At 35.0% G+C, this 144179-nt stretch overlaps 2 protein-coding genes, 1 long non-coding RNA gene and 1 pseudogene across 4 annotated transcripts in view; 3 read left to right on the forward strand and 1 right to left on the reverse strand.

Annotated features, from left to right (window-relative positions):
• The first annotated feature begins 27967 nt into the window (after positions 1-27967).
• SAMTOR (S-adenosylmethionine sensor upstream of mTORC1) lies at positions 27968-115912 on the forward strand. Its single transcript, XM_079152059.1, has 5 exons — positions 27968-28179; positions 44608-44749; positions 62343-62513; positions 99987-100101; positions 110559-115912. Exons 1-5 carry the CDS (start codon positions 28020-28022, stop codon positions 111186-111188), a joined length of 1218 nt encoding a protein of 405 aa, XP_079008185.1. The 5' UTR covers positions 27968-28019; the 3' UTR covers positions 111189-115912.
• On the reverse strand, positions 54771-57193 carry LOC306667026 (bromodomain-containing protein 7-like; annotated as a pseudogene). Its single transcript has one exon. The product of its transcript is annotated as a bromodomain-containing protein 7-like (transcript).
• On the forward strand, positions 66991-83982 carry LOC306668566. The gene is made up of 2 exons (XR_013765903.1): positions 66991-74775; positions 80686-83982. It is a non-coding gene; the product is annotated as an uncharacterized lncRNA (long non-coding RNA).
• Positions 115913-136469: 20557 nt separating the features above from the next.
• TMEM168 (transmembrane protein 168) overlaps positions 136470-144179 on the forward strand; it is a 27174-nt gene continuing 19464 nt past the window's right edge. The window contains exons 1-2 of the mRNA XM_079152057.1: positions 136470-137293; positions 141521-142779. Coding sequence (XP_079008183.1) covers positions 141652-142779 — 1128 coding nt within the window. The 5' untranslated portion in view covers positions 136470-137293; positions 141521-141651. The remainder of the gene's footprint in view (positions 137294-141520; positions 142780-144179) is intronic.

The following is a 144179-nucleotide window of genomic DNA, read 5'->3' on the forward strand; positions in this document are numbered from 1 at the left end:
AATAAGATAGGGATGCTCTCTTTCACTATGTCTATTCAACATCATCCTGGAAATGCTAACCAGAGCAATTAGACAGACCAAAGAAACGAAAGGGATAAGAATAGGAAAATAAAAACTCAAACTATCACTACTTGCACACAACATGATTTTGTACTCAGAGGATCCAAAAACTTCCACCAGAAAACTTCTAGAATTCATAAATGAATTCAGTAAAGTAGCAGGATATAAAATCAATACCCATAAATCAAATGTGTTTCTATACATAAGCAACAAATCCACTGCAAGAGAAATTATGAAACTACCCCATTCACAAAAGCCTAAAAAAAAAGAGAAATACTTGAGAATCAATCTAACGAAAAAGGTTAAAGACCTCTACAATGAAAACTACAGAACACTAAAGAAAGAAATTAAAGAAAACCTTAGAAAATGGAAAGATCTCCCATGTACTTAGATAGGCAGAATTAGAATTGTCAAAATGACCACACTACCAAAACAGTATACAGATTCAGTGCATTCCAATTAAAATTCCAATGATCAACCTCATAGAAATAGAGAAAGCAATCATGATATTCATTTGGGAAAATAAGTTACCCAGAATAGCCAAAGCAATACTTAGAAGGAAGAATGAAGCAGGAGGTATCATAATACAAGACCTTAAATTATACTACAGAGCAATAGTAACAAAAATGGCATGGTATTGGCACCAAAATAGACAGGCAGACCAATGGTACAGAATAGAAGACACAGAAATGAACTCACACAAATACAGTGACCTCATACTAGACAAAGGAGCCAAAAACATACAATGGAGAAAAGATAGCCTCTTCAACAAATGGTGCTGGGAAAAGTGGAAATTCATATGCAGTAAAATGAAATTAAACCTCTATCTCTCACCCTGCACAAAACTCAACTCAAAATGGATCAAGGACTTAGGAATTAGATCAGAGACAAAGGAGGCAAAGGAGGCCCAAATCTTCATCATATTGGCTTAGGATCAGACTTCCTTAATAAGACTCACAAAGCACAAAAAATCAAAGCAAGAATCAATAAATGGGATGGACTTAAACTAAAAAGCTTTCTCTCAGCAAAGGAAACAATCAATAACATGAAGCGAGAGCCTACAGAGTAGGAGAAAATCTTTACCACATGCACTTCAGATAGAGAACTAATATCCAGATTTTATAAAGAACTCAAAAAACTTAACACCAAGAATGCAAATAACCCAACCAATAAATGGACTAAGGAACTGAGCAGCCACTTCACAGAAGATACACAATCTATCAACAAATATATGAAAAAAAATCTAGTAATTAGAGAATTGCAAATCAAAAGTACCCTAAGATTTCATCTCAACCCAATTAGAATGGTGATTATCAAGAACACAAGCAACAATAGGTGTTGGTGAGAATGTGGAGGGGAAGTGTACACTCATACATTGCTGGTGGGGCTGCAAATTGGTGTAGCCACTCTGGAAAGTAGTATGGAGATTCCTTAGGAAACTTGGAATGGAACCACCATTTGACCCAGCCATCCCACTCCTTGGCCTATGCCCAAAGAACTTAAAATCAGTGTACTACAGTGATGATCCACATTGATGTTTACAACTGTTCAATTCACCATAACTAGATTGTGGAATCAACCTAGATATCCTTCAAGAGATGAATGGATAAAGAAACTGTGGTATATATAAACAATGAAATATTCAGCCATAAAAAAGAATAAAATTATGGCATTTGCAGGTAAATGGATGGAGCTGGAGAATATCATGCCAAGTGAGATAAGCCAATCCCAAAAAACCAAAGCCCAGATATTTTCTCTGATAAGTGAATGCTGATATATAAGGGGATGGGCAGGAGGGGTAAGGGAAGAATGGAAGAACATTGGATTGTGTAGAGGGAAATGAAGGGAGGGGAGGGGGCAGTGGGAAGGAAAGATGGTGGAATGAGACAAACATCATTACCCCATGTACATATATGATTACATGAATTGTGTGACTGTACATCATATATAACCAGAAAAATGAAAAGTTGTACTTCATTTGTGTACAATGAAACAAAATGCATTCTGCTTTCATGTATAACTAAATAGAACAAACAATAAAAAATTTTTAAAAGGATCATAAATGATCAAAATGAGTGAACAGATGGGCAAACTGCATTGGAAAATGAAATTATATCAAAAAACCAAAAGGAAATTTTAGAACTGAAAAGTACAATGAGCAATGAGCATTACGGAAAAACACTTCTACCTCATTAGTCACTGGGGAAATGCAGAATGAAAACACAATTAAATACAATTTTACAAAAAGTTTAAAGCTTACAACACCAAATGTTGACAAGAATGTAGAACAATTGGAAGTTTCATACATTGCCAGGAGGCATGTAAATGATAGAGCAGAGTCACTTGGGAAAAAACATTTGGGTGCCTTCTTATTAGGTAAAGCACATCTATCCTAGGATCCAGCATTTCTATTCCTAGGTATTTATTCAAAAGAAGTGAAAATATAAGTCCACATAAACACTTGCTTACAAATATGAATAGTGGAAAAATGCAAATGTCCATATATAGGTGAATAAATCAATGATTATGGTCTATTTATACAACGGAATACTACCCAGCATAGAAAGAGTATGTGCTATTGCAGAACAACATAGATGAATATGAAAGACATTATGTTGATTGATAGAAGCCAGACACAAAGGCGCACACACTGTATGTTTCCACTAATCAAAAGCTCAAGAATAGGCCAATTATTCTTATGGTGGTAAAATTAGAATATTTATTTGATGTAGGGAGTAAAGATTGACTAGAAGGGGCATAGTTTAACTTTCTGGAATGATGGAAAGGGTTCACATCTTATTTAAATTGATGCTTACATGACTGCATGTATCTCTTGAAACTCACAAATTGTATGTATTTTATTGCAACAAAAATGGTATAAGAAAATATCTGTAGGCTACATATTCACTTATAAAATTTAAATTCTGCAACATTATTAGGGAACATGAACTCATTGCACATGATTATTCTCCATGAATAACCATCTCTGTATATAGTTCTTCATGCAATTAGATACTATAAATACCAAATACTAAATATAGAAAGCAACAATACAAAAAAAAAGGAACAAGAAATTTTCCAATCTTACACAACAGTGCTTACTTGGGAACGAAAGCTACAAAGATATTTTCTGTTCCTTGTTAAAATTCTTTTGCCTTCAAGATTCAAATTTACATTCTAAGTGGGAGAGAATTCAAATTGGTCCACTTCTTTGGAATGGATCCTGTTGGAACAGATTCTAGCTAAAAAGAATAAATTATTATGATAGAGAATTTTATACTGCACATTCATGGTATCCTAATATCTTGTATTTTAAAAAGTAAATTGAGAATATTGAAAGGAAACTCACATTTAGGTAGAAAGATGTTGTCATTAGAGGTGAATGGTTAAAAAGCAGACAAGACAATAAGGAATGTATTCTCAACCCTAGCTCTATGTGAAAATCACCAAAGCAGGTTATGAATACTGTAGACCAAGGCTTGAGCATCAGTAATTAATGTAGAATTTTGAGGGGTTAAGCTTATTGAATTGTAAACTTCATAAAGGAATATTAGATTTTTCCCCCATTCTGTTATTTTATCTCCAGAACTTGGAACTGTGCCCAGCACATAGCAGGCACTCAGTAAATATTTAAATAAATATGGAATAAATTAGTTATTAAAAGCCAAAAAATAACTTCTAATTTTTATATCATGGCAGAATGCCTCTAGAAAGTACAGAACATAGCAGTGCCAAACAGTTTACAAAAGTATTTTATGATTTGCATTCATTTTAACTGAATATTATGTATAAATATCTATTGACCATCCCCTATGGTTCATGCATTGTACTCCGAATTAAAAATATGAATCAAAAATGGCCCTGCATTTTAAAAGCTGCCAGTTTATTAACTATTAGATATTTGATGATAAAAACAAAGTCTGGCACATAAACACTCATCCATATATCCACTAATTCAACTTATTTATTCAGCACTTAATATGTGGTAAAAAAGACACACATATATAGAAAAATATATATCCTCAGGAGTTCAGAGTCTGGTGAAGGATAAAGATAATGTACAAGGAGACAAATAATTATGATTTTCAATAAATATTACAAAGGAAAATAAAATAGTGACAGAATTTTGACTAGGTGCAGGGCACTATTTTATATTTCATGGTCATGAAATACTCTAAAGGGAGGAAGCATTCACAATGAGATATTAATAACAAGAAGCCAGGTATACAAAGGGATAATGGTAGAGGTTTCTAGAACAGGAAATATGTTCAAAACACTTGAGTTGGAGTTGCAGAGTGAGCTGGCCATTGAGTCAGGCCGCCTAAATTGTGGAGTTAGGTGGGGGGCAGCTATCCCGCCCAGCCAGCAGGCCAAGGCAGACTTCATAACTGAGCGACCACGCCTGACCCCTGCACCTAGGCTGGTGCCATCACTGGTTGGTCACAGTCGTGGAGCAAGCTGGTGGGCAAGTCAGGCCGCTTGCATCGGCGGAGGTAGCAGGTGGGCACCCAACCCACCCAAACACCAGGCCAAAGACAGACGCCATCACTGAACAACCCCAGCTGACCACCACACCAAGGTTTGTCGCCATCACAGAGCTAGCCAGAGGCTTCTTTATAGGCTGGTGCAGGCATTTTGAATTACTCCTGAGGGCATGGCCATCATCATTGGAAGGGCAGCTCCCTTCCTGAGACACCTACAGGAAGCTAGAGGACCTTTGGCAAGACCTAGAAGCCAAGAAGAGGAGGTATTGAGAGACTCGAGACCAACTCAGAGCCAGCAGGAAATATACCCCACCTGAAGGCCACCACCCGTAGAAGGCCAGCTTCCTAGTGGAGCACCACATTATCAAGTTCCTTCAAGACTTCAGGCTACTGATGAGAAAACAAGGGAAGAAAATGTACGCAACAAACCTAGATGATATAGCAATAAAATCCAATGACAGCATGACAGAAGAAATGTCAGAAAGGGAGTTCAGAATGTACATAATTAAAATGATCAGGGAAGCAAATGAGGAGATGAAAGAGAAAATGCAGGCATTGAATGATTGCACCAATTGACAGTTAAAAGAGCAAATACAGGAAGCAAAAGATCATTTCAATAAAGAGTTAGAGATATTGAAAAAAAAAACAAAAACAGAAATCCTCGAAATGAAGGAAACAATAACCCAAATTAAAAACTCCATAGAAAGCATAACCAATAGGATAGAACACTTGGAAGACAGAACCTCAGATATTGAAGACAAAATATTTAATCTTGAAAACAAAGTTGAACAAACAGAGAAGATGGTAAGAAATCATGAACAGAATCTACAAGAATTATGGGATATCATGAAAGGCCAAATTTAAGAATTATTGGGATTGAGGAAGGCTTAGAGAAACAAACCAAAGGAATGAACAATCTATTCAATGAAATAATATCAGAAAATTACCCAAATCTGAAGAATGAAATGGAAAATCGAGTACAAGAGGCTTATAGGACTCCAAATACACAAAATTACAATAGACCCACACCAAGGCATATTATAATAAAAATACCTAAAATACAAAATAAAGACAGAATTTTAAAGGCTGTAAGAGTAAAGAACCAAATTACATTCAGGGGGAAACCAATAAGAATATCAGCAGATTTTTCAATCCAGACCCTAAAAGCTAGAAGGGCCTGGAACAACATTTTTCAAGCTCTGAAAGAAAACAGATGTCAACCAAGAATCTTATACCTAGCAAAACTTACCTTCAGATATGATGACAAAATAAAATCCTTCCATGATAAACAAAAGCTAAAAGAATTTACAAAAAGAAAGCCGGCATTACAGAACATTCTCAGCAAAATATTCCATGAGGAAGAGATGAAAAACAATGACGTAAATCAGCAAAGGGAGGAACTACCCTAAAGGAACAACCAAATAAAGAAGAAATCAAGTCATTAAAAAAAATGAGCCAAATAACCAAAAATACAAATCATATCTCAATAATAACCCTGAATGTAAATGGCCTGAACTCATCAATCAAAAGACATAGACTGGCAGAATGGATTAAAAAGAAAGATCCAACAATTTGCTGCCTGCAAGAGACTCATCTCATAGAAAGAGATACCCACAGACTAAAGGTGAAAGAATGGGGAAAAACATACCATGCACATGGACACAGCAAAAAAGCCGGAGTATTCATCCTCATATCAGATAATGTGGCCTTCAAGCCAAAGTTAGGCAGAGGGGATAAAGAAGGACATTACATACTGCTTAAAGGAAGCATAAATCAGCAAGACATAACAATCATAAATATCTATGCCCCAAACAGTGGCTCATCCATATAGTCAAACAAATCCTTCTCAATGCCAGAAATCAAATAGACCACAACACAATAATACTAGGTGATTTTCACACACCTCTCTCATCATTGGACAGATCCTCCAAACAAAAATTGAACAAAGAAATCATAGATCTCAAAAACACCATCAATAATTTAGACTTAATAGACATTTATAGAATATACCATCCAACAAAGAGCGAATACTCTTTCTTCTCAGCAGCACATGGATCCTTCTCTAAAATAGACCATATATTATGCCACAAAGCTACTGTTAGCAATACAAGAAGATAGAGGTAATACCTTGTATTCTATCAGATCATAATGGATTGAAATTAGAAATAAATGACAGAGTAAAAAACAGAAACTACTCCAACACCTAGAGATTAAATAATACGCTACTGTATGATGAATGGATAACAGAAGATATCAGGAAGGAAATTAAAATTCTTACAGGTAAATGAGAACAAAGAAACAATATATCAAAATCTCTGGGACACTATGAAAGCAGTTCTTAGAGGAAAATTTATTTCATGGAGTGCATTCAATAAAAGAAGAAAAAATCAACAAATAAACAACCTAACATTATGGCTCAAAGCCCTAGAAAAAGAAGAACAGTCCAACACCAAAAGTAGTAGAAGACAGGAAATAGTTAAAATCAGAGCCAAAATCAACGAAATTGAAATAAAATAAACAATCAGAAAAATTAACAAAATAAATAGTTGGTTCTTTGAAAAAATAAACAAAATTGATAAACCCTTAGCCACTCTAACAAAGAGAAAGAGGGAGAAAACTCAAATTACTAAAATTCGAAATGAACAAGGAAATATTACAACAGACACAAGTGAAATACAAAACATAATTAGAAGCTATTTTGAAAAACCTATACTCCAACAAAACAGAAAACTTTGAAGACATCAACAAGTTTCTAGAGACATATGAATTACCTAAACTGAACAAGGAGGACATACACAACTTAAATAAATCAATTTCAAGCAATGAAATAGAAGAGGTCATCAAAAGCCTACCAACAAAGAAAAGTCCGGGACCAGATGGGTTCTCAGCCGAGTTCTACAAAACCTTTAAAGAAGAGCTCATTCCAATACTTCTCAAAGTATTTCATGAAATAAAAGAGGAGGGAACCCTCCCAAACTCATTCTATGAAGCCAATATCACCCTGATACCTAAACCAGAGACACATCGAGGAAAGAAAATTTCAGACCAATATCCTTAATGAACATCGATGCAAAAATTCTCAACATAATTTTAGCACATTGCATACAAAAATATATTAAAAAGATAGTGCACCACGATCAAGTAGGTTTTATCCCAGGGATGCAAGGTTGGTTCAACATCCAGAAATCTATAAATGTCATTCACCATATCAACAGACTTAAAGTCCAGAATCACATGATTATTGCAATAGATGCAGAAAAAGCATTCGATAAAATGCAGCATCCTTTCATGCTCAAAACACTAGAAAAAATAGGGAGAGTAGGAACATTCGTTAACATTGTAAAGGCCATCTATGCTAAGCCCATGGCCAATATCATTCTAAATGGTGAAAAACTGAAAGCATTTCCCCTAAAAACTGGAACAAGGCAGGGATGCCCTCTTTCACTTCTATTCAACATTGTCTTTGAAACTCTAGCCAGAGCAATTAGACAGACCAAGGATATTAAAGGGATACGAATTGGAAAAGAAGAACTCAAATTATCCCTATTTGCTGATGACATGATTATATATTTAGAGGAACCAGGAAATTCCACCAGAAAACTCTTAGAACTCATAAGTGAATTCAGTAAAGAGCAGGATATAAGATTAATGTTCGTAAATCCAATGCATTTTTATACATAAGTGATTAATCTTCAGAAAGAGAAGTTAGGAAAACTACCCCATTCACAATAGCATCGAAAAAAATAAAATACTTGGGAATCAATCTAACCAAAGAGGTGAAAGACCTCTACAATGAGAACTACAGAACACTAAAGAAAGAAATTAAAGAAAACCTTAGAAGATGGAAAGATCTCCCATGTTCTTGGATAGGTAGAACTAATATTGTCAAAATGGCCATACTACCAAAAGTGCTATACAGATTCAATGCAATTCCAATTAAAATCCCAATGATGTACCTTACAGAAATAGAGCAAGCAATCATGAAATTCATCTGGAAGAACAAGAAACCCAGAATAGCTAAAGCAATCCTTAGCAAGAAGAGTGAAGCAGGTGGTATCACAATACCAGACCTTCAACTACACTACAAAGCCAGAGTAACAAAAACAGCATGGTATTGGCACCAAAATAGACAGGTAGATCAATGGTACAGAATAGAGGACATGGACACAAACCCAAATAAATACAATTTTCTCATACTAGACAAAGGTGCCAAAAATATGCAATGGAGAAAAGATAGCCTCTTCAACAAATGGTGCTGGGAAAACTGGAAATCCATATGCAACAGAATGAAACCAAACCCTATCTCTCACCCTGCACAAAAATCAACTCACAATGGATCAAGGACCTTGAAATCAGACCAGAGACCCTGCATCTTATAGAAGAAAAAGTAGGTCCAAATCTTCAACTTGTTGGCTTAGGATCAGACTTCCTTAACAGGACTCCCATAGCACAAGAAATAAAAGCAAGAATCAATAACTGGGACAGATTCAAACTAAATAGCTTTCTCTCAGCAAAGGAAACTATCAGCAATTCGAAAAGAGAGCCTACAGAGTGGGAGAAAATCTTTGCCACTCATACTTCAGATAGAGCACTCATTTCCAGAATATATAAAGAACTCAAAAAACTTAACACCAAGAATACAAATAACCCAATCAAAATGGGCTAAGGATATGAACAGACACTTCACAGAAGAAAATCTACAAGCAATCAACAAACATATGAAAAAATGTTCATCATCTTTAGTAATAAGAGAAATGCAAATCAAAACTACACTAAGATTCCTTCTCACCCCAATTAGAATGGCGATTATCAAGAATACAAGCAACAATAGGTGTTGGAGAGGATGTGGGGAAAAAGGTACACTCAAACATTGCTGGTGGGGCTGCAAATTAGTGCAGTCACTCTGGAAAGCAGTGTGGAGATTCCTTAAAAAACCTGGAATGGAACCACCATTTGACCCAGCTATCCCACTCCTTGACCTATGTCCAAAGGACTTCAAATCAGCATACTACAGAGATACAGCCACACTAATGTTCATAGCTGCTCAATTCACAATAGCCAGATTGTGGAACCAACCTAGATGACCCTGAATTGATGAATGGATAAAGAAACTGTGGTATATATATACCATGGAATATTACTCAGCTATAAAGAATAATAAAATTATGGCATTTGCAGGCAAATGGATGGAATTGGAGAATATCATGCTAAGTGAGATAAGCCAATCTCAAAAAACCAAAGGACGAATCATCTCACTGATAAGCAAATGATGACACATATAGTGGGTGGGAAGGGAACAAGAATGGAGGAAGGAGGGACTCTATAAAGGGATAAGAGGGGTGGGAGGGGTGCTGAGGGAGAAAAAAATAACAGAATGAATCAAAAACTATTACCCTAGGCAAATGTATGATTACACAAATGGTATGCCTCTACTTCATGTACAAACAGAGAAACAAGATGTATCCCATTTGTTTACAATAAAAATGAATTTAAAAAAAAAAAAACACTTGAGGTGGAAAAGAATCTGGCATGTTCAAGCACCTGAGAGATTCCAATGGTTGAAGCATAAATAGAAAGTGGAAAAGTGGAATAAGAAGTGGAATTATAATATTCAGAGACTGGTAAGCCATGGTAGAAAGTCTGGATTTTATTCTAAGTAGAACATTCATGTATTTAATGGTTTTAAATGAGAAAAATACCACAATGAAACTTGTATATTTAAAATATTTTTTTTCCAAATGTACAGATTAGAGGGTGGATGAAAGTAAAAGCTTAGAAACTAAGAAGATTTAGCAGAAATTCTGGTGAGAGGTGTCAGGGCAGTGCATTAGAGCCATTATAAGGCACTGGGGGAAATAGTGCAGCTCTGAGTATATTGAGAAGAATGAATAGAGTTGGCGAGGGACTGACCGTGGATGAAGAAAAGAGAGGAATCAACAGTGACCCCTAGTTATGTGGTTTACCAGAATGAAAGAATTGAGGAAGTAGCTACACACATGGGGAGAACCAGGTCAATGCTGACATTTAAAGTTTGGATAGAAAAGGAAACCTGAACTAGAGAGGGAAAATGAAACTCCAGAGCATGAGGAATCTCAGAATCTTAGAATCTCCCTTAAAAAAAGAGTATTTCGAGAAGGGAAAAGTGATCAAATATGTTCAAAGGCGCTAAGGGGTTAAAAGAAGGACAAAAATGTATCTACTGGAGATGAGAAAATGGATTGTTGGTGATCTTAACTAAGAAATTTCAGTATAGCTCTTGGAATAAAATTTAGGTTGCCGCCCGCTGGAAAGTGAAAGGAAATAAGGCTGCTGAGGAAATGGCAGAACAACTCTTTTTCAAATTTCATTTTGAAGGAAAGCAGACAAATGAGACCTGGAGGAAATTATTAAGAGGAGACAGCAAAGCACATGTATATATTGATGGGGATGCTCTCATATAAACAAAGAGATTGCTGGTTCAGGGAACGAGGGCACATTAAAAAAAAAAAAAAAAAAAAAGTGCAAAGAAGGAGCTTGATAAATAAGGGTATTCTCAAGGAAACGATGGCCAATGCAACTAAACTGGCAAAAGAGAGGAGAGGAGATCACAGGGGATAATGATGTAAAGAAAGATACACAAAGATATGAATAAAGAAAGCTGAAAAGAGCAATTAATAATTGAGCTTCTGAGGTAAAATTATACTTGAGAAAGGAAAAGGATGATTTCATGGAGACCATTTTGGTGTGCTCTGGATACTTACTTGCCATTGATTGCAACATTGTTGACACAGGGTGACAGTATTATGACTTTGCAAGAGTGTTAAGAGAGATGATTAGGTCGTGAGGGCACTGCCTTAAGGAGTGGATTAATGCAGAGTGCTGGGACTGGTTCCTCATTCGACAAATTCATCCCCCTTTTCTTTTCCTCCTCCTCTTTGTCCTTCTGCTCTTTCTCTTTCTTTCAGTTTTGGCTTCTGTCATGGAATGACACAAAAAGGAAGACCAGATGTCAGCCTCTCATACTTGGATTTCCCAGCCTCCAGAACTGTGACAAATAGGTTTTTGTTCCTTATAAATTACCCAGTGTATGGTTTTTTTATAGTCACATAAAACGGACTAAAACAGAGACATAAGTTGAGGAAATGTGGGGTTGAAGAAAAGACAGAAAAGAAATGGAACTTGAAGCTTGAAAGTTTTTTTTTTTTTTTTTTTTAAGGATATTTTATGGCCTGCCAAAGACTTTAAACTTAATTTGTTGATGATCATAACTATTAAAACTGTTTGCATTACAAATAACACAAATCTATTTAGGTGAACTTAATAACAAAAAATAAATAAGAAAATGAAGGGGGTTGCTTAATTAAAGTATACAGGCATCTCACAGAATTTAAGAATGTGAAAGCAGTGGTAGCTTGGAAAGGGACTAATATTTTGTCAGTACTTTTCACTGTTTCTCCTTTTCTTTTACAGTCTGTTCATGTCTTCTCTGTCATATGTATTTAAGCATGGTAACTGCAAAGCTCCTAAGTTTATTTTTTACAGGGATGAGAATGACTATCTCACTTCAGGTATCCATTTCTATTTCAGTCAATTTTATTCCCAATGGCAATAGGAAGCCCTTGGGAATAAACATGGCTTTTGGAGATAAATTCCTATGGGTCAGCAGCTGAACCCATAGAGGAAAATGTTGTTAGAAGCAAGGCAGGTAGACCTTAAACCTTGAAGATAGAGGAAGTTTTTTTTGTTTTTGTTTTGTTTTTTTTTTAGCATAAAAGTAGCATGATCAAATCCATCATTTAAAAAAAATAACTCCTGTCAGTAATGTTAAGAGTAAATTGGAACACAGATCAACCAGATTCAGAGAGGTAAGTTGAACTAAGAAAGTATTCAATTTATGTATAATTTGTCAAAATGCATATATGCATTCTACTGTCATGTGTAACTAATTAGAGCAAATTAAAAAATAAATTAAAAAAGAAAGGAAAAAAAAGAAAGAAAGAAGAAAAGAAACTACTGAGAAAAATTCCAAGCAAAAATTAATAACAACCTGAATTAGGACAGTAATAGTAGCAATGATAAGGCATGGACAGATATCAGACCCATTTCAGAGACTGAATTATCTATATTAGGATATAGGTGGTGAAGAAAAGTCTAGAAGAAAAGATTATGTTGAGATTGCTCGCTTGGGAAATAGGATAAATAGAATCATAATAACAGATATGGAAAATGAGAAAAGAAAATGAAAATTTTGAGGGAACAATCTCAAGCTTAAGAGGTTATGGTACATCTAATGTCATATTCAAGGTTTGAGAAAATGGATAAATTAATATATGAGGGGCACATATGTAATAGACAGAGCTTTAGGATTACATGAAATTATTCAGGAAGATCATACAGAGTAAGAAAGTATATTAGCTCTTGAAAATTTCCAAAAGAGATGAGCTGAGTAGAAAGATAAGGAGAAGACAAATATATGGAAAGAACAGGAGATTGCTATTATTGTTAGAAGGCAACAAGGAGATTTGAGAGGGAGGAAATGATGAACATGTCAGATTCTGCTGGGAAGAAAAATAGGATGTGAGCTGAAAAGAGGCTAAAGTATTTGACAATCACATCATTGCTGACCTTTCCCAAAGCAATTTAAGCAGAGTGCCGGGGATGGAAGACAGAAGGACTGGGAGAAGAGAAATTAGAGGCAGTGCTTATGACCTGCTCTTTCCAAAAGTTGTTGTATATGATGTAGAACACACATCAGTATATATTTATCCTATTAAAACTTATTTTATTGCTGTTTTGGTTAGATGAAACTAGATCATTGACAAAACTCCATTGGAACCATGGACTACTGGCTCCCACATTTCTAGAGGTCAGCCTACCATTTAGGTAAATTAATTCTGCGGCCTTTCTTAGAAGTAGAAGCAATGGTATTATTTCTCATCTCTCTTATCACTTTTTTCATGGCATTGTCTTAAATGATTTTTCCCACCATCATTCCTTTTTACTCAGCTCTCAGACACATGACCTTTTTGCCAATCTCATTAAGGCTTGTGCTCATTTTCTCAGGTTTCCTATCAATCGGGGTAATTACTTCCTACACAAAACTCAGTCTCCTATTAACTGGCTCATTACCTTGAGTTAAAAGTTCAGAAACTTCTTCAAACTGAAATCACTTCAGTGTCCTGAAAAGAAACTACTTTTGAAGATGCTGACACATTTGTAAGCCAAGATTTTTTTTTTTTTTTTTGGTTGGATTCACTGTTTTTTAGATACAACCTATTCGTTGTCAAGTTCCTATTTGTGCCCATTTTCCTCACCACTGCAATGGTATATTTATTACTCTCCAACTCATTATTGTGGCAAACATATAGCACAGTAGAGAACAGAACCAGTAAATATTCTGGGCACAGCTCTACATGTGTTGGTAGAGCTGATGTGGTTCAGAAGAGGGATACTATTAAAGTTTCTGTAATTCTCTCTTCAGTTGAAGACAATTAGGTTAATAAACATTTCTACTCATTATTTTCATGCTAACTAGTTTTATCTTTGCATTTTCTAGACTTACCTCACTGATCCTAAGCATCCTAAAAAGCTTTTGATTCTTTGGATCAGTGGAAAAGAGCAAAAGATATGAAGTTAAAAAAATGTTTTCCTAGAAAAAAATGTAATAAAATAAATGATCTGAAATCATTATACCTACAGAGTAATTTAAATTCTTTAATAGTCCAGGTAAACATCTTTTCTAGTAGATGTTTAAAGCAACTATTTAAGTGTAAAATCTACATTACTTTTTATTACTTATTTTTTTAAGTAGAATAACATCAAAAAGAAATACAATACCCTAGCATATGGCCAACTGCTCTCACTGTCAAACATTTAGTTAGCACACATCATATGCTGAGCACTGTGGCATAGACATGGGCCTTGGTTTATGTTCTCAGGGGTCATACAGGAATGAAGGATACCAGATACGCTTTTATTAGGCAAATGAGAGTAAATAATAATATACAGCAACTTATTTTAGTAAGAAAGGCATTGTTTTAGTTAGTTTTTTTTTTTCTATCACTGTGACCAAAATACCTGACAAGAACAATTTAGAGGAGGAAAAGTTTATTTGGGGTTCAAGGTTCCAAAAGTCTCAGTCCATAGGTGGCTGACACCATTGCTCTGAGGCCGAGGTGTTGCAGAGGGATGTTCAGCTGATGACAGGGTCAGCTAGCAGAGAGAGGGGGGCAGGAAGAGACTGCAGGGCAGATGAACTCTTCCAAGCTACATCCCCCAGTGACTCACCTCCTGCAGCCACACCCCACCAGTTATAGTTATCACCCATCATAATCTAACCATGCTACCAGTAAATATTCCTGTATTAACAGGAACTTTTGGGGGACCACATAGTCAAACCATAAAAGTTTGTCCCTGGTCCCCAAAAACTCATGTTCATCTCAAGTGTGAAATACATTTAATTAATCTCCAATGCTTCCGTAGTCTTAAGTTTTAGCATCACCCAAAGGTTTAAGTTAAAAGTCTCCTCTGAGACTCAAGGAAAACTTTCGGCTATAAGCTCCTGCAAAGATTTACAGCAAGTTAAACATATCCAATATGCATAAATGTATCCTCCAATGGCAGAGAGTGTCCTCCCAAAAGGGAGGAATAGGAGCATAGATAAAAAGAATGGAGCCAAAACGAGACCAAAATCCATCCCAGCAAAAAGTTCCCAGAACTCCACATTCAGAATCTAGGACATATGACTGTGAGATACGCTTTCCAAAGGGCTTGGGCAGTCCCTTCCCTTTGGCCTTGCAAGTTACAGTGCACATGGGCTCTCTTTTAGCCTAGCTTTCTCCACAACCAGCAGCTTTTCTCAACAGAGTGTTCACATTATTGGCATCTCTTGATTCCCGGTGTCTCTATTTGAGCTTCAGTTTCAACTTTACAACTTTACACTTCACCCTTTCAGGGGCAGCCTGCTGGAACACCAACCCTGCTACACTTTATCTGACTTCCCAGGCATTACTTTGATATCTCTGTGGAAGCTTCCTTGACCCCTCAACTTCAGCAACCTGTATTCCTGCAGAACCAGCACCACATGGGTGGTGCCATGGACAGTTGATATCTCCCACAATACCTGATTCCCCTGGAATCATGACTATAGTGGCCTCTGAGTGCCTGCATGGATCAACATGGTGAAATAACTTTCTAGGTCTCTCTGTGCCAACATGGCACTCTCATGATCTCTTCTCAGAGAAATTTTCAATACCCGGGAGTCTGTCATGGATGTAGTCTTGCAAATTTCTGAGATATCCTTGAGAAATCTTCCCTATTATCTCTGTGCAAAGTACTTAACATCTCTTAAGGGAATTTAATCTCTTCAATAAGCATATCTTCCTTCACTCCGGCTTTACTGGCCAAACAGAAAGTTTTTAAAATTCATTACATCTGCTTTCTCTTTCCAATTCTCACAGTAAACCTGGCTAAAACTGCCAGCAATACCCATGCCACTGAATGAATGTTGTGCTTCCTTGAAATTCCTCCACCAGATTGATTCATCCATCACTTTTGGATTCATCTGCATACAAAATTGCAGGACATGGGCAAAATCTAGACAAGTTCTTTGCTAGAATATAACATAAATAGTTCTATTCCAATTCTCAATAGAGTCTGCACTCCACAGTTCTATTGGCATTCTTGTCTGAGCTCCCACCAGAATCACCACAAAGCTCCACTTACAACATTCTAAAGCCTTTCCAGCTTGCATCTCTAAATTTTTCAAAATTCTTCCAGCAAACCAGCTCCACATACTTCTGAACCACATGATAAGGCTAATTAAAGCAAAGAGCCCTCTTCTTAGTATCAACTTGTTTTATTTGATTTTTCATCATCATGACTAAAATACCTGATAAAAACAACTTAGAGGAGAGACTAATTTGGAGGACGACTTATTTGGGACTCCTAGTTTCAAGATCTAAGTTCATAGATGGCTGGCTCTGTTACCCTGGGTCTACAGCATGGTATCACATCACTGAAGAATGACTCAGCAGAGGAAAGCTGCTTCCCTCATGGTAACAAGGAAGCAGAGAGAGATAGAGGTAGGGACATAGGAAAGATGCATCCTTCCAGGGCAGATTCCCAGTAACCACCTCCTCTAGCCATGCTCCACCTGCCCCACCACCCAGTAGATTCATTCAAACTAGGGTGGACTAATTAGGTTACAGCCATCAAAACTCAGTCATTTCAGTTCCAAACATTCCTGCATTAACAGAGGAGTTTTTGAGAGAAATCTCATATCCAAACCTTAACATAAATACTATGGAGAGTAAAACTGTTCAGGTTTTAAAAGAAAGAGCTATCATGCCAAAATGGAATAATTGAAAACTTTTCATGATAAAGTGGTTTTTTTTTTTTTATTGGATCTTAGAGGAAGTATAGTATGCAGATTAGGGAAAAGGCATGGGGAAGGTATTATATAGGTGAGGTAGATACTTGAGTTATGATCCAGAGGAAATGTAGTATTGCTCAAGATATATTAAACCAGTTTAGCCTGAAACTGACTTGGAAGTGTTCTATTTTGTGCTCTGGGGAAAGTAATCCTCCAGGTAAACCTTACTACCCTTGGTTCATCCATCCATGTGGAAAGCTCAGGCCACTGGCCTGGAGCTCCCAGCTGAGACAGACAACAACATGTCAGTGGGGTGAGGGAGGCAATCTTCAAAGTGTGTTCTCTGAGAGAGATTGAGCCACTTGACTGATATTTTGTTGATCCCTGCCTGAATTTCAGGATTTTGAGCAAATAAATGATCAATACTATTTCAATTCACTATACTTTAGGGTTGAACTACTGAACTCTTTCTTAATGTGGATTAAAATTGTGAGATAAGCTGAATTTATCTATGAGGGCCTCTTGTTTCACTTTTCCAACTATAAGTCTTCTCTTCCACTGACCATAAGTGTTTATCCTTGTGAAAACTGACTATTTTTTTAAGTTTACAGTGTTCTTTCCAATGTTACTTACTTATCTTTCAACAAAGGAAGATAGGAATATTTTCATTATCCAAGTGCTAAACAGGTAGGGTGGAGGCTTATAATGAAATAGAAAGAAAAGGAAATGGGTTAAATCATAATGTAATATCCCAAAACATCCAAGTTAAGTCATATATCTTCAGATCATCTAGTTCATGTAGATGTTCAGAGACAGGTTTGCTGAGGATGAGGACGAACAACGCCTACCCTACCTAGACTTACCCAGCGCGCTTACTCAGACATCGGAGATCAAACTCTGAAGGCATGGATCTAATTTTATTTAGGGTTGCAGAGGACATATATAGACACATTATCCAATCAGGTTAACACGCTTGTTAAATTATAACAGAGTCAGCCTATAGGTGAACCTTACGTTGAGGGTCCAGGTAGTGTAAACAAACAAAGCATGCCTAAGCAATTCTGCCCAGCAACAGGTCTGAGACAAAGGACTGGGGGAATGGCAAGCTCCTGCACACAGCATGAGGCAAGGCAGTGCAGGCAAGCTCACATCACAGCTTTCTGGGATACATGACAGAATGAGGCCTCCCCTCAGCTCAAACTCAGCCTCAACAACTGCAAAGACCTTCATTCCATGGTGAGTCTTTACCATTACCTCAGTTTCTCTGTTCAGATTGTTTGGCTTACTTAGACCTTGGTGTCAGTGACTGCTGTCAGATAAGCTTGAGGAATGCTCCCTACAAGTTCATAATTATTACTCACTTAATATCTCTTTAAAAATGTCATGTCACTACTACAGTGATACAGCCACATCAATGTTTATAGCAGCTCAATTCACAATAGCTAAACTGTGGAACCAACCTAGATGCCCTTCAATAGATGAATGGATAAAGAAATGTGGTATATATTCATAATGGACTATTATTCGGCCTTAAAGGAGAATAAAATTATGGCATTTGAAGGTCAATGGAGTTGGAGAATATCATGATAAGCAAAATAAGTCAATCTCAAAAAACCAAAGGTCAAATATTTTCTCTGACATGTGGATGCTGATTTTGTGTGTGCGTGTGTGTGTGTGTGTGCGTGTGTGTGTGTGTGTGTGTGGTACTGGGGATCAAACTCAGGGCCTTGTGCTTTCGAGGCAAGCACTCTACCAGCTGAGCTATCTCCCCAGCCCTGGATGCTGATTCTTAATGGGGTGGGGAGAGCAGAGAAGAATGGAGGAACTTTAGATTTGGCAAAGGGGAGTGAGGGGAGTGGAGGGGGCACAGAGGTGGAAAAGATGGTGGAGTGAGACAAATATTATTACCTTATATAATCATGTAAGATTACATGAATGGTGTGACTGTGCAACATTTATAACCAGAGAAATGAAAAGTTGTGCCCTTTTGTGTACAATGAATCGAAATGCATTCTGCTGTCATGTATAACTAATTAGAACTAATAAAAAATAAATAAATAAAAAATGCCTGTCACTTATGGCAATGTTCTTTTAATTGAGAAGTTAATTGCTAATTATTGTTTTATAAACCTCATATGCCAATTTATTATAGACTACAATCTATTTGGCAGATAATTATTTTTAAATAGCTAACAAAATTCTTTCCCCATCTGATGTTTTCCCTAAAACATGTAATATGAACCAAAGAATAAAACAAAACAAACAAAAAAGCATTGCACTTCTCTTCAACTACCTAACACTACTTATTTAACTGGTTTGATACTTCAATGAGAAATTTCCTTTAAAAAAATATATTCTTCTAGACCTAAGAAGCTCATAGTTTAACTCAACCTAAAACTCCTACTAACATTTTTAGTCTCTATCTCTATCAACTATTTAGAATTAGATTAGCTTAAGAATGTAAAATTTTGCCTATTTTTAAATTTTAAAGTCATGAGTATGGGTAAGGGACTAATATTCAGGAATAATTTGATGTCTCTTTTACATTTACTTGTGTTCTCAGTTAACTGATATCCTGAACTCTTTTTACTTTCATACTAAAATGATAGACTATTTGGTTGATCTAGGTACCAAAAGAGGTAATCTGTATCAAATTTCTACTTATATTATTTTGTAGTAGTAAATAAATCAAATTTTTATTGTTCTGCATCCTCTTGTGAGCAATTGCAAACTTTATGAAAATACAATGTTTTGTTTTTGCTACCATAGATAGAAAACCTATCAGAATGTCTGGCATACAATTATTTTTAACATCTTTATTGAGTTAAAATTTATAGATTGATAAATTTTGATATATGTAGAAACTTGAAAAACCATCACCAAAACACAGATAATAAACATATCCATAATCCTCAAAATAGTCCTTATGCTCCTTTATCATATTTCCTACCCACCCCTCTTCACTTTATTCCCACACAGTCACTGACCTATTTTCTGTCAGTATAAATTTGCTTGCCTTTTCTAGAATTTTATGTAAGTGGAATCATACAGTACGATTTGTTTTTTTTGTCTTGCTTCTTTCACTGAGTGTAACCGTTTTGGGATTTATTCATGATGTGCGAAGCAATATTTCTTTTTATTACTGACTAGGATTGTACTATGTAGCTATACTACAATTTGTTTACTCATTCACATGTTGATGAACATTTGGGTCATTTTCAGTTTGGGGCTATTACAGATTGAGCTGCTGTGAACATTCGTGTATAAGCCTTTTTATAACTATGCTTTTGTTAATTTGGGGTTAACATTTAGAAATGGGATGGTTGGCTCATGTGCTAAGCATAGGTTTGACTTTTTAAGAGATTGCCAACCTGTTTTCTAAAGTGATTGTACTATTTAACATTTTCACCCCTAGTTTTTGAGAGTTCCTCTCATTCCAGACAACATCTGGTATGGTCAGTCATTTGAATTTTAACCAGTCAGATACATATATAGTGGTCTCATTGTGGTTCTTCTTCTCCCTACTAATGATGTGGAACATTTTTTCATGCACTCCGTGTCATCTGTAAATTATCTTTAACAAAGTGTCCTTCCTCATATCCTATCTTCACTTGATAAGTAATTTTTCTTATCACTGAGTTTTAAGAATTCTCTGTGTAATCTCAACAGAAGTCCTTTATAACTATGATTTCAAATAATTTCTCCCACTCTGAAGGATATGGAAAATGACAACCCCCAGGGCAGAAAAATGGCAACACCCCAAAAAATTGTCTGACCCAGAGGAAGAGTGCGGAGGAGTGCAATCATTAATCCTTTCCAGTAAATTCTTTCCCAGTACCAATGGGACCCTAGGGAAAAAAGGCAAACTTTCATCCCTTTCTGGGTTCATCCCCAGCATCTCCACCAAATCAAACATCCATCCCTTCACAACCATAATGGGTCCTGAAGGGAGGAGATGGATTCTGAAGAACTGGGCCCTGAACCTTTGCCCTTTTCCACAGCCAATGAATCCTGGAAGGAGAAAAGAAAATAGTGAAGCTCTGGGTAACAATGAATTCTGGAGAAATAGGATAAGCAGTGAGTACCAAGTTTTGAGCTTCTTCCAGTGACATGAGTTCTGGGATTTTTACAACTTCTTTCCTGACTGTCCAAACCAACACTTCCTGCTTCAGTCTCTAATACCTAAACCACCCTCATTATAAACTATTAAAACTCAGACTCCTGTAACCAGCAGCCATTTTCCTACTCAGAAAATGAGCCCCTCCAGTGCCTGACAGATTGAGTCCACTGTGGAATAAAGGAAAGCTTGCTGATCCATTTGAGGTCTGCTTCTGTCCCCGTTATTTGTTTTCATAATGGTGCCAAAACTGTGTTGGTTATTTTTGCTTACACTTTCAGGGTCATATCCTTCATTCCCTTAACAGTGTCCTTTAAAGAGTAGAAGTCTTAAATTTTTATGAAGTTCAACATATCAGTTTTTTTCTTTGCAAGTTTTGCTTTATGTCATATCTTAAATATAATAGTAACCCAATCCATGGTTATAAAGATTTTTTCCTATATTTTTTTCTAGAAATTTTATAGTTTTAAGTTTTACATTAAAATCTGAGCTCCATTTTGAGTTTTATTGTTTGATGGCATGAGGTGTGAATTGAAGTTTTGTTTTTACATATGGTTGTCTAATTGTTCCAGCATAATTTGTTAGAAGGAATATCTTTTCTTTGCTGAATTGCCTTTGCATCTTTATGGGAAAATCAATTATCTATATACATGTGGGCCTATTTCTGAACTTGCTCTCTTGTTCCATTAATCTATTTGTTTATCTTTATGCCAATATCACACTATCTTTATTGATGCGGCTATACTAAATATTAAAATTTCCAACTTTGTTCTACTTTTTCAAAATTGTTTTGAATCTTCTATTTCCTTTGTATTTCTATATGAATTGTAGAGTCACCTTATCGATTTCCATAAAAAAGTTTTCTAGGATTCAGTTGGATGCAGTGGTGCATGCCTATAATTCTAGAGGCTCTGGAGGCTAAGGCAGGAGGAGAACAAGTTCAAAGCCAGCCTCAGCAATTTAGTGAGGCCCTGTCTCCAAATAAAAATTTTAAAAAGGGCTAGGGATCTTGATCAGGGGTTAAGAGCACCCCTGGATTCAATCCTCTATAGAAAAAAACATTTTTCTAAGATTTTGACTGGGACGTCTTTGACTCTTTAGGTCAATCTGGGGAAAATTGACATCTTAGCAACATTGAGGCTTCTCACACATGGTTCAATAGATTTTTATTGAATAAATGATTTGGAAAGTTTGGTTTGTATTGAGGAATTTTTAGAAGTGATAGATAAATTGGAAACATTACACTTACTGCCATATTTTTGTTTGTTTGTTTTTTGTGGTGCTGGGGATTAAACCCAGGGCCTGTGCTTGAGAGGCAAGCACTTTGCCACCTGAGCTACCTCCCCAGCCCTTTATTGCCATATTTAATCAGTGACTTTTAATCAGTTACAGTGAAAGCTAGTGAAAACTGCTTCCAGGTCATCTGTTTTCTTCTATGTTGTCTTTTCACTAGAAATCCCTGTGCAAAAAAATAGAACCCTCCTAAGCCCATTCATATAGGAAAGAAATTTATTATAGCATGTTAGGCAGCCCCAAATTTCTAGAATCCAAGAGAAAGACTGGAGACTAACCATCTTTGATTAACATCTAAGTCATACTCAGCAACTGCTCTAGAGAAGACCCCACTGCCTCTGTATTTGGCATACGAATCAAATATAGGACAATGGAAAATAGCACATGATCAACTGAAATCCTGAGTAATCCACACCTCCGTGGTCTCCCTCAACAGACCAAAACATACCCTATAGCTTCTGATTTATCATTTTGTTTTCCTGCAAATAGACACTTCACTTTTCTGAGCATGCACTAATAATGTGGAAAGTACCCCCAAAATAAAAATAATGCCCAAAAGGAAACGAGTAGTCTCAACACAGCCAGGAACATCTCATAAAGTTTTCTAAAAATCAGCATGAGTCACAGAATTACTTTGGTTTCAAGGATGAAAGAGATGTTCCAAATTTCCAGTATTTTCTAAGTCTTAGACGGTGACTCATTAGAGGGCCTCAAAATTCATGTAGTGCGCTCTATGGTGTTAAAAAGAACAAAGTTGAAAATGCCAGGATGCATTTTACTTAGTGAAGTTAAAATATTATTTGGTGAAACTTTGTCTTCATGATATATATATGTAAATATTTATATATATATATATATGTACAGTATATGTCTAAGTATCCTGATTCCCAATATATAATGTATTTGTACTTAAGTCATGATAAAAAGGATAATAAATAAGTTAATTAGTTAAAAAACACTAGTCAAGTATTCACCTCTTTATTCGCTATTTGACACAGAAGGAAAAAAATGACTCAGAGAAATCAAGTTCCTTTCTCTGGTGGTTAATGCAAAACCAGAATCAGAGAACTCTCAGTCTTATACCTCATTATCAGGACATAATCAAACATTATTTTCTATTTAGATCTATTCCTGTATTGGCCTTTTTATGAATATTGAATTATTGAATATATTCTATTAATTAGTATATCACATATTGTAAACTTTATAGTTGCATTTGGAGTTAGGTATTAACTAATGGTTATCATTTGCTATAGTTAATACTAGCTTTAACACTATTGTGTATCTTAACTAAGATTGGTAAGATAGTTAATCTATGTATAATATTAAATATTTTCATATTGACAGATATATTAAGAGTTGCAGGACAGATAATGGAATCATAGTTATAAACATAATTTTTAAGATAAATAATCTTATTTAAAAAAATAGAAGGGGTTTAAAGTTGTAATCTGTCTTACTGGATGAAAACATATCAGTGAAATATTTTTCTTGTTCCACCCTTTTGTTTTTATCAAAACATTAAGTTAAAAATATCAAATACATTTGCCAAAGAAAATTTCCATAAAATTCAAAAATAGCAAAATCATTTTATGTTCCTTTATGATGTGCCCAACTAATCTTATAGTTACATGTTAAAATTGTAAATTCATAGAACACAGAACCTAAAGTTCATTGGTATTTTTACATTAATGGGTAAGAATTATACAAATAATGGGTAAATATTTTAAAAATAATATAGATTTTACATTTCTAGGCCTCATTTTAACTGAATTTCTAAAAATTATATTTCTAAATAGTCATGTTTTAGTCATCATTTTTACTGCTTTGACTAAAATGACTCAACCAGAACAACTATAAAGCAGGAAAAGTTTATTTGAGGGCTCACAGTTTCAGAGGTCTCAGCCCATGTACAGGCAACTCCATTCCTTGGGGCTCAAGGTGAGGCAAAACATCATTGTGGAAGAATGTGGCAAAGGGAAGCAGCTCACATGATGATCAGAAAGCAGAGAGAGAGAGAGAGAGACTCCACTGACCAGATACAAATATATACCCCAAAGTTACACCCCTAATACTCCACCTCCTCTAGCCATACCCCACCTGCCTCCAGTTACCACTCAGTTATCCCATCCGGGTTTAATTCACTGATTAATTTAAGACATTCACAGCCTAATCATCTTCCCTCTGAACCCTCTGGCATTGTCTCACACAAGAGCTTTGGGGGAATACCTTTCATACAAATCATAAAAAGTCAGAAGCTAAAGATTTGTCCAATTTGGGATGTATCTCTATCTTCATTTATATCTTTTTTGCACCATTTATATACACTGCTATATGTTTTATAAACATCTTTAATATTTACTCTTCTATTAAATGACATTAAAACTTAATTGTTTTTAGGATTTTGATGATAAAGAAGGCCAAAGAGAAGTAGAAAATATTTAATCAGTGAAAAAAATACTCTTCTCTCTTTTTACAGAATATTCAGTGAAGGCAGAATGAAATAGACTATGCTTTTTGTAGGGTGCATCCCAAATGTAATGGGGAACTCAACACCACATACCAGACTGTGATATGGATTTTAAAAGTTTGCTTTGATAACTGATTAGTATTTTTGAACTTCTTCTGAGAATAGATCACTTTATTATTATACTATGCTGACTTTTTCCATGAATTACAGGAATTTGTTTTTCTTATAAGGCATATAACTGTAAACCAAAAAGACAAGGTATTCTTTTCTTACCACTTGACTGAGTAGTTCTTTGACCCAGGAAATTCTTTATGACACATCAAATGTCATGGAAAAGGGTTCAGAAGTTGGTTAGATAGGGCAAAAATTATGATGATAAGTTTAGTTATCTGGGGTTTAGTGCTTTAGAAGGGCCTTTTCCTCCCAGACTGATTTGTATTGCTCAGTAAATAGTGTTTTATTCCAGCATCATCTTTCCCTAACAGTCACTTAGAATAATAATAAGCTGGGGATACAGCTCAGTGGTAGATAACTTACCTAGTATGTGCAAGACCCTGGGTTCAATCCCCAGCATTATCAAAATAATAATAATGATGATAATGATAATAACAAATTTTTAAAAACAAGATATTTACATAAAATAAAACTGCCACCATATGTGGGGAAATGTGCTGATATTTTTCTAGGCATAGGCTATGATTGTTCAATATAGTGCCAAAAGAACTTCTTTCAATGAATCCCTTAGACCAAGGAATTTAAATTTTATGCAACTTTAAAATAAAATCTGCCTATCCAACTATTTCTATTTCTCTAGTTTCTTCTCAAGAAAGTGAGAAGTCAAAAAACAACAGAAAACTGTGGGGTTCTTCAGCTTGCTTGAAAAATGACTACTATATAACCTTAAATAAGTTCCTTTTATTTGTTCTTCTAGTTTAAAGATTATGCCAACCAGAATAGCTGGAGAAAGTTCCCATTATTACTTAAAAATCCAGGCCTTTAAAAAATAATATCTCATGAATGACTTTGTAAATTGTAATACTTAATCTAGTTAAGGGTGCAGTGAGATAGACATCCACAGGTACTGTCAGAAGTGACATAAACTGTCATATCTTCTGGAAAATGCAGTTGGACAATATACATCAAAAACCTTAATATTATTTTCTACCTTTTGATTCAGTAATGCCTTTTTTGGTTGGAGAGTTAGCCTAACAAAATGTATTGTTAAAGAAGTGGAACAAAACTGTATGCAAATGTGTTTGAAACAGGATTATTTGGAATACAGAAAAAATGGAGCCATGTAAATATACAATAACTGGAGATTGGTTAACGAAATGGTAAGTTATTCATAAACTAGACTATCATAGCCATCCAGAAATACCTCATTTGAAATTGATATATACAAGCTATACAAGGAAAGAAAAACTGACAATAGTTCTTAGCTCTCAGTGATGGGTTTCCAGGTGATTTTTATTTTCTTTACTTCTTTCTGTATTTTCCAAATTTTCCTCAGTTAACATCTTTAATTTTAAAAACGTCTTAAAATTTTGTTTGCTAGAATTATGGAGGAAAGCTTTCTTTATCAATTAGCACAAATAAAATTTAATGTTCTCTGTAATACATTTCCTTATATTTGTCATTTGTCTCCCGGATATGCTAAAACACAGGAAAAAAAAAAATACAAAAACAGGTATGCCACTCAAGCTCTCCTTTCTTTCCAAATGAAATTCCTGCAAGTAAGACCACCACAATCTCAATTTATTACGCACTTCCTTGTGATTTCCTCTCAAAATTATAATTAGTTCTTTAGAAGGTTTTATCTCCCGGTCTCTGTTTCATGTGTCTACTCAGTGTGCTGGTAAAGACACTCTTCCTTTCACTTCTCCTGTGATCTGGAAAACAAGGATACTGCTTTGCTCTTTCAGGGTCTTCGTTATCCAGAAGGTAGCATAAGAAACAATGACATAATGCGAGCTTTATTCAGATTTCTAAAATCGTTGATCAAAAAGTTTTCATTGTAACAATTTCCATACAATGTCATACAACCAACAACTGTAAGGCGCACATAGTCCACAATCTAACACAATTCATTCATGGTTCTCTGCTAGTCGAATCTGAAACTTCAGCGGTCTATTGCAGTGTCTTTCTGGAGAGCAGTGCTCCGTCTTTCTGGAGGAGAAATCTGCAGTCATATTCTGCAAGAGCTTCCCAGGAGAAGAAAAAAAGAAGTGAAGGGTGAACAGACTGCTGAACCCACGTAGGCACCCTTCGCATAGACTAACCTTCCATATTAGAGATCAGGAGGTCACCTGAGTGAACTTGAAAAGCGCTCATAGTTGAGGCGAATCACACCAGGTCAGCCTTCCTGTAACATTTTGGTCACTACAAATGTTCATAAGGACATCTGTTGTAGGCTTTCTGTCTTTCCAACTTCGTCCTCCCACATTTCCTATTGCTCTTCTTGGCCTCTCCTTTCCCCATTTTCTGGGTCCTTTAACCATCAAGAATAATATTATGCGCATTAATCACTTTCGGTCGGTGAGTTAAACCACCGACTGAGGCAGCTTTTGGTAGCCTGGCCTCTCCCTGTGCCAAAGAAAGCATGTAAGCCTCTGTCACCTAAAGTGTAAAATTCCTGTGATGTCAAGTCATTGTAAAGGGTATCTATCAAGCTAAAGGAAATCTGCATAAGTGTGACAAGGTGCAGAAGGGCTCAGGGAGAGGACCCTGACCGCATGACACTAAATTATAAAACACAGCGGGTGGAAAAGCTACAAGACGTGCGAAACCTGGATGGTAGAATGAAGCCCAAACTAAGCAAACTCGGATGCGCAAGCGCGTTGCTCATTGCGCGAATCCCCAGGCCGCAACACTGCGCCTGCGCACAGAATCCGGGGAGGGGCGGGGTGGAGAGGCGCCCTCGGCCCAGCTCTCCCACCGCCTCTGCTCCCTCCGCCTGCGAGCCCCGCCTCCTCCAGCTGCTGGCCTTTCCAAACAACCGGGTGCGTCGCCGCCGCCGCCACTCTCTGTCCATTGGTTCCAGGACTATTCCGTTTCCGCCCAGCCCTCCACAGTCCACCAATCGGTTTGGGCGTTTGGGTAAGGGGCCACCTCTGAAGCTGTCGCTCCGGCTCCTCTGCCTCCTCCGGCTGCTGCCTCCGCTGCTGCCTCCTCCTTCCCTACCTCCTCCGTCAGGGGAGCGTCTGCGGGGGCCTGAGGGGCGGCGGCGGCGGCGGCGGCTGCGATATGGAGCCGGGAGCCGACGGCCGACGCTCTGCTCGCGGGCAGGGGGCCGGGCCCCCGAGCACTCCGCAGCCCCGGGAGCAGGAGCGGAAGCTGGAGCAGGAGAAGCTCTCCGGGGTAGTGAAGAGCGTCCACCGTCGGCTCCGCAAGAAGTACCGAGAAGGTAAACAGCCAGCCGAGGAGAGGGGGGAGGGGAGGCCTCATCACCCCCAGCCCCTTGTCACCTCTCCCCTCCCCCCGAAAGGCCACCATTGAAACCTAAAGGAGCTGCACGTCAGCCCCTGCTAGTGCTGCTCTCCCAGGCCGGGTTTGAGTCCTTGGTCGGCGTCAAGCGCGCTCCTCCCGCCCCCTTTTCTTCGAGGGCGGTTCAGGGGAGTTCCGGGCCTGTGGAGGAACTGCGTCCCCACCCCCCTCCAAGCCCCTGTCCCCAGGCCGGGTGCTGAGATTGTTGTCATCACACACACACTCTCCGGGAGGTAGGGGTCGCTGGTTAAGAGAGAGGAGAAGGTGAAACACGAAGACAGGTAAGTCCGTTTGTGAAAGACAGATGGAGAGAAGCTGAATTGCTGCTCACTCCCTTGCGCTTGACCAGCCTGTTGTTCTTTCGCTCTCGGTCCGACCCGCTTGCTGGTACCTCTTTCCTATTGCCATGCCCAAGCTTCCTCTCCTCGGCTTCCAGGGCTGCGAAGTCAGCAGGCCTTTTTAGCTGACTGCACTTCACCTTGTTGAAAGGGGAGCAGGCCATAGCCATGCCCCCACCCCATTTTTCAAATACTTGATCTTAGTGTTTATGTCGTTAGGTGAGGAAGAGATCTGGGTCAGGTCCTCAAAATACTGTTTAGTTTTGAGTAATCTCAAAACTAGCAAGCCACCTAAAAACAGATGTCCATGAAGCCTGCCATGACTGGGACCCCCCCACCACCACCACCTCAATGGAAGAACATAAGCAAGAGGAGAAGACTTAGTGGTTTTTCCTTATTCCTGAGGAGTACATGTAGTTGGAATCCTCAGTTATCCTTAGTTTTTTTTAAATATAGGCTTTTGTACATAACTCTTTGTAAGATTTTGAATGTGAAAATTATCAGTATTTTCACATGCTCAGGAGAAATTTCTCTCTGTCAAAATGGCATAACTTTGAACTAGCTCTTACTTTAATTGGAAACTGAAAAGTCAGCAGCCTTCTAGTCTTATACTTAGTTAATAATTTAGGTTAGAAGCAAAATTATGACAGTGAAGAAACAAAGACATGTGAGATCATGTTACTTTTCAATAATACATTTCAATTACTCTAGAAAGTTAAAACTAAGTGTCTTTGTTTCTTTGAATGTACTTGAGTGTTTCATTTAAAAAACTATTGAAAGTTTTCTTTCCTTGGCAACTCAAGCCTGGCTTTTAATAGAGGCTACTTAATTAGTCATCCCCAAAGATGGCTTATAGTATTGTTTAATAGGTACCAAAAGAAAGAGATTTATCAAGCATAGTTAATATACTGAAATTTGTTTTTTAAAATAATGCTTTAAACCCCATCCACAATTTATTCAATAAAATGAGTAGTCACCATAGCAACAATTGCATCATTCTTGATATTCAAAGAATTCACTTACATAATAGCATTCACTGTAGATTTTTATGTTGAAGAACAGAGGAAAATAAATGGACACACTTTCTTGCAATTTATAGTGCTATTTTGTACAAATTTAATTAAGTGCATCTTTTTAAAGAGAAAAATGACTTAAATATAATCCAGGTACCATTTTTACCTTTTTATAATAATTTCATTGTTATTCATTATTCATTTACTCATAAACGAATAGGTTCCACTTAACACAGTGCCAATGTGTCATCATCTCTTTAAGTACTGTTTATACTTGCTTGGCCCCCACTTGTTGAAACATGTCTTTAATCCAGAATATTAACCACAGGAACACTTGTTTATAGTGAGAATTAGTAGTTGAAAGTTACCAGAGCTAGAATAGATACGCATAGTTCAAAAGTGAATGATCTAGTGTGCTTCTGAACAGGTAAAATCCCAGCAATTTAAAAATTTGAATGAGACTGTTCTTCAGGCATTTTAATGGCCTGAATTCTTTCAATGATCTAGACTTCTCTAGGCTTTGCTCCAGTGATACACAAAGCCCTACCAGTGAACTAGCAAAACAAATGATCCTAATGAGCATGCCCTTTCTACCTTTATTTTTAACATGGGCCAAATCTTAGTTGTAAAAAAAATCCTGTGAAAAAGTCTGATTAGGCACATAATTCTAAAGAAAAAAATTTTAGTGTTTTACTTCAGGAACTTAGTATTGTAATATTGATGGTCCCCAGTTGGTAAACATATTTTACAAGTTGCAAGTCAGCTGTTATCATAAGAAAATATAAATGGAGCTTTAAGTGGTAAGTCAACCTACAAAAGCATATTTAATCAAATTATACTCCTTTTTTGACAACTTTTATGAAAAAATGTGAAAATTGCAGCATAGAATCTTGGAATGTAGGACTAGAAGGATCTTTAGCATTTATTAATGATTCCTATATATGTCTAATCAGAAGACTCATCTGGGTGCCTTTATGAAAATTCCTCCATTCTACCCGAGATCTATAGTTTTGGAATCCTTATAGCAGGGCCTAGGAATTCGTTAGCTACCTTTTGGAGTGCTGATCTAAACTAACTTCTTCATTTTACAAATGAACGTAATCAAGTCCCCAAATGGTTAAAATAACTTGCTTGAAATTTGGATAGCTCATCATTAATACTATTCAGATTTTATGGGAATAATAGGGTTTTCCTCCCATTTCCAAACCTAATATTGTTGACTATAAATGGAAAGCAGAAAGTAGCACTCAGGTTAAGGAAAAGAGCATAAATTGATGGGAATGGGTGATCCATTGGATAGGTATGATTAACTGAGTTGTGGCTATGTAAACCACGGATGGGTTTTTTGAGGAGGTATGGTAGGAGAAGAAAGAATTTGGGGTGGAATGGAAAAGGAAGCAAAGCAGTCTTTGAATAGTAAGAATATCAATGAAGGCTGGATAATGAGTGTGGGGTTGGAGAAAAAAGAATTTTCTCTTTCTTTGTTTCTGGAAGTGGAAATGAAAATGAAGCAGAAAGAAGGATGAAAGTGAGATTTTTCTACTGTGATAGGAAAATATTTCTCTCTTTTACCCCAATCTGCCCTAATGATCCATGTTGATAGTGGTGTATAGGCTTTGGGTAGGGATCAGTGATTAGTCTTATGAAGAATAATGAAAGGAAGTTTAATGCACTCTTTCACCACTTTTTCTCTCTTTACTCCATTTTACTGCCTGTCCTTTGTTACCACTTAGAGATTCTGGGCCAATTTGTATAAGAGTAAAGTAGAAATTGGAGTTAAAGGTAGGTCAGTGTTTGAGATAGTACTGTGTTTTGAAGTGGTTACTAAAAGAAAATGTTAGGGAAATGCCTAGCAGTGGTGATGAGAAGGGATGCTTCTGGTGTCAGCCATTGGTAGATAAGACATTAGTTAAGATTGAGTTTATATAAATGGAAATATTTTTCACATGTAGGTGTTTTATGTCTTAACTTTTTTTTTAAACTTAGAAACATTGTCTTTATTATTTTTCATATTTCGTTTGGTGCATTATAATTATACATAATAGTGGGATTCATTGTTACACATTTGTACATGCATGTGATTTAACAATATAGTTTGATTAATATCATTCCCTAGTATTTTTCTTTGCCTCCATGCTGTGCAGAATTTTAAAATTTGACCTCCACACAAGCCACAAAAATGTTAAATATATCATAAGAACCATATAGCTTGTTAGTAGGAAACACCTAGTTTTACTTTCCAAACAAGGACATCATTGTTAATCAAATGTGCCTGATGAATATATCTCAAATTGAGAACTGAACTAGAAACGTGTATTTTCAGTTGTCTTTATGTGAATCCCCCCCATAATCCTATTCATATGAATCCATTCCTGCAATGATTGTTATGCCTAGCATTTTTTTCCCCCAAACTTAAAAAAAGTCTTCTTGTAAAAATCCCAAGAAAATGAAGAAAATGTAAAAGGCTGAAGCTTTCAGAAATGAAAGTACCATTTCCATCCCATTTAAATTTTTAAAGCTATCTTGTGTCTCTCTTTAGGAAATTTTTTTCAATTTATTCAGTCTCTGAATTATTCTACGTATCTAAAATGATTAAAACAGTTTATCACATGAACCCATGCAGTTTACAAATAAGTCAAAGAAAAAATATACACTAAAATATTTTGTGTGTGTGTGTGTGTGTGTATTTGTGCATGTGTGTTATATATCTGTTAACAGTATTTTAAAAGTCATGGAGTAATGCATAATCTTAATTGTACCTTTCTACATTAAAAAAATCAATGTTATTAGACACAGTGATGATACTATAATTAAACAGGTTACTGATACAGAAGCAGGAAAAGAGAACACAGGATAGATTGGTTCTGTGGACTAAGTCCAGAAAAAAAAATAATGTTACAAAGGTTAACAGTTGTGACCAGAATCTTGGTGTCAAGGATTAAATAACCTTATTTAGATTATTAATACTTATTATTTAAATTCTTCATAGTTTGAAACAAAAGGTGAGCTAGATCAGCAACTTAAGCTGAAAAATACATTTGTGATTGCTTATTCGCTAGCAAACATGTAAAACAAGGGAGAGGGGAAACCTTTGAATTAGAAATAATTTTGAACAAAAACCAAAAGGTCTAAAAATGATAGAGTGAATGTAAGGTTGGTGTTCTTGCTGAAAAAGAGTTTTGAAATTGTTTTAAAAATTAGGATTATAGACTGGTTTTGACTTTTTTTTTCCCCCTTCAGTGGCCCTTCAACATAACTGCTTGATATATTGACAACTCTGTGGCTCAGAGAAGCTTTTACTACATTCTCTTTCATTTTACTGTTTTTTCAAGTGAGATTTTGATGTTTCTATTTTATGCTTTTCCTATAACATAAAACACCTCAGATTATAGAATCAAAGTTTTTTTTGTGTGTGATAAAATCTTTGCTTGATAAGCAAATAAGTAAGGTAAAAACTCTACAGAAAGTCTAGTTAACTTCGCCGTAGGAAATTTGAACTGCCATTCTAGCAGTGTGGAGAGGCGGGGAAAAGAACTTCAATAATCAGTAACACTAAAAGATAAAGAACAGTGATGCAGTCATTTCAGTGAAAGGCATTTTTCAGTGGGCACTGTATGTTAGCTGTTTGACTTTGTTATCAGTAGGCATCTCTGTGGTATCTTTTTAGGGACTTTTATATTTAGAAAGATACATAGAATTATTATTGCTTTATGGAAAAAATAAAATAATAAATGTAGTGCTTCTTAGCCTTTGTTCCATATAAATATCATTTTTGGAACTTTGTAGAACACAGGCATCTGTATTCTTTAAAAGCTCTTTAGAGTATACAGTGGACAAAGAGGTTGTGAACATGAATTAAAGTACTGTAGATTGCAGTAGGAAGGACTCTAGAAGAAAGAAGACTGATTAAGAGGCTTTTATACTTACCTGATTTAGAACTGATAACAACCTGAATAGTAATAGTGATTGTGAAAATACACAAATATTTTGAAGGTCAGCAAGGAGTTTTAGTGAGAGCAAAGGGAAAGAGACAAAGATGCCAAGATTTTTTGACTGGGAAAATGTAAATAGTAACCATTAACATCCAGGTTGGAAATATATATGTTTGAATAGGGGTGGGGATAAAGAGAAAAGGGTGGACAGACAGTTTGGCTTACTATAGGAAAGAGACAATGATTTAGTTTGGAATAGATCCTTTGGAAATTTAGGTTTGGAAGCCCTCAATTTAGGGGTTAAGCTTTGAGGGCAGATGAACTGCCCAGTACCATGATGATAATATGTAACTGAGGACAGATCCTTGGAAGATACCAGTAGTTAAGATTTGAAAGAAAAAAGCAGAAACTTTGCAAACAAGAAGATTACTCCCAAAGATTTAGTTTCTATGATGCTGAGTGCTAATATAGTAATAGAACTATATACCCTTTCCTATTTATTCATTCTTTATGGCAAAGGTGTTATAAGTGACAACAAGTAGTTCTCAAAAATCAGTGAAATACAACATTGTTTAAGAAAATAAAGATTTGCTTTGATTTTGAAAGAGTCTGTCATTGTTGACTTAAGGGCAGTTATTTTTCATATGCTATGTTTGTATCATGTTTGCAGCTTTAAGTATCTAAGATAGTGGTTCTTTGGCTTTCGTGAGCTCCAGAATCCTCTGGTGAAAATTTAAATGCTTATTTCCAGGTCCTCAGAAAGCTATTTTGTGGATTTGAGCTTGGTGCCTGGGAATTGTGTATTTAATCATCTCTTGTATGATTCTAATGAAGGTAACGTAATGATTAAACCACTTTTTGAAAAAACGTTGAACCCAATATTTTTCTTAGAAAAACACAAGGCACTTTGATGCAAGAAAATATGCTTATTCTGGAAGCTTATTCTGGAAGCTCTAATTGAATTTTATATTCAGTCCTTCTCATGTATCTAGATCCTAGTAGTACTTTACCACTGAGTTACTTCCCCAACTCTCTTTATTTTTTATCTTGAAATAAGATTTCACTAAATTGACCAAGATGGCCTTGAACTTGAGATTCTCTTGCATCATCAGACTCAAAATAGCTGGGATTACAGGCATGCATCACCGTACTGGGCTTACTTATTTTTAAGGCACAATATCCATATAAGTAGTTTTCTTTAAACTTCTCTATTGACACTTTTTACAAATTTATTAATTTCTTATATTTTCTATTTTGTTATTTCAATAGTGGAAATAGTACACCTACATTGTTATTTAAATAATTCAGGCAAATTTATCACATAGTCCCTGTTAAAACCACCTGTCTTTGCAATATTTTGCTAACTCAGAAAAATTTGGCTGGGAGTAGTGATACATGCCTGTAATTCCAGCTACTTGGGAAGATTGAGACAGGAGGATCACAAGTTAGAACCCACCCTGGGCACCTTCCCCAAGACCCTTTCTCAAAATTAAAAAAAAAAAAAATCAAAAGGACTGGGGTTGTAACTCATACTTACCTAGCATGCATGAGACCCTGGGTTCAGACCTCAAGACAAAGAAGGAAGGATGGAATCCAGTCACCTTTTCTCTCTTAAATCTAAAGATTGTTTATCATATATAACCAAAATTTAAAAAAATTAACCCAGGGTTATAAATCTCTATGTACATAGCATTCGTGAGTGCAATCTCATACATTGTTCCAATTTTAGTAATTGACGCTTGGGTTGACTTTCCTGTTTTATTATTGAATAATTCTTTTGAAATTAACCAAAAGCAGCAGAATCTGAACCTTCTTCAAGTAACGTAACAATAGTGGTGTTACTTGTAGTATCCTGTCTTGGTGTCTTAAAGGTAGCATTAAGGAGTGGATGGCTCTTGCATACCATCCCCTTACCCACCTTACAAGTCTTTGGACTTCTTATAAAATAATCTCATGGATGGCCATTTGAGCCATTTTCTTAAAGTGTAATCCCCTGGTGGGGGTGGGAATCTGAGTTTTATTAATCTTTACAACTCCTTCCCCACAGATACACTTATATAGAATACTAGCACAGAATGCCACATAAATGCCCTTCTATAAGTAAGTGCTCCTCTTTTCCTTATGCTTCCTTAGCACAGTTGTGCATATATCTTTATAGTGTTTATCACTGACTAATTTGCTTGTCTGTCTTTCCGACTGCACTTAATTCCTTGACTAAAGCTCTGCCTTTACTTTTATATCCCTAATACCTACTGTTATTCCTCACATAAGATACCCATACTGAAGAAACTAATATATTTCCAGATAGTTGAGTTTTATCTAAGTATTATTAATAACGAGACTATACATTAGATTTGTAGAGCTTAAATAACTTGTCTTATTTACTATATGCAGTGAGTTCTGTTTCACTTATCTACTTTCTTTGCCTTATTCCTGGTTCCTGTATACTAGTATCAGCCCAAAGATTAAAAAAAAAAAAAGAAAGGTTTTGTAAGTCCATAGAAAAATGAAAACTGATAAGGACATTGTGGTGGATTTAATGTATGTCTCTGTGTGTGTTGATGGTAAATTGTAATAATTTGTGTATTTGCATATATTTATTTATATTTATATTTTTACAACTCTAGTATTAGTCTTCTAAGTTTTTAAGGTTAATTTATGCTACTTGCAAAATTTAACAGTTGAAAACCACTGATCTAGCTGGGTGCAGTGGTACATGCCTGTGTAATCCCAGTTGCTCGAGAGGCTGAGGCAGGAGAATCTTGAGTTCAAACCCAGCTTCAGCAAAAGCAAGGTGCTAAGCAATTCAGTGAGACCCTGTCTCTAAATAAAATACAAAATAGGGCTGAGGATGTGACTCAGTGGTCAAGTGCCCCTGAGTTCAATCCCCAATACCGAAAAAAGAAATCCACTGATCTACAGTGTACTGGTGTAAGGTCCTTTAAGTGTAGCTACACTGATGCCCATTGTAGGCATTGTTTAGAATAATTTGCTGATCTCCATGCCTTTAAAGGGGCATCTGATTATCCCTAGTTTCCCTTTAAATAGATATTTTGCTCATAAAAGTTAAGTATCAGAGGGCTGTCCACATGTCCTTTTGCTTGAAACTTCAGTGTTACACTACTAACTGATCTGTTTAGTCATACAACATCTATATAGTTAATCTTCACAAGGGAATAACAAATGTTGATGATATTGGTCCTGATATTTCTTGATTGTCTCCATTTTTCTTACAGAATGTCTTCAAAGACTTTTGCATTTTGAATTAGGTATTTTATCATAAATATGTTTATAATAAAAGGCTAATCCAAACACAAAAGATATACTGTGAGCTAAATTCTTTTCTATAAAGTTTAATCCCTGAATTATTTTGTTTTTTAATTAAAGTTGACTCTAGTTTGCTCCAATCCTCATGGCTCTTTGTATTATTTCACCAGGCATTTGAATTTACAACCTTGCCATAGACAGTTTGTTTTGAGCCATAATATACAGTGGGTTCATCTGTGGAACACTAGAATAAATAACCAGTTCCCACTCCAGATCCCTCCATGAAATTTCTGGGTGATTCCAGTGTTCATCCAGAGTTGGCAGCCAGGCTTGAGAACCACTGCCAGAAATCTAACAAATAATGCAGTTACAGAGGTTAAATAACTGAATTTGACTGACAAATGTCCATTTGTTTGTGGTTAGTAGAATCATTGTACTTTGCTCTAATGCAGGCCTTTATTCATAGCTGTGAAAGTTCATAAATTCAAAACTCAGGAAGAAAGGCAAGGTGCTCTAGTGTTCAGGAGCATAACTTTGAAAACCATGTTTTAATGTCTTGAAATGGTAGCTGAACTTGTTCCCACTCAGTCATGAGTTTCTCTGCTTACGTCATATTAGAGAAAATGACCATTAAAGGTCCTTTAAGCTTGACTTTGGTAATCTGATTGTCTACAGATACAGCATCTCAAGGCCTATATTTGGTGATATGCTTAAGTCAAAATTAAATAAATTGTTTTGAATTTCCAAAAGTTCAAGACTTGTTTGTGATACTCATCTTTGGGGGTTTTGTTGTTTTTGATGGTTGCTTTGTTTAGAGAACTTGATGAATCTCAGAGTTAATGTGCTCATTGAACATCATTTTTAAAACCTAAATTTACCATTATATTTCATATACTTAAGATCGCATCCATTTAAAGTAAATAATTCCATGCGTTTTATGATACCTCTATGAAATCATTGTCACCATCAAAGACACAGAACAGTTCTATCACCCCCGATATCCCCTCATGTTCCTTTGCAGTCTGTTTCTCTGTATTCCCTGTCCTACCTGGCTCTTGTTACTATAGATTCATCTCCACCTTTAAGAGTTTTATATACATAAAGTTGTAGAACATTTTCTTTTGCATTGCACCATTTAAAAACCCAATAGTGCATTGGTAATCTTTGTGGTTGATGCTAAACTGTGAAGAATTATTACCTGCTTTTTTTTTTTTTTTTTTTTTGAGGCATGGTTTGCAAATAAAAAATTGTATATATTTAAGTTATATAGCCTGGTATTTTGACAGGAGTATACCTATTGAAGTACACCTTGTGTAATGATTCCCACTGTCCAGCTGATTAATATCCATCACCTGACAAAGTTACCCTTTTTTATGTATGTGTGAAAACACTTAAGATCTGCTCCCTTAGCACATTTCAAGCATATATGTTATAACAATAGTTACCATGCTGTAATTAGATCTCTAGAGCTTATTCATTTTGTAAATTAAAGTTTGTGCCCTTTGATAAACGTCTGTCCCCTCATTTCTTTTTTTTTATTTTATTTATTTTTTTAATCTTTTTAAAATTTATTTTTATTGTAAACAAATGGGATACATGTTGTTTCTCTGTACATGGAGTAAAGGCATACCATTTGTGTAATCATACATTTACATAGGGTAATGTTGTTTGATTCATTCTGTTATTTTTTCCCTTCCCCCCATCCCTCCCACCCCTCCCACCCCTCCCACCCCTCTTTTCCCTCTATAGAGTCCCTCCTTCCTCCATTCTTGCCCTCTCCCCCCCATTATGTGTCATCATCCGCTTATCAGTGAGATCATTCTTCCTTTGGTTTTTTGAGATTGGCTTATTTCATTTAGCATGATATTCTCCAATTTCATCCATTTGCCTGCAAATGCCATAATTTTCTTATTCTTTATGGCTAATATTCCATTGTATAAATATACCACAGTTTCTTTATCCATTCATCAATTGAAAGGCATCTAGGTTGGTTCCATAGTCTGGATATTGTGAATTGAACAGCTATGAACATTGATGTGACTGCATCTCTGTAGAATGCTGATTTTAAGTCCTTTGGATATAGGCCAAGGAGTAGGATAGCTGGGTCAAATGGTGGTTCCATTCCAAGTTTTCTAAGGAATCTCTGCACTGCTTTCCAGAGTGCTGCACTAATTTGCAGCCCCACCAGCAATGTATGAGTGTACCTTTTTCCCCACATCCTCTCCAACACCTATTGTTGCTTGTATTCTTGATAATCACCATCCCTGACATTTACCACCCTACTCTCTATTTCTCCAAGTTCTACTGTTTTATAAGTGATATGTAACATTTTTCTTTCTGTGTGGTATATTTCATTTAGCATAATGACCTCCAAGTTCACCTACATTGTTAGAGTGGCAGGATTTTGCTGTTTTTAAGACTAGTGGTCATTGTTGATTTATGCTTCAGTATTTGTTACAGTATATCATCTAAGAATGAGAATTAAGATAGAGATATTGAGAAAAATCATATTTCTAAATGCCAGATGATCCTGATGTGTAAAAATGCATGAACCTTTGTACAACCTATTCCTTTTTTTTTTTTTTTTTTTCTCCACTTACAGGTAACTTCTTATCTGTTGTGGGTGATTATTAATCATTTTTCCTTAGGGTTATAGGTTTTACAAAAAGATCTATGCACTATTATCAAAAAACTTAATAGATATGACTACACTACTGGCTCCAAGTTTTTGTTGACAGTGAGGCGAGGTGAAATAAAAAGTTTTGATTAGCTTTAAACAGTGGAATTTACAGAAAAATTACCTCTAGCTTGTTGTTTTTGTTTTTGTTTTCTAAACCTTTCTAGACTTACTTTAAGAATAGTATTTTGAAATATTCAAATATTACTACTTTGGAGTTACTACTGTTTTTTGACAGCTATGTACTGACTTTTAAATTAGCAACTAAATGTGACTTGTCTATAACTTTGGTGTTTAGTATATATTTTTAATTTAGTAAAAATTTAAAGATTGTCTCCTCCATCAACTCGGTACTATGATTAACCTCTGTAATTTATAAAAGATATAAATCAAAAGTAGTCTTTGCTTTTTAATTTATATATTCTAATGGGAAAAACCACACCTGATTTTAATAGACAATATATATAATGAGTAAGAAAGTATTATAAGGATGATAGATGCATATATGGGGGAGTTATAAGATGATCAAGTGGCAGATAATTCCTCTCAACAAAAAAGTAAATGAATTCAATTATGTTTCAAAGGAAAAAAAGAATTTGCTATACCAGATGGCAGGAGAGGGATTAATTCATAATGGGTAGATAGTATCAACTCTAAAGAGATAGTCTACGAGTTCTTATGGATAATGTGATTTTAGAACTGGGCAAAAATTGCTTCTTGTTTCTTTATACTTGAATTTTACAAAGACAGTTACAAAGTCATAGCAATCACAAAATTATTAAAATTTAACTTTTAACTTTTCAATTTAATGAATATACTATTTCTTCTTTCCTAGTTGTCACTATCTTTTGATAGGCAGAAGCTCTTTATTCTTCAGTTGTGGCATATAATGTGGTGAAAGTGAGTTTAGTCAGTAATTACAGTATTATCTTGATATAAGACCAGGATTCAGAATAATTTTTTCATCAACTTCCAGATTAAACTTAAGTTAGCAAATTGGGGTCACTCCTTTTTAAAAGTATGAATTTAAATGAGTGTTTCACAATGTAAATATAGAAAAATACAATAAATAGAAGTCATGTTAATGTGGCCTTTGTTCAAGAATTTGAACAAATGATTGCTGATTCCTTCTTTAAATTTATTTCATGTTTTAGTTCTAGAGTGTTTATTAACTTTTCATTTTAAGTTAGGCTGCAGAATATATTTTCTAAATTGTGCTTTCTAAAAGTAATTTTTGAATTCTCTAATTGGGCAAAGTAAAATGCATATACTTGTTGAAAATAATTCTTATTCTCTTGCAAAATTGGATTTATTAAAATTAAGTACTCTGTTAATTAAAACCTGATATTAAACATATTGAAGCCATGTATTGAGAGAATACATGTCTTTATATGTGCAAAATATAGAAATATGTAGTATGAATATATAAATACTTTTCTATGAATCATTTCATTTCAAAAATAAGAAATAATAGCAACCTGAAGGTGCCTGATCTCAGCTGTTTTCTCTTTGAAATTCATTTTTTTCTATGATGCCTGTAAAAAAATAGTTAAAAAAATGGGTCATTAATCACAGTGATTTTGAGTTATTCACAAATGTCATTATGTTAAAATAAAGCATGACTAATTACTAATTTATTGAGAATGTGGGTTATTGAACTTGAATACTTAAAACATTACTTGTACTGTATTCACTGGACCTTTGAGCAGACCTCAGGAAATTCTAGTTCCTCATTTTTCTTGTAATGAAAAGTATTTTTCTAAGTGAAACAATCTTTTACACACACACACACACACACACACATATTTGGCCAAGTCAGCAGAGGAAATTTGCTATATATATATATATATATTGGACTCTGTTTAACCATTAACTTTTTTTGGTGTTTAGAACCCAAATCGTAGAATATTTTGAAATTACTATGGTTAAAAGTTGGATATATTATTTTAAATATTGTAAAAAATTACAAGCCTTTATGAAAAACTTAATCTTTCCCATTTTGTTTTGTTTAATAATTTTATTTATTCAAAATAATACCTCATTAAGCTTTCTAGGTATTCCAGAAGTAGAATTTTCTTATAACTAAGGGGCATAACTTACAAATGTTTTTGTTCAACTCTGTAACTGCCAGACATGTAGCATAATGCATACCTAGTAGCTGGGATTTGATACATTTTTGTTGAACAAATACTTGAATTAAAATTCTGGGTCCTGGATATCATATGGAACATAGGGAATGTTAGGTTCGTGTCTCTTTTATTGTATTATCTACTACATTTGATTTACATGTTGTTCTCCTTCCTTTTGATTGCTAGTGTGTGCTCATTAGCTTTATTATTCTCTATAGTGCTTAACAATATATTTTTTTAGCAAGTGTCTGTTGAAAAGAATAAAAATGTATTAAATTGTTTTATTCTCAATTATATATTTAAGTGTACATTAACCAATCACAACAATTACCAGGGTCAGGACACCATTGTGTAGACTCTACTGTTAATGAAAACATTAAAAATTGAAGTTGTATATAATTAGTTTCAATTGAATAAGTCTACAAATTTTGAACTCTCCCTAAAACATCAGTGGAGCTCACAGTAGGTCTTAAAACTCCATATAGAAGTATTTCATGTAAATTTTATTGAATGTAAAAACCCATAGGTTGTCTAAAAGGTTGTAGAGTAGTAGTTCCTGTATATTTAGGGTTGTCTTTGTATCTTTTCTTTTTTTTCTTTGCGGTGCTGGGCATCGAACCCAGGGCCTTGTGCTTGCGAGGCAAGCACTCTACCAACTGAGCTATCTCCCCAGCCTTGTCTTCGTATCTTTTAGCCAGTTGGTAATTATAGAATAAATTGAGTTTCAACATAACATACACAATAAAATATATGCTACTTTTCTGTTCTTCCTTTCTGTAACACTGCTAAAGTCCAATGAGAATGTCCCCTTATTCAATACCTACGTGCAGACTAACTGGTTGTTAACAATTGTTGGTTCATGTATGATAGGAACTAATAAAATACTCCAGCTTCCCATCTTTTAGGTGTACAATCCCAGAAGCTTTATGTGTTCTTCTCAGTCACCCACAGCATCAATTTCAGTAGTGTACCCTTGTGCTATTTACTTTCTCTCTTTTCTGGTCTTTCTGTGTACTTTCTTGCTCCTGTCATTTGGATTTCTCTTCCAGATATAAGTACTTCTAATCCAGTCTTTGTCTTCAGTTGTATTTTCTATCAGAAAGTCTATCAAAAAGAAACTCAGTTTGTGTTAAACATAGCTTTTCTGAAATATATTTGATCATATAGTTTTTGTTTAACTTGAATAATATAATATGTACATTATATAGGGCTGTGGAAAAAGTTCAAATAAAGGGCCTTTTAGAGTTGATATTGATCTCAACAAAACATAAAGCACTTTCAAATTATCCTGTGCCTTACTGAACCATTTAGTATCAAATCTGATGGATAAAGTCAGGAATAGTGTTATGAATTGCAATAGGTTTATGAAAGAATTATTAATCAAACATTGTTTGAGGACATCCTGTACCTCTATTTAGAGATTTGATAGCTACATCTGAAAGATGTTCCTAAAATTGAGGGATTTTTGAGAATTTAGAAAAAAATTTTGTTTGAGAATTTAGAAAAAAATTAGTTGACAGATAATGCCAGTGCACTGTATAAAAATTGACAGTCCTATCACTACACAAATATTAATGATTAATGGAAATATTAGTATTTAAATGCACAACACACACATATTAAACCTTCTATTTGAGGTTTAAAGTTAGTATTCAGGTTGCAACTTCTACTGCAGTCATTTTAACTGAATAGTGTATGTACTTGGTCAAGCTAGAAAGCTAATAGTAGATTTTTCAACTCAGAACTTATTAGACTGTGAGCCTAAAATAGTCAGGTAATGGGATTCATTGGAAAATTTCCACATTAGTTTAGATGTATCAGTTATTACTGTAAAAAATCTCTTTAAGTTGAAATTCAATAATTTTGCTTGAAGAAAGATCTCTGACCTCTGGCATAATAACTATCTCCTCATTTGGCTGTTCTGTTCACCTTTTTTTTTGTTTTTTTTTTTGGTACTGGGGATTTAAACCTGAAGGCTCTTTATCACTGAACCACATCTCCAGCCCTTTTTATTTTGAGACAGGGTCTTACTAAGCTGCTTAGGCTCTCATTAATTTGCTGAGGCTGGTCTCAAACCTGCAATCCTCCTATATCAGCCTCCTGAGTCACTGGAATTACAGGTGTGCTCCACCTCTCGCCTGGCATCTCTTATATTTCTCAATTCATTCTGGCAAGACATGTCTCTGAGGGACATTGAGTGAAACTACCCTGATAAACTTTTGTTTATTTTTTACCTTTAAAGTTGTGTTAATGTTCTTTATTTGGACAAATCATTCCCCAGATGTTCTTTATCAGTCTTCGTTGTGATGTTTCAAATTTTATATTACATGTAATGACTGATTTAATTTTCTAAAACAGTGGTAGCTGGATAGGTAATGTAGTGAGCTTATAGTTTTTATTTAGAACACTTATAATAGCTAAACTCTTTGGAGAAAGTTCTAAATTCTTTCAAGCAATGTTTTAACCTTAGGATTAGATTATAATTATTTACAGTATGTCTAAGAGCAAATCCAACTGTGTGAATAAAAATATTTATTTGCTTGTTAATTTATGTTGTCTTCTCACCTAGCAGTCCCTTTATAATAAATATAGGGACATGATAAGTATATAGAGATCTAAGAAAATAACAACCAAGAAACAAATTTAAGTGTTTCTGTCCTATTCCTGCAAGATCATAAGAAAATTAATGCTTGACTGCCCAGCCATCAGTTGTCCACTATCAGTGTCTTTGATTTATGAACCAATAACTCATGTATTGATTTATATTTTATCAGTTGTATTTGATTTTACAAATCCATCTGTTCAAACTGGTAAAATTTATCAAATTGTCATAATAGAAATGATGCATCCATTTACACAAAGGAGCTTTTAAAATATGTTTAAAACATAGTTTTAAACTTCTTATACTTATTTTTAAACTTTTAGATTTTAGTGAAATTAGGTTACACATGTTTAAGCAAAATTAACTCAGTATTTTTTTCTTTGTTTTTAGTGGGAGATTTTGATAAGATCTGGCGAGAACACTGTGAAGATGAGGAAACACTTTGTGAATATGCTGTTGCAATGAAAAATTTGGCAGATAATCATTGGGCAAAAACCTGTGAAGGTGAAGGTCGCATTGAATGGTGTTGTAGGTGAGTGTTCTTATAAACTAACATTTTTGATTTCTGATGTATTCTTTTAACTTTTTACTCTTAAGTAATGCTGTGTATAATTCATTGCACCGAAATGGAAAACAGGAAATATTTTTAAACAGATGTACAACTATAATGCACCAATAAAAAACATGGAATGAACAAAAAAATAGATAATGTCACTTAAACAACCTCTTTTCTCACTTGCTTCACTTTTCCTAGGTTTATTTCATCTATTTTTTTCAGTGAAAATGTTTTTCTTTGACATAGCTTTTAACTTTCTGTTTAAATTTTTTGAAATATGGTTTTTAAATACATGTAACATATTTGAACATTAAGATGGAAAACTTTTTTTTTTTTTTTTTTTTTTTTTTTTTTTTTTTTTTTTTTTTTTTTTTTTTTTAAGATGGAAAACTTAATAAGACTTTTAATAAGATTTAAACATTTTAAAACAGAAAGGACTTAATACTTGACATGCATAATAAATTATAGAAATTTCTTGAGATAACTATATTTGGAGTCAATAAAAGTGAATACTTAATATTTAAAAATATCTTAAAAGTTTTAAAATTCTGAATTTTTTCACTAATGCTTTTATTCTGAGTGAGACAGGAAGTTATTGGATATTGTGACAGAAGAAAGACATTTTATTAACCTTTTACAGTATGTCAAGAATTTGTAATTGCCATGTTAAGATTATGCGATAGGAATGGTAAAGGTATAAGGAAACCAGTTAGAAGATTGCTGCACTAATCAAGGCACAAAGTTAAACAATTTTCTTGGAAAAATGAGAGAGTGAATAGATAGCACAGTGTACTAATTAATATTCAGATAAGTATAATGACTCAAGCAGGGCAAGGGAGATGATGTGTATGTACATTGAGGTGATTTTGATGATCAGGTAAGAAAGGAGTTAAAACATGTGAGGTGAGTGAGAGCAGTGAAGAGGTGTTAACAGTGGGTTGTGGAGTCAGAATAACAGTGAATCGGGCAACTAAGGAAGGAGCCGAAAAACAGGAGATGGGCTGTTAGGAATTAAATGATTTTCTTTGTTGGTTCTAGAGGAAAAATAGTTATAAATCTGTTCTACAGATTATCCATTTTCTTCATCAAGCGAAAAAACAAAATAAGGTAAGCCAAGTATTTCCCTTGTAACAGGAAAAAAATAATGTAATCCAGTCAAGAAATCAGCACTGTTACAGTCTAAGGCCACCATTCTTGGCTTTTAGCAATACTGCTTTTAAATTAGTATTCTGATATAGCAGACAAGCCCTCAAACTTTATTTCTTAAATGGACTTGATACATGGTAGTCTCATAGGAGTGTTTGTTCTCATCTTCTGCTTGTATAATGAATCTGCCTTTTACTTTCCTCTTCTCTTCCTACCCTTGGATTTATGTTTTATCAAGAATTATTGTATTTGCATGTGTTCTGAAAGAGGTCATTTTTTAGGGCAAACTGGTGAAAAAAATAATTCAGGTAAACTGTGAAAAAAGAACAGTGGCAAGATATGTTATTTAATAAATATGCATATTACATATATACATATCTAGAATGTGGAATCTTCTGCAGAACCTACATTTATCTGAAGAGTCTTGTGAGCCAGGTTCAGTGGTGAATGCCTGTAATCCCAGTGTCCCGGAAGACAGACAGGAGGATTGCAAGTTTAAGGCCAACCTCAGTAGTTTAGCAAGGCCTTAACCAAATTGGAGAGACCCTGCCTCAAAATTAAAAAAAAATTTTCTTTAAAAGGGCTTAGGTTATAGCTCAACAGTAAAGTGCCCCCTTGGTTAAATCCCCAGTACCCAAAAAGCAAGTGTTCTGGAAAACAGAAACAAGAATTTAAAGATACATAATTATCAAGTGCATTTGGTATGTGAGGTAAGCCTCATTGACATTACCCTGTTACTATTTTGTTGACTATTTAACTGGAAGAATTCAATATAGGATTTCCTTTATGAGCATAATGAAATTTAATATGTAATATGAAGTAACTAAAAATTAGAAAAAAAATCAGGCAAGTGATGTATACCTATAATCCTGCTACTCAGGAGACTGAGGCAGGATGCCAGCCTGGGCAATTTAACAAGACCCTGTCTTAAGATAAAATTTAAAAAGGGCTGAGGATGTAGCTCAGTTTGAGAGTGCTTGCCTGGCATGCACAAGGTCCTTAGATTCAACCCTAGTACAGGGGAAAAAAAAAAGTAAAGATATACCTACACCTTCTATAAATTAATTTGCTATCTTTACACATAAACACACTTATGTGAACCATTTGAAAGTTGCAGATAACATGATATTTCTTTCCTCATCACATCTCCTAAGAAAGAAATATTTTCTAAATAACCACAGTAACATCATTATGTTATGTAATAATTTATTAATTTCCTAAAATATTTAGTTCATAAAATCCAACTAGGACTCATGCATTGCACACAATACTTACATCTCTTTAAATTCTTGTTTTTGTTTTCCATGACACTTTTCAAACAAACGTTAGTTCCACAGAAAATCCTACATTCTGTGTTTTGAGATTGTTGATTTAAACTGGTTAAGAGCTCTGTTCAGATATTCTGTATATTTTCACTTCTTTTCTTTTTGGCTTATTCTATCAATTACCAACAGAGGTGTTTATAGTGTACCATTTTTTTCTCAATTTTTCTATAATAATTATTTGGTTCTTTTTTTTAACTTTTTAAAATTAAAGTTCTCTGTATTCACTTATTGTGGCTTATTTTCTATTTTGTTTAAACAAATTTATAGTAGTTACTTTTAAGGTCATCTCTGCTTATTATAACATGGTTTATCTGTAGGTCTGTTTCTTTCAACTCTATTTCTTTTGATTATAAGTAAATTTTTTTCCTGCTTGCTTGTATGTGTGGTGGTTTTTTAATACTGGCATTATGTTTAGAAAAGACTGGTATAAATATTATTTTTCCCCAGAAAGGGCATATTTTTTTTTTCCCCGACAGCCAGCTAGGATGAGAGAGTGACCACTTCGATTCCATCAGTAGTTACATGCTGGTTTGGAGATGGATTGCCTATTTAGATAGTGTTAGTTCACTTCTGGTTTCAAATAACTTTGAGAGTGAATCTTGTTCTGTGTATGTTATGTGAGCAACTCCCATTCATAGCCTTGGGATGTAAACCCAAGAAAGAGCGCAGAGATATTTTTCTCCTCTGTAGTCCCATTCCCAGTCTTCTGTGCTACTCCAGCTTTCACATACTTGTAAATAGACTTCTAGAGGGAATTAGGACGAGAATGGAGAGAAGTAATTCTCTATATACTTGGATTTCTTGAAGATTCCAGTCTTTCACATCAGCTAAACATCCTTCAAAAGCTGTTGGTTTTCTTCTAATCCAGCAGATTCTGATAGCCCTGGAAGACTCTATCCTTTGCTGCTCATCTATTATTTCAACAAATGCTGCCAGTGGCTGTTGTCTCTTTAGGAAAGGCTAACAAAAAATTGGATTCTTTTAGACCTTTTACATCCTTATCTCTCTTGATTTCTTTTTAAGAGATTATTTCTTTTCAAGTTACAGAAGAACTAGAGAATTGTCGTGATTATCCATATCCTAATCTAAAATTAGTTTTATGTCCTACATTCAGAATTTATCTAATTAGATATTTAGAAAATTTATCTAATTTTCTCATGGTGCCACTTAAATACTTCCTCAATCTCATTTAATTCTTGAAAACTGAAAATCGAGTCTAGAGAGTTGATGCAGATCAATATTTTTGCAAAAAAAAAATATTAGGTGACATTTTGTACTTACATAATATGACAGGTTCTTATTGTTAGGTTGTCTACCATTAGAAATGGTAAATGTTATCATTTGGTTAAGGCAGTATCTACTAGGTCCTGTCATTAAACTTTTCTTTTTGTAGTTAACTAGTAATGTGTAGAGTGGTATTTTAGCTTGTGGATCGATTCTCCCAAGAGTCTTTCAATCATGCTTATTTCTATTTATTAACTATTTCTTTTACTATAGCAAAATGATGATTTTTTAATTTATTTCATTTCTTGACATTTATTAGTTGGCATTCTTTGTAAACTAAGGGATTTCCTTTATGAATAGAGGATGATTACATGTTATTCAGAAAGACTGTGTAATGAAAAAAAAATATATAATATATGTATAGTTCTTTCTGTTAACAATTTTCACAATAAGTAATTAGTGTCCAATATTCAATTATAATTAGACCAGTGAGGTTTTTAAAAATAAATTTTTTTGAAGTTTCACTGTACCTTTTTGGGTTTTTATTCCATTTTTTATCAGTCATTGTTTTTTCTTTTTTGTTTTTGGCATTAATATAATTTCATATGTAGTCAGTGATAACCAGTCAAAAGTGTTTTTTTGGTCTGATATCACCTTTGAACACTGTCTATCCATTACAAAATGAATCTGTGTGTTTTAGTATCTTGAATCTTAGTATCAGGTTTTTAAATCAGGTTCATTGCCAGGATATCTCATTATTTATATGTAAATATTTCAGCTTTTGCTTAACTTTTTTGTATTTGTATCTCCTCTGGCACACTGAAAGACTTAGTTCTAAATAACATCAACACATTCATTTTATCCTACAATTTACATAAAATGGTTTCAAACTTGCAATATCAATCTTCTAAAAATAAAATGAATAAAGTTTAAGATTTCTTTGCAGTTATTTTATTGTTGGAACATCCCACCAAGGTTTAAAATACATACTCTACTTAAAAGTTGCATGACACAGTTCTTTTCTATATGTAAGTTATCAATATGCTGTACAATTTCTCTTCATTTTCAGTTTTATAGGTTTTTGCTTTTAATTTTGGAGGATATAAAATCTTTGTGATTCAAAAGTCATAACTTTGTAAAAAGATATACTCAAAGTTCCTTTCCATTTTCTTTATTTATTCCTGTGTTCTGTTTCTTACGTATTCTACGTTTCTTTTTTGCAAAAATAAGCAAACTTACAGTAACACGAGTGTGCACGCACACACACACACACACACACACACACACACACACACATACACGCATATATCCACTCTTTCTTATCTCTATAAGTAGTAGCATACTATATGCTGTTCTCTATCTTTTCACTTAATAACATCATGGAGATCACTCCATTTTGCATTGTGTTAGTAAGGGGTTTCCAGAGAAACAATACAATATGTGTGTGTGTGTGTGTGTGTGTGTGTGTGTGTGAAGAGATTTTTTTTATAAATAATTGGCTCATGTAATTACGGAAATTATCAAGTTCCAAGATATGCAGAGTTTGGATGTAAGGTGTCCCCCCAAAAGCTCTTGTGTTAATGTAGGAATATTCATAGATAAAGTGATTGGATTGTGAGAGCTGTAACCTAATCAGTTCATCCTAGTTTAAATGGATGAACCAGGATAGGTGGGGTGCAACTGGAGGAGAGGGATCATCTCTAGGGGCTTTCCCTGGAAGCGTGCATCTTTCTCTGTGCCCCCATTTCCTGACCTCACCATGAGCTGAGCAACTTTCCTCCATGGGGTCCTTCCCCCATGATTTACTGTCTCTTCTTCAGCCTAGAGCAATGGAGTCAGCCAGCTATGAGCTGAGATCTCTGAAACCATGAACCCCAAATAAACTTTTACTCCTCTTAAGTTGTTCTTGTTTGGTGTTTTGGTCACAGTGAGACAAAAGCTGATTAAAACACAGGGTAAGACAGCAAGGTATTGATCTGTAAGAACTAATAGTGGAATGCCAGTCCAAAGACCATTAAGACAGAGGAAGAGCCAGTGTTTCAGCTTAAGCTTGAAGGCCAGAAAAAACTAATGCATGTTTGAAGGCAGTCAAGCAAGAGGAATTCTCTGATTATTCAAGGAAGGGTCAACCTTTTCATTCTCTTCAGACCTTTGACTGATTGGATGAGGACCACTCACTTTAGGAAGGGTATTCTACTTTATTCAGTCTGCCAGTTTAAACTATTATCCAAAAACATCCTTAAAGAAACACCTAGAATAACATTTGACCAATTATCTGGACACGCAGGGTCTGAATCCAGTTGACACCCAGAATTAACCATCACAGGAATATAGATATCTTCCTTGTTTTCATGAGTTATTTATAAACTTTTGCTGTTACAAATAGTGCTATAATGAATAACTTTGTATTTGTCCCTTTCATATTTTTTGCATTGTGTTGTTGTAGATTCCTAGGTGTGGAATTGCAGGATAGAACATAGGCATTTGTGATTTTGTTAGATATTGACAAATTGTCCTCCATAGAGGTTATTATTTTGCAATTCCACCAACAGAAGAATGTGAATGCCTATGTGTTACCCAACTTTTGAATTTTTGTCAGTGTGATAGACAGCATTTGGTATGTCCATGAGGGTTTATTTTACTTTTCTCTCATGAATGAGATTGAGCACCTTTTCATATATTTAGAAATCATTTATTCACATTTTTTCCTGTGAGTTAGGTGATCATATATTTTACCCATTTTTCTATTGTTTTTGGGTTCCTTTTATTTTGATTTTTATAGCTTTTTATATAATTTACAGAATGTGTCTCTTGTCTTTGATTTTGTTTATATCTTTTCCATGCAGGTTTTTCTTTTGCCATGCAGAAGATTTCTGCTTTTATATAGTCATTGTTTTTAGATTTTTATCATCTTGGAAAGGATTTTTACATTATACATATAACTATATAATCATTATACATTTTGTACATGTTTTGAAATGTCATATTGTACCCCATAAATATGTATAATTGTAGTATCAGTTGAAAATTAAAAATATAAAAAGAAAAACTTCCTTGATTTCCAGAACATAGGAATTCTTTTCATTACTCAACTCATATTTTCTTCCAGTGTTTGTGATCTTCCCTCCCATTTTATATTCTAATGGGTTGTTGTTTGTGTGTGTGTGTGTGTGTGTGGATGGTTTTGATATTTTGTATTTTTTACATTGTACCATTTATGAATTCTGTTGCTGTTTGCATTAGTTTATGATTGATTTTCTTAACTAGTTATTCATCCTATCATCTGTAAATACACAGATTTTCATTTCTTCCTCTTCAATTAATTTGACTAATTCTGTTTCTCTTGTCTGTCCTATAACTGTGCTATTCATTTCACAATAATATATAAGGAGCGTTCCCATTATATAAGTTGCTAACTTTGGGCTAATATTTAAGGACTCTTCTTTCCTGTCTGGAACATGGTCGTGGATTGATTAGGGGAGGGGATTATTAACTTGGTGTACAGGAGTTAGATAAGGGAAATAATTGGCTTGAATATGAGAAACATGCTCCTAGGTAAAAGATTTACTATCTTTAGAAATTTGATATCTTTAAGAGGTGCAGTCTCCTAAGCGCATACCTTCCCTACCCACCAAGAAAGATGTCAAAACATAGTAAGATACAGAAAATTAGAACATGATTAATATGGGGTTCATCTGTTTGTTGAAGGCTTGGTAAAATTCCTCATTGGACTGGTGCTTTCTTTTCTTTTTCTTTTTTCTATTTCTTTTGGTGGTGGTGCTGGGGATTGAACACAGGGCCTCCTGCAGTGCTAAGCATCTACAACTGAGCTACATCACCAGCCCTGGACTGGTGCTTTTTGATGAGGTAACTCTTTGATAACTTTTCTCTATTTCATCTATGGATTTTCATTTTGTTTAAACTTTTCATTTCTGCCAGAGACAAGTTGAGTAAATTTTCCAATATAACTGTTTTATACTTAGTTTCTTAAATATATAACTTTCCTAGAAAAGTCATGCAAAATAAAGAGCCTGTTTGTGTATTTGTTGGTCTTGTCTGATTTTCACTCATTATTGTCTTCCTTCTTTTGCTTCATTTCTTATACTCCTTTGAGTTGGATGTTTATTTCATTTATATTCCTTCATAGGTTTGTGTTTATTTAAATGTTAAAGGGTGTGAAACTTAGGTCATTATTTTAGTTACATTCTTTAGGTTCTGATGTATAGTCTTTTCATAATTGTTAGTTTTTAAAAGAAATTCTGTGACTTTTTATTAGTAGTTCACCTTTTATCCATGAGTTGTTTATTTTTATTTGCATGTAGAATAGAATTTTTTATTTTAGTTAATTCTAGTTTTATTGCATTGTGATATACAATTTTGTCCAACTTGTTTTTCTTTTATGGATCTTACTGTAGTTTTCTTTAGATTTAATATGTATATATGCTAATGTTTGTGAATATTCCATGAGCACTTGAAAATGAGCTATATTTTCTATTTGAGTGCAAGTTCATCTTCTACTAATAAGGTAAAGTCTTATATTCTACAGAACTTCAACTTCTGTAACTTATTTTTTTATTGAGAATGGTATATTAAATTCCCTGTTGTGAGTTGTGTCTGCTTCTCCATGCATCTTATATTTGTAAAGATGCCTCCTATGATAAATTGCACTTAAATAGTCATAACTGTTCAATCTTAGGGGTGATTTGCTGTCTTTAGTATTATCAAGTATCCTTTTGTATCCATTTAATGCTTTTATTCACTACCAGTTTTTTTAACCAATGTTTGCTTCCATTTCATGGAGAAACTTTACCTTCCAGTAGATTCTTTATAAACACCTTGCAATTGTGATGTTCTTGAGTTCTTGCATATCAGAAGCTGGGTTTTCATTTTTTTATAGTTTTGCTACAAGTTATATTGCTTGTGTGAATGTAAAATTCTTGACTCATCTTTCTTCATTCATTTTCCAAAAAAATGTTACTCAGTCTTATTTTTTATCACTTCTTCTTTCTCTTCCCCCATTATCTTTTCCTTTTGCTCTCTGCTGGACCATTTGAGAGTTGATTGCAGAAACAAGAAGACTTATACTCCTGAATGAGAACATTCTTCTATATAACGATACAGCTATGACAATCAAGAAACCAAATCAATATAATTCTATAAACTAATATGAAATACATAATTAAATTTCCCCAATTTTCATAATAATGTGCTTTTTTATCCTTTTATAATATGACCATTTTAATTAAAGTCAGTTTAATAAACTGTCTCTCAATTTATATTTGTATGGTTGTTTCTTTGTGTTTGCATTCAAGTTAAGCATATTATTAGCAAGGATATCATGTACATAATGTTGGATCTTTCTCAGTGTAATACATTAGGAAATACATGATACCCCAAGGTTTTTGTTTTGTTTTGTTTTCTCTTTTAAATAGACTATATTTTTGAGAGCAGTGGGTTCACAGTAAAATTGAACAAAAAGTAACAGAGTTTCCATATATAACCTACCTCAAGCACACTCTTCTACTTTCAACATCCTCAGCAGAATAGTGGATTTATTATAATTCTTGAACCTACACTGACACAATATCACCATCAAATACCCATGATTTACATTAGGTTCACTCTAGGTATTGTATATTCTATGGATTTTGAAAAATGTTTAGTAACTTGTATCTACAGTTATAATTTCATACAGAATTTTCCTTTTGCCTTAAAAAAATTCTCTGTCTTCTATCTATGCATCCCCTTTTCCCCAGCAACCACTGACTTTTTCACTGTCTTCACAGATTTCCTTTTCCAGAATGTTATATAGCTGGAATCCTACAGTATATAGCCTTTCAAGATTGGCTTCTTTTATTTAATAATATGCAATTAAAGTTCCTTCATGTCTTTTTTTTTTTTATTTAAACAAATGGGATACATGTTGTTTCTCTATTTGTACATGGAGTCAAGGCATACCATTTGTGTAATCATAAATTTACATAGGGCAATGTTGTTTCATTCTGTTATTTTTTTTCCCTTCCCCCCCACCCTCCCACCCCTCTTTTCCCTCTATACAGTCCTTCCTTCCTCCATTCTTACCACCTTCCTTATCCCTAACCCTAAACCTAACCCTAACCCTAACGCTAACCCCTCCTACCCCCCATTATATGTCCTCATCCGCTTATCAGCGAGATCATTCGTCCTTTAGTTTTTTGAGATTGGCTTATCTCACTTAGCATGATATTCTCCAATTTCATCCATTTTCATGGCACATTTTTTTTTTTAAACTCTTCCCAGGTTCAGTTTTTATTATCTAATAGAAGTTCAATCTCTGGAACATTAAAATTAACTGTTCCAAAGTTTAATTAAAAACACAATTTACAAATAGGTAATATCTTCTAAAAAGCATTTCCAAGCTCAGAATGAAAAAAATGTATACATAATTTATAATCAAATACCAGTGGCTTCAGGTCCACACTCAGCAACATCAGTCTTCTTAGGTTGTCCAAAATCTTCTGTTAAATCTACAAAGTTGTTCTCTATGACGGGGGAAGGAATGGAAATCCCCGTTGCTTTTCGAACGCCATACATGCTTACAATGTCACCTGGAGTTACTTGCTGGGCAAGTTCTTTAAGATTATTGGTCACCTGTTGAGCGAGGTGCATTTCTCTGTGAGATGGACCCAACAGACAGATCATATTCAGAGGGGGTCTGGTGCTCAGCTGCTCGTTCTGAACTTCCTGAAGCTCTCTGAGCAATCTCGTCTTATCATCAAGTTTCCTCTGGAATACTGCAGCTTCTTCAGAGTCAAAAACTTCAATTGGAGGGCCAAAGTTTGTTACTGCTTTGAGTGCTGTGAGCCTATCATGAGTGCCAGAGTCCAAACACTGCTGGCTCTACTTCTGTAATCTCCATTTCTTTTGCTGTGTTGAGTGTCCTAGCCTGGCCTTCATCTCCAACTCCTATAGGGTCCTACAATGCCCTCCTTTTGTTAAAACATCCAGTAAACGATCTGCCATAACATATGGATAATCCTGGCATGTGGCCAAAAACTCATGGATGCCGAGATCACTTGGAAGGTCAGAGTCTTCCCCATAGGTTGAGTGGATTAAATCAGAATCATCCTTGCTGATATTTGCAAATGTGGAGTCATAATGTGGGGCATAAGAATTGAACTGTAGGGTCCACAATTCAAGTATAACATGGGTTACTTTGTTCCTTTTATCCTCTGAACCCTTGCAAGGTTTTCACTCCAGACTAAAGTCTTCCAGTTGTCATTCCCAGTCTTACAGGGCGGTAGCCTGGTTCTCCTACAATGGGATCCACAGGATGGAGAAGTCCCATGTTGTTGTACCATCTGATTTTCTTCTTTCAAATTCGCACTGACTGTTGGCTGGCTGTCGGGTCAGCTTCCCACCAGACTCCTGGGCGGCCTGGTCAATCTGCTCCCTTTCCCTTTCTGAGTTGCTGCTTCTCCACATCTTTGTCTTTCTTTTTATTATCCTTATTGGGGCTTTTGAAGGTTTGTGTTTCAGCATCTCTGGAGTCTTCCCTATCTTGTGACCAGCAGCCGCTGTCCTCCCCACTCTGTAAGGCATCTGTTCTATCTTTCTGCTTTCGCGTTTTCGGCAAGTCTGCCATGAAGTCTATGTTCTGCTTCAGGCTCTGGATTCTTTCCTGGCTAAGAATTTTCATTCCTGAGTGCAAAAGTTTCTTTGCAGCTTTATAATAAATGAACTCTGGCTTGTTATAAATCATGGTATTAGTACACATTAGTTTGAAGTTATCCTTTAGTTCTTCTAAGGACTGGTAGTCATTGTTCTTGATCTTTTCTTTCACGGTACTAAAATCCATGGGGGTGTTTAATGATCATGGAATAGCTTAGGAGCAATAAAATCAGTCACAGGAAATGAAAAGAAAGCACTTGCGTCTTTTCTTTGTAATTGTCTCATCAGTTGATTCAAAGCTTCTTGAAGGGGTGTCTGCTCTACTTCTTGTTTGGCTAAAGACCTTGTGAGGCTTCTCAGGGGGCAAGTCTAATCTTACAGGGATATGACCCTGGAGGTCTTTTTCTGCCTCGTTCTCCACATGGTCTCGATCTCGTTTCTTCTTATCCTCCTTGATTCTTCTCCATTTTCTTCCCTTTTCTTCCCCCGGAACCTGCTTCTCTCCTTTCTTCCTCTTTTTCTGCTTTCTGTCCTTGTGTTTGTCATGATCGTTTTTGTCTTCGAAGAGGCTGCAATTGTGCCTTAGCTGCCAGTGGGGAGTTCGGTGACTTCGTTCCCTCCCACTTTCAGGGCCAGCTTCAAAGTCTTCCCCACATACTCCTCGTAGAGGTGTTTATCTGACTTGTGCTGCTTGTGCTTCTTGCCCATGTCCGACTGGGCCCCGGTGCCCGCACCCCGAGCCAGGCCCAGGCCATGCAACCCTCTTCCAGTCCCGGCCAGGCAAGCGGAGGGCGGGAGCAGGCCCCCGCGAGACCCCGAGCAGTGAGGCAGGGGACAGCATGTGCCCAGCGGAGCAAGGACCCTCACAAGAAGACCCGGCGCAAGACGCGGTTGAAGCCAGACTGCACATTTGTTTTTAACACTATATTACGTTGTATGGACGTACCACTGTTTATGAATCCATCCACTCATGGAAAGAAATCTTGGTTGTTTCCAAGATTTAGTAATTATGAATAAAGTTATTATAGACATCTGTATGTAGGTTTTTGTGTAGACAAAGTTTTAACTCCTTTGAATAGACACCACGAATCATAATTGCATGATTGATTGTGTGGTAAGATTGCTTAGCTTTTTTAAGAAGCTATCAAACCAGGTGCATAATCCCAGTGACTCAAGAGGCTAGGCAGGAGGATCATGAGTTTAAAGCCAGCCTCAGCAATTTAGGTCCTAAGCAATTCAGCGAGTCCCTGTCTCTAAAGAAAATATTTTAAAAGGGGGCTGGCAATGTGGCTTAGTAGTAGAACATGCCTTGGTTCAATCCCCAGTACCAAAAACTAAAACAAAAACAAAAAAATAAAAAAACCTAAACTAAGAAACTGTCTTTCAAAGTGACTGCACAATTTTGCATTTCCACTAGCAAAGAATGAGCATTTCTGTTGCTACACATTCTGACACATTTGGTGTTTTCAGTGTTCTGTACTTCTAATAGATACGTAGACATCTCTGTCATTTTAATTTGCCTTTCCTGGTGACATGTGACATTGAATATCTTTTTATATGCTAATTTTAATCTGCATATCTTCTTTGGGTGAGGTGTGTATTTAGGTCTTTTGTCCATTTGGGGGGTTGTTTTCTTGTTGAGTCGTGAGTCCTTGGTATATTTTCGGAAGAGTCCTACATCATGTCTTTTGCAGAGCAGAAAAATTGAATTCTAATAAATTCCAGCTTATCATTTTTTTCTTCATCCAGTTGTATCTTTGGTCTTATATCTAAAAAGTTATCACTGTGCCCAAGGCCAACTATACTTTTTCCTGTGCCATTTTCTACAAGTTTTAGTTTTGCAATTTTATGTTTAGGTCTATAATCCATTTCGAGTTAATTTTTGTGAAAGGTATAAGGTCTGTGTCTAGATTTCTTCATGTGGATGTCCAATTGTTCCAGCAAAACTTGTTCAAAGGATTGACATTTTTCCCCCATTGTATTGCTTTTGTCAAAATTCAATTGACTATAGTTTTTAATGGGTCTTTTTTCGAGGTCTCTTTTCTGTTCCATTTCTCTAGTGCCTCTTCTTTCACTGCTTCTATACTGTCTGATTGCTGTAGCTTTATTATAAGTCTTGAAGTTGATAGTGTTAATCTTCCAATTTGGTCTTTTTCTTCAAGATTGTGTTGGCTATTCTGGGTCTTTTGCCTCTTCATATTGGATGGTTAATTTTATGTGTTATGGAATATAATTCACAACTTGACCAGCTCATGAGGTCCCCAGGTATTTGGGGAGACATTATTGCTGACTGTGTCATTAACAATGTTTCTGGCAAGATTAACATTTGAATTGGTAAACCAAGTAAGTCAGACTACACCCCCAATATGAATAGCCAGTATCCCTTGTATTGAAGACTTGAACAGAACCAGAACATGAAAGGGAAATCTCCCTGCACCTCCCCTTTCTCCTGTCTCTGCCTGACTGCTTGAGCTGAGACATGAGTGTTCTACCCTCAGATTGGAAACTGGCACCATTGGCACACCTTTAGACTTGGACTGGAAATTTTACACTTAGACTTTGACAGGAATTATGGTACCAGCTTTCGGGTTTTCCACCTTACAGACACAGATCATAGGATATAATCACATCAACCAATTCCTTATAATAAATCTCTTTCTTGATGTCTGTATATATCTGGGTCTCTCAATAAATAGGTATTGAGAGAGAGTATGTGTGTATGAGAGAGATCTATCAATTTCTTCTGTGAGTTCTTTTTCTCTAGAGAACTCTGATGAATACATCATATAAACTATAGAATCGATTTGTATCCACAAAATAAATTGCTGGGATTTTGGTTGGGATTGTTTTGAATCTATAGAATACCAAGTTAAGAACTTTAGGTACTTTCTCTATTGTATTGTTTACAGTATTGAAGTTTCTGTAGATATACAGGTATGCGTTTGGGTGGCTTACTTTGTTTTGTTTTGTTTTAATAGTTTTTTAGTTGTTGATGGACCTTTATTTTATTTATTTACATGTGGTGCTAAGAACCCACTGCCTCACACATGCTAGGCAAGCACTCTACCACTGAGCTACAACCCCAGCCCCTCTTACTTTGTGTTTTGATTCCCAAAATTCATTTGCTATGAATGGAAATGCAAAGCCATAGTGTCTTCTTTTGGTCTTACTTATTTTATATACCCACACACATCTCAGTAGTATTCTTTAGTTGCTTCATTTTTTCCCTTTATCATGTCTCCAGAGATAACTGCCCTTTTTCCAAGGTGACCCCCTTCCAAACATTGCTTTCCCAAAACTCTCACCTTTGCTAACAGTCCTTCATGTCTACTTTTCAGGTTCCTTTCTTTGAACTTCCAGTTGCAGATGTTTTGATTCAGTAGGACCCGAATCTTACCTTATGGTTTCCCCATTTAGAGTTGGACTCTCTTGGTGGTGAGGCTTAGTTGGTGTCATGCGATTTTGCCGCTTTCATCATACTTTTTACTCTTTTACACAGTCTTCATGTGACTCTACTTTGACTTGGTTCCAAAGCCTACTCAGTTGGCCTTAGACTTTTATTTTCCCAATTACGTGTAAAATACACTGTTTTGTTCTATTTATGCCTACTTATTTGTTCTTTTTAGTCATTAGGGTTTTTGTTTTGTTTTTTTCTGAGGGTGTGTAGGCAAATTAAGATGGCTGTTGATATTCTCTGAGAACCTGGAATTCTAGACCTTTATGTATTTTCCTGCCAAATTTCTTAGTATCTATTAGGTTGAATCACCTAAAACTATAATTTTTATGGCTCAAGAACTTATGAGAAGGTAAGCATGCTCTTTACTCTTGTGTTTCACATCTTAATGAAATGTTATATGATGAAGGCATCATTTTCATATCAGTTCCAAGTTGATGAAAAGTTTTTGCTTTTCTCCTTCAGTTGTACTTGTTATATAATTATTTGTCTTCTTTCCGAGTTGAGCTTCTTTTTTTTTTGTGGTGCTGGGATCCAATCCCCAGGTCCTTGCACATTCCAGGCAAGTGCTTTACTACAGAGCTGCACCCCCAGACCTTCATTCATTCATTCGTTCATTCATTCGAGACAGAGTTCTCCTAAGTTTCCCAGGCTGACCTCTAACTTGACCTGTCTCAACCTCCTGACTACCTGAGATTACGAGTGTGTACCACCTGCCCACTTGAGACTAAACTTCTTGAGGATAGTCGTCTTCAATTTGCTTTGTCATCACCATTTATTTTTTTATTGTCTGTGTCCTCTGTATGATAGTTACTTAAAAAATACTTGGTTATCAAGTCCTGTATATAATTAGAGTGAACACTAAATCTACATAGGATAAATTAAAGAAGTCTTACGTCTTACATACAAAAAGTAAGCAAAATTGAAGTTGGGCTAATGGCATACTAAATGAGAAAAATGAATATTTTCCCCTTAAATCACAGTTCTACTTGTTGTATACAATTGTAGATTACTTCTTTCTTTAATCTTTTCTTGCAATGTTTTTGTAGTTTTAACAAGCAGTGTCTGTGGAGAAAAATAGTCTAACTTTGTTTTAAAGTATAAACTACGTAATACTTCTACTACTACTACTACTAATAATAATAATAAATGATAATGTGGTTTATTTTAAAAGTCTAAAAGAAAAAGAAAATTTGTTCAGATTCCACTCTCCTTTAAATAGTTTTGTTTATTTTATCAGTTAATTTTTTCCAGTATGTATCTCTTGTCAGTAGAGCTAGTTCTTGCTAGTCATTTTCCCTTTGTTTCTTGCTTTAATGGCTAATAAATATTTGAGTTGATCCTGTGGTATTTTTATTGTCCCATTACATGTCTAGGCATGGTGTTTTACTGTACTCACCCTATAATTAGTTTAGGTACATCATAAGTATTAAGAAAGTTGTTTATATGTCTATGCTAGTCATCAGTTTCTGATTCAGGATAGCAATATGATACAGACTTTACTATCTGGGCTGAAATGATACATCTTTAAAATCTGTATTTTAATTGTGTAAGAATTGGAACAAACAGGAATGGTTTACTGATGGAGAGGAATAATTCCAAAGTGTTAACCTAAAAAGCACTGTTATGTTCAAACTTCTGTTTGGACTTACACCTTAATTTCATGTGTGCTGTTATGATATCTAATAAGCTTTCATCAGGGGTTCCTTGTTCATAAGTCCCTCCCCAGAGCAGACCATTGAAAATAGAATTTCTCTTCCTGGAGGAAGTTTTGTAGAAGCTTATTTTCCCCTGCCTTCTTTCTTAAAGTTGGCCATAAAGAAATTTTCTCCCATACTGTTGTCATCCTCATTTCATAAGGGTCCTGCCCCATGCTCTGGAGGGAAAGCCAAGAAGAATTCAGGCCTTGCTGGGTTTCCAGACCTAGACTATTAGAATTAGATCATACTCTTTGTCCAAACACATTTTAGTGTTGTTGTGCATGCTTCAGTCAAGTCTATGCAAGGAAGTCTCCATAAAAGCCCAAGAGGACAGGATTCTGAGGGCTTTCAGATAACTGAACACATGGAGGTCCATGGAAGATGTCATGTGTGGAGAGGACATGCAATCTCCTCACCCTTTTTCATATACCTCACCCTATGCAGAATTGGTTGCTTGCTGGCTGATAAAGAGAAAGTCCCACACCTTTTAGGTTACAGAATTCTTTTGTGTTGTTATGGTGTGAGAACAGAGTAGTATTCAGTTTGGTTTTTCCAACATGGTATGATACCATTTTTACCTGACCTAGTTTTGAAGACCTCTCTTAAAGCAAATAAAAAGAAAAATGATCTCTTAATATGTTGATCCCCTGACTTTGTTTTAATGAATCAAAATAAACCTTTAAAAAAAAAAAATCTACTACCAGCAAAGCTAGCTCCAAATTAACTCTGCCTATTATTATTTCTGGATGCTGTCTCTGAATAATAGTTATCTAAGCTTTGCTGGAGGGACTTGTGTTTTAGTTAAAACTAAGTAAAATACATACAGGTATATCTACACTCCTGAAAAACATTTTTTTACATTTTTTATTTATGAAACAATCTATGACCTTTCCATGTTACATAGCAATGTTAACAATTTAAAAGTGCTACAAATTGTTCAAACTCGTCTATTTGACATTTAAAAATAGAACTTTTTAATTTGAAAGTTTCCTCTGTTGATTGATACTTTTCTTCCATTTTATATTAATCATATCCATAATTTTAAAATATAACTTTATTTTGACTTATAGTGTATGCAGAGAATATTTCCAAAATGGTGGGAAGAAAAAAGCACTTGAGAAAGATGAAAAAAGAGCTGTACTCGCCACTAAGACCACTTCAGCCTTAAACATGCGTGAATCTTCTAAACTTGAAGGTCATTTAACCAACCTCGGCTTTACAAACCCTGAATTTATAACTGAGTAAGTATACTTTTTCTACTTAAATTAACATTATCCTAGGTAGCCATTAGTGTAAAATAGTGTATGGCTTATACCAAGTAGAGGACCCTTTACTTGCTCCTGTGGTAATATGTTAAACTGAGAAATACAAAACTAGCTTATTAGGACTGGCTTATTTCACTTAGTCTGATAGTCTCCAGATCCATCCATTTATGGGTGAATGTCATAAAGTCATTCTTTCTTATTGCTGAATAATATTCCATTGCGTATATGTACCAGTTTCTTTGTCCATTCATCTGTTGATGAGTATCTATGTTGGTTCCATAGCTTAGGTATTGTGAATTGTACTTCTTTAAACATCAGTGTGGCTGCATCACTATAGTATGCTGATTTTAACTTCTTTAGATATATGCTGAGGAGTAGATAACTGGGTCAAATGGTAGTTCCATTCCTAGTTTTTGAAGAATCTCCATACTGCTTTCTAGAGTGGTTGCGCTAATTTACGGTCCCACCAACAATGTATGAGTGTACCCTTTTCCCCACATCCTCGTCAACATTTATTGCTACTTGTATTCTTGATAATTGCCATTCTGGTTAGAGTGAGGTGGAATCTCAGTGTAGTTTTGATTTGCATTTCTCTAATTGCTAGAGATGTAGATCATTTTTTCATGTATTTATTGACCATTTGTATTTGTTCTTTTGAAAAATATCTGTTCAGTTCACTTGCCCATTTATTGATTGGATTATTTGGGTTTTGTTTTGTTTTGTTTTCTTTGGTGTTAAGCTTTTTGAGTTCTTTGTATATCCTGGAAATTAATGCCTTATCTGAGGTGTGAGTAGCAAAGATTTTCTCCCATTCTGTATGCTTGCGGGTAGCAAAAATTTTCTCCCATTCTGTATGCTTGTTCTTCATGCTCTTGATGTTTCCTTTGCTGTGAAGAAGCTTTTTAGTTTGCTTTTTATTTTATTTACACTTAAGTTAGTCTTGTTAAGAAAGTCAGTTCCTAAGCCAACATGTTAGAGTGTTGGGCCTACATTTTCTTCTAGTAGGTGCAGGGTTGAGTTTTGTGTAGGGTGAGAGAAAGGAATTAAATTTCATTCTACTACATACGCGTCGCTGGCTCTTTGCGGTTTCAAAATCCATGGATATTTGTCACCGCTTGCAGCAACAACTTGCACGGGTCTTATGGGTGGTGGAGTGGAAACTGAGGCACTTCTATCTTTCTCTTTAGTGCACTGCTTTCTTGCTTGTTTATAGAGGATAGAGGAAATGAGGTTTACTTGCTTTGAGAGGAGAGAGAGAGCGAGCCCGCTTATCAGAGAGAAAGAGACTTTGCTTAAGAGAGAAACTTTGAGAGAAAGACAAGCTTTGCTTAGAGCTTAGAGGAAGAGGCTTGCTACACCTTAAAGTCCTGCATCCTGTGAACTAAGGGCACGTCTACCTAAGGTGCCCTAGTGATGCGTCTCAGTTCTCTGTTCTGCGATCTGCCTTCTGCCGCTTCCCCTACTCGCTGCTGCCGCACGTGTCTAGCTGCTTCCGTGTGTTTTCTTCTAGCTGCTTCCGTGTGTTTTCTTCTAGCTGCTGCGTGTGTCTTCTTCTCTGGCTACTGCCGTGCCATGTGTCTCCTGCTACTGCTTTTCTGCTAATGGCTGCTGTGTCCCTACTAGCTGCTGTGTTCTTTCTTCTTTGCTAATGGCTGCTGTGTGTATGTCTCGCTCCGCCTACGCTTATATCACCTCCAGGAGGTGGAGAGCAGGGCCACGCCTCTTACGCAAAGATTAGGCGAGACGCTCTGAGCAGGCAATTAGTGCTCGAGAACACATGCACATACATTGTGTGCGTAGACGAGAAAATCACCTGAGTGTGCTTATGTCAATTAACCTCCTCGCTGTCGATGTGATCAGGCGCCATCCCGGCACCGCCAACATGGCACAGCCCCCAACACATACGTATTTTCCCAGGAGCGTTTGTTGAAGAGGCTATCTTTTCTTCAATATATGTTTTTGGTGCCTTTGACTAATATGAGATAACTGAGTTTTTGTGGGTTTGTCTCTCTATCTTCTCTTCTATTGGGTCTTCATGCCTGTTTTGTGCCAATACCATGCTATTTTTTGCAATAGATGCAGCGAAAGTATTTGACAAAATATAGCATCCATTAACATTTAAACATAAGCTAGGAATAGATGGAACATACCTCAACATTGTAGAGCTATATACAACAAACCCAAAACCAACATCCTTCTCAGTAAAGAAGAATTGAAAGAATTTCCTTTAAAAACCAAAACAAAACAAGGATGCCCTCTTTCACCACATCTATTCAACATAGTCCTTGAAAATCTAGCCAGAGCAATTAGGCAAAAGAAAGAAATTAAAGTGATATGAATAGGAAAAGAAGAGCTCAAACTATCCCTGTTTGCTGATGATTCTATATTTATAAGACCACAAAAAAAGCCACAGAAAACTTTTAGAACTCATAAACGAATTCAGCAAAGTAGCAGGATTAAAATTAACACCCATAAATCAATTACATTCCTATATACCAATGATGAATCAGCTGAAAGAGAAATTAGGGAATCTATCCCACTCACAGTAGTCTCAAAAAAATAAAATAGTTGGAAATCAATCTAACAAATAGAGGTGAAAGACCTTAGAAGATGGAAAGATCTCCCATGTTCTTGAATAGGCAGAATTAATATTATCAAAATGACCCTATTACCAGAATCCCTATACAGATTTAATGAAATTCCTATTAAAATTCCAATGTCATTCTTCATAGAAATAGAAAAAGCAGTCATGAAATTCATTTGGAAAACTAAGAGGCCAAGAATAGCCAAAGTAATGATCCTTAGTGAGAAAAGCAAAGCAGGAAGTATCACAATACCAGATCTTAAATTATATTGTAGAGCTATAATAGCAAAAACAGCATGGCATTGACTCCATGTAGGTTTTTATACCCTTTGCTCCATCAATTTAGCCCCATCCAGTAGTTGCTTTTAACCCACTCAGTCCTGACTTGGAAGAATTTTCATACCAACTAAGCAGGGGATGGGGATGATAAGAGCAGCTCCAGGCAAGGATACCACAGATTCCCACTCTTAACATACATTCAACTGGTTTCTATAAACATTGTTTTCAGCTTACTTGCCTTTGACCTGCAGAATGGTTTTGATCTGTTTGTCCAGTTTCATAGTTGTTTTTTAAGGAGTGAATTTGCCAACTTTTTACTCTACCCTAGTGAGAAATCTTTTTCTCTGATTTAGTTTAAAAGATGTAAACTTAGCTTGGTTTTAGGTATTAAAATAAAATACCCAAGCATGACTATTATAGGTCAGGATTTACTTAATATTAAAACTTAACCTACAATGACTAGATTTAGATTATTTTCATTCTAAAAACTCCACAGCATGAGACACCAACATGTAGATGTAGACTTCTTCCTCCTGTTTTTTCCACCATTCTTGAAGCCCATATTCTAGTTATATTGAACTATTTTACCTTTTACTAGTGTGGAACATGCTTGTAGTCACTTTCTGGAAATTGCAAATGCAATATATCTTCTTCTTGATAAACTATTACTGTATTCGGGTATGTGTGTGTATGTTGTGGTACTGGGGATTGAATCCAGGGGTGCTTTACCACTGCGCTACATCCCCAGACCTTCTTAATTTTTGTTTTGAGACAGGGTCTTGCTGAGTTGCTTAGGGCCTCACTAAGTTGCTGAAAGCTAGCCTTGAACTTGCAGTTCTCCTGCAAGCCTTCCAAGTTGCTGGGATTATAGGCTTGTACCACCGTGCCTGGCTTTTAGACTATGATTAAAGCATCTTCTCCTTACCAATTTTTCCTGAACTTTCCCTTTACAAACAATGTTGAGCTTTTCTTATACCTCCATTGTAGTACTCATATTAATATTCACTATTGTATGCATGATTTTTTAAAAAATACAATGGATGTTTAAAAAATTTGTATATAGAAATTATACATGCAGAAAAAAAATACCACTCAACCCTGGCTACATTTATGTACATTCTTTTCAGTATATTTACTAAACATTGTTTTTTACACAGTAGAAATCATGTCACAAAAAAATTTATAAATTTTTCTTCCTACGCCAGTAAAACGTTTAGTTTAAACCTTGTGCCTGTTGTTTCAGGACTCATGAGGCTGAAGCAGGAAGTGCAAATTCAAGACCAAGCTGGCCAACTTAGTGAGACCATCTCCAAATAAAAAATAAAAACTGGCTGAGGTTGAGTACCCCTGGGTTCAATCCCCAATAACACCAAAAATAAAAACTAACAAAAAACCTCATTCTGCATAATTTTCTTCATAAAAATCTACCACTGTACTTAAATGTAAAGTAATCTTGAATCAAACACAATACTCAATTTTCAGAAAATAGAAATCCCTAAATGTACTCTATTTAGTCACAGATATTATCATATATATATATACATGTTCATGCATAGATATACACATATAAATGTTCATGTATATATATGTTCATGTGTGTGTGTGTAGATATATGTATATATGTGTATATCTCCAAATCTATTTAGTTCTGACTTTAGATAGCAAATTTTATCTTTTATCCAATCTTATCTCAAAATATCTATTCAGTCATTTTGATTTCTGGATTTAGTAGTAACTGTTCACATAGTAAAGTTACCTTTTATTTTTGCATTTATATTTCGTGAATATTAAATTAAAAACCCAATGTTTGTTGCCACCAGAGTTACTTTTAAGTCATCCATATCTTAAAATTGAAATATGGCATTTTTAAAATGTGTATTATGATGACTGGGAATTTTAATCCAAAATCCAATTAGTGATTCCTCTAAAATTAAGATAGTTGGATCCACCCCCACTTTCAGCTGGTACATATATTTTGTAATTGTCACAAGTAAGTACTTACCTTGATGCTTTTAAAGTATTTGTTTTTTTCAAAACAGACTATATTCTAGGCCATAAAACATACATTTACAAGTTTAAAAAGATAGATAGATCATCATAGAAAGTAGGCTCTCAGATGACAAGAAAACCGAACTAGAAATCAAAGAAAAAGACCTAGAAAATACCAAAATATTTGTAGACTAAATAACACAGATAAGAAATTTCAACAATTTAAAAATATTTTGAACAAAATGAAAATACATCTTAACCAAATTTGTGTTATATAGTGAAAGCAGTACTGACATGAAAATGTATAGCATTGATACATACACACACACATACACACACACACAAAAGAAAAGATGTAAACATCAGTAATATAAGTTTCTACCTTAGGAAACTGAAAAAGAAAGATTGATTAAATCCGAGAAAGCAGAAGAAACGAAATAATAAAAAATTAGAACAGAAATCAATGAAATTGAAAACAGAAGAATAGAGAAAATTCAGTGGAACCAAAATTTGGTTCCTTGAAAGGATAGATAAAACTAATAAACCTCTAGCCAAACTAGCCAGGGGTGGAGTGGGGAAGTACAAATTTACACATTACGAATATTAGAAGTGAAAGAGGCCTGTCACTACTGATCTCATGGATGATGAAAGGATACTAAAAGACTATTATGAACATTTGTGTGCCCACAGATTTGTAACTTGGATGAAATGGGCCAATTTCTTAAGAGATGAAATCTGCTAAAATTCACACAAGGAATAACAGATAATCTTAAAGGAATATCTGTTAAAGAAATTGAATTAATCATTAATAGCCTTCCAAAATAGAAAGCACCAGGCCTAGGTCATTTTAATGGTAAAATCTACCAAACATTTAAGGAAGCAATGATACTAATTCTCTAAATTTTTTTTCTGAAAATGTCATTAGGAGAAAACTTATACATTTATTTTCTATGTGACCAGCAAAATGTAATTCTGAGGTACTAAATCAGTCTCGTCTTTTTCTAGTCTGAATTAACATTGATTTGTCCTGACTGATTATATAAACATGATTAGATAATGACTGAATCTATATTTGGGAATTAAGTTATGCTTTGGTTATTAGTGACAGAAACAAGCCTAAGGCTAGTAGGAAACTGGGAGAATTCATCTACTTACCTGAGAGTATTGCTTTTTAATATGATCTTTTTAGGAAAACATTCAGTAATTACAACTGAAAAGCTGTACCTCTGTGTGGGGCCCAGCGGTGCACACCTTTAATCCAGTGACTGGAAAGACCAAGGCAGGAGAATCACAAGTTCCAGGCCAGGCTTAGAGAAGCCTGTCTCAGAATAAAAAAATAAAAAGGGCTGAAGATATAGCTCAGGGGTAAAGTGCCCCCATGTTCAGCCCCCTGTACAACAAGGGAAAAAAAAGAAAACTTGTACCTCAAAGTGTAATTACTAAGTTTGTGCTGAATTTCTCTGCCTTATTTTTAGCCAAGTTCATTAGGTGATTTCTCATTAAGTAAGCAACCAACCTATATTGTTTGACATCCTTTCAGGCTAGTGTTAGTTTTACCCAAATAGGACTCTGTTGTTCAAAGTAAAGAAATTAAGAGGACTCAATAGCATAGAGACTTTGTAGGACTCTAACAAGTTTAGGCCCTCTTTTCTGAAGGCCAATATCATGGAAAGAATCTTGCTGTATATACGTTATTCTTTCTTTGGATATTCAGGTTGTTTCATTTCAGTATTAAGCCTCTTTCTACATGAACGTGCATGACCTTGAGATGAATTCCCAGAAGTGGATATTACTGCCTTTCTTTCCAGAAAGATACTAATTTCATTGCTTCTGGCAAGATAAATTTTACCAGAACTCACCAGCATTGATATAATTGTTAGAAATGCATATTAACACAGTGGGATGCCATTTTATTATATAGTGTCAATAAAGAGTAAAGAAAATGAAAATTTCAATGCTGGTGAGTTCTGGCAAAATTTATCTAACAGATATATAAAATACAACAAGAAAAAGTTAATTCATAAAATAGAAGGAAACTAATATGAAATCAAGAAAGTAAAACATAGTCTCTGAATGTCTAGTACTTGCTGTGCAGAAGCACGGCATGCACGTTGTCATCATACTTCCCAAAATCTGCAATAAAAATAGTAACTGGTTATAGGATTCTTCTCACAGATCCTGGCCTTGGCCCTAGAATCCTTTCTGTATAGCATTATAAAAGCCATGAACAATTAGCCACTGGGGCATGATGGCACATGCTTGTAATTCCAGCAATTTGGGAGTCTGAGATAAGAAGATCTTAAATTCAAGGCCAGTCTTGGAATTTATTGAAACCCTGTCTCAGATTTTTAAAAAATAAATAAAAAGGACTGGGATGTAAAGCACCCCCTAGGTTGAACCCCCAGTAAACAATTAACCAGTCAATATAAGAGAAGAAACTCATCTACTATTTGTGTCCATTATATATGCTATTAATAGGAATACAATTTTGATTCTAAGCTTACTAGCAACTAAGAGTGCATGAATGGGATCGTTTACTATTGTCTTTTATTATTTTTTTCCTCAGGGATTGTCTGTTTTTATTATTTGCCTTCCTAAATATTGGGATCTTAAGGATCTACCAATTTGTACAATCAGGATGCATATTGTTATTGTATACTTGACACATATAGTTATTGGAGTAGGGACTTAACTCATGTTTCTCTGGTGGAAGAACAGACAGATGGGAAAAAACAGAAGACAGGGTAAAGAAAGCAAAGAAGGAAGACATATTTAAGATAGCAAAATCATGTTTTTATATTTATCTTGACACTCAGTTGTTATGGTTTGGATGTGAAGCATCCCCCAAAAGCTCACATGTAAGGCAATGTAAGAAGGTTCAAAGGAAAAATGATTGGGTCATGAGAGCCTTAATCCAATCAGTGACTTATCCGATAGGGATTGACACTGGTAACTGAAGTGGTCGGTTGTGGCTGGAGGTTGTGGGAATTGGTTTTGGGGTATATATTTGTATCTGGCCAGTGGAGTCTCTCTCTGCTTTCTGGTTACCATGTGAGCTGCTTTCCTCTGCCACACTCTTCAGCCATGATGTCCTGCTTTACCTCGAGCCCAGAGAAATGGAGCCAGCCTTCTGGAACTATGAACCCCCAAATAAACTTTTCCTCCTTTACAATTGTGCTGGTCAGATCTTTTAGTCACAGTGGTGAGAAAAGCTGACTAAAGCATTAGTTAATTAGTAGAGAAAAAGAGAAAAGGGGTGGTGGCAACAAGCCAAAGGAAAACTGTGAAGAATATCAGATAATCTTGTCAATCCTACAGTCTTACCATGACACTTATTTCCATTCTGCCATAGGACATAAGATTTTTGACATATTTTTAAGGGTTTATGACAGAGGGAATATAATACACAGTGATAGATAATATCTAATGGAGAGGACGTACTTAGATATATTAATGCTCGTTTTGCCAACTAAGTTTATAATAGTTGAAAAACGATTTTGTGTATTTGTTTTTGTTTTTGTTTCTTGGTACCAGGAATTGAACCCAAGGACTCTTTACCTCTGAATGACATCACCAGCCCTTTTTATTTTTCTTTTGAGACAGGGTCTCACTAAGCTACTTAGGTCCTTGCTAAGTTACTGAGGCTGCCTTTGAACTTACTATCCTCCTGCCTCAGCCTCCCTAGTCACTGGGATTACAGGTGTGCCTAACTTGTGTACCTTTTAAAATGCTTTCTACTTTTTTTGTTTTTTAAGTTTTAGTTAGCGGTTGTTTATTTGAGCATGATTTTTATTATGGGTGGCTTTTTAATGTTGAAAGTGAGCCTAGTGAGCAAAAGATGTTACAGTGGTAAAGGAGGACAGTGATTTGCTTTTGGTAGGAAATGGTTTACATATTTATCAAAAGGTATATACTGAAATATATATATATATATATATAAAAAATTGAATTTGCATGTAAAGTTCTTCATTTAGTTTGTTAAAATGTTAATGTGATAAATTTGTGACTATAAATACCAAATCTTGATACCAAATATCAAGTCTCATTTAAAATAGTGAATGATATAAATTTTTGAAGCTGTATTTTGAGAAGTAATGTTAATGACCAATTCCAAAATTGTAACATTTTCCTCCCTAGGTTTTTCTTGATTAAAAAAAAAAAGTATACTAAAGATTATAAATAAGCAGAAGCAAATAGTCTATATTTAGCAGTTGCTCCTTTTTTTTTTTTTTTTTTTTTTAGGTTAGGAAGATAGTTTTTTTCTCAGTTTTAGCACTTGCTCAAGCAATAGATGTGGGAGGCTTTTTTTCTTCTGTAAACAATAAAATAATATGTTGTAGTCTTCTAGCTATTTAAAATAAATGAGAAAAATCATATATGGAAACCACAAATCCCTGAGCCTTCTTACAAAGACCCAGAGCATTAGCTGTGGAAAATGAAAATAATGATGATTGTATAGGTTCAAAATATTTGAGTACTAACTCAATTGGCAAATCTTCATGAGACAAATACCATAATCCAGACTGTTATAAAAAGTAAAATGATGATCACAAGGTATTTTCTACTGAAAGAAATTCTGTCTGAAGAATTCATAAACTAAATGTGTTTTCTTAGGAAGAGTTAAAGCATTTCAAAAATTTTTCTTAGTATGGTTTTACTAACTATGTCCCCAACTATTAAAGATTTACTCTTATGAAACAAGGTTGACTATTACTTTAGTAATTATAATTAAATTGAATTTGAGCTAATGAAGAAAATAAAGCTAATGAGACTTATGCAAGATTATAGCAAGATAATTTAGGAATTGGAGCCTTTGGAGTTTTCTTTTAAACTAACAAATTACTGTTTTCAGGATAAAGATTAAGAGGATTTTCTTGGATTTAATGATTAAGAAGTCATTGACCTTGAGGGATTAGTGCAATGTTGAGGGTGGCAAGTAAATTTCAGTGCTTTGAAGTTCAAGTGGGAGATTTACAGAGTAATGAAAATCTTACGAGAATTGTGATAGTAAGTGGAAAGGTTAAGAGAAGATATTGTTTAGAAAGAAATTCAGATATCGCATTCTCCCAAACTAACTATAACACACATTTACTTTATGTATTCCTGTAGAGTAAATCTTTCATTATTTTGAGCCATCTAAATAAAATGAATTCATTTTATGCTAATACAAAAGCATTAACAGAGTTAGAAGACACAGTAGCAGTTAGCTAAAGCATATGTATATATATATATGTATGTATATATATGTTATATATATGTAAAAATAAAAATTTAGGTTGGTTGAAGAGAAGGTTGTATTAGTGCTGCAACTTTAATTATCTCTTTGTATCCCCATGAGGATCCCTTTCTTAATAAAACTTTTCTATTCAGGACCACTCCAAAAGAAGTATTTTAAGGTCTGCCTTAAAATTTGTGCTTCTTTGTAGTTAAGTATTTCTGATCTATAATTAAGAAGAAAATTTAATCACTGATTTTACCCAGATTCTGTCATTTCAATTTTCCACTAGTAAATGCATCTTTCCTAATTAATTAAAGTATATTGGCATTGAATTTCAGCGGACGTTTAGTAATTGTATATGGGTGTTGGAGTGTGATGGTACTTATTTTTCCTTGTATTTTTTTCTTAAATCACTTGAATTTTGATAAATACAACTCATTCATCATAGCATTTTGACATGAGAATCAAAATTATTGCTGTGAAAATTGTTATATTTAAGGATAACACTGTGTAGATTATAGCTATTTATGCCAGACATATAATGTTAATTTTCAGAAAATTCAGATGAAGTATATTTCATGTTAGAGTACATTGAACACAGTTGAATGTTTCTAACTAAAAAGGCAATGAAGAATTATTCTCAAATATTAGGAGGGAATGTCAGTAAGATGTACTTTAACTGGTGAAATTGCTTAACCATCAATTTGTGCTATAATTTTTATTTTCTTACGTTGCCTAAAAATACCATGACCACTTGCCCTGTTTCATACAGTCTGAGTTTATGTTTACTAGTGCTCTTTTATTTTCCAAAATGTCCCAGTTTTTACTATAAACTTTATGATGATCTTAACTGTAAAACACATAATAGAACTCACTGATAAATGACAAGTGAGATATATTTAAATAAAAGACAAACACAGGTAAATGAACATCTTGACCCAAAAATTTACCTTTTTGCCAAGCCAATAAGATAGATACAGAAAAAGCATAGAATGTAAAAATTACAAACAGTATTTTGACTAAAAAGATGTAATTTAAGAGCAGAAAAACCCATGGCCAGTGAATGAAATATGACGTGATTCAGCAATCAGAACATTTAAAAAAAGAGTTTAGTCATTCAAAAAGTAATATTTGCTAAATGCTACTTAATATATTCTAGCTCTCTATGCTAGGTAATGAGAAAAATAGAAAAAGAAAAGTTTTTTTTTCAAAAGCACAAAGCATAATATGAAGAGTAATAAATGTATGTAAAGTTACAAATGACTTAGTTTATGAAACCTTCACCTTCATATTTCTGTGTTGCTATTGTTGGTTGCTTACTCAGATACACAATAGTTTGCAAGTTTTAAGTATTCTTAAAGCAATGCTCTAATTTTGTATTTTATTTTTAAATAGTATTTGGTAAACAAACTAATTGGCTTACATTTTATTTAAAACCAATTCTTTTCTGCTGCATATAGGAAAAGAAGATCTTAACTTCTCAGAAACATTCCATGTTTTACAAATTATCCAGTATTCAGTACATCATTTTTTAATTTTTTCATACAAAAATCATAGGTTGAATATTCCTTATCTAAATGTTTACAACCAGAACTATTTCAGAATTTGGAATATTTGCAGAATCATGAGATATTTTAGGGATGTTACCCAAATCTAAACATGAAATTCTTGTTACATATGTACTTTATACACATAGTCTGGAAATGATTTTGTACACTTCTAATAATTTTGTGCCTTTAACTATGATCCATTTCATGAGGGCAGCTGTAGAATTTTCTACTTGTGGCATCATCTCAGATTGGAAATATAGAAATGCTTATTCTGTACCATAGTAAGGAAAAAATTTGGAATAGATTGGTTAAACTCTTAGTGAACTAAGAAACTATAATTTCTCTGTATGCAGATTGCGCCTTTTCATGCATAATGAATTCCTGAGAAATGTTTTTATAGGAGTCAGGGAATAATATAAAAGTTGGACAGCTATAAGGACAGAAGAGAATTCTTAATTATACTCATGCTTTAAATAGAATTAGTAATGGTATATTTCTAGTATGTTACACGTTTTGTAATATTCATAAAATTAAGTATACAGTTGCAGTTTTTTTCTTCTCTGTTACATGATTTTAAGTTACATGATTCTCCGTTACATGATTTTATAATTTTGAGAGGTGGAATTTTTTTTTGCCAGATTAAAGTTTTTTATTTTTATTTTATTTTTTTTATTAAAAATCATAAATTTACATAGGGCAATGTTTGATTTATTCTGTTATTTTTCCCCTGCCCCCACCCCTGCTACCCCTCTTTTCCCTCTATACAGTCCTTCCTCCATTCTTACCACCCTCCTTATCCCCAACCTTAAACCTAATCCTAACCCTAACACTAATCCCTCTTACCCCCATTATATGTCCTCATCCGCTTATCAGCGAGATCCTTCGTCCTTTAGTTTTTTGAGATTGGCTTATCTCAGCATGATATTCTCCAATTTCATCCATTTGCCTGCAAATGCCATAATTTTATCATTCTTCATGGCGGAGTAATATTTCATTGTATACATATGCCACAGTTTCTTTATCCATTCATCAACTGAAGGGCATGTAGGTTGGTTCTACAATCTGGCTATTGTGAATTGAGCAGCTATGAACATTGATGTGGCTCTATCTCTGTAGTACGCATTTTAAGTCCTTTGGGTATAGGCCAAGGAGTGGGATAGCTGGGTCAAACGGTGGTTCCATTCCAAGCTTTCTGAGGAATCTCCATACTGCTTTCCAGAGTGGCTGCACTAATTTGTAACCCCACTAGCAATGTATGAGTGTACCTTTTTCCCCACATCCTCGCCAACACCTATTGTTGCTTGTATTCTTGATAATCGCCATTCTAATTGGGGTGAGATGAAATCTTAGGGTAGTTTTGATTTGCATTTCTCTTATTACTAGAGATGTTGAACATTTTTTCATATATCTGTTGATTGCTTGTATATCTTCTTCTGTGAAGTGTCTGTTCATTTCCTTAGCCCATTTGTTGATTGGATTATTTGTATTCTTGGTGTAGAGTTTTTTGAGTTCTTTATAGATTCTGGAAATTAGTGCTCTATCTGAAGTATGAGTGGCAAAGATATTCTCCCACTCTGTAGGCTGTCTCTTCACATTACTGATAGTTTCCTTTGCTGAGAGAAAGCTTTTTAGTTTGAATCTATCCCAGTTGTTGATTCTTGCTTTTATTTCTTGGGCTATGGGAGTCCTGTTAAGGAAGTCTGATCCTAAGCCAACAAGGTGAAGGTTTGGACCTACTTTTTCTTCTATAAGATGCAGGGTCTCTGGTCTGATTCTGAGGTCCTTGATCCATTTTGAGTTGAGTTTTGTGCAGGGTGACAGATAGGGGTTTAATTTCATTCTGTTGCATATGGTTTTCCAGTTTTCCCAGGACCGTTTGTTGAAGAGGCTATCTTTTCTCCATTGCATATTTTTAGCACCTTTGTCTAGTATGGGAAAATTGTATTTATTTGGGTTTGTGTCCATGTCCTCTATTCTGTACCATTGATCTACCTGTCTATTTTGGTACCAATACCATGCTGTTTTTGTTACTATTGCTTTGTAATAGAGTTGAAGATCTGGTGTTGCGATACCCCCTGCTTCGCTCTTTCTACTGAGGATTGCTTTAGCTATTCTGGGTTTCTTATTCTTCCAGATGAATTTCATGATTGCTTGTTCTATTTCTGTAAGGTATGTCATTGGGATGTTAATTGGAATTGCATTGAATCTGTATAGCACTTTTGGTAGTATTTTGGTAATATTTTGACAATATTAATTCTGCCTATCCAAGAACATGGGAGATCTTTCCATCTTGTAAGGTTTTCTTTAATTTCTTTCTTTAGTGTTCTGTAGTTCTCATTGTAGAGGTCTTTCACCTCTTTTGTGAGATTGATTCCCAAGTATTTTATTTTTTTCGATGCTATTGTGAATGGGGTAGTTTTCCTAATTTCTCTTTCTGAAGATTCATCACTTATGTATAAAAATGCATTGGATTTATGAGCATTGATCTTGTAACCTGCTACTTTACTGAATTCACTTATGAGTTCTAAGAGTTTTCTGGTGGAATTTCCAGGTTCCTCTAAATATATAATCATGTCATCAGTGAAAAGGGATAGTTTGAGTTCCTCTTTTCCAATTCATATTCCTTTAATTTCTTTCGTTTGTCTAATTGCTCTGGCTAGAGTCTCAAGAATGATGTTGAATAGACGTGGTGAAAGAGGGCATCTCTGCCTTGTTCCAGATTTTAGGGGGAATGCTTTCAGTTTTTCACCATTTAGAATGATACTGGCCATGCGCTTGGCGTAGATGGCCTTTACAATGTTAAGGAATGATCCCACTACCCCAATTTTTTCTAGTGTTTTGAGCATGAAGGGATGCTATATTTCATTGAATGCTTTTTCTGCATCTATTGCAATAATCATGTGATTCTTAACTTTTAGTCTGTTGATATGGTGAATGACATTTATTGACTTCCGAATGTTGAACCAATCTTGCATCCCTGGGATAAAACCCACTTGATCGTGGTGCAATATCTTTTTAATATATTTTTGTATGCGATTTGCTAAAATTTTGTTGAGAATTTTTGCGTCAATGTTCATTAAGGATATTGGTCTGAAATTTTCTTTCCTTGATGTGTCTCTGTCTGGTTTAGGTATCAGGGTGATATTGGCTTCATAGAATGAGTTTGGGAGGGTTCCCTCCTCTTCTATTTTATGGAATACTTTGAGAAGTATTGGAATGAGCTCTTCTTTAAAGGTTTTGTAGAACTCGGCTGAGAACCCATCTGGTCCCGGACTTTTCTTTGTTGGTAGGCTTTTGATGACCTCTTCTATTTCATTGCTTGAAATTGATTTATTTGTGTGTGTCCTCCTTGTTCAGTTTAGGTAATTCATATGTCTGTAGAGACTTGTTGATGTCTTCGAGGTTTTCTGTTTTGTTGGAGAATAGATTTTCAAAATAGCTTCTAATTATGTTTTGTATTTCACTCGTGTCTGTTGTGATATTTCCTTGTTCATTCTGAATTTTAGTAATTTGAGTTTTCTCCCTCTTTCTCTTTGTTAGTGTTTCTAAGGGTTTATCAATATTGTTTATTTTTTCAAAGAACCAGCTCTTTATTTTGTTAATTTTTCCGATTGTTTCTTTTGCTTCAATTTCGTTGATTTCGGTTCTGATTTTAACTATTTCCTGTCTTCTACTACTTTTGGTGTTGGTCTGCTCTTCTTTTTCTAGGGCTTTGAGCTGTAGTGTTAAGTCGTTTATTTGTTGATTTCTACTTCTTTTGTTGAATGCGCCCCATGAAATAAATCTTCCTCTAAGTACTGCTTTCATAGTGTCCCAGAGATTTTTATATGATGTGTCATTGTTCTCGTTTACTTCTAAGAATTTTTTAATTTCCCTCCTGATGTCTTCTGTTATCCATTCATCATATAATAGTGTATTATTTAATCTCCAAGTATTGGAGAAGTTTCTGTTTTTTATTCTGTCATTTATTTCTAATTTCAATCCATTTTGATCTGATAGAGTACAAGGTAGTATCTCTATAATCTGGTATTTACTAACAGTAGCTTTGTGGCATAAAACATGGTCTATTTTAGAGAAGGATTCATGTGCTGCTGAGAAGAAAGTGTATTCGTTCTTTGTTGGATGGTATATTCTATATAAGTCGGTTAAGTCTAAATTGTTGATTGTGTTATTGAGATTTATGGTTTGTTTATTCAATTTTTGTTTGGACAATCTATCCAGTGGTGAGAGAGGTTCGTTAAAATCGCCTAGTATTATTGTGTTGTGGTCTATTTGATTTCTGGAATTGAGAAGGATTTGTTTCACATACATAGATGAGTCAATGTTTGGGACATAGATATTTATGATTGTTATGTCTTGCTGATTTATGCTTCCCTTAAGCAGTATGTAATGTCCTTCTTTATACCTTCTGACTAGTTTTGGCTTGAAGTCCACATTATCTGAAATGAGGATGGATACTCCAGCTTTTTTGCTGTGTCCGTGTGCATGGTATGTTTTTTCCTATCCTTTCACCGTTAGTCTATGGGTATCTCTTTCTATGAGATGAGCCTCTTGCAGGCAGCATATTGTTGGATTTTTCTTTTTAATCCAATCTGCCAGTCTATGTCTTTTGATTGATGAGTTCAGGCCATTAACATTCAGGGTTATTATTGTGATATGATTTGTATTCCCAGTCATTGGACTCATTTTTGTTTTTTGCCATGATTTGGTTTTTCCTTTATTTGGCTATTCCTTTAGGCTAGTTCCTCCCGTTGCTGATTTGCATCATTGCTTTTCATCTCTTCCTCATAGAATATTTTGCTGAGAATGTTCTGTAATGCTGGCTTTCTTTTTGTAAATTCCTGTAGCTTTTGTTTATCATGGAAGGATCTTATTTCATCGTCAAATCTGAAAGTAAGTTTTGCTGGGTATAAGATTCTTGGTTGGCATCGGTTTTCTTTCAGGGCTTGGTAAATATTGTTCCAGGCCCTTCTAGCTTTTAGGGTCTGGATTGAAAAAATCTGCTGATATTCTTATTGGTTTCCCCCGAATGTAATTTGATTTTTTTCTCTCGCGGCCTTTAAAATTTTCTTTATTTTGTATGTTAGGTATATTCATAATAATGTGCCTTGGTGTGGGTCTGTTGTAATTTTGTATATTTGGAGTCCTATAAGCCTCTTGTACTTGGTTTTCCATTTCATTCTTCAGATTTGGGAAATTTTCTGATATTATTTCATTGAATAGATTGTTCATTCCTTTGGTTTGTTTCTCTAAGCCTTCCTCAATCCCAATAATTCTTAAATTTGGCCTTTTCATGATATCCTATAATTCTTGTAGATTCTGTTCATGATGTCTTACCATCTTTTCTGTTTGGTCAACTTTGTTTTAAAGATTAAATATTTTATCTTCAATATCTGAGGTTCTGTCTTCCAGGTGTTCTATCCTATTGGTTATGCTTCCTATGGAGTTTTTAACTTGGTTTATTGTTTCCTTCCTTTCAAGGATTTCTGTTTGTTTTTTTTTCAGTATCTCTAACTCTTTATTGAAATGATCTCTTGCTTCCTGTATTTGCTCTTTTAACTGTTGATTGGTGCAATCTTTTAATGCCTGCATTTGCTCTTTCATCTCCTCCAATGCCTGCATTTGTTCTTTCGTCTCCTCATTTGCTTCCCTGATTGTTTTAATTATGTACATTCTGAACTCCCTTTCTGACATTTCTTCTTCTTTGCTGTCATTGAGTTTTATTGATATAGTATCTAGGTTTTTTGGGACATTTTCTTCCCTTGTTTTCTCATATTGATCAGATGTCAGTGGGACTCTGTGATATTGCAGATTTCCTCTGTTGGCTTATAGTGTCCCTGTAGATTTCCAGTGTATCACCTCCCAGCCTTCAGTAGCCTGAAGTCTTCGAGTAACTTGATAATGCAGTGCTTCCGACGAATGCTGCCCCTAGTCCTCTACTGGTTCCAGGGAGAGAGACCTGGAGAGGTCTCTGGCTGCCCTGCCCTCCTCCCAGAGGCTGCTTGCGGGTCGGAGGTCTCCGCTGGCTTGGGGACTTGTGGCTGGCTCTGTGTAGAAAGGCTCTCACTGGGCGGTGTGCTCCGAGAAGCTAACCTAGAAAGGCTCTTCCCCCCCGCAGGTAGCCGGGCTGCTTGGGGAAGTCCCTGGCTGCCCTGTCCTGGTCTCTGAAGCAACCTGTGTGCGAGCTGGATCTCTCCGAGCACTGGCTCAGGGACTTGGAGTTGGTTCTGTGCAGAAAGGCTCTCACTGGGGGGCCTACTCCGAGAAGCTGGAGAATCTGGCCCTGTGGGAGGAGCCCACCATCGGAGTGCTCAGGGCTGCCTGGGGGAGACTCTAGCTGCCCTGCCTTACTCTAATAAGCCGCCAGAATCCAGGCCTGCCACCCGGGCCGAGCTTCACCCAGTGGGGGAGACTCCCCCTGTGGTTCTATTTTGGTCTGAGTGTCTCAATGCCTCCCCTTCTTGAATCCTGGGTTCTGGAGCAACTGGAGATGCAGTCACCTTCTAGTCCGCCATCTTGGATCCAGAGGTGGAATATTTACAACCTCAAGCAGCCTTCATGAATTTTATCTTTGTCTCAATTTTGTTGAGCCTGACAATCAAGCCTTTATCTCTGGCATAATTTTAATTTTCCATTTATGTGTATAAAATGATGGACTTTGCAAAAACAAGTGCACTTTATAGTGACATATGTAGGGAAAAACATGAACTTCAGTTTTTAAATACCTTCATCTGGTATTTAATGACTTCCCACTTTGCTTATAATCTCATTCTTTTGACAAAGTATGGTGATAAGATTGTTTGAAAGCATGTTGAAAGGAGAGGGAAAACAGGTAAGAAAGGATGGATAACTATAAAAACTATTGCTGATTATAAAACAAAGAAAAGATATATAAAACTCCTTGAGACCTAATACTCAGGTTTACACAGCATCTCTAGACCTAGAGTGGAAAATGAGATTTGAATCTTTTGACTCATTGGGTTTTGAGTCTGAACTTTTCGTGATGACTGGATGTGGTGGCACATGCCTGTAAGCTCAGCAACTCAGGTAGCTGAGGCAGGAGGATCTAAAGTTCAAGGCCAGCCTCAGCAACTTAGCAAGACCCTTTCTCAAAATAAAAAATAAAAATCCCTGGGTATGTAGCTGGGGTAAAGTGCCCCTGGATTCAATCCCCACTACCAAAACAATAAAAATAAAATAAATCTTACAGTATAAAGCTTAAGGGAGCAGCTTCTCTTGAAAGAGATGCAGTAGGAGCTGAAGCCCTCTTGACCACTTTGATTTTCACCAGACCACTGGAGCATTATTCCCTTCCTTCCCTGGCTCTCTTCCTCTGTTTTTCACTTGGCCAGAGAAGACTACCTAGTCCTGGATCTACCAAATTCAAAGCAGACTTCTTTATAGATTAGTCATAATGTTCCACCGAATTTCGTGATGTTTTCCTGCAATATTGTCCCATCCTCCCTCAGTTCAGCTGTCTGTATGGAAAGGCATGTGAAAATAATTCATAAATTTATATAACAATTACCTAAATTATACTCCTGCTGTGTAAATTTAAGTACAGTAACTTTATAATGTTTATTATTGTATCATTTAAAGCTATAAAATGACTGGCACATAGTACCAGTATGTTTTTGAGTAAATGAAAGAAAATATAGACATAATTAAGTTTGACATAATTGTTGTGCTTCTAGATAATGCCATGTTTTAAAATTAAGAGTGTGGTCTTAAGAACTTAACCAAAAATGAAATGTAAACCTATGGAGGGAATCACCTTTAAAATACACAAGTTGTTGAAGAACCTTAGCTATCTGGGTTCTTTCCTACCTCATTTCTCTGAGGTGCATTTTTTATTTCAAAGAACTATTGTTACCTGTGTGAATTTTTAACTAAGCCAGAAGTGATAGTGGTCACAACATAGAACTTTTAGACTGTAAATGTGACTATGAAGTAGTCAAATATTTCAGAGATTGTCATATCACTCTATCACAAAGCCTTTAAGCAATTTTACTTGCTTTTAGAACCATTCAAGAGGAAAAGCCTACCCTCCTCCAAAGTTCTTTGTACTGTTATGGATTAACTGTAGATTGAATACATACTTACAATCAGATAGGAGCAGCTTTGAAAACCTGGGAAAGTCTTGTATTTAACAGAATCCACAGTAGTCTAAGTAAGTTAATCCATTCTCGTAAAATCACAAGAACCTATATCTAAATGCCAGGTTTTCCTTAGGCCTTAATAGTGAATGAGAAATTATGAAAGGGTTAGAGACTTCTGAAAGCCTTGGTTCTTTATTTAGTAAATAGCCCAGTGGGCATTATAATCTTTTTAACCATTGCAGCTTTCCACACCACTGTATTAGATTGTAAAGCTCTATGAGAACAGATGTCTGAACTGTTATTTTCTGATATATCCCCCAAACCTAGCACAGAAGCCTTGCATATAAAACACCAGTAATTTAGTGAATGAATTCTCTGTTAGAAGAGACTTTAGGGTTAATTTTAACACAAATTCCCAATAGTGACACTCTCATCATTAACTCTGACTTTATAACATGAAAGTGACTTAATTGAGGTTAGAAACAACAGAAAATGAATAGTATTTTGTTTCCTTTGTTTTCTTTTTACCCCAAATACCTTCAGTTCAGTGTACCATTGAGTAAGGTGATATGGCCCAAAGTATTTAGAGTAGGATGGGTCATAAATATATCAGATGATATGATACTATGTTTGATTCCAAGGAGCCGAAGGATTAAAATATTGAATAAATTATTCAAGAAAAGATTTTTCTTTTTAAAAGAAAACTTTATATCTTTAGAAAACATCAATAATCTAATATCTCTGTCTACTATAGGTCTCCTTATAGTAGATTCAGTTGCAGCCTCCTTATATTTAAATACCCTGAGTATAAAGGAGATCAATTCAAGTAACTGCCATGGATTTGGTGCTTCAAACACAGAAATGAAGAGCATGAATAAAAGAGAAGAATATAAGTATAGCAGATGCAGATTAAAAACCTTAAGAAGACAGAAGGATCAGAATATATTAACAGTGAGAGTAAGAGAAGAGATCAGCTGTTTTAAAGAAAAGCAGTACATCCAAAAAGACAGGTATATTTAATAGAGGCAAGAGTCCTATTTATCTGTAGTAATTACTAATGATCATGACAAATAATCCTGTCTAGAAATTGTATTTAATAAGACACTTTAAGACAGATAAGTCTGTATTGTCTTATAAGATTTTTATTAATTATAAAATATACTCTGACTAGTCACTAGACCCCTGCCCTTTGTTAAAGAATCACAGCCTACCACAGAACTTTGGGTTATTAAAAACTACTACAATAAGGTTGCCAACAAGTTGTTCATCATAAATAACAGATGAAGATAGTTGAATAAGCACTTTTTAAAAATAGTAAGCAGGATAACTTTCCTATGTTGTTACCAATTTCTTAGGACATAATACTAAGGACAAGGTCATGGGAAAGTATAAGTCCATGTTAGCAGTCTTTATAATTTTGATTTTTTTTCTTCCTTGTCAGATCTGCTCTAGACATTTTTTTCTTCAATTTAGCAAAAGGTGTTTTTACAAAGGAAGAGAAATAGGAAGTATCTGATGTCTTACAGTTTTTTTAAAAAATTCCATTTCATTTGTGTCAGTTTCTTTGCCGAATCTTATATACTTTTTCACAAGGCGTTTTTTAATTAAAATCAGTAATTTGGACTGGGGATATAGCTCAGTTGGTAGAGTGCTTGCCTTGCAAGCATAAGGCCCTAGGTTCAATTCCCAGCACCAAAAAGAAAAACAAACAAAACAAAAAAAAACAGTAATTTAGTCTATTCACTTAACCGTGGGTAAAGAAATCCAGTATATTGTAGTACGTTGCAAGCGAACAAATAGTAGGAATGCCACTGTGTTTGTTCTTCATGTTTTGGAACTCCTCCTTGTCCCTTGGGTCACGCTACATAACAAATGAGATTCTTAACTATTATAGGTACTATGTGGGGGTAAGGCATTATTCAGGGTTCTTCAGAGGGACAGAAGCAATAGGATATGTATACACATACACATCAGAGAGGTTTTAAGGAATTGGCCTCCTGATTACAGGGGTTGCCAAATTTGAAATCTGCAAGACAAGCTGGAGAGCCAGGAAACAGTCGATGTTGCCACTTGAGTCTGAAGGCATTCTGGAGGTAGAATTCCTTCTTCCTTGGTCAACTTCAGTTTTTTTCTCTAAAGGCCAGCAACTGATTGGATGAGACCTATCCACATTATAGAGGGCAATATGTTTTATTCAAAGACTACTGATTTCAATGTTAATTTTATCCTTAAAAACAAAAGTAGAATACTTCACAGGGACAGCTTGACTGGTGTTTGACCAAATATCTAGGTAGTATGGCCTAGTCAAATTGACACATAAAATTAATCAGTATCATTTTCATGTATTAAACACTGGTAAAGCTTAACTTCTTATTATGGAAATTAAAATCACAGATAATGTAAGTTCTGATACTAACTTCACACACTGACAGATGATTTTGTACATTCTCCATTATATAGTGAAATATATTTGTGAATACCCTTTACAAATAGCCTTGTTAAAATTCCAAGAAAAGATTTATGAATGTTTTATTAAGTATAAGCTTGCAGAAGTAAATCACTAGCATATAGTAAAACCTTATTATTAATTTGAAATTCATGATTATTAACAACTCATCAAAAATTTATCTTTGCTATAACTGGTAAAAGGATTTTTAAGCAAGTAAATAATTTAAGAAGTATTAAGCTGGGATATTTAAACATTTAAGAATGGTGACTTTTCTTGAGATTTTCAAAATCATTTTGAACATTTTGAAAACATTCTGTAATAGTTTTGCTATCTCAGAATTAGTTACCTTCCATTTGTGTGTATATTTTTACATCGTTGCTTTCAAAGTATATATATTATATTGTTTTCACTGGTAATATTCTGTATCTGCTGTGTTCTTTATTTTTAACCATTGTATAATCCTCAAGTTCATGTTTAATACCTTTGTTCTATCATTGTCCTTTATAAAATTTATAGTGACATTACATGACAAAGAGTACAAATATTTCAGTGCTTTTGTTAAATATTTCCATTCTGCTTTAAAAAGAGTTATTGGGTTGCTAAAGTCATACTCAGATTGTATACCTCACAAGCTAGCAACCTCTAAGCAAAAAAGCCATTCACCTGGTAAACATATGTACTAATTGAATAAGAGTGGGTGGTTGTCTTGCCTACTAACCTAGTTCTGGAGGAGCAAGAAAGAACACCATAATTCATATACCAGTGCCCACATATACAGCATTGAATTGCCTCCTCTTTCTCAGCCATACTGGACATCCCAGGGGTCATCTTACTTGTCTAGTTACTGCTCTTTGAAGTTCCAAGTTTGCTCTCTTTCCACTCTTATCCTAACAAGCTCATTTCACTGGGGATGTCATTGTTACATTAGTCTTCATTTTTCACTCTTAAATTTCTGCCCATTATTAGCATTCTTCTAATGTTATAAAACATTATGACATTTTCCTCAGACTATTATTGTCCTTAATTTTCTTTTCATTGTGTTTGTTTATATTTTTACTTACATTATTGTTTGTGGTAGCACTTAAAAGTTTATGTATGTGGCTGAAGCTAGTCTACATTCTGTTCCTTTGTTCTTAGTTTAGTTTTGATTTACTATATATATAGTTTTGTATATTGTTTAATTTCTGATTTCTCCTTACTGTTCTTTTCATTGTTTTAGTTCAAACACAAGCTTCTTGGAAAAATGTTGATTACAATTGAATTAAATAAGTTAGACAACAAACATGTTTTTTATTGTTTTTCTGGAAAAACATTTTGAGATCAAACTGCATTTTCTTCAGATCTCTTTTTTTTTTTTTTTTTTTTTTTTTGGATAGTTTTGTGTCCTTAGATATATTTTCTTACAATATTTTCTACAGTTATAAGCAAAAACTTAACATTGAAACTATTATTTAATAAGAACTACATATATGTGTGTGTGTGTGTATATATATATTTTGTTGTTAGGTGTTACACAGGCCAGTGCTTGTAGACTGATATTTGCTCCTTTACATCCTTAAAACTAATAAATTATATTTTCTTATTTTAAAGTCTAATTCAGATATTGTTAATATCTACTACCATTTTGATTTCTCTTCATTTTTCTAATCAAAATTTATTTTAACTGAACTTTCAACTTAGTCACTGGCTTAATCATTTTTATTAATAGCTTCAAAGAAGCAAAACAGGTTACAGAATGATCTTAGTAGCAAGTGTGAATACATAACACACACACACACACACATACAAATGTACAAGTGTCTTGTCTTTCTCTAACCATGGAAATAAATATTCTGAATAATTTAAAATTATTAGTGACAAATGGAACATAAAAGTTGTGTTCAATTTTGGTGAACTAGGCAGAAATGCCCTCTTTGCTCCCTAGATTTTTAATCCAAGGTTATTCACTCAGAACCTAGGTACTGCTGCAAGGGGATTTTACAAGTAATTAAGATTACTAATCGATCAACACCTTATTATACCCTAAACACAGTACCAGCAAAGCCTGCCTAAACTTTTGACCTACAGAATCAGGTTTCAAAAGTTTGTAATTTGTTGCACAGCAGTAGAAAATTAGTACATATTGTTAACTTGTTTTCAGTGTGAAGAACTAAATTCATAGTATATTCATTTTACTATGGCCAATTACATTGTATCCAAATTGCCACTTCTGAATTAGACATAGTAAGTATTATTAAACACTCAGGCTGCAGAGTCAAACTTTATCATCTGATATCACTTACTGACTTTGACATATTATTTAACTTCCCTAAGCTTCAGTCTCCCCATCTATAAAATGAGAATAATAGTATGTACCTACTCTAAGAACTTGACGTTGCTGCTTCAGAAGCCATTGTCATTTTATGAAATGATGATGATGATGATGGAAACACAAAGAATTTTGCCAGTAAGATCAGGAATCTGGATGTTCATGTGAAGCCATGGCTAAGTTCTTTTCACTTAATTTTTTTTAGACCTCTCTCTGAACTCTGTATATGGAATTTGAGTTATCCTTTTGGTTTTCTTCAGTTGTTTTTCTTAGAAATTGTATGCCCTTACCTTTCTCATGAAATCTCTATACCCTATCTCTCATCTCAAAGTCATATATGATCTCTTAAAAATGGAGTTTGCCAACAGAATAAGTATGTAAAAACACTGAACTAAAGAATTTCTTAAGTAACACAGTTATATGGTTTCTTAAGTAACACAGTGCTTCTTCAAAAAGGGAATACTTTTCCCACAATCATTGACTTAATAAACTAAAGAGCATCTTTCAAGAATATTTCATGAAATGTACTTTGGGAAAAACTATTCTTTCAAAGGTAAGTCATTAACTTCATAGCTAATACCTATCTTTTCTTTGAAAGCTTTTCAAATCTGATGTGGTAGGCGGAATTTTCTTTTCTTCATCTACTTGCGCACATTACTTAGCCCATAAGTAACCTTCAATCAGATCCATACTTAATCTCCCTCAATTTTGTTTTTTGTTCTTTGCTACCAAAATATGAAAAGGAAGCTGTTACGTATTGTAATCAAAACTGATCATCTTTAGCCAGTCAGAATTTCAGGGATTTTTTTTGATACATGTAGAAATGAAACGGGTTATATTAAAAAGACTACAAGTAAGTTACTAAATAAATGAGGTAAGGCAAGTCTTATCTAGAATCAGAAGTTTTCTTATTTAGCTATTTTTCCTGCTGTTCCTTGAAGAAATAAGAGGAAAGGTTGAAGTAATGATTTCTATGTTATTCTGAGTATTTGGTAATAAATTTTTACCTAGTTGTCACCGATCAGCCCTAAAAGTGGACATTAGAAAAATTTCTCATATATCTGATTACCATGAATCCAAAGAGTGACAGGGCTGTTTATGTACTGACTCTCAAAAAATGCATTTTCTTTTTTAATCAAAAAGAGGATAGAAATCTTTTTTCCTTCCCCTCCTTCAAAGCATTAGGGATAACAAGGCGTTGAGATCATTGTTTTCAAAGTATTTTAGCCATAGTACATTTTGTTCAGGGATAACATTTTATGAAAACCAAACATACGAAGCAAATACATTGCTATTTTGGTCAAAGGTATAGATATAGCCTCTGAGTATCTCCCATATTTGCCTTTGCTGACCCTTGCACAGGCTCTAGAAAATTCCTCTGATTCTGTAGAGAACACTTTGTGGGGGCGAGGGGTGACACAATTATAAACTACATACTTGGATAAACATTACTAGGTTCTTTTATGTAATAAGCAAAAAATTTTACTTCAGAGTTTATGAACCAAAAAAAAAAAAAAAAGTTTATGACTCTCTCTTAACATGTCTTGAGTAGTTTGAAATGCTGCTGTTGACACTGTCAGCATTCCAGACAGAAAATTATGTGGGAAATAAAATCCTATATTTCTTTCTTAAACTACTTAACCAGCAGAGTGGGAATTAAGGCAGAGATAGTAAAAAAAAATATGATCTTATACTGTAACTATTTGGGAAAGGTAACAAAAGACAATACTGAGTTAAAAACAGCATAGAAAGCTTTACGTATACTATCAGAGGTTTTGACCTTAACATTTTTCCATAGTATAAATGTAAATTGTCAAATGAAGTTATAGACTATGAATTCTTAAGTTATAATTTTTTTAAATAATGCAGTTAAGATTCTCTGCATAAATTTGTCTAAAGAAAAAAGTGAAAATTTACTGAGGACTGTAAATGAACATTTCAAAGAGACATAAAAATGGAGAGTAAAATCCCTGACAGGAGGATCATAAGTTTGAGACCTGTCTCAGCAACTTCAAGACCTTGTCTCAAAATAAATTAAAAGGACTAGGGATGTAGTAGCATCCCTGGGTTGTTCTATCCCCGACTGAACACACACACACACACACACACACACACACATTCAAAACCAAAGAAATAGACTTTTTAGCCAGGTTTTGTTTTCCAGATAATGTGTTTTTAACACTTTATAGAATGTAAATGAAGACATGTAAAACAACTATTCTGAAAACAGAAACCAGTTTAACAGTATTTCACTTAGTTGTCCTTTAGGGTCTTTTGACCCCTGACTAATCGGTCTCGACCTATTATATAGATCTTTTCTTATTAGAATTAATTTTTCAAAATATTTGCTTTATCAGCATTAACATAGGATCAGACATGTTCAGTAAATTTAGCCAATGCCACCCTCCTTCCCTCCCTCCGCTTCTGTAAAGAACAATGACAGATTATTTTTATTGCGCTTTTTTTTGGGAGAATCATATTTTGCTGATCAAAAAATGGCTTTCAAAAATGTGGTTTGCTTATAGCCTATTGTATTTTAGAAAAATGTGTTCAAATGCACCAGAGAACACAAACAGATATTCTAATGGTAGTACTATAGGCCATAAAATTTATTGAAACTGTTTTAGGAAGATTCTTTTAATGCCTATATAGGTTCCTTTTGAACAATTTTAATAGTGGTAAATTATCCATTGAGTTTGAATTTGATGTTAACATTTGGAGCAAGATTTCAGTAGAAAATGATAGAACTATGATAAGCCCTGGTTACCTGGGGAAAAGGAGTAAAGCAGGAAAAATAAAACTTGAGAAGAACCTAGACTTCTTGCTCTCTTGGAAGGATATTTAAAGAGCACATCTGGCAGATGGCTTCATGCAGAGGTCACTGCATCCTAAGTGACATTCTCTTTCCATTCTGCTTCCAGGTTGAAGCAGTGAACAATACCCTTTGGTTCATCACCGGATCCACAATTACCAGTTTTTATTCTGTATATGAAACACTAAAAATAGTTCCCGTTAGTTTTGGTGCTGCTGCTACTATATGTGTGAGAGAAAGAAAATAGGTTTTAATTAATTTGGCTCTTAAAATTCATTGGGTAGTTTTTTTGTTTTTGTTTTTGTTTTGTTTTGTTTTGTTTTGCGGTTCTGGGGATGGGGATTGAACCCAAGGTGTCATGCTTGTGAGGCAAGCGCTCTACTAACTGAGCTATATCCCCAGCCCAGTAGTAACTTTTTAAACATTATGTTCAGCTGGAAGTTGATAGAAAGGTTTGAATTGGGCAAGAGAGTGGTATTTTATGCTGTCAAGAACTTATCTACATTTTACATAGTTATTGGAATGGTCTTTGGAGTTCTTCTACTACTGTTTCTAAAGAAAACTGACACCCTGAAAAGATAAGCAAAATTTCTAAGGTCATGTAGTAGTAGTAAAGCGTGCATTAAAGATAACTTTTTTTTGATTGTCTCCAGATTTTTCAAAAATTGTTATATCTTAAAATAAAAATAAAAATAGTTATATCTTTACTCTTTATCACTGTAATGTGTAGTTAACTAATTTAATTTGTATAAACGCAAGGAAGAAAGTGCTACCATTATTCTCATTTTAGTAACTTTTATATTTCTTTGAGGGAAAGTTATATTGTGATGGTTATATTAAAGCATAAGTCAGTTTAAAAAAATATACATATGTGTGTGTGTGTGCATGGTAGTAGAATTAGATTTTCAACTCCTGGATAAATCAATGAAAGACATTTCAGATATTTTATTTTCTGTTTTCTAGGAAAAGTGATTAAAGATTTTTTAAATCTGTTTTTAAAATTCGAGATGAGTTTTAAAACAGTGTTTAGGGTAGATGGAACCCCAAAGTGACATTGTGAACCTATAATAAAAAAGAAGTACAAATAGAAAAATCAGGGAATGGATATTTCTAAAGGTACTTTGTAATGAATTTTGAAGATTTTATGGAAAGTTCTTCTCTACTTGGAAACATACACTTTTGTACTTACCTGTGCTTTCCCACTTGGAATGACAGTCATCCACCTTAGCAAGTCTTTAGTATCTACTCTTTTCTCTCCATTTTCTCCTGGGAAAAAGCTTAGTTTTCCTGTAGTCCCCAGCTCTGGAGTTCCCCTGACTTCCACCAGTATTCTATGTGATAACATTGTGTTATAATCCTCTACTTAATGCAAACCATTGCATTGTTTGCATGTGTGCTATCTTCACTGGACTGAATTCCTTGAGTATCAGGACTCCCTTACTCAAGCTTGATATTTTCAACTCACAAGGCTGAAAGGAATAGTAGGTATTCAGTAAGTGTCAAATTAAGGTGTGTGTGCATTTAAAGCTTTTTTTTAAAAAAATTATGTTAAATGTAGTTCAATTTTTTGTTAAAGATTTGAAATTTTTTTCAGTAGTTCTGAAATGAAAATAACGATTGCTAAAAAAGATTAGACTGGGAATATAGCTCAGTGATAGAGTGCTTGCCTAGCTTGTGCATGGCCATGGTGTCAATCCCTAGAACCGCAAAAAACAAAGGTTAAACAGTCTTAATAGCTATATACTTATAGCTATTTATTATAAACTTCTGTTTTTATTGCCTTTGAAAATATTCCATTTTCAGAATTGACAGCCCTCATAGTTGTACTAACATTTCCCTCATCAAAAATTATGACAAAGAACTTATGATCTGACAAAGGCGTTTTGTTTTGTGGTTTAGGGATTTGGGGCATTTTTTGGTTTTGTCTTTTGTATTCTGAGAGAAAGGTAATCTGAAATATGGTTGGGATACCAGATAGTGGTGTTTTCTATTTTTAAACTGCACTTAAGAATGAGTAGTTCAATCCATATTATTCAGAAGAGTCAATATCCTAATACACAGTTTAAGTATTTTTTATTAAATGATTTACTATTACTTTGATAATGTAAACTTTTTGAAATCCAGATATCTAATCACCACATTAACTACCATTTAATTTGCAAATAAATTAATCCCTCCCCCAGGTAAATTTATACTGTGAAAATTTGCATAAGTAGTAGTAGTGTTTGTTGTTGAACTTTAATTATTATGAATATTGATGCTTCAAATACAGAAGTATTGGTGCTGAGATTTAGTCTTATCCGTGATTATTGGTACCATACATAAAAAAATCAGGTTGATATGAAAGTAGCTCTTATAAAATTAATATATTTTGGACTATATGATTGTAATTCACATAAAAACTTAGGCAAAATCTGAGAAATCAGATAGTTCTGCATAGTGTGAATATAAAGGAATTGTTTTTCTCTTGCAGAAAAAAAATTTAAGTGGTGGTTAAAATAAGAAAATTGGGTAATTTGGTTTAATTTTATTCACTTCTGTATTAGGCATTTTAACTATATTGATTGCAGAAAATTTCTGGAGTTCACATAGTTCAAAAGATTTAAAAAAAAAAAAAAACTTCAAAAAGGTACAGTTTCCAAATATGAAAAATATTCTGAATGAGGACTATATAGCATATGAAAAATAATATAGGATCTGAAGGTGAGATTAATACAACAATATTTTGTAAGGATTCCTGGCATATGTCATAAATGAGCCACAAATTTAGCCTCATAATCACCATCTATGAATTCCCTAGAAGGAAAGTGTTTTCTTCCTTTAAAATAATTTTCTTTCCATTTGACAGATGATACTGAAATGAACCTGTTCATTTAACAGTTAGCCTATTAGAGGGTCCAGGAACTTCAACAAGAATGAAATCTTTGTTTTCACTCACTTCTAATTAAAATGTAGCATTTTCTTCTTTAATGAATATAAACAGCAAAATCTATTACCTATGCTTTGTCACTTACAGAAATTAGAGATATATACAATAACTATAACAATTTTGTTAATTGTATTTAAGGATGACTAGTTTTCTTTGTAATTCAGTTAATCATTTAAAAGCACTTTGAAAAGGGATCCATATACTTCAGACTACTAAAAATATTTATAATCCAAAAATATTTAGGAACTGTTGATTTAAAGTACCCATGGTTATATGATGGAAAGTTTCTTTTAGGACTCATATTCATTGTTATTTGGGTATTATTTGCTGGAAATCAGCATAATTAATTTTGTTAATTAAATTTATAACTTACAAAAAGTTTGTTTTTGAGAACATTATTTAAGCAACAGGAATATGCATTCAAGGTAGTTCCTCTTTTGTTATCACAACTAGCACTTCTCTGTAGTTTTAAAGTTTTAAACAATTTAATTAGGAATTGATTTCAAGTTAGGTTCTACATGTACACACACATTAAATGGAAGTAAAGTTTATTCATTAAAATTAACTCTCGTCTTTTTTTGATAAAGAAACTTAAGAGTTATTAATAGATATCTATAGCATATAATAGACTACTACCTTCATGTTGATGAACAATAACATTACTTCTGTTTAAATATCCTTTTGTAACTCTTGTCTGTATTGTCACAAACTGATTTTATGCTGACCATTTAGACTAAATTAATCTGCACATTTAAAAGTTAAACTACAGTGTGTACTAGCTGAGCATTCTAAACAATCTCTAGATTGAAAACAACGTTTTTTAAATACTGGGTAAATTTTTCTAAAAACATCAAATAACTGATACAATAAAATTCAAATGATGGCAGGAAGCAAGAAAGGAAAGCAAAACACAAAGCTGCTTTTACCCTTAGAGTATTTATACAAACTGGCAAACTTGATCTTTGTTTTATATAATCCCTTGATAAGAGTTGAATCTCCAGAGATCCTCTCTCAGTTTGATGAACCAGAAATAAATATGGCCTATTCAATCAGAGCAGACAACCTAACAAGCTGAAACCACAGGACATCCCAAGCATAAATTCAGTTAAAATTCATATCCCCTGAGTGGTCCCCAGAATTTTCAACCTTGCATTTATTTAGTTGAAAGTGATTGTACTGGTGATACTCCAGGTTGCCTAATAGAAGTACATATGAATTATTCTGCTCAAAGAATTAGCAAAAAGAGTAATTTCTTAAGAAAAATAATAGTTCACAGTAAAAATAATAGTAATAATTATGAAGCATATGTGGAAACAAGGTACCATGACCTAAAAATTGCAAAAACAGCGAACAGCAAGAACAGACCTATAAAGGATATTAGAATTATGAGTTGCAGTTTAAACAAAAAACAACAAAAATATTTTAAAGAATTTCTTTAAAGTTTCTAACAGGAATAAAAACTGTACAAACTAGCCATATGGAAAGCCAAAATTAAAACAATTTGGGTTAAAAATGCAGTATATGGAATGAACTAAAGAAAAAGTTATCGAACTGCAAAACAGTTATCCAGAATTCTACACACAAACAAGAAAATGTAGTGAAATTTTTAAGTGGTTAAGAACAAAAGATAGGATGATTTACACCTTTTTGGAGATGCAGAAGGAAAGAGAGAATGAGAGAACAAAGCCTCTGAAAGAAATTCTAAGCAGATGCATTGTTACCCAATGGTAATCCCAGCAAATTGGAGGATGGAACAGGAGGACACTATAAGTTTGAGAACAGCCTCAGCAACTTAGTAAAACTGACTCCATGTAAAAAAACAAAGAAGAAATTTGAAGAGTTGGGGATATAGCTCAATGTTAGAGCACCCCTGGGTTCAATCCCCCCATAACACAACAGCAACAACCAAAAAGTTCTAAAGATATGAACAATGCAGACAAGTAAAGTCCGAGGTGAAAAAAGAAATGAAAAACCAAAAAAAATAAAATAAATATGTTGATAAATCTAAACAAGCATAACATACAACAGTAAGTGGTAACATCTTCAGGGCAATAGATTAAAATATACAAAAAGACTAATATAACTTAGATACCAGTTAATAAAATTTAAATGTTCTAAAGGTTTTATATAGTCTGGAAAAGACTAAGATTATTCAGAACAGGTATACATTTTTGTATGATTACCAGTAAGAGAATAGAATCAATGTGAAATTTTCAAATGAAAAAAAAAATTAAGTTAAAATTTAAAATGTATGTTAATTGTAGCTACCCAGTACATTCACCTCAGAAGTTTTTAAAAATTCTATGCCCAGAATGAACTAAACAGATATTTCTCAAAAGAGGAAATAAAAATGACCAACAAATAAATGAAAAAAAAAAAATGTTCAACCTCTACCAGTTTAGGGAAATATAAATCAAAACTACACTGAGGGATAGGATGGGGCACAATATTGAGTACTTGCCTAGCATGAGACTCTGAGGGGTTCAATCCCCAGCCCTGCTTTAAAATGAAAGGTGCGGGGTGGGGAACAATTACATTTCATCTCACATGTCACTCCTATTAGAATGGCAGTTGTGAGAAATAAAAATAAAAATAAGTTCTGGTGAGCACACTGAGAAAGGGGAACACTTACACACTTTTGGTGGAATTATAAATTAGTGTAACCACTATGGAGATCAGTATGGATTCCTCAAAACACTAGGAATGGAAGCACCATGTGACCCAGCTATAACACTCCTTGGTAATTATCCAAATGAGTTAGTCAGCATACTGTAGGGATACATGCATTCCCAAGATTATAGCAATACAATTCACAATAGCCAAGTTATGGAACCAACCTAGTACCTTCAACAGATGACTAGAAAAAAGAAAATGTGACACATATACACAATGGAATTTTATTCAGCCATGAAAAAACAAGATCATATCATTTGCAGGAAAATGGATGGATCTGGAGAATATTGAGATTAATCAGACTCAGAAAGCCAGTCTTTTATGTTTTCTCTCAAATGTGGAAGCTAGAAAGAAAAGAGGAAAAAAAGAAAAGGAAGCTCATGAAAATATTACAGACCAGTGGACTAGAAGGGGAATCAGTGGAGGAAGTAGGGGAGAACAAGGGGTCCCCAGGGAAATGAAACAGACCAAATTATGCATTGTGCTTATATGACTATATTACAATGAATCCCATTGTTATGTATTATTATAATGCACCAATAAAATATATTTTAAAAACAATTGTAATGCCTGATTCTAACCAATTAACTCAATTCTGGGTGATTTGAAAGTTCCCAGAATAATGAGAATTTTTTTAAAATGTTAAAGTATGGACTCAGATTTTCACCCCCAGTACTGGGGCATGAACCCAGAGTTTGGGTTATTTTGTTCAAGTTAGTCAAGTGCTTTAGCACTGAGGTATATTCTCAACTGTTTTTATTTTATTTGTAATTTTTTAAAAAATGTTGAGATAGGAGCTAAGTTGCCTACACATTTACACAACAAATCAAATTATGAAAAAGATAACATCTCAAAACTAAAGCATATTCTTTCCAAGAATGAAATTTTAATTTAATGTTATAAAATTACTGTATGCTATAATATAGATTAAAATCATATCTTAATAGAGACATAGAATGGATTTGATAAGATGCAACATTGTTTGGTGTTGAAGCAAGCCAAAAAGAGAAAGAAAAAGAAAATAAAAACCCTTAATGAGCATAAAAGGAACTTCTAAAACCTTATTGAGTATTGCTATATACAAAACCTACAGTGGTCATTATTGTAATCCTACAACACTGGGATATTCCCTGTGAGAGTGGCAGAGAAGTGCCCACTTAGTCACTTCTGTTTAGCATTATTATTAGAAGTCCTAGGCAAAGAAGTGAGACAAACAACTATATGGGTAGAGAGAAAAGGAAGAAAGGCAGATATCTCAGTGTTGTAAAGACATAAATTCTCCCAAAATCATCTTTAGACTTAGTGCCACACTAATCAGAGCCCCAATGGGATGTGTCAAAGAAAGGTACTATGATATAACAACAAAAGTGAATTACAGAAGCCCAGACAGATCTCACAAACATAATATTAAATGAAAAAAAGCAAGTCACCAAATCAAATGTGTAGCGTAAAATTAAACTATATTATTTAGGCTTTCTGTCATAGGTAGTTAAGACTATAAAAGGAAGTCAAGGGAATGATTATCACTAAAATCAAGGTAGTAGCTACCATTATGGAACAGAGTAGGAGGTATCATCAGGGAGAATCATGCTTCTAGGGTGCAGGCAGTGTTTTATTTTTTGACTTGGGTGGTAATTATATGAATGTTCACTATGTGACTGTTCCTTAAACTGTGTGTGTGTGTGTGTGTGTGTGTGTGCGCGCGCGCGCGCGCACGCATAATATATATATATAAAAAATATATAATATATATATTATATATATATAATATATATATTATATATATATATATATTTTTTTTTTTTTTTTGCAGTGCTGGGGATTGAACCCAGGGCCTTGTGCTTGCAAGGCAAGCACTCTACCAACTGAGCTATATCCCCAGCCCTAAACTGTATATTTGTGTTTAGTGCATAGACAAAATGAAAGAACAGAACTAAGGAATTTGAAATGGAATAAGTAAATTACTGAGAATTGATAAATTAAGGTAATCCATGATGTTAAGTAACTGGTGACTATACTGTACTGTTGAATTAACTAGAATGATTTAGAATACTCAGAAAATGAGGAAGCTTTCTTTAAAAAAAAAGTTATCAGATTTGTTACTACTCAATTTACTAAAATCTATGGTATAGAATTAGTATGAGACAAATTCTGCTTTTACTAGTGCTTAGGATGATCATTAATGAGTGAATCATAAAAGATATTATCTATAACATGATAGTAATTACTAACAGTATCACTTTTTGGGCACTTATATGTTTCAGGCACTGGGTCAAGAATTAAAGTATTATCTCAATTAATCCTGCAAAAATTTGTCATGTATGGGTACCATTATTATCTGTGTTCCATATTGCACTGATAAGGAACAGAATCAGATTTTAACCTCAGTTTCTGATTGCAGACCTCTTAACCATATCTTCAAGCAAAGATTAGAATGATGATCTAGCAGTATATATGGTATTACATACATTATAGATTCTTCCTTTGTTCTGATTGTAAAAATTCACCAGCAGTGCTAACTCTATGCCAGACATTTCTCTGGTCCCTATTTATTAGACCTTTTGCTCAGGTGTAACAACTTGTAACCTATACCACAAAAGATCACTGGTCTCTTTCTTCCTTGGAACTAGTATAGTGTGTAGTGTGGTATTTCAAAAATGAAATTCAATTTTTTTTTTTTCCTTTGGGTACCAGGGATTGAACTCAGGGTCACTAACTACTGAGTCACATCCGTAGCCCTATTTTGTATTTTATTCAGAGAGGGGGGTCTCACTGAGTTGTTTAGTGCCTCGCTTTTGCTGAGGCTAGCTTTGAACTCTCGATCCTTCTGCCTCAGCACCCCAAGCCACTGGGATTACAGGCCTGTGCCACCATGCCTGGCTACAAAATTGAATTTGACATCACAAATTATTATTTGTTATAGCCGTCATCCAAATTACATATAATGATCTTCCTTCAAATTGGCTGCAGTACAGAAAATTACCTTTTAAGTCCTAGGGGCAACTCTTTGCACTGGGAGTTTCTGACTATTTCTTACAAAAACTGACCCTCCTATGGGTCAAAATTAATGAGTTATTTTAAAGGCTTTAAAATTAAGACCTACTTTGGTGAAATTGCTATTTTCTTGCACCCTCATAACCCCTTTTCAGATAAGTTCCTACCTAAAATTACATTTTATTGGAAAAAAAAATTTGTAATTGTGGCATGTTTTATGATACTATATACAGTATTATATACTATATTAGAGAGGTTTTTGTAATTTATTTATAATCAATAGGTAACTGATCATTTTTCTAAAATGTTGAAGCATCAAGCTGTTGGTTAAAAATGAAATCCCTACTTATTGCATTTCTTCTCTGAAAAAAAAAAAAAATGTGTCTTGCTTATATTGTTTTGACTCCCAATGCTTTTTCCAGGAAGCTACCATATGTAATTTAACATCTCTCCAAGGCAATATGCTAGCCAGGGTACTAGGAATAAAGCTATGTAGGTTCTCTCTGCTCTTTGGCCTTCAAAGAGCCAAGATTCTGCTTTTACCCAATTACTTACATTCTCTTTATTTTCCAATGTGTATTCATAATTAAAAAAAAAAAAAAAAAAAAGTTTAAGCATCAGTTAAATTGGCATATATCTGAAGTTGACGTATTCATAATATTGTTGCTTTACTGTCTGAGCATTAGGACTACAGGCTTGGGAACAACAAAATCCACTATTTTCCTTTATCCTTATTTAGTACTAGATAGAGCCTATCTAGATAGCCTTATTTAGTACTAGATAGATAGAAATTAAGTTTCATTTTGACTAAATTTGCTACCTCTTTTTTGTACTGTTATTGGGAATGAGGAAAACTCTTGTATAAAAGAAAACATTTTCCTAAATTAAAAAGTAATACTTTATGTTCCTTTCATTGAACCTTTTTCATTGAGATAAATGAAAGTAAAATCTGAAGACATTGTTGTGTTGACTGAGAATTGATTCGTGAATGGATTCATTCCTCTACAAAGATAAGTCTAAAAATCTACATGGCCTATAATATTATAGTTTAAATGCAAAGGCAGACACTAGAATCCATTGTTTATTATTTATTTGTTCATCTGTTTACTTATTGTATTGCCAGGAATTGAAGCCAGGCCCTCATACATACTAGGCAAGTGCTGTACTGCTGAGCTATAACCACTGGGCTATACCCCAAACCTTATAGTGGAGGTCTTCTGTTATGCCATACATTAAAGGAACTTCAAAAGTCAAGACCTCACCTCACCTTTTACAATTCTTTTTCAAATCTAATATTTTTCATTTAAAATATAATTTATAGTAGCATATAATAGACATTTTTTATAAATGAATTTTAAAAATTTTAAGCCTTTCTAGTCTAACTTCAGTGGTAAATGTTGATAAATACAGCCCTCATAACTGAAAGCTATTTAGGGCCCTCATCCTGAGACCAAAATGTTAACCAATAATCTCCATGATCTATTTTTTTAACTCAAGTTATTTGTATTTTTTTTTATATTTTATTTTCAAGTTTGCCTTTAATAATGTGAAATATCTTTTTGTAGGTTGCTACAAGCCTCAGGAAAGATCAGATTACTTGATGTTGGCAGCTGCTTTAACCCATTTTTGAAGTTTGAAGAATTTCTAACTGTTGGCATTGATATCGTACCTGCTGTAGAGGTATGTGTAGTTTTGTTTTGAGACTTCAATATTTTGCATTTATATTTACAAACTAAAAGCAATCTTTACATTCCTAAAAATAGAAAATATCTATTTCCTGTGTACCAGTTAATGAGATTTTTTTCCCATTCAAAATTAAATACATATTATGTGAAAATGTTTGAGCATTTAATTAACCAATATTCGTGCAACCAGTACCATATTTGTATTTTACTGTTGTTCCTTGCTTATCTAAATAGGCATAATCTGTAACTACACTGTTTTAGTCAGCTTTGTGTTACTGTGACCCAAAGATCCCACAAGAATAATTTAGAGGAAGTAAAGTTTATTTTGACTCATGGTTTCAGAGGTTCAGTCCATGGTCACCTGACTCTATAACTCTGGACCCAAGGTGATGCAGAACACCTTGGTGGGAATGAATGATGGGGGAAAGCAACTCAGGACTTGACAAATAGGAAGTGGAGAGCTCCGCTCACCAAGAACAAAATATAAATCTCAAAGGCACCTTAGTGACTTACTTCCTCCAGCTACATTGTACCTGCCAACAGTTACTGCCCAGTTAATCCATATCAATGGATTAATCCACTGATTAGATTACACCTCTCATAATCATTTCACCTCTGACCATTCTTGCATTGTCTTCACACATGAGCTTTTAGGGAACACTCATATCTAAACCATAACATATGCTATAGTAAAATCACCGTTAAGAAAGTTCAGCAGCCAAACAAAAAAAAAAGAAACTTCAGTAGCTAGTGAAGATTCAGATGCGCATAATGTTTGGGCTTCGCATTTTGTTTGATTTGATTTTTTTAAATACATATCTCTTTCTGAAATGTACTGTATTGAAGTGTCATTAGGGAATAGTAGAAACAGGCAAGGTCATTGGAGTCAGCCAAAAATTAATTAAGTTTGTGCTTAAGTATATAAAAGTACTTAACTTCATATAGACTGCTTCCTCTACTTTTATTAGAGTGCTGTGAGAATAAGCATCTAACTAAAACTTGACCTGGTGCTATATTCATCCTCAATAAGTGATAGCTATTACCCTTCCCTTTGAGAACATTCATTTGCTTTGTGACACTGTTACTTCAGTTTGGTGAAGCAGGATCACTTACTTATCAGATTAAACTTTATTTTATCTTATTCATATGATGCCAGAAACTTCTGTTAAGGATAATTTTTTAAAGGTAGGAGACTCTAGAGCAGGTACTTTCCTTATTAGAAAAGAATTGGTTAATTTTCTTGAATAACAAATTCGTAATATTTGCCATTTTATAAAATTAGTACAGATTGCGTTTTATTTTTGATAGTGGTCCTGGGAATCAAACCTTGGGCCTGCACATGCTAGGCAAGTACTCTACCACTGAACTGCACACCCAGTCCACAAATTACTTTATTAATATTATAAAGAGAATATAGATTATAAACTTGAGTTAGGGATTTTTTTTTCCCCAACTGCTGTATTCCTAGCACCTAGAAGAGTGCACGGTACATCAAGTACTTTCTAATTGAAAGAATGGAATCTTACTAGATTTGAATCTCACCACCACCACTTTCTATTCTCTATGTTTATTTTCTTATCTGTATCATGGGGTTAATAATGTACCACATTTCATAGGATGTTATTTTTTTTTTTGAGAAAAGTATTTAAAGTGCCTAGCAAGAATTTGTTGTACGGTGAATGCTAAAGAAATGCTTACTGTTACTGAAAACTTCCTGCATGAAGATTCAACTTTCATCTGAATCTTTAATGATGTGTAATCTTGATGAATACAAATGTCTAATTAGTTTCTGAGTAACATTAAGCAATAAGGAAATGCTAAAACCATTATTGTTTTCTTTACTTCCCAAAGACAAATATTTGTTCTACAGTGAAGTAGCTATTTTTACCTTATCACTGCGTATTCTTGTGACATCAGAAGCTGCTATAACATACTCATGACTTTTTCCATGGATTCTCTCTCCTTCTTTTAAGACACATGTTGGAGATGTTCTTCACAACTGCTAAGACATAATGACCATTTGATCTGAACCTCAGGCTTAAATATTATTTTTAAATATTAATATTTTTAATAAATACAACTATAAACTTTCAACTGTTTGGTCATTAAGGAAAGCAAAACAACAGCTATATTAAGTTCAATAGTGGAATCAGACTTTAATAGTTCAAGAACCCTCTAACTAATTTGAAAACAAAGTAAAATGAATGTGCTAGCCAAAATGGAATAACAGGCCACATTTATCTACAGCCTCCTATCTAAAGCAGCCAAAAAAGGGCAACATATATGAAACAATTTACATCACACTAGACACATAGTAATGAAGGGCAGTGATCCATAAAAGATTGAAAACAAATGAGATAAATCCTCCAATTGCACCAGCATATTGCTTTTCATTTCTACACATGGTACAAAGAGGGGAACCCAAGCAGTACCCAGCTGAGTCACCTGAGTTGTAAAATCACAGTGGGACTCTGAAAGTACTAGGAGACTAAGGCAGCTAGAGTTTTTAGGATAGAGTATCACAAATGAAAAAACTACACAGAGAGAAAATCCAGAAGTCTGCAAAGGATCCCTTTGAGTAAACACCTAAGTACTTATTAGCAAATATTTGTAAGAAAAAAATCATGAAACCAGAGATAGTACTAGCTGAAAGAATTAAAGGTTACAGTGCCCAGCATTCTCACAGACTGGAAAAAGTACCTGTTACCACCAACCACACTGAAAAGCTCAAGATTCACAAAGCATTGGATAGAGTATATAACAGTGTCTTGCCTCAGTAGTGAAGATTATTAAACCTTAGACTGGACACTGCTCCAGTACCATGTACCAAATTTTAGGATCAAGATCCAAAAGGATCAGACTATCTCCAGGTATCTTAATTACATTTCAGACTGAAGTTCAATAATACTTATGACAATCCCCTGCTATCTTATATCCATCAAAGTAAAATTCACCATGTCTGGATTTAAAAAAAAAAAATTACTAGCCATGCAAAAAAGTGAGAAAAAAGGAGATTAAAATTAGGAAATAAGGACATTTAAACTAGTTCTATCTACAGAAATTCCTTGTGCTAGATGATTATGATTGTGTATTTTCCTATATGTTTTACACTTTAATAGTTAATTCATCATTTAAAATAAATAGAATACAGATTCCCCATGTGCAAAAAATTAATCGAGGAATTGGAAAAGATGTTAAAGTACCCAAATCTAACTTATAGAATGTATAATATGAAACACATATTAGATGGGAATAAAGCATATTAGATGTTGAAAAAGTTATCTTGAAGACATAGCAATAGAAACTGACCAAAATGAAAAATAGAAAACAAAATTTTTTAAATTGAAGACTATCAGTGAGACAGTTTTAACCATCCAAACATAAACATTATTGAAATCCCCCCCAAAAGGAAGAGATTTTAAAAGAATGGCCAGAAATTTTCCAAATTTGATGAAAGATATAAATTCACAAATCCAAGAAGCTTGACACTCAAACTCAAGAGAAATGAAGAAAATTACATGCAGGACCATTGTAATCAAACTCCTAAACCTAGTGTTGGAACCATTAAAGCAACCAGAAGTTTTTAAACAGACTTGTTAAAGCACTGAATGGGACCGGGGTGGATATATGGGGTGAGGGGGGGAATTGATATGTCGTCACCTTGAATTCCATATCCTAGAACTCCATGTCTTTAAATAGTGAAGATGAAATGAAGGTTTTTCTGAAGCATAAAAAAACTGAAGAAATTCAATGTCAACAAACTTGTATTAAAAGAAACGTTAGGAAAGAACTGCTTGAGATAGAGGTGGAAATATAGATCTATGAAAAAGGAATGAAGAATACTAAAAGTGATAACTACAGAAGCAAAAATACATATGATTTTCTCATTAAACTTTTTAAAAGATAACTAAATATTTTTATAGGTTGGGTGTGTGTGTGTGTGTGTATTGGAGCCCTAATCCCCAGTATGTGACTTCATTTGAAGATGAAATTTTACAGAGGTAATCTAGTTAAAATGTCTAGTTAAAATGTAGTCATTAGGGTTGGACCCTATTCCAATATGACTGGAGAAATTTAGATCCAGAAACAAGAACCCAGGGAGAAAATCATGTGAAAATGAATGCAGAGATCAAAATGATACATCTGCAATTTGAGGAACTTCAAAGATTATTAGCAAATCACCAGAAGAAAAGCTAGAGGAGTAGTACAGATTCTCCCTCACAGTCCTCAGAAGGAAGCAACCCTTTCAACATCTTGATCTTGGATTTCCGACCTCCCAAACTGAGACAATTTCTATTTTTTAAGCCAATGGATCCATTGTACTTTGTTATAGAAGGCCTACCAAACTAATCCAACCATTTAAATAAGTATAATGGCATAGGCAGGGTAAATAACATAGGTAAAACTAAACTGTATGCTGATAGTAGCACAGAGTAGGCTAAGAGAATTAGAATGTACTATTTTAAGGTTCGTTTAAAAATAAAGCGGTATAATATTTCTTGACGCTAGATTATGGTAAGTTAATGATGTATATTATAAGTACCGAAGAAAAAAGTTTAGCTAATAGTAAATGAAGTAAATAAAATAGATCAACAAAAAACTTGATTAATGCAAATTATGGCAAGAAGAAAAGAAAGGGAACAATGAATAGGTGGGACAAATAGAAAATGCATAGCAAGATTATAGATTTAAACCTAAGCATATCAATAGTTACAATAAATAGAAATGTGACCCATTTTAAAGGCAGAAGATGTCAGATTGAGAAAAAAAGCAAGACCCAAATATAGTGTGCCTATAAAAAAATGTACTTCATTTACAAAGATGCAAATAGATTGAAAGCAAGACAATGAAGAAAAGAATTTATGGAAGTGTTAAAATCAGACAAAGTAAATTTGAGAGACAGAGAATATTACCAAGGATAAAGGTGTCATTTCATAATGATAAAAAGGTCAGTTTATCAAGAGAACATAACAGTCTTAAACATTTGTGCACCCAATGACAGCTTTCAAATACATAAATCAAAAACTGACAAAACATCAAGCAAAAATTAACATTTATAAGAGTATCCTTTGATATTTCAGAACCTCCTTGATAGAACAAGTAGACAGAACATCAAAGAAGAAATTACAATGGAAATGAGAAGCTTCTTTCACATTGTCTTTGCCTATTTTCTTCTGCTAAAACAGAATGCCACAGACTGGGTCAGTTATAATCAGTAAAAGTTTATTTGGCTGGAAAGCCCAAGATCAAGAGAGCATATCAAGTGAGTGTCTTCATACTGCAAAAACATGGTGAAAATATAAGCAATTACATGCCAGACAGAGGATGGTGGGAACCTGATTTCCTTTTATTAGAAGCCCACTTCCTCCGTATCTTATCTACTTCCACTATAATGGCACTTATCACCTTTAATATTGTTACATTGACAACTTTCAACATGAGTTTTGAAAGAAACATTGAAATCAGGATAAAGACATAAAATAGCACCAGGTACCATAGTACATATCAGTAATCCCAGTGACTCAGGAGGCTGAGGCACAACGATCACAAGTTCAAAGCCAGGATCAGCAATTTAGTGAAACCCTGTCTCAGAATAAAAAATAAAAAGGACTGAGCACGCCCCTGGGTTCAATCCCCAGTATCAGGGGTACAAAGGGGAGAGATTAAAATGTATAGGATTGCACTAACCTCATTTAAGTAGGAATAAAAGGAAATTTTTTAACACTAAACACTTTTATTAGAAAATGAAATAGGCTTAAGACCACATATCTACTTTCTTTCTTGAGATGTGTCATTGCCATGAGAAAAACGTGCAGTGACCAACATTCGATCCCAGGGTAAGAATGACATGCATATGGTGCTGAATTGCCTGAACCGATTTGTCTGTCTTCAGTAATGGGGATTGAACCCAGCACCTCATGCATACTAAGGAAGCGTTATACCACTGAACTATATTCCCAGCCAGCACTTAATTGATCTTTTAGTGAAATAAAGAGATGCCTAATTGGGCCCAACCCAGATCAGCCAAATTATTAATGTGTGATAATGTGAAGTATTATTAAAAAAAAAATGCAAAGTGTCTCAAAGCAATAATACCTACTTTTGCACTTGCAAAATTAACACATTAAAATGCAGACAAGAAAATAAAGATCAAAATAGAAATGAAGTAAAATGGAAAATGTTCAGAGAAACAATGAGGAAAATTGATGAAAGCAAAAACTAGCTCTTTGAAATGTTCTGTAATACTGAAAACCTCTAGCTATATTGACCCAGAAATAAAGAGAAAGAGGTGACATCATTGCAGATTTTGCCAATGTTAGAAGGATAATATTATATACAACATTCTTCCAATAAATTCCACGACTTAAAATAAAAGGATACATTCCTTGAATGACACATGCCACTCATGCTGTCTTTCAAGATGCTATCCTTTTACTCAGAAAGACATAAGTACATAAATAGTCTTAAGTTTATTAAAGAAATTTGAATTTGCAATTACAAAAAACTTTCCACAAAGAAAATTCCAGGCACATATGACTTCACTGATAAATTTACCAGTTAAGAAAGAAGTAATACCAGTTATGTATACACTGTTCCCTAAAATTAAAAAGCATGCAATACTTCCCTACTGCTTTTGTGAGGCTATTACCCTAGTATTAAAACCAGACAGACATTTGAACAAGAAAACTATAGACCAATATCTCATATGAACTTAGATGCAAATGTTCTATACAGAATTTAAGTAAGTTGAATTCATTTGTTTTTAAAAATTAATATATCATGACCAAAACTGGTTTACCCCAAGAGTGCAAGATTAATTTAATTTTCAGAAACAATCTATTCACTGCATCAATTCACCAAAAAGGAAAAGGTATGTGTTATCTCAGTAGGCACAGAAAAAGCATTTGACAACATCTGACATCCTTTCCTGATAAAACTTCTCGGTAGGAATTGAAGGGAATTTCCTCAATATGATAAAGGAGATCTGGAAAACCTACAGATAATAACATTCTTAATGGTGAAAGAACAAGATAAGAAGGTTGACTCTTACATCTTCTATTCAACATTTTACCAGCAGTTCTAAGCAATGAAGTAAAGAAAAAAGAAATAATTAAAAATATCCTGATTGGAAGGGGCTGGGGAGATAGCTCAGTCGGTAGAGTGCTTGCCTTGTAAGCACAAGGCCCTGGGTTCGATCCCCAGCACCCCAAAAAAAAAAAAAATCCTGATTGGAAAGGAAGAAGTAAAATTTGTCTATTTACAGATGACACTGATCATTTATTCAATAGAATATGCAAAGGAGCTATTAGAACTAATAAGTTAAACAAAACTATAAGATATAAGATCTACAGAAATCAATTATATGTATATATATTCTAGCAGAAATTATATGTATATATACTTCAGCAATAGCAATAATCAAAAGTGAAAGTTAAAAATAGTACTGTTTATAAATTTAAAACTCCCATTTTCAATAAAATATAAAACATGAACTATTTCATATGTGAACATTATTTGAATCTGACAAAAGATGTAGAGAAACCTATATGCTGAAGACTACGAATTGAAAGAAAGAAAAAAGACCTATATGATGGAAGAGAGATACACTGTATTTATTTGGTGGAAAAGCAATATTTTCACAGGTCAGTTTTCCCCAATTAACCTGTAGAATTAAAATGCAATCCTGATCAATCCTAGTAGACTTTTTGGGGGAAATTTGGTAACTTATTACAAAATTTATGTGTAAATTTAGAGAACTTGAAATAATTTTGAAAAAGGACAGTGTTGGAGACTAACACTACCAGATTTCAAAGTTTAATTTTATGGCTACAGTAACGAAGACAGTGTGGTATGGATGTCAGGATTATCAAATATAATGGAGGGTCCACATATAGGCCCAAACTTAAAGGCTTCTTACTGGTCTTCAACCAAGTTGAAATAGATAGCCTTTTCAGCAAATAGTGCTAAAACATTTAGATGAGTATTCATAGACAAAAAGGACTTTACTTCATTCCATACACAAATGTGAACTCAAAGTGGGTCATAGATCTAAAAGGCAAACCTAAAATAATAAAACTTAAGAATTCAGTGAAGAAAATATTTGTGACATTGAGATGAGAAGAGATTTCTTAAACATTACTCCAAAAGCAAGGCACAGAAAAGAACTTGAGGAATTGGCATTCATCAAAATTTAAAACTTTGACACTTTAGTAGATACTGTTAATGGAATGAAAAGTCAAATCACATCATACTGAGATAAATATTTGATAAGGTATTAGTATACACGTTTGTTAATGACTTATAAAAGATTTCTATCCAGAATATAAAAAGAATTTTCAGAATTCCCTAGTAAGAACAACAGTTTTTAGAAATTTAAAGCAACCCAGTTGATTTTGAATGGACAGAGTACTTGAACAGATACCTTGCCAAAGAAGTTATTCTGATGACATTGTCCATGAATAGAAGATAAGCATCACTACTTATTAGTCATATGATAATTAAAACCACAGTAAATCACTCCCCACCTATTATAATCAAAAAATTAAATATTAGCCATGTCAAGAGTTGATAAGGATTTGGAAGAACTGGAACTTTCATATTCTTCTGGTGGGAATGTAAGCACTGTATAACTGCTTGTTGAAAGTTAAGCAGATTCTTTTAAAATTAAATACATACTTGCTATATGGTCCAAACACCCCTTTTGTGGATATTTCTTAAGGTTAATGAAAGCATGTTTATCCAAAGACTTGAACAAGAATATTCATAACAGCTTCAGTTGTAATAAGTCAAAAATAAGAAAAAGCCCAGATATGCAGAAAGGGGTGTGTGGGAAACCAACTGGTAATATAGCCTTGATGCAGTGGGACATGATTTAGCAATTTAGATAAGAAGGAACAAAATATTAATACCTGTAAGAAGAACTGGATAAATCTCAATGATTCTGCTAAGTGAGAGAAGACAGACAAAATACATTCTGTATCATTCCATTTATATAAAAACCTCAGAAATCCAAACTAATCTGTAGTGATAGAAATCACATCAGTCATTGCCTGATAACAGGAAGAGGAAGGAGCATATGAGGAAAAGATTATTAAGGGACACAGATTATTTGGGTATATTGGATTATATTAATTTGCAATTATTTCATGGGTGTTTAATGTCAGGTCTTATCAAAGTGTACACTTTATGCTTTTGTGTCAGTTATATTTCAGTAAATCTGTCTAGAAACCAAGGGGAAGAGTAAAATAATCTTTTTCTAGATAATATAACATTGTGTATCACTTTGCCTAGTATATATAGTCCAGATGATTAGGGGAGCAGCTTGTCTACTCAGTAACAGAAGGGAAGAACTAAGGTATTAGTATACATGTTTGTTAATGACTGTTGCTATATGATGAGCTAACTAATATTAAAATGATTTCTGTAGAAGTTTCCTGTCACTAGAACAAATACCTGAGATAATTAACTTAAAACAAGAAAAGCATGATTTTCAGTAGTTCTAATCCATAATTGACTGGCAACACACCATGGCTGGAGTGTGTGGCATAGCAGAACCACTGACTACACAGCCAGGAAGTGAAGGGAACCTGTCCCATAATCCCTTTCGGGGCACTCACCTAATGACCTCAAGACTAGGCACCACCTCCCAAAACCCAACCCTGGGAAGCAAGCCTTAACCACATGGATCTTTGAAGTGCGCTTAAAATCTAACACTTTGTTATTCAGTATTCTTAATAAAGATTTTTAATATTCATCAAATTATTGAATGTTTATTCCTTTAGTTGTAGTGCTTCCTGTGGTCATTTGACTTTGTTAATTGAATTTAATATGTAGTTTGTTTCAAACCAGAGATTAGTATTTTAATAGAATAAAAGTAGTATTAACACTAAAATGGTTGAAGTTAATAACTTAAAAGACTATTTCCATGACCTTAGAAAGTTTTGGCATCTTTCTGCTCATACAAATCATAATTGACTTCTCTGATTCATCCTTATTTAATGATATTTTTTCTTTAAAAGTTGTTTTTAAGCTAGCTTTAAGCTAGCTTGTTTGTGGTAACTGTAGGTGTCAAAGGGAATGTAAGTGACTAAGTTTAGAAATAAAATCATTCCAGTAAACTCTTACCCAAATTAAATTTTAAATAAACATGATTTTCTTATGCACATGAATAAATTTCTAATTTTGAGTTATTAGGAAGAAAAAGTCATTTTACATATAACCTTGTATTTTATATATGACTTCATACACACACATGATGATAACTAAAAGTTCTCTGGACTTAATTTCTGAGATTTTTATAAGTTTTGGTTAAATAAATCTGTCAAGCTTAATAATTTTGCAGTGCTGAGATCTAACCTAGGATCTTGCATATTCTAAGCAAGTGCTTTACAACTGAGCTACATACATCCTCAACTCTTGATATTAATATGCCTTTTTTCCCTCTTTCTGCAGAGTGTATATAAGTGTGACTTCCTGAACTTACAACTTCAGCAGCCACTCCAGCTTGCACAAGATGCTATAGATGCTTTCCTGAAGCAGTTGAAAAATCCTATTGATTCGCTTCCTGGAGAGCTTTTCCATGTGGTTGTTTTCTCTCTCCTTCTTTCCTATTTTCCATCACCCTACCAGCGATGGATTTGCTGCAAGAAAGCCCACGAACTATTAGTGTTAAATGGTTTATTACTTATCATCACACCTGATTCCTCCCATCAGAACCGTCATGCTATGATGATGAAAAGCTGGAAGATTGCTATAGAGTCCTTGGGTTTTAAACGCTTCAAGTATTCAAAATTTTCACATATGCATCTGATGGCATTTAGGAAAATCTCCCTAAAAACCACAAGTGACTTGGTTAGTAGGAACTACCCAGGGATGTTATATATTCCTCAAGATTTCAACAGTATAGAAGATGAGGAATATTCTAACCCTTCCTGCTATGTTCGATCAGATATAGAAGATGAACAATTAGCGTACGGTTTCACAGAACTCCCTGATGCTCCATATGACTCCGATTCTGGAGAAAGTCAAGCCAGCTCTATTCCTTTCTATGAGCTAGAGGATCCCATATTACTTTTAAGTTAATATAAAAGCAAAAGGCCCTTTCAGTCCAGACTTCTAAACTGATTTGCTTACACTAATCTGAAATACTAACATGAACTAAATACTTAAGACCTGGTTTGCATAGAAGAAATGCAAAGGTTTACAGAGTTTGCTATTTTTTTCTACTTCTGGATTTTAAAATTTATTCTTATATAGAAAGCTTAAAGTTTCATGCAGAATGACTCCTGTCATAGCAGAAACCACTGTTACTTTAGCATTTCGCACTAAGATATAGAAGGTACCTTTTTCTTTAGTGCTGTTGTGAAAAATGAAGCATAATTTGCTCTATATTTTCCTTTTCTTCAGTTGTTCAGTGTTGACTTTATACCATTGCAATGGGAAACTTTAAGATATGTAGAAAGCTGTAGATTGCACTTTGATGACTCACGAGTTAAATATGATACAGAGCTAGATTGGTTTAGTTTTTTTCTGATGCACTTATCATTTTTTTTTCTAGCTAAATTGTTATCTGTTACCGAAAGCCATTTTCTGTTCAGTTTCATCTGATGATCCAATAGTTCCTGAACTTTTTGGAATTGGTGATAGCTCTTTTTGCTTTCTTCTTCTGTTAAGCTCATTTGGCAGCATCAGACATCAGGGGAGAGATTTCCTCAAAAGTATGTATTCTAATTTCATTAGCACATACAAGAAACACCATTGCCAAAGTAGTATTTTGATATCTTTTCTTCTTGATTTGGGCCTTGGTGTTAAGTGTGTTAATCTGTGAGAATTTACTTTAACTCCTTTAAAATTTAGGTTTCATTTACAAAGTTTTTTTTTTTTTTTTTAAGCAAGGAACAATGTATAATACTCATTACTGACTGAAAACACCTTTGTGAAAGGGTTTGCACTTGTAAGAGAGTTTATGTTCTGTTGAGACCAACTTTAATAGGGTCCCCACCTTTCCATTAAGGAGGTGCTGCACTACATGTTTGGAATTACACAGAAAAAATTGAAATAATCTTCTGCTGATAATTTCAAAATGGTTTTGAATTTTTGGTATCCTAGTTTCTTTCTAAAGCCTAGCAGAAAATTTTCTTTGAATATATAAAACATTAGTTGGCTGTGGGAATTTTCCCTTTCCACATTGATAAATGCCTTTCTGTGTTTCTGAATCAGAAGCAAATGATTAAGGAGAAATATGTCCAAACAAGACAAGTTTAAACAGCTAAGAACATTTAGTGCACATTGTCTTGTCAGCCAGCAATTGTCATGTAAACTGTCATTTTTAAGAGTGCCACTGTGTGGATTTTTTTTCAAGTGGTTATTACATTAAAATTACCTCATACTGAGGTTTTTGCACTGAAATATCACAGTTTCAGATTTCATGGTTAATGTTGTGTGTTTGCGTGTGTGTGTATTTTAACCAGAAACTTGCATTTTCAATAGCTGATCCTAAATTTCATAAACTGCACTTCTTTACTCTGATAAAACTGATGTTTTTGTGCTTATTGTGAATTGCTGTAGTTACCTTTGAATGTCAAATTTTATTTACAAATACAAAACTTATCCTTTAAGATATACATGGTTGAGTGTGTATACCCAATACTTCAAATTAAATTTCACATGCTACATTAATGAAAGTAACAAGATTGTAAATTAATCTTTAAAAAGTCAGTTAACTAAACAAAATTTGGTTTTTCAAATATACCATAAGTAACCTGAAATTTTTCATTTACTTTCAATAGCCTATGATTCCTTTATTATTAAGGTTGACCTTTCTTTCCAGTTAAGCACTACAGGATTATGTCTTGTAGCTGCCTCAAAAGAAAAAGAAAAAGCACTGTGTTCTGAATAATAGAGACTTGCATTTTACTATTACCCTTTTATTATACTGTTTATTTTCTGTGATTTGGCTAAATCCAATCATAATAGCAAAGACAACAATACACCAAATGAAAGTGCTTTGAAAGTAAATTAAAATAGTGCTTTTGAAAGGCTGATCTAAGTATGACCTTTAAGACAGCATTTATGTTACAGCTAAAATGTGGGTGCTATAAATTCTTCTGAGTGTTTACAGATGTTGAGTCTGCTTTTGCTCCAAAGCGTGCATGATGTATTTTAAGTAGTACTTTGAAGAAAATATCTCTTTATAAACCTACTACCACTTAGTATAAATTTGTTTGAATTTATGTCATTTGTTACTGTAAGTTCAGTTTATTCAAATTAGGTTGAAACAGGATTTAAACCAACACATGTTCCACCAATTCATTGTGTAAGTGTTGAAATGTAAGCAGTCATTGTGACTTGATGCCAGATCACACATGTAATGATAAATGAAGGGCCTTCTAATACTATATGGGTACTCTTAAGAATTATTTCATATGACTATAAAGAAGTTAAGAGACCTCCTGTCTCATTCACAGCAGTTTCTCCAAAATAATTTGGTGTTTCAAAAAGCAAGTGATAATCATGTGGTTGGATTCTTCAGGATCATGAATAGATCATGTGGTTTTACCATAGCTGCCAAGTGGTGGGAGGTACCATACCTGAAAATGTATGTTTGTGTTTGTTGTATTTTTTTTCACATTTTGTGAACAAAGCACATTTATTAAAAATTTTAAATTTTCTAATATTCTTTGTCCATTACTTATAAACTGAAAGTTTTGTAATCTTTTACATATCTTATTGAACCATTTCTGATTTGGTAAGCAATTTAGAATTTGAATGACTTTTAGAATTTTTCAACTGGTCCCATCTATTCAAATCACTTAATTCCATAAATGCACTTAACTGATATCACCAGAGAACTCTGACTTCTCCCATTGTCATGCTGTTTATAGCAGAACCAGGACAGCAGCATAAATTCTGGTTCACTGTATGTCATCTGTATAATTAACTTTCAGGGAAAGTAAAGTATGATAACAGATGCTAAGCAGATCTGGATTTTTTTGTAGGTCAGCAGGCAACTTTCTCATGCTATAAAAGAGTTTTTATTTCATTGAAGCAAATGAATTCTTCCATGTGCAATATGCTGGGGAACCGGTAGGAGGAACTGCAGTGATCACAACCCCTGCATGCATGGAGCATATAATGTATGGGAGAAGACAAGCATTCTCTATGTACTTAGTACCTAGGAATCTAGATATCTAAGAATGATTGCCTACTAATCCTATAGGTTTGTCTTTGCTTAAAGTCACTTACTTTGTTTCCCAAAACTGGAATAAGAGGTTGAAAAAAAAAAAAAAAAAAAAAAAAAGCTTTAAATACAAAAAAACTGTTCAGCAAATTAAAACACGTTATGGATAAGAGGGATATACTGTTCACCCCTCCTCCAGAAAAATACAAGATAAATACAAATTCTGATTATAAAAGGAGAAAAAAAATTTGAGATTTTGTTCCATTTCCCCACCCTTTTCTGAGCACACTGCAATAGTAGTATTTCTCTGCTGAAAGAGATCAGCAGAATGTTGGTGTAAGATTTGGAATGCAAGTGTAGCTCAGTGGTGGAGAATGTGCTTAACATGTACAAGGCCCTCATCTCAATAAACTGAATTATAGTAAACTCCATAAGAATTTATGATAAACCAAGTGAGATGGTGCACACTGAAATCCCAGGGACTCAGGGGGCTCAAACAGGATTATCACAAGTTTGAGGCAAGCCTCAGCAATTTAGCAAGACCCCAAGCAACTTAGCAGGACCCTGTCTCAAAATAAAAGGACTAGGGCTCAGTGTTAAGGTGCCCTGGGTTCAATATTTGTGGTGGTCTATACTACACAATACCCAAAAACAATCATGTCATATACTTAATTTCATTAAATTTAAGGACCTCTAAATAATACAAAAGGAGAGAAGTGCTAAGTTTTCTACAGAATTATAGTCCCTATTTTATTTTTGGACTGTAGTCAATATAAGCAGTGTTCAACTTACTTTGAATTTTATTTTAAGTCATAGCACCTTTGCTATGTTATTAGAAAGCTAGTCTACTTTTTGTGATAATATAAAACACTTCTAAATAATATTAACTCAATAGTCAAAAATGATAGGTAAAACTATTTGGCCTCATACTTTCAATTTCTAATATTGGGCCCATCAGTAGTATCAAATATAGAACCTATTTCTATGTCTGAAGTTAAATGAAAATAAAAATTGCCATAGGCATTGATAGTAGGATTATTTCTTGAATTTGTCATTAGAAAGCTGTAAAACAAATTTGTTAATATTGTTGGATTGGTATACCCAGGTAAACCATAAAAATAATAGCATTGCTCAAAAGATAAAACAATGCATGATAGTATATCAAGGTTTATTTGCAACTCCTTATGGAGAAAAGCCTAGAAAACAAACTTTTATTGCATATATGTCCTATCTATTGAGGTCAGTCACAACTAAGTAAACCATTCTGTGCAGTGTACTAATCACAATATTTTTTAATAGCACTTTAAGCTGATATGGGAAATCAGCTATCGAGAATATGATTTGTAGCCGCAAAGATATTCTATGTGAAGCTATTACAGAATCCACATTTAAGTCAGTTACACTTGTAGTCAATCCTAGAACTATGAGTCTTTTATACTTCACTAATGTCACTCTAGCTATGCTCATTGTTTTGGGTTTTTTTTTTTTTTTTTGTCCTTGGGATTGAACTCGGGGGCACTTAATCACAGAGCCACATCCCCACATTCCCAGCCCTTTTTTGTAATTTTTTAGAGACAGGGTCACACTGGTTGCCTAGGGTCTCACCAAGTTGCTGAGGCTGGATTTGAACTTGGGATCCTCCTGCCTCAGGTCTCCCAAGTCACTGGGATTACAGGCATGTGCCACCATGCTTGGACATTGTTTTCTTTTTCAAGGAAGCAACAGAGATTTGGTCATGGCCAATATTAATTGACTTCTTCCTCACACTCCTAAAACACTCGTCTGTTTGGATGGGAGTTTTCAGAAACAGACTAAAATGAGAAGGAATGATATACTTGGCAAAAAATATCCATTGTTTCCAGATTGCCTCAGGCGTTTTCACTTGGAATCCAAGAAAAATATGAAACCCAGAGCCAGATATGGGTAAAACAATCCCTGGAAATAAAGTTGGCGATTGCTGGAAGAAGAGGGGAAGGTAGGCAGTTTAAGTCGTGGAGCCCACCTGTGAGGAAAAACAGACACTTAGGAAATAGACCAGCAGCAGAAAGAGGACCTAATGGCTTACCTGTAAACTAAGCTTTATAAAATCTCTGACCCCACTGAACCACTAGCACAGAATATCAGAGCAGGTTGCTGAGGAAAGAAAAGGAACCAGGGAATTCGAAAGGATACATTTTGATGGAGAGAAAAGGTGATGGTCTGGAGCTTGTGTACCCTGAAGTATCAAACTAGTGTCCTGAAGAATGGTGCCAGAGGAATGAGGAGATACGGATGGGAATTAGGGCCAGGCGTGGTGGTGCACACCGTAATCCCAGCAGCTTGGGAGACTGAGACAGGAGGATCATGAGTTCAAAGCCAGCCTCAGCAACAGCGAGGTGCTAAGCAACTCAGTGAGACCCTGCCTGTAAATAAAATACAAATAGGGCTGGGGATATGGCTCAGTGGTCAAGTGCCCCTGAGTTCAACCCCTGGTAAACTCCCCCCGGCCACCAAAAAAAAAAAAAAAAAAAAGATGGAATTAAGGTGTCACAAGCCATCTCTTCAGTCTTGCTTATGACTGGCAACACATTGAATTGCTGGCATCAATATACTTCAGAAAGTTGAAACATGTTCTTCGTAATATAATAAAAATGTTTTCTTCCCTACAATTTCTTAAGTATAAAGAAGTGACATTTTAACATAATTGGTGAAAAGGTAGTATTAGAAATAAATATAGGTGGAGAGTAATACTTCTATGGATTGATTTTACTTCATAATGTGAAGAAACTCAAAAGAGAACAAGCACAGTTCTTGTGACAGATTATTTCAGGTTATTTATTGTAGTCTCAAAACATATTCTTGGAGTTGTTTTTCAGTAATCATGAACTTTCACTGATCTAGACCTCTTGGATTCTTTTTTTTTTTTTTTTTTTTTTTAAATTCTTAAGGCTGTGTGTAAGATAGCTTCTTAAGGATATGGTTGTAACAAAATAAAGTCTCTGCACCATTCAATCAATTCTAGCTCACTAGTTGAGGCTTAATTATTGTACTCTTCCACTGGAGAATGGATAGTCGGATAGTCTGCTCTTCAGGAACTAGCAATGATTTTATAGCATACACAGTTGCATAGTGTATTTGTGTGTGTGTATGTGTATATATATATATATAGAGAGAGAGAGAGAGAGAGACATGTTTTATATACAAATACATGTAAATCAGCATTAATATGGCAATGAACAAAAACTAACATTATTGAAAACATTCTTGCATTGCAGTATCTGATGGTACATATCAATAAAATCTGTTCATTTGACTTTTCTGACACACTTCATAGCTCATCTAAACATGATTTAAGTTCAGGTGTCTCTCATCATAGAAGGGCTAATGTAAGTGATGTGACCCCGTCTCTGCCTCTCCAACCCAATCTCTTATCCCTCTCTCCTTCAATCTCTATGTTAAAATCCTGGGAGGAAACATATAGGCATATTCACATACCTACCTTTATACAAGAAATTCCCTCTGCCTAAGAATTTCTTATTCTTATAGTTAATTTGCACACCTAGTTCACTTTTGTTATTCAGTTCTCAGCATAAATGTCACTTCTTCAGGAAGATGTTCCAGTCTCCATAATCTAAAGTAGTCTGTTAAAAATCATTATAACGTCTCCATTTAGCTGGAAATATCTGACGTTTATCTGTGTTTGTCTAGATATATGGGAAAGGCGGCCTATCCCATTTTATATCTTTGGCCTAGAAAAGTACCTTGCACAAAGCAAGTGAACAATAAGTATTTGTAAATGAATGAATTTTACCTTCCCAAATGCAATTGAGATGACATAGGACCACTGCTGATAACTTAGTTTATGAATCTTTTGAGGTAATACAGTTATTTCATATTAATGAGTTTATTCCTCAAGACATCCTCAGAATTAGAATATAGTTCAATTTGTACTTCAGGAAAGTCTGAATTGGTTTGTATAAAATGAAGCTTAAAAGAATGCCAAGTCACTTGGAGCCATATGATTTTTCCTTTCTGCTTACCTCAACCTATTAGAATTTATTATATCTTAATTTTAAGATCCTGTGTTCTCACCATCTCTATCAGTGCTATCCAATCCTACCTTCCACTTTTTCCAAGAACAGAATTTAAGATTGTAAGCCATCATTGGTTTTATTTTTAAATGGAATGTTTAGCTAATTGATCTCTTCGGTCTCATGTTAGAAGTGGTAATGCAACAGCATAAGAAATTATTCCGGCTACTTTTACTGGTTTTATGTTCAGAGAAGTTTCCACCATTAAATGCCATAAGAAATTTGTCAGAGGAAGCAAATTTCTTCTCAGTAACCCCCACCTGCCACCCAGTATTGGGGATTGAACCCATGGATACTCTACCACTAAACTATATCCCCAGCTCTTTCTTCCTTCATCAACAGGGTCTCACTAAGTTACAAACCAAAGTTAGCCTTAAATTTGTGATTTTCCTGCCTCAGACTCCCAAGGTGTTTGGATTACGACAGTGTGTCACCTTGCCTGGCTCAGTGTCTGTTTCGTAATCCACAAAATTTACTTTGCACAGTGATAGGTTTTTAAAATTTTTCTATAAAACAAATAACACAATCTTGCCACATAGTAGGTATACAACACATTATGACTACAATTAATTTTGGAAGAGTTCTTTTACTAATAGTCCCATTCCTTTTCTTTATTCAGGCCTGCTTGATCTGTGCACATTCATCATTTCATTTCTGTTATCACCCAATTCAAAATCTGATATCCACACTATAAATTCATAATAAGAAAATTAAGCAGTGTTAAATTTTCTTATCAATTTTTCTCCCATATGAATTCTGAGAAAATATGGAAAAGATAATCGGTTCACTAAAGCCTACACTTTAAGGTTTCATTGGAAATGACAAAACAAATCTCAATATTTTCTTGTCTCTTTAAAATAGGAATTCATAAAGGCAGGTAACCACTTACTTCTTCAGTATGTTTGATTCACCTATCTAATTTGTAAGCCTGAGGGAAGCCTGTAACTATAAAGGATGGCAGTTAATATGAACTAGGAGAATCACCTATTTAAACATAGGATGAAATTCAGGATATTATGGCATTACATAGGAAGAAAACCCTGGAAACAGTTCCATTTCTAATGTGCTGACTTCTCCAGCTCAAATGGTGGTTACATTCCAAGTTTTTTGAGAAATCTCCATACTGCTTTCCATAATGGTTGCACCATTACCAGCAATGTTTGAGTGTACTTTTCCCCCCACATCCTCACCAACATTTATTGTTGCTTATATTCTTGATAATTGCCATTCTGGTTGGCATGAGATGAAATCTTAGAGAAGTTTTGATTTGCATTTCTCTAATTGCTAGAGATGTTGACTTTTTTTATGTTTGTTGATTGATTGTATTGTCTTCTTCTGTGAAGTGTCTGTTCAGTTCCTTAGCCCATTCATTGATTGGGTTATTTATTTTTTGGTGTTAAGTTTTTTGAGTTCTTTATATATCCTGGAGATTAATGCTTTATCTGAGGAGCAGGTGATAAACATTTTCTCCCAATCTGTAGGCTCTGTCTTCACCTTATTGATTGTTACTTTTGCTGAACAGAAGCTTTTTACTTTGAGTCCATCCCATTTATTGATTCTTGATTTTTGCTTCTTGCACTTTAGGGATCTTGTTAAGGAAGTCAGATCCTAGGCTGACATGGTGAAGATTTAGGCCTACTTCTAGTAGGTACAGGGTCTCTGTCCTAGTGCGTAAGTCTTTGATCCACAGTTAGTTGAGTTTCGTGCAGGGTGAGAGATAAAGGTTTCATTTCCTTTCGTTACAAGTGGCTTTCCATTCTTCCCAGCACCATTTGTTGAAAAGCATCTTTTCTCCAGTGAATGTTTTTGGCCCTTTTGTCTAGTATGTGATACCTGTATTTTTGTGGGTTTGTCTCTGTGTCTTTTACCATTGGTCTACATGTCTGTTTGGGTGCCAATACCATGCTGCTTTTATTACTATAGCTCTATAATATAGTTTGAGGCCTGGTATTGTGATGCCTTCCTGCTTCACTTTTCTTGCTAAGTATTGCTTTGGCTATGCTGGGTCTCTTATTTTTCCACATGAAATGATTGTTTTTTCAAGTTCTATGAAGAGTGTCATTGGGATTTTAATAGGAATTGCATTAAATTTGTATAATGCCTTTGGTAGTATGGCCATTTTGACAAAATTCTGTGTATCCAGGAGCATGGGAGGTCTTTCCATCTTTGAAGCTCTTCTTCAATTTCATATCTTAGTGTTCTGTAGTTTTCATTGCAGAGGTCTTTCACCTGTTTTGTTAGATTGATTCTCAAGTATTTTATTTTATTTTATTTTATTTTTTGAGGCGATTGTGAATGGGATAGCATTCTTTCTCTTTCAGTGGATTCATTACTGATGTAGAGGAATACATTTGATTTTGGGGTATTGATTTTGTATCCTGCTATTTTGTTGAACTCACTTATTAGTTTTAGAAGTTTTTTGGTGGAGTTTTTTGGATCTTCCAAATATAGAATCATATCATCAGCAAATAGTGATAGTTTGAGTTCTTCTTTACCTATTTGAATACCTATAATTTCTTTCTTTTGTCTAATTGCTCTGGCCAGAGTGATATTTCCTTTTTCATCATGTATTTTAGTAATTTGGGTTTTCTCTCTTTTCTCTTTGTTAGTGTGGCTAGGGGTTTATCAATTTTATTGAGTTTTTCATTGAACCAACTTTTTGTTTTGTCAAATTTTTCAATTGTTTCTTTTGATTCAGTTTCATTTATTTCAGTTCTGATTTTAATTATTTTCTGTTTTTGGTATTGATTTGTTCTTTTTCTAGGACTTTGAGCTGTAATGTTAGGTCATTTGTTTGTTGACTTTTTATTCTTTTAATAAATAAATTCAGTGTAATGAACTTTCCTCTTAGCACTGCCTCCATAGTGTCACAGAGATCTTGGTATGTTGTACCAAGATCATTTGCCTCTAAGTATTTTTTTTATTTCACCCTTGATTTCTTCTACTATCCAATCATCATTCAACAGTGTATTATTTAGTCTCCATGTGTGAGAGTAGCTTCTATTTTTTATTTTATCATTGATTTCTAATTTCAGTCCATTATGATCTGAGAGACTGCAGGGCATTATCTCCATTTTTATGCATTTACTAAGAGTTACTTTGTGGCATAAGATAAGGATTCATGAGAAAAATGTGTATTCACTTGTTAATGGATGAAATATTCTATATGTCTGTTAACTCTAAATTATTGATTGTATTATTAGTTCTATAGTTTCTTTATTTAGTTTTTGTTTAGAAGATCTGTCCAGTAGTGAGAAAGGTGTGTTAAAGTCACCCAGTATTATGTTATGGCCTATTCGATTCTTGAAATCGAGAAGGGTTTGTTTGATGTACATAGATGATCCATTTTGGGGGGCATAAATATTTACATAATTACATTAAGTCTTGCTGCTGTATAACCCTTCAGCAGAAGGAAATGAACTTCTTTGTCCCTTCTGATTAACTTTGGCTTGAAGTCCACTTTATCTTATATGAGGATGGAAATCCCTACTTGTTTACGCAGTCCATATGAGTGATATGCTTTTTCCCATCCTTTTACATCCTTCAGTCTTTGGATATCTTCACCTATGAGGTAAGTCTCTTGGAGACAGCATATTGTTGGGTCTAGGTTTTTAAACCAATCTATAATCTTTTGATTGATGAGTTTAGGCCATTAATATTCAAGGTTATTACTGAGATATGACTTGTATTCCCAGTCATTTTGATTTATTTCTGGCTTTTAATTTGATTTATTTTCTCTTTTGACTCCTCCTTTAGTGTAGTTCCTCCCTTTGCTGGTTTTCACTTTTTTTTTTTCACTTCATCCTCATGGAATATTTTGTTGAGAATGTTCTGTAGTACAGGCTTTCTAATTGTGAATTCTTTTAACTTTTGTATATCGTGAAAGGTTTTTATTTCATCTTCAACTCTGAAACTTAATTTAACAGGATATAAGATTCTTGGTTGGCCTCCATTTTCTTTCAGAGCGTGAAATATGTTGTTCCATGACCTCCTAGCTTTTAGGGTCTGGGTTGAGAAATTAGATGAGATCGGAATTGGTTTTCCTCTATACATAATTTGCTTTTTTTCTCTCATGGCCTTTAAAATGTTATTTTCATTATAATGTGTCTTGGTGTGGGTCTGCTGTATTTTTGTACATTTGGAGTTCTGTAAGACTCCAGTATTTGGTTTTCCATTTCATTCTTCAGGTTTGAGAAATTTTCTGATATTATATCATTGACAAGATTGTGCATTCCTTTGGTTTGTATCTCAGCTCCTTCTTCTATCCTGATAACTCTTAAATTTGGTCCTTTTATGTTATCCCATAATTCTTGGAAGTTCTGTTCATGGATTCTTACCCTCTTCTCTGCATGATCAACTTTATTTTCAATATAAAATATTTTGTCTTCATTGTCTGAGCTTCTGTCTTCCAAATGGTCTAGTCAGTTGGTGTTTTTCATTGAATTTATAATTTGATTTATTAATTCCTTCATTTTGAGATTTCTGCTTTTTTTTTTTTTTTCATAATCTCTAACTCTTCATTGAAGTGATCTTTCACTTCCTGTATTTTCTCTTTGATTTCACTCATTATACCATCCTTTACTTCACAGATCAGGTTAATTATGTAAACTCTAAACTCCTTCTTGGACATTTCTTCTATTGTGTTGTCAGTGGCTTCTCCTATTGGGGTATCTTGGTTTGTTTGTGACATTTTGTTCCCTTGTTTTTTCATGTTGCTTTTGTGTTTTCCCATCTAGTTGTATGGATCTGAGACAATACAGATTCTACCCTATAGACCTATATTGTCACTGAAGATTTCCAGTATCCTGCCTTTAAGAGGGAGACCAATATCAACAACACCCAGTGCAAACAATATACAGCCTCATATCTAATAGCTTCCACCAAGGTGTCCAGTGTCCTCTCACTATAAACAGCAATGATGAGTTCAGTCACTGTCCACAATAAAAACAGAAAATTTGCCAAAAAGATTTACAATCTAAAATAGAGGACAAAGAAAAACCAACAGTGCAGGACATGGTTTTCATGAAGGAGAAAGAGAAGCCAGAAGCAAAAATCCACAGGAAGAGTGGAAGAGGAACCAACACAGATTGGCTTTTAGGTGGAGAAAAGGTAGAAAGGGAAACTAGGAAGAAAGACAAGTGAGAGGAAGAATAAATATAAAGGGAAAAAATTAAAAATATACAAATATACAGCAGAACTGCAAAACAACATGCATATATCACTGTCTTCAACAAACTGATGCACAAAACCACCATGCTCCAAATATGGTGGAGGGAGATGCCAGAGAAGAAAAAAAAATAAAAATAAAATAAATCTCGGTGAAAAATTGGACAAGTCTCTCTGCCAATGTCCAAGCACTTCTCAGCCTTGTCTCTGACTTCCCACAAGACTGCCTGGCCCAGACAGGCCCTGGGAGACCCAGTCACTATTCCACCAATCTGGGCCTCAGATGTCCCAGTTTTGCCCAAGTTGCAATCCCAAGATCTCAATGCCACTGGAATTTGGAGAGTGAGTACCAGGTATGAGCAATCCTTAGAAACAGTAACTTGATGGCAGCATCCCACACTCCCAGGAGGAAGATCCCAGGTGCAGCCAAACCCATGGGCACCCAGAAACTGAATCTCCAGTTCCTGACCGATATTCCCCAGACAGGGGTATTTGTACCCCAAGATGGCAGCAGCAGGAAACCCACGGGTACCCCAAACAAACCCCAGGCTCTGACTGGTGTCTCAAAATGGATGTGGCTGTGTGCAACCAAATCTGGAGTCTCCCTGGCAGCGGACCTCTGGGCACTGGTGGAAGAGGTAGTAGCAGGACTCGGTGGCAGAGGCAGGGGGTCAACGGCAGCTGCAGATGTCAGCAGCATTGGCAGCAGGTGGGGGGCCCATGGTAGCAGCCGCGGTGGTGGCTGTGGCTGCAGCTGCAGTAGTATCCAGGGAGAAGACCTTCAGGTGACCTCCAGGGAGCAGCGGTGTGTGGCAGCAGCAGCAGCCAGCCTCTGAGGCAGCGTCCAGGGTGCAGACCTTCAGGTGACAGAGACTGTAACAGCGTCAACAGCAGCAGCAGAGTCCGGAGAAAAGACCTCTGGGCACCAGCAGCAGTGGCATCAGGGACAGCCGTGCCCCGAGAGAAAATCTCTAGGCGATGGCAGCGGTGCCCAGGACAGTGGCACCCTGGGGAAAAGACCTCTAGACACCAGGGCAGCAGCCTCAGGCAGCCGAGCCCCGCCTCTCCAGGAGAAGTAGAGGTGGCAGTCAAATTGTCAAATTAAAATTTTAATTGAAAGGTTTGATAGCAGGCGGCTCAGGCAAAAGAAAGTTGGAACTTGAAGATAGGTCTTTTGAAATATACCAGACACACACACACACACACACACACACACACACACACACACACACAGAGAATATTGAAGATCATTAGGACACCATTAAATGAATAAACACCTGCATTTTTGGAATATCCTAAGGCAAAGAAAAAATAGTTAAAGCCGTAGAAAACTTATGAAATGAGCACAATATGATCATCCATGTAGGAGGCCAAATAGACATGACCAGAAAAGATCTTTACCACAGCATTTGATGATTAAACTGTCCAAAAATATAAGACAAAGAATTTTAAAATCAGTGAGAGAATTGCAACAGGTCACATTTAACGGTATACCCATTATACTAATAGCAGATTTCTCAGCAGAAAGTCCAGGAAAATGGAATAACATTCAATGTCCTAAAAGAAAATAGGTGCCAATCAAGATTACTATAACTAGCAAGACTACCCTTAAGTGAAGAGGAAATAAAAACCTTCCAAGCCAGCAAAAACTAATTCATCACTGACAGACAAACCTTTCAACAGATGTTTAAGGCAGTCCTATATCTAGTAATAAAAGAAAGATAATTACCATCAAGAAAGCACAAGAAAGTATAGCTCTCACTATGAGAGTAGATAAACAAATATATATATAATAATAATGAAACATTATCAATACAATAAACCATCAGACTACAAAGATGAAGAAGAGAAGGAGAAAAGAACAAAACTACTGGAAACAACTAAAAGAAAATTTAAAAATGCCAGGTATAAGGCCACACTTTGCAATAATAACTCTGAATGTAAACAGAATAAATTACCCTAATAAAAAAGATACAAAGGTAAAAACTGACTTAATGGATTAAAAACAAAGCAAAACAAACAAATGAAAATTGCAAAAATACAAACCTGACAATATAAATATACCATCTATAAGAAATTCACTTCATAAGTAAAGACACACAAAAAGAGTAAGACTAGATAAAGATGATCACTATATAATTGATCTAAGGATCAATTCAACAAGATTTAACAATTATACATCTATATGTGCCTAACATCAGAGCACCCAATTTTATAAAACAAAACACTCTTAAATCTAAAAGGAGAGTTAGGTTCCAATACAATAATAGGGGGTTTTCAACCCACTCTCACCAATGGATAGACCATTCAGGCTCTTCCCACAAAACGTGCATACATGCCCACACACACAAACCAACAAACTCAAAGTCAAAGCATAATACAGATCACATAGCTTAGCAGGTAATTTCAGAACTTTCCATCTAACAGCTGTAATATACTCATTCTTTTCATCAGTGCCTAGAATTTTCTCTAAATAAGCCTATATCATTAGGTCAGAAAACTAGTCTTAACAAATTCCCAAAAAATGAAATTCTATTCTGTAACTTTTCAGATCACAATAGGATAAAATTAGAAGCCAAGAACAAAGAAATTTTATAAATTATACAAATGCATGTGGAGACTGACACAACAGTTTGGAATCAACAGTGGGTCATCAAGAAGTCAAAAGAAAGGAAGTAAAAAAGAAAAAATTTCTTGAAATAAATGAACATGAAAACACAACATTCCAAAACTTATAGGATGCAGCAATAGTAGTGCTAAGAGGGAAGTTTCTATCAATTCAATATGTGCCCACATCCAAAAAGATAGAAAAATTTCAAATAAAGAATCTGAATGATACAACTTAAGGATTTAGAAAAGCAAAACACAACCAAACTCAAAATTAGTACAGCGAAAGAAATATTAAAGATCAGAGCAGAAATAAATGGAGACTAAAAGAAAACAATGCAAAAGATAAATGAAACAAAGAGTTGCTTCTTTGAAAAGAAAAATAAATGACAAGACTTTACCTACACTAACCCAGAAAAATAAATTAGAGATAAAAAGGAGATATTACACCTGATACCACAGAAATACAAGGGATCACACTTTTTAGTAAATGGTGCTGGGAAAAATGGATATCCATATGAAGATTGCAAATTGACCTCTATCCTTCACCCTGTACATAAACTAAAAATGGATCAATGACCTAAATGTAAGATCTGTAAATGAAACTATTAGACTAAAACAGGGGAAGCATTTCAAGACATGGCTACTGGCAATGATTATCTGGTCAGATCCCCCAAAGCACAAGAAACACAAGCAAAAATTGACATATGGAATTTTATCAAATTAAAAAGCCTGTGCACAAAAAAGAAAACAATCAACAGAGAGAAGAGACAACCTACAGAATGAAAGGAATACTTGAAAACTATTTGTCTGACAGAGGGTTAATAGCCAGAATATATGATATTATCAGTTATCCCATTCCTGGGTATATATATCCAAAGGAAATGAAATCAGCATACTAAAGAGATACCTTCATGCTCATGTTTATTGTACCACTATTCACAATAACTAAGATATGGGATCAGCTTAAGGGTCCATCTACAGATGAATGGATAAAGAAAATAGGGTATATGTACATAAGGAAATATTATTTAGCCATAGAGAAGAATAAGCACAGCTGAAATCCCAGCTACTCAGGAGGCTGAGGCAGGAAAATCACAAGTTCAATATCAGCTTCAGCAACTCAGTGAGGCCCTATCTAGGGAAAAAAAAAATTAAAAGAGCTGTGATTAAAGAATGAAATTCTCCCATTTGCCACAAAATGATAGAACTGGAAAACATTATGTTAAGTGAAATAAGCAAAGAAACACAAGTGTCACATTCTCTCTCTCTCTCTCTCTCTCTCTCTCTCTCTCTCTCTCTCTCTCTCTCTCTCTCTCGTGAAAACTTAAAAAATAAATAAATAAAATTTGACCTGAAAGTGAATAGTGATTACTAGGGATTGAGACGGGTGCATGGATAGGCAGGGGAAAAAAGGTTACATTTGATCAGGGCACGTTGTATGTATGTCTGGAGATGTCACAGTGATCCCTATTACTAGGGGTTAACACATGTTTTTTTTTTTTTTTTTTTTTTGCGGTGCTGGGGATCGAACCCAGGGACTTGTGCTTGCAAGGCAAGCACTCTACCAACTGAGCTATATCCCCAGCCCTATCACATGTTAGTAAAAAAAAGGAAAGAAAGGAAAAACCCCTCTCATTACTGGAGTCACCAAATCAATATTCTATATGACCACTTTCAAAACTAATTTTGTTACCTCTGGCTACTGGTGAGGATGAGGTCTGCTTCCCCAGATGTGAAGATCGAACACCTGGGAAACGCTGAGGTAAGCGTAGAAAACAAGTTTTATTTAAAGACTAGTAACACAAGACTTCTCCACAGAGAAGGAAGCCCAGAGCTGGCTGTCTGTGGGAGGGGGTGAATCTTGTCCTTTTTATAATTTTCAGGTTTCTTACTTCTCATGTCCCCTCCCTTTATTCTGCCCATGTGGTAAAAAAGTGGGAGAGGGGCAATTCGGGGGAGCCACCCAGGGAATACTCATTGATAATTCCCTGCTGGGAGGGACCATCTCCCTGAAGGCAGGTGATTTTTGGTTATAGGTTCGGGGAGGGGAAGTGTCCTGAAGGTATTGGCATTCCATTCCTCTTTGAATCAGCTTCCACCTTCTCAACCTTACTCAGCTTCCACTTTTCATCTCTCTACACTAACTGCCCGACCTTTGTTCTTGCTTCAATTTCATAAACACTACACACCATATACAGTACTGAGTATGCAAAGTTGTATTAGATATCCATTCAAGTGTTTGCATTACATTGTGCAAGGAATTCTTTTTTGGTACCAGGTTGGATGCCAAGGTAAATCAGACAGATTTTACCATCAAGAAGCTTCTCATCTGGCAGGAAAGACAAAAACACATACCTGGAAATTATGATACAAGGTGGAAAAGGTGAAGTCCAAAAAGGAATCAAATATCTTTTCTTTTATACAGGAACAAGAACCAGTTTTACAGGTGTTTTATTGAACTTCTTTGAGTGATTTTTTTTAAAAAGTTGTTCTAAAGCATTGAAAAATAAGGCTTTTTTTTTTTTTTTTTGGCAGGGGTGGGGGTGCTTTGTCTGTTTCCAAACTGGGAAAGCACACACTTAAAATTATAGACTATACTAATTTTCTATTGTTGCTATAACAAATCTAGTGACTTAAAATAACACAAATTTATTATCTTACAGTTCTGTAGGTCGAAAGTCAAATATGGCTCTCGCCTGGCTAAAGTCATGGTGTTAGCATTCGTTTCTGAAGGCTCTAGGAAGAATCCATTTCCTTGCCTTTTCTATTTAGAAGCTGGCTGCATTCCTTGCTTCAGGGTCCTTTTCCTAAATCTTTAAAACCAGCTGTCTGCTCAACTCCTCACTTCACATTTCTCTAATCCTTCTTCTATCATTGCAGTTCATGCTCACTGTCTGCAACTAAAAAGTTTCCCCTTATAAGACTCCTGATTACATTGGATCCTTATCAAGTTCTTAAGGCAAATCACCTGTGTAAATCCTTTTCCTATATAAAAGCTGATTCCCTTTCCATGAATTAGGATACCTTTGGTAGACCATTATTCTGCCTACCTACAGGTCAATTTCACTTTCAATTATTAATACAAGGATACTCAATGAAATCCTAGAAAAAAATCTAGTCAAAGTAATATGAATGCATTCAATTAAGTAATAATGCAAGTCACCATGTCCATCAATTAAAGAGAAAATCTGTATGATCATCTGGATGCTGAAAAAAATCATTAAATCCAACATTCATTCATATAAATGCTCTCGGTCAGATTAATAGAAGAAATCCTCCTTAATATGGAAAGAGAAATTTATCAAAAATATGTAGCAAACCTCAGATTTAATGAACAAATATTAGAAGCCTTTCATTAAAGACTGATAAAAAAGCCATGATGCCCAATATCACCATGACTTTTCAAAACAACAGACTTAGTCAGTTTAGTAAAATGAGATAAATAAATGAGGTATAATGACTGGAAAGTAGGAAGAAAAGCTCATTACATGTTATCATTGACTAAAAAGCATAAATGATCAAAAAATCTATTGGAACTAATAAAAAAAAAAAACTTAGATTTGTTTTCCTAAAAATTTGCAAACACCAATTAGAAAATCTGATGAAAAGAAATCCCCATTCATGGTTGCAAAAACAAAACCAAAAATCTATAAAAGTGGGACTGGGGTTGTGGCTCAGTGGTAGAGTGTTGCCTAGCACATGTGAGGCACTGGGTTCAATCCTTAGCACCACATTGAAAAAAAAAAAAAAAAAAAAGAACCAAACTAAAACAAAATAAAGGTATAAGAAAACTATAAATGTACTTAACAATAAACTTAATATAAAAAATTTGGGAACTGGAGGTATAAATGGTAGAGTACTTGATTAGCATGCACAAGGCACTGGGTTCAATTCTAGTACTGAGGGAAAAAAAAGGAAAACAAAGTTTTGAGACCCATGTAAAGAAAATACTAAAACCTTATAAGGAACATCAGACTATAGATATTGCCAAGTATCTGAGAAGACTAAATATCAGTTAAATCTAGGATTTGGTAAGATAGTAATGTTTGAAAAATGTCAAATATCCCTGAAGTTAATCTATAATTTATTGAAATTTTAACCAAAATCTAAAGGATATTTTTGTATGGATTTTGTGCACTGATTAAAAATTTGAAAGAAAAAAGTCAGATATAATCAGGAAACTTTTTAAGAGTGAAGAAAATATTAATAGAAAAGCCAACTAAAGTGCTATAATAGTATAACTGGTATAGCATAAGGGCAAATAGATAAATAGAAAAGAATAAAAAGTCCAGAAACCCTCCAATGTACACATAGGAATTTAGTATATGATAAACATGACATTTGTGTACAATGAATCTAAATGTATTCTGTGGTCATGTATAATTAAATAGAACAAATTAAAAAAAAAAAACAAAAAACAAAAAACAGAAAATGCTCCTGCGTTGAGCATTGTCTGCACCTGTAGTCTCACTTCATTCCTGTCTAGAATACCTTTTTGTGTTTTACTTGTCCCATCACTCAGGCAGTTGAACTCCAGAACACTGTGCCTTAATGACTTCCCTATAGTGAAGACTAAGCAGGCAGAGAAGATAAGCCAAGGGAACACTATTTAGAGCACATGGAGAACAGGTAGAAGAAAGATACAAGCGGGCTACCAAAAATTAAACGTATAAATTAAAAATATGGATGATAGGTGGCATACATAACTGAACCTAAGCCTCAAGTCTGGGTTCCACCCTTAGAGTTTCAGTAGATCTGGGAGTAGGGGCCAGTGATTTGCTTTTCTAACTAGTTCCCAGGTGATGTGGATGCAGCAGGCCTGGGGACCAGACATGGGAAGCCACAGCACTCAGTGAGAACTCAGCAGTTCCCAACATTTTCTTTACATTAGAATCACTGAGGTGGAGAACACACACACCCCCTTACCCAGGATTCATTCAAGACTCTACTTACTTGGGCTGGGCTGGGTTTGGTATGGATATAGGTTAAAAATCTTCCAGATGATTTCATGATGCAGCCAAGAGCCAACACTGTAACCCTTTCCCTACATTCTCTGAACAGGAGTCTTGAGATGACAATACTTGTGCTCCTTCACAGAGAAAGGTTGGTATTTAGAAAGCTGTATTTGATGACTGAGAAGTTGATGCTAAAAGACTGAGGTTTAAGCCCCTGCTCCTAGTTTGTTATGAGGACCTGGAACACTGTCATTTCTCTGGACCATGTTTACTTCATTTGAATAATGGTGATAAAACTATTTTCATCGTGTGTGTGTGTGTGTGTGTGTGTGTGTGTGTGTGTGTGTGTGTGTCTGAAGGTTATATAATGTAGGCGAAAGCACTTTGTAAACACAAAGTGCTACATATGTTCCAAGGGAGATTGACTACCAGAACCTAAACTCCAGACCCTAGGCCTGGAGTGAAGGATTGTATGAGAAGGGCGAAAAGAGAACACAGGAAGAAGTGACAATAACACAAGACTCATCTGTGGCTTGCTGACACACAGGACCCAGATGTTGATAGGATCAGCTGTTCCTCCTGTGACAAGTGCTGGCCTCCTTCTCCTTTTCTTGATTTGCTATCATCATGGTTACATTCCAACAGGTGTTCCTATTCTAAGCTAACTCTTAGCCTGGAGCACAGAGACCCTTCCTGCATAGAAGCAGGTGTTAAAGAGTGGAACTTCCTGTTGTTCAGGTTATTATACTGCCATCAGTAACCACAGCCTGAAATCTCCATCCTGGGATCATTACCAGGTGGCTGTTTCATATCCATGTGTTTGGCTGTGGATACGCCAGATGTCAAGAACTGACCCTGATACTTCTAATTTCAGGATAAATAGCACCAGGCAAGGGGAAATTTAGATCAAGTCCTATGGGGCTGTAAGTGTAAGGCTAAAGAGTTCGGACTTTTTCTGTAGCCTGTAGAGGTCAGTAGTTTTAATCCCAGAAGTGACACAGAGTAGTGCTCTGAGGATGTCAGTCGGACACAGGTGCAATAGATTAGACTAGCATGAGGCTGAAGTCAAGATGAGAAGTCTGCAGGAGGTTACTGAAGTAATTTGGGTCTCAGGACCTCATCTAAGTTAGAAGAAATGGAAGTTGAGAAGAAATGATAAATGAAAGAAATAGAGTGGGTGAAAATGAACAACACTTGGTCTTTCACAGTTATCAGTTTCTTTTGTTGAACACTTGTAGTCTTCAGTAACCAAAGATTGAGCTGTCTCCTCTGTTAATACTCGGCCCTACAACAAAAGCAAGTCTCACACTAATGTTACTACACAAATATTTATCAGCAACCAAACACAAAAATAGTACACAAACAGGTCTTTGTGGCCAAGTATTAAAGAGCAGTCTAGGTGCAGGGAGCTATTTTGAAGGTGTTAGTCTGCTACACTCATCTGATCTTTCACCAGCTCATGAAAATGCAGAAATGCCTGTACAATATTCTAGCCAGGCACACATCTTGAACACCTCTCATTTCCACGATGAAAAATTCTTTCTAATTCTTTAGTTAATTAATGTGCCTCTAGTGCAGATTTACATAGTGATATTGAACATATTTGTGCAACCAATTCTGCAGTGAAGACTCCTAATTAATATCTTTCAAATGCTAATCACCTACTCTGGTGTGTGCAGACTAAAGTTAACTTTCAAGCATACACACATCTCACTGAAATTTTCTAAAGTATATAGACATGCTAATAGCATCAATAATGGTTTCAGGATCACAAGACAGAGGATAATGTTTGAGGAAGATGATAAAGCTCTGTTTTAATGAAGGGTCTTAGTGCTAAGCAACAGAAAATAGCTATCACTGATTTAAGGAGAAACAAAATTTATTAAGAGGATATGGGCCAGGCCTGGTTGTGCATGCCTATAATACCTGAACTTGGGAGGCTGAGGCAGGAGGATTGAGAGTTTGAAGTCAGTCTCAGCAAAAGCAAGGTGCTAAGCAACTCAGTGAGACTCTGTCTCTAAATAAAATACAAAATAGGGCCAGGGATGTGGCTCAGTGGTCAAGCGCCCCTGAGTTCAATCCCTGGTAGCCCCCTACTCCAAAAAAAAAAAAAAAAATAGAGAGGATAAGGACAGCTCAAAGAATTGCTGGAGATTGAAACTTGTATCTTTATGACCACAGACCACAATTGGTCAAATAGGAATTCACATGGATCATAATATGTTACAGAATTGATTGAGAGAGGGCTCCCAGATTTTCCTTGCCAAGTTTAGTCATCTTGCATCTCTGCACAGTTCATACTGAATACCAGACGCTACCACCACACCCATGCTCTCTACTATCTCAGATGCTTACTTGTTACACTCCTATAGATGCCCAGGAAATGTAGCTTTCTGTACCTGTTTTTTTGAGTCATTAGCTTTCAGTTGGTACACATGATTTGTGCAAGTATTTGTCATTTCAGCTACTCGACTCCTAAGGTGGGGAATTCCCAAACAAGGAAGGAGACTTTTGAAAGTGGCATTAAAAAAAATTAGAAGTATCCACTAAAAACATGCTGAATTGCAAGTGATGACAACATATTCTAGTAGAAACATCTAGTAGGCAGTGGAAATGGGACACTGATGTTCGCCAGAAAGCCACAGATTTGGGAATTGAATAGAGATTTCATTTATAGTTAGACAAAAGTCTATAAAGAATCAAACTCAAACATTTCATCTGCCCATGTGAATCTGAATATGAGAGTCATTCAACCCTATAGATGTACCACCCATAACAAACTCCAACATTTACTAAACAGAAATGATGAAATTCACACTCAGGGGAGATAAGAAAAATATATAGATAACACTAACACAAAGTGTAAGTGGTGAGAACTAGTGATTGTTGAGGGTCTATTATTTATTATCATTTTATTTTACAAATACTTAATTGAAACTCTGTATTAGGCACTGTGCTACATTGATTTAATGGTGACCAAAACTGGACATGTCTCTACATTTGAGGAAATGAAAGCAGGATGGGGTGCAGAGTTGGGGAGTGTATGAGAGTTCAAGTTAAGGTGAAAAGGGTCAGATTATACATGTCTGTTATGTCTTCATTTATTTAAGAACTTTTTTTTTTTTTTAATAGTGCTAGGAATTGAAAACCTAGGGCTTCACACATACCAGGCGAGCACTCTGTCACTGAGTTACATCCTCAGGCCATTTAAGGATTTTGATCTTTATTCTAAGGGAATAAACCATATGAAGGTTTATTAGGGTTTTTTTCTCTAACACACATAATCTAACTATATCCATACAATAACCTAATAACTTTGTAAATGATGTTGTCAGCATCCATTTACGTAGGAGGAAACTGGGTCTCCGAGATAATTTGACCTAAGAATTACAAGCAGTAGAAAATTATAGTGGGAATAGAAAGCAGATAGGAGGAAACCATTTTATGGAAAGGGAAAGGGAATTAATATTTCTGATTAACCAAACTTTAGTTGGCCTTCCCAATTTTTTTCTTATGCAAACTGTGCATTCCCTTTCAAAATATAGTTTTAACGAAAGAACTCAGTTTAACCTCCATCTCCATATGATCACAGTTCCTCATCCTCTATCATTCTTTGGGTGATATCTGGTAGCCCTGGTCTGTTTTCAGCAAAACCTCTGTGAGGTTCTCTTAGCCAGATTTCTCTGACATACTCCTGATGTTTTCACTTAATTTTTCATCCACTGACCCCCCTCTCCTCTTCTTGCTCCTGCCCCTTCCAACACTGCTTAGTGGCTTTAAATTTCCATCTGCTGATGTTTTGGGGCTCTATTTTTATTTGAAGCCCGACCCCCTACCCCATTGTGTTGCCTATGATTCCATCTCACTCCAGTCAGAAAGGCAATTATCAAGAATATAAATAACAATAAATGTTGGTAAGGATGTGGGGGAAAAGATTCACTTACATTGCTGTTGGGACTGTAAATCAGTGCAACCACTCTGGAAAGTAGTATGGAGATTCCTCAGAAAACTGGAATCGAACCGCCGTTTGACCCAGTTATCCCACTCCTTGGAATATAATCAAAGGGCTTAAAATCAGCATAACTACAGTAACATAGCCACATCAATGTTTATTGCAGCTCAATTCATAATAACTGAGCTATGGAACCAACCTAAGTGCCCTTCACTGGATGAATGGATAAAGAAAATGTGATATATATATATATATATAGGTATAGGTATATATATATATATATATATATATATATATATATACACAATGGAATATTACTTAACCATAAAGAAGAATGAAATTATGGCATTTGCATGTAAATGGATGGAACTAGAGAATATCATGCTATCATGCTAAGTGAAACAAGCCAATCCCAAAAACCCAAATGCTGAATGTTCTCTCTGATATGTGGATACTAACACACAATAAGTGTGTGTGTGTGTGTGTGTGTGTGTGTGTGTGTGTGTGTGTAGGAGAATACAAGTTCATTGGATCAGACAAAGGGGAATGAAGAGAAGGGAAGAGTGCTGGGAATAGGACAAAATTCCTATATTCACATATGAATACATGTAAGGTCCCCAAAAAGGAAACCCCAACTCTGTCCCATGGATTCACCGCAACCCCAATCAACCGCAGGAGGCGTCGCTTGATGCAAACCGCAAGAGGTGTTATTCCAGCGAGCTGGGACCCGACTCATGACTCACGCAGGAGTCCAGGAGTCGAGTCCCTAGCAGAAAATCTTGTAGGTTTATAAAGGCAGAAACCATACATCAGGAGGGGTCGCACATGAAAGGGGGAAAAGGGGGAAAAAAAAAAAGGAAAAATGGGGAACAAAGCTGCCAGGAAATTTCAAAGGGGGTCTGGGTTTGCTGACAACATATTTCACAATGTTTTACAACAGGGTGTAGATTCTGGTCAATAGTTTCTGGTAATCTTACTGTCTGAGCACTATCTGGCTATCAGGCTCAATTTACCCTTTTACTCTCTGTTTGGGGCTGTTTCCTGGAACAGCTTTAAGGGCTTTGTTCCCATGACTGGGAGGGAGACCTTAGGGAGTTGAGATAAAACAGACAGCTTAAAAAATGTCCATTCTTTCATACACAACTAGTGGAACTCCATGTATGTCAATATATGCTCTACTGTCATGTATTTCTTAAAAAGAACAAATAAATAAAGATGAAAAAATATGTGTTGCATTGGTACCTACTCTTATGATAGGGTCTTTCTTAGTCATCTTTGCCATGTTTTAATAAATATTATTGACTCTTTATTTTGTTTAACACTACTTCATGCCAGGAAAAAAGTTTCAATGAATAGTCAACCTTGTAAAGAGGCGTTATTTCCATTTTATAGATGGAGACGTTGAAATTGCAATCAGATTTAAACTCCAAGACTCCAAGTTGTTGTGAAATGCTGCCTAGAAATAATATCTCTATACGTTTATTAAGTGCTTTCAGAGTACAAATGAGAACCAACCCTGGAGTCAAGAACTCAGGTTAGGGAGCGACAAGAGCGTAGGAAGAGTAAAGATGCCAAGGTGGTGGATTAGTGATAGACTTTATTAGAAATGCAGGCTGGGGCCAGGAGAAAAGGACTTTGATAGCGGTCTGGTTTCAGTTGGTCAGTAGACGGTAAGCTATATTATGCCATATATATATTAAAGAGCAGCAACGCCTCCTGCAGTATTTACAGTCCACGTGAGGCAGTCCCGGCCCTGCTGCTCCAGTTTCGGTCCAGCCTGAGGCTACGGCCTAGATGCTTGAAGGGTCTGATAGTTGGTGGTCTTCTCGCTCCCTGAGCTCCGCCGCTGATTCCAGGTCACTGAGGCTAGGCCGACGCCCTGGCTGGGACAGATGGCGCTGGAGAAGCACTGCTGGGCGATCGTGGGTCCGCCACCGCGCGGGTTGGGGCGGGGAGGGGGCCGGACGGAGGACGGGCTTCGGGAAGGAAGCGCGCCGCGCGGTTTGACCCCGGCGGGGATCCGTACGGTCGGTCGGCGGACTCCGCGGCGGAAATATGGCGGCCGCGCTTCGGCCGGCAACGGAGAAAGTTTCTACCGAGACCGGCTTGTACTAGTGTGTGGGACCTCTAGCCCTGTTCCCCAAGGCGTGGCACTTCCCAGTTCGTAGTCGTAAGCTCTGTCCCCAAAGCCGCCTCCCCCCTTTTACTTTGTAGGTCTGCGCAGGTTCAGAAAGCACTGGCGACCGCCAAATCAGGTAGGGGGGCCATGGGGTGAACGGCTGGGCGGCGGGGCGGCGGGACCTGGGCACAGACACCGCCCAGGGCTCCGCGTGGTCCAGACCCTAAGCCCCGCCCAGGAGGCCTCCTGGGGCGGGGGTAGGGATACCAGACCCTGGAGTCGCTGACCGCAGAGAGTGAGGGCAGGGGGCCTTTCTCCTTATTCCCCCAGCGATGCCCCCGTAACTGGGCAGCACGTTGTGGTCGCCTTCTCGGGAAGTCAGGGGGTCCTGGTCTGACCGTCCCACTTCTCGCTGGAAGGAGGCCGAATGGTTGAGAAATCGCTACTGCTGCCATTGTGGGGGAATTTAATCTTTGAGGTTTCATATGTTCAATTCGTAGAACCAAAGGACCGAAATTCCCGACGGTGGCTTCTTTGTGGTTTTTTTTTCAGCTTTTGACACTTCCCTTAGATGGATCAAAAATAGGTTCCTAGCAAAAGAGGATTCAAACGATAGTGTCTTGAAGCCATTCCCTGCATGTAGGTCATGGAAATGAAACCGGTTTGGGGGAAGTTGGGTGAATTAAATGAAGGCTGGAATAAGACCAAAAGAAAAACAAACCGAAAATTCGCGGAAATCCTCCTTAGCTTTACTACTTAGTAGTAGCTGTAGGATATTATACAAGTTATTTTCTTTGTGCATTGTGTTCAATAACTCATTACCATTATTTTTAAACGTAGATATTTCTTTATTAGTTTTTATTTTTTCAACAAGTAGTTTCCTACTTACTGGATGCCAGACTTTCTGCTGGACGCTGGGCATGCATTATTGAAGACGAATCCTTAGAGACCTCGTGATCTAGTGGGGAATGCAGACATTAAGGAAGTGATGAAGAATATTTTTCTACTATAGAGGAAGTACAGGCATCATATAGTGGGATCAAGGGTGATCATTCTAAGAAAATTATTGAAACTGAGACCTGAGGAATAGGACTAAACCTGGTGAGGCCAGAAGGAGGGAAAGGAATGCTTCTGGAGAAAAAATAGTATTTATGCAGTTCAGAATTGAAATGTTGCTAAGTCTGGAATACATAATGTGAGAGGAAGAGTGGTAACAGATGAGGCATGAGAGTTATTCTGGTCAATTGGAGTGCTTTATTAGACATTGTAAGGAGTTTCAGTTCCCGCCACCCAAGGGTCATAGGGAGCCTTTGGAGAAAGTGAGTTAATTTTGGTTTTAGGGAGACACCTACGCGTGAGATAATGATGGCCAAAAACTGGGATAGTGAACTGGGGGATGAGAAGAAATATTTAAGAGATGTTTAATAAGAAGAATAGAGAAGAACTGCTGAGGATTAAATAGTAGGGAAGGAGAGGAGGGTTAAAGTAGTCTGTTTCTTTCCGTGTGTGTGTGTGTGTATGTGTGTGTGTGTGTGTGTGTGTGTGTGTTGTTTTTTTTTTTTTTTTTTTTTTTTTTTTTTTTACGCTTGGATGGAACCCAGGGCCTCATGCATACAAAGCATGTGCCTGCCTCACCACTAAGTTATATCCCCAGCCCAGGATTTTATAAAATATTTAGACTGTAGAAGTGGTTAAATTTTGCCATATGCTGATTGACTCTATTGTGGAACAGTCTTACCTGTCTCTAAAGTAATTTTTCCACTGAATCCTTATTGATGACAGACCAACTGAAAAGGATTGTCATGCTTTTTTGTTTTACTAATTCTCACTATTTGCCTTTTGAAGAAGGTAAAAATGGGGGAATATATTATAAATTAGCCATTTAAAAATAATTACCTACCATATTGTTTTGGTCCATAAGAATGTGGCTGCATATATTCCATGATATACATATATAATTGAAGATATGGAAATAATTGAAATGGCCTGAAGAAGGTATATAGTGAGAGAAAAGTGTAGGCTTGGAATTGAGTATCCAGGAGATCAGTTGAGAATAAAGAGCTTTCAAGGAGACCAAGTAGAGACCAGTGGGTTTGAAGAAAATCTGTAGAGACTTGATCTTCACAAGTGGAGGGAGGAGAGGGAAGGTTTTAGAAGTGACGGAGTGCAACAATGTTAACATTTTTGTAAAGAATGTTCAGGATACTGAGTGAGAAGTATTCACTTAGAAATTTACAGGTCTCAGAATTTGACAGTGTGGTTTTGTGATGTGAATGTTTAATGCTTTGAAAAGTGAATGTGTGCAAAATGAAGCCGCCAAATATTGGCCATCAAAAGGAGGAAAGTTTGAACTTGGTAGGTGAGAACAAGATGAACAAGGATTACTTTTACTCTGTTGTTTTTATTCTTTTTTCTTATTTAAAAAAATTACAAATGTTTAAGTGCTAATGGATGAGAGCCAAGTGAGAATTTGGAGAGAGGAGACAGAGTGATTTTCTGCAAGAGGCAAAAGGGAAGAGATAACATAGTGTGGGTGAAAGTTTAACCTTAAACAGGGTTGGGACACTCTTTTTTCTTTGTATCCAGAAATGTAGACAGAGGTGAATTTGTGGTATTGGAAACTCAAATGAATTCTCTTTTGATGACTGTAGGAGGCAGTCAATTGGTGAAAATATATTGGAAACTGGGTATTGGAGTTTTAAGGAAAAGGAAGAAAGGTTTGAATAGTCACAGAGAATGGAACAGAGTGTTGGCCACGGAAACAGAAGAATGTCTCATGAATTGAGAGTGGTGCCTTTTAGCATAGTGATTTTTTTTCCTCCAGCAGTGTTCAGTAATGTGACCCCAGACTGTACCATCAGCCTTTTGAGGTTGTGTATCTCAACATATTTGTTAAATGATTGTATAACACAAAAGAGTAATATTAAAAAAAAAATCTAAGCGAATTCCACATTTTATCAGTTTCTCGAGATAACCCAAAATATAACAAAGGAAGGCATTTAAAAAATGTTTTATCTTAAGAAATGAGTGAATGAAAATGCAGTTGAGGAAAAGCAGTTGAAAAACTTAATCCATCAAATAGACTTCAGTGTGAAAAATATGCTTGTTGAACATATAGAAGTAGAATTGATAATAATACTTAGAATCTCCCAGAGACCCTGAGGTCATTTCATTAACCTTCTTCTCCAGCCAAATGGTTATTTAAGGGTTAATTCCAGGTTATTTTTATGTTTCTGTTGGGTCTTTTAATATATTGCTATTAAGAAATCATAAATAAGCTGATCACAAGCTAGTTGCCACCCCCACCCCCTTTTTTTTTTTTTAACAGTGTTAGGGATGGAACCCAGGGGCCTTGTTGTACATGCTTGGCAAGTAATTACTACTGAGCAAAATCCCCGTTACTTTTTAAATATCTGAATTCTCCTTGAATATTGTGTGACTATAATCCATTAAAATAGATCAGTTCTTCTGAAGCAGTATACTAGAAAATTATTAAGGCATTATCTAGTAGATGACTTAATTATCATTATTATTTTTTATCCCTGTCATATTTAAGGTTTAACTTGTGGTAGCACTTAAGGTTGAAATAATTTTCTGGATCCTCCAGCAAATAATAGTTGTAATAATTTATTTTTTTAAAGTAGAATTGAAATAGTTCTTCATTTTTTAATGACTGTTGGTCATCATTCCAGTTTTTCAATTTTGATTAGGGAGTTTGGGAATTGATTTGCTACAGAGATAGTATTTAAATTTGGAATAATCAAAGTAATTTAATAGAGGTAAAACTACAAGGATAACTATAGCTCAACTTTAGGAACTGGGTGACTTTAATATAGTTAAAATTTACTTCTACTAAGTGTATTAAACAATATAAAGAGTAATGTTTTATAGCATTTCGAGCTGCCTTGCAAAAAGACATAGGGGATTTTAGGTAGGTAGTAATGGTTGCTATTATTGTATGCTAGTGCTTTTCAAATTAGAGGTAATGATGAAGTCCCTCATTCATTTAAGAGCTGAATAGCTAGCTCTATTGTGTAGAGCCATGTGCCACAATCTAAGCTAAATGAATGTTGGAATAAGAATGTATTCGGTGAATTCTTCACCATTTCTGGAAGAAGACTCTATTGATGGTGATTTAATCATGTAATTTTAACAAGGTGAATAAAAAGTACAGCCCTTTTCCTTTGGATAAACTGCAAAATTTTTAAGCCAGAAACGTTATCAGTTAAGATTAATGCAAATCAGATTTTAAACTGGATTTCAGAAACCTTTATTTTCCACATGTAAGTGCTTATTTGTTGTATAAAGAAGATGGCATAAAAATATTACATGAAATTAACTGAAATTTTTTTCTTCTTTTTAGATCACCCATAAACAAAACTTCTACCTGAGAAAATGATGAAATAGGAGTTAACAGATACATTGGATTTGTTGGATGAAATACAAGAAATTAATTTTTGCAAAGTGGGAAAAAAACCTAAATTGTCAGATTACATGTGTAAATCACTGCGTTACTGCTTTAGTCATTGTCTCTATTTAGCAATGACAAGACTGGAAGAAGTAAATAGAGAAGTGAACATGCATTCCTCAGTGCGATATCTTGGCTATTTAGCCAGAATCAACTTACTAGTGGCTATATGTTTAGGTCTTTATGTAAGATGGGAAAAAACAGCAAATTCCTTAATTTTGGTAATTTTTATTCTTGGTCTTTTTGTTCTTGGAATTGCCAGCATACTCTACTATTATTTTTCAATGGAAGCAGCAAGTTTAAGTCTCTCCAATCTTTGGTTTGGGTTCTTGCTTGGCCTTCTATGTTTTCTTGATAATTCATCCTTTAAAAATGATGTGAAAGAAGAATCAACCAAATATTTGCTGCTAACTTCCATAGTATTAAGGATATTATGTGCTTTGGTGGAGAGAATTTCTGGTTATGTTCGTCATCGACCCACTTTGCTAACCACAGTAGAATTTCTGGAACTTGTTGGATTTGCCATTGCCAGCACAACTATGTTGGTAGAGAAGTCTCTGAGTGTCATTTTACTTGTTGTAGCTTTGGCCATGCTGATTACAGACCTGAGAATGAAGTCTTTCTTAGCTATTCCCAACTTAGTTATTTTTGCAGTGTTGTTATTTTTTTCCTCTTTGGAAACTCCCCAAAATCCAATTGCTTTCGCATGTTTTTTTATTTGCCTGATAACTGATCCTTTCCTCGACATTTATTTTAGTGGACTTTCAGTAACTGAAAGGTGGAAACCCTTTTTGTACCGTGGAAGAATTTGCAGAAGACTTTCAGTCGTTTTCACTGGAATGATTGAGCTGACATTTTTTATTCTTTCAGCATTTAAACTTAGAGACACCCATCTCTGGTATTTTGTAATACCAGGCTTTTCCATTTTTGGAATTTTCTGGATGATTTGCCATATTATTTTTCTCTTAACTCTTTGGGGATTCCATACCAAATTAAATGACTGCCATAAAGTCTATTTTACCCACAGGACAGATAACAATAGCCTTGATAGAATCATGGCATCCAAAGGGATGCGTCATTTTTGCTTAATTTCAGAGCAGTTAGTTTTTTTTAGTCTTCTTGCAACAGCGATTTTGGGAGCAGTTTCCTGGCAGGTAAGCTTATGTTTTTTTAAATTATGTCCATTGCCTATCATATGTGATAAAATGCTAGACTTCAGAAGTTGAAATTAGTAAGGTCAAGTTCCTGATTTCAAAAGGAGATTATTTTTTAGTGCTCATTTAATTTTGTTCATGGAATTGAATCACTGAATGCATTTTGACAGGATAATTTAGTTTGATCTCTAGTGATGAGGTAACAAAATGTTAGGAATACTCAGTTTGTGATATGCTGCCTACATCATGATTTATTATTAGGGGAACACTCATAGATTAAATATCTTTAGAAAACTAGCATTTGAACAGTTTTGGGAGGTCATATTTTAATCCTTTCATTTTACCTATGGAAACTGAAAACGAGAGAGAGCATATCCAGAGTTACTACAGAATCAGTTACCTACTTTGTATCTAGTTCCTGGTCCCAGGACAGCATATTTCTTTTATACAGTCATTTCTATAAAGATTTTATATAAAAGGGGAGTAGATATATATATAACACCATATCAGGTTCTCAGTTAAAGATTAGTAAGGAAGAAAAATGTGTTTTACAATATGTTTGCTGCTCCAAATGTTTTACAAAGGTCCTTGTAGAAATTTAAATTGTATAGTTGGACATTTCATCTACAATATTAACCAACCCAGTCTTTGAGTATTTATTGACTTTGCAGTATATATCAGGTACTATGATAGGTGCTGAGAATCTCAAGATGACTGTGTCCTCAAAGAAGGAACAGTCTGTAATGGGAGGAGGAAGAGACTGGCATGTAAACAAATAATTATGATTATGATGTGACAAATGGTATAATTTGACTACTTCAGGCTGGGACATGGGGTATACAGTTCACCTCTGCTAGGTAATTCTCTTCTTTGGACCAGTTTGTTACTGCTCTTGATTTCTAGATATGAGTGTTAAAGGGAGATGTGGACACTTGCCCGGGCATGGTGTTTTCTAGTCAGTGTGGGCTATGGCAGGAAACCTATGGGGGAGTCAGCCAAATGATGAAAACATCATGGATGTTGCCTGAGGATATCTTCCTCACTTTACCTGCCAGGCTGAAGACGTCAGAATTATGATGTCAGAAAAACTCAAGGAATAATTTGCCTCCTCCTTCCAGCCTTAATTACTTTTTCTTTCCAGGTCATCCTTATTCATGGAGAATGCCTTTCTGGGTTACCAAATCCTGTTAGCCAAATATATTCTTGGTTACCAGATTCTTCTTCTTCCTCCTCTTCCTCTTCCTCTCCTACTTTTTCCTCCTCCTCCTTTTCCTTCTTCCTTATACCAGTGGTCTTCAAACATGTACCATTGGAAGTACACAAAAGCTTTCTAAGGAGTATGGCAACAAATATAATTTTAAAAAAATTTTTTTAGTTGTCAGTGAACTTTTTTTAATTTA

Source organism: Sciurus vulgaris, assembly GCF_902686455.1.
Source record: "Sciurus vulgaris genome assembly, chromosome: 8".
NCBI lineage: Eukaryota > Metazoa > Chordata > Mammalia > Rodentia > Sciuridae > Sciurus > Sciurus vulgaris.

What these genes read in the sequence shown, in the direction of transcription:
- SAMTOR (XM_079152059.1), top strand. Translation starts at nt 28,020, where the DNA reads ATGGAGCCGGGAGCCGACGGCCGACGCTCTGCTCGCGGGCAGGGGGCC. An exon ending in CGCATTGAATGGTGTTGTAG is followed by an intron (nt 44,750 to 62,342) that starts GTGAGTGTTCTT and finishes TTTGACTTATAG; the next exon opens with TGTATGCAGAGAATATTTCC. An exon ending in ATATCGTACCTGCTGTAGAG is followed by an intron (nt 100,102 to 110,558) that starts GTATGTGTAGTT and finishes CTCTTTCTGCAG; the next exon opens with AGTGTATATAAGTGTGACTT.